This window comes from Triplophysa rosa, linkage group LG11 (assembly GCF_024868665.1).
Source record: "Triplophysa rosa linkage group LG11, Trosa_1v2, whole genome shotgun sequence".
NCBI lineage: Eukaryota > Metazoa > Chordata > Actinopteri > Cypriniformes > Nemacheilidae > Triplophysa > Triplophysa rosa.
Window position 1 is genome coordinate 2,861,947 of NC_079900.1, and position 123,712 is coordinate 2,985,658.

General features: G+C 38.7%; 11 protein-coding genes and 2 long non-coding RNA genes across 31 annotated transcripts in view; 3 read left to right on the forward strand and 10 right to left on the reverse strand.

The window, feature by feature from the left end:
- glis2b (GLIS family zinc finger 2b) overlaps positions 1-3,896 on the forward strand; it is a 29,421-nt gene extending 25,525 nt beyond the window's left edge. For all 6 annotated transcript variants that reach the window (XM_057346476.1, XM_057346473.1, XM_057346475.1 and 3 more), the window contains 2 exons: positions 485-603; positions 676-3,896. In XM_057346476.1, the coding sequence (XP_057202459.1) occupies positions 485-603; positions 676-1,361 (805 nt within the window). In that variant the 3' untranslated portion in view covers positions 1,362-3,896. The remainder of the gene's footprint in view (positions 1-484; positions 604-675) is intronic.
- A 549-nt stretch (positions 3,897-4,445) lies between these two features.
- Positions 4,446-5,853, reverse strand: pam16 (presequence translocase associated motor 16). Its single transcript, XM_057346507.1, has 5 exons — positions 5,721-5,853; positions 5,318-5,402; positions 4,943-5,079; positions 4,753-4,818; positions 4,446-4,630 (listed from the first exon to the last, which is right to left on the reverse strand). Exons 1-5 carry the CDS (start codon positions 5,721-5,723, stop codon positions 4,541-4,543), a joined length of 381 nt encoding a protein of 126 aa, XP_057202490.1. The 5' UTR covers positions 5,724-5,853; the 3' UTR covers positions 4,446-4,540.
- A 1,106-nt stretch (positions 5,854-6,959) lies between these two features.
- LOC130561885 (uncharacterized) lies at positions 6,960-8,804 on the reverse strand. Its single transcript, XR_008963877.1, has 3 exons — positions 8,345-8,804; positions 7,908-7,973; positions 6,960-7,775 (listed from the first exon to the last, which is right to left on the reverse strand). It is a non-coding gene; the product is annotated as an uncharacterized LOC130561885 (long non-coding RNA).
- Positions 8,805-10,641: 1,837 nt separating this feature from the next.
- xpo6 (exportin 6) lies at positions 10,642-30,081 on the reverse strand. The gene is given in 25 exon segments (XM_057346511.1): positions 10,642-11,618; positions 11,831-12,049; positions 12,252-12,350; positions 13,117-13,278; positions 13,465-13,541; positions 13,609-13,706; positions 13,796-13,910; positions 17,442-17,597; positions 17,806-17,977; positions 18,062-18,208; positions 18,316-18,463; positions 19,245-19,337; positions 20,041-20,200; positions 20,815-20,884; positions 21,515-21,607; positions 21,706-21,814; positions 22,270-22,379; positions 22,465-22,591; positions 22,669-23,137; positions 24,369-24,476; positions 25,104-25,263; positions 25,462-25,659; positions 25,817-25,929; positions 28,305-28,395; positions 29,621-30,081. Coding segments are annotated over 25 exon segments (3,399 nt in total). The 5' UTR covers positions 29,624-30,081; the 3' UTR covers positions 10,642-11,516.
- Positions 30,082-31,449: 1,368 nt separating this feature from the next.
- Positions 31,450-34,761, reverse strand: antkmt (adenine nucleotide translocase lysine methyltransferase). 4 transcript variants are annotated; one of them, XM_057346503.1, is made up of 7 exons: positions 34,084-34,761; positions 33,097-33,263; positions 32,855-33,018; positions 32,673-32,777; positions 32,406-32,546; positions 32,176-32,226; positions 31,450-31,988 (listed from the first exon to the last, which is right to left on the reverse strand). In XM_057346503.1, exons 3-7 carry the CDS (start codon positions 33,014-33,016, stop codon positions 31,791-31,793), a joined length of 657 nt encoding a protein of 218 aa, XP_057202486.1. In that variant the 5' UTR covers positions 33,017-33,018; positions 33,097-33,263; positions 34,084-34,761; the 3' UTR covers positions 31,450-31,790. The 4 variants fall into 4 exon arrangements, with proteins under 4 accessions (XP_057202486.1, XP_057202485.1, XP_057202484.1 ...); XM_057346502.1 differs by having other exon boundaries at positions 34,078-34,761; XM_057346501.1 differs by having other exon boundaries at positions 33,097-34,761.
- Positions 34,762-34,875: 114 nt separating this feature from the next.
- si:dkey-282h22.5 (uncharacterized protein LOC107988040 homolog) lies at positions 34,876-38,501 on the reverse strand. Of its 2 annotated transcripts, none has more exons than XM_057346505.1 (4): positions 38,341-38,501; positions 37,904-38,010; positions 36,366-36,492; positions 34,876-35,620 (listed from the first exon to the last, which is right to left on the reverse strand). In XM_057346505.1, exons 1-4 carry the CDS (start codon positions 38,481-38,483, stop codon positions 35,353-35,355), a joined length of 645 nt encoding a protein of 214 aa, XP_057202488.1. In that variant the 5' UTR covers positions 38,484-38,501; the 3' UTR covers positions 34,876-35,352. The 2 variants fall into 2 exon arrangements, with proteins under 2 accessions (XP_057202488.1, XP_057202489.1); XM_057346506.1 differs by having other exon boundaries at positions 37,904-38,006; positions 38,341-38,455.
- Positions 38,502-44,222: 5,721 nt separating this feature from the next.
- On the forward strand, positions 44,223-46,718 carry LOC130561871 (tetraspanin-10). Its single transcript, XM_057346493.1, has 3 exons — positions 44,223-44,340; positions 44,903-45,522; positions 45,900-46,718. Exons 1-3 carry the CDS (start codon positions 44,254-44,256, stop codon positions 46,216-46,218), a joined length of 1,026 nt encoding a protein of 341 aa, XP_057202476.1. The 5' UTR covers positions 44,223-44,253; the 3' UTR covers positions 46,219-46,718.
- A 118-nt stretch (positions 46,719-46,836) lies between these two features.
- On the reverse strand, positions 46,837-50,141 carry pde6ga (phosphodiesterase 6G, cGMP-specific, rod, gamma, paralog a). Of its 2 annotated transcripts, none has more exons than XM_057346508.1 (4): positions 50,090-50,141; positions 48,781-48,925; positions 48,616-48,656; positions 46,837-48,281 (listed from the first exon to the last, which is right to left on the reverse strand). In XM_057346508.1, the coding sequence occupies exons 2-4, from the start codon at positions 48,921-48,923 to the stop codon at positions 48,205-48,207; spliced, it is 261 nt and encodes an 86-aa protein (XP_057202491.1). In that variant the 5' UTR covers positions 48,924-48,925; positions 50,090-50,141; the 3' UTR covers positions 46,837-48,204. The 2 variants fall into 2 exon arrangements, with proteins under 2 accessions (XP_057202491.1, XP_057202493.1); XM_057346510.1 differs by having other exon boundaries at positions 48,781-48,940; positions 50,090-50,136.
- A 2,634-nt stretch (positions 50,142-52,775) lies between these two features.
- Positions 52,776-66,996, reverse strand: LOC130561867 (butyrophilin subfamily 1 member A1-like). 3 transcript variants are annotated; one of them, XM_057346483.1, is made up of 8 exons: positions 66,917-66,996; positions 66,506-66,588; positions 57,311-57,661; positions 56,846-57,121; positions 56,663-56,770; positions 54,182-54,226; positions 53,667-53,693; positions 52,776-53,541 (listed from the first exon to the last, which is right to left on the reverse strand). In XM_057346483.1, the coding sequence occupies exons 1-8, from the start codon at positions 66,976-66,978 to the stop codon at positions 52,997-52,999; spliced, it is 1,497 nt and encodes a 498-aa protein (XP_057202466.1). In that variant the 5' UTR covers positions 66,979-66,996; the 3' UTR covers positions 52,776-52,996. The 3 variants fall into 3 exon arrangements, with proteins under 3 accessions (XP_057202466.1, XP_057202467.1, XP_057202465.1); XM_057346484.1 differs by lacking the exons at positions 66,506-66,588; positions 66,917-66,996 and adding exons at positions 59,208-59,283; positions 59,478-61,151; XM_057346482.1 differs by lacking the exons at positions 52,776-53,541; positions 53,667-53,693; positions 54,182-54,226; ... (1 more) ...; positions 56,846-57,121; positions 57,311-57,661 and adding exons at positions 59,349-61,739; positions 62,171-62,197; positions 62,342-62,386; ... (1 more) ...; positions 65,115-65,390; positions 65,542-65,892.
- A 4,026-nt stretch (positions 66,997-71,022) lies between these two features.
- LOC130561863 (butyrophilin subfamily 1 member A1-like) lies at positions 71,023-88,843 on the reverse strand. The gene is made up of 9 exons (XM_057346479.1): positions 87,321-88,843; positions 83,416-83,488; positions 82,742-83,092; positions 75,587-75,859; positions 75,024-75,131; positions 74,760-74,855; positions 73,634-73,687; positions 73,411-73,437; positions 71,023-73,167 (listed from the first exon to the last, which is right to left on the reverse strand). The coding sequence occupies exons 1-9, from the start codon at positions 87,342-87,344 to the stop codon at positions 72,608-72,610; spliced, it is 1,566 nt and encodes a 521-aa protein (XP_057202462.1). The 5' UTR covers positions 87,345-88,843; the 3' UTR covers positions 71,023-72,607.
- A 108-nt stretch (positions 88,844-88,951) lies between these two features.
- On the reverse strand, positions 88,952-96,115 carry LOC130561865 (cytochrome P450 2K1-like). The gene is made up of 9 exons (XM_057346481.1): positions 95,901-96,115; positions 95,048-95,210; positions 93,940-94,089; positions 93,703-93,863; positions 93,420-93,599; positions 93,207-93,348; positions 92,916-93,100; positions 92,710-92,851; positions 88,952-89,337 (listed from the first exon to the last, which is right to left on the reverse strand). The coding sequence occupies exons 1-9, from the start codon at positions 96,105-96,107 to the stop codon at positions 89,129-89,131; spliced, it is 1,539 nt and encodes a 512-aa protein (XP_057202464.1). The 5' UTR covers positions 96,108-96,115; the 3' UTR covers positions 88,952-89,128.
- A 360-nt stretch (positions 96,116-96,475) lies between these two features.
- On the forward strand, positions 96,476-100,371 carry LOC130561884 (uncharacterized). Of its 6 annotated transcripts, XR_008963876.1 has the most exons (8): positions 96,476-96,650; positions 97,136-97,212; positions 97,685-97,768; positions 97,972-98,065; positions 98,568-98,595; positions 98,728-98,907; positions 98,997-99,083; positions 99,484-100,367. It is a non-coding gene; the product is annotated as an uncharacterized LOC130561884 (long non-coding RNA). The 6 variants fall into 6 exon arrangements; XR_008963872.1 differs by having other exon boundaries at positions 97,136-97,768; positions 99,484-100,371; XR_008963875.1 differs by lacking the exon at positions 97,136-97,212 and having other exon boundaries at positions 96,538-96,650.
- A 5,092-nt stretch (positions 100,372-105,463) lies between these two features.
- Positions 105,464-120,319, reverse strand: LOC130561868 (cytochrome P450 2K6-like). 2 transcript variants are annotated; one of them, XM_057346487.1, is made up of 9 exons: positions 119,889-120,035; positions 118,897-119,059; positions 118,650-118,799; positions 118,412-118,572; positions 118,144-118,323; positions 113,484-113,625; positions 113,137-113,321; positions 106,809-106,950; positions 105,464-106,707 (listed from the first exon to the last, which is right to left on the reverse strand). In XM_057346487.1, exons 1-9 carry the CDS (start codon positions 120,027-120,029, stop codon positions 106,520-106,522), a joined length of 1,452 nt encoding a protein of 483 aa, XP_057202470.1. In that variant the 5' UTR covers positions 120,030-120,035; the 3' UTR covers positions 105,464-106,519. The 2 variants fall into 2 exon arrangements, with proteins under 2 accessions (XP_057202470.1, XP_057202469.1); XM_057346486.1 differs by lacking the exon at positions 119,889-120,035 and adding an exon at positions 120,048-120,319 and having other exon boundaries at positions 105,466-106,707.
- Positions 120,320-123,712: the final 3,393 nt, after the last annotated feature.

Sequence of the window (123,712 nt, forward strand, 5' to 3'; positions counted from 1 at the left end):
GGAGACGTCTGTTTGATGTCTGCATTTACATCTGCGAGACGTATTTTTTATTGTTTGCTCATCTGCAATACGTCTCTGAGATGTCTCCTGTCAGATGTCATATAGACATCTAGAAGAAGTCCGTAAGATGTTCATGATTTCGAATGTATGTAAAACAGTTTTTTTAAGACGTTTATACACAGCAGATGTTTACCAGATCTTTAGCAGACATCTAACAGACGTACCTGTGTATTAATATAATTTCGATTATTTTCTCACCCTTATTCTGTTACAACTGTGCCATTTTAGTAGTCCATTTCAGAAATGTGTGGAGGTAACGATTCTCAGTAAATAATAACTTGACTGGCTTGAAGAATTGAAATACATTGCATGAGTTGTATGGACTATTTTAAAAAGGGGGAATTTATTCGCTACATAAGTCATAACGCTTATCTTTAGATTTGTCTAAACATCCTGTAATCTTTCTATTTCTCACCATCGGTAGGTACAAGATGCTAATCCACATCCGCACTCACACCAACGAGAAACCTCACCGCTGTCCCACCTGCAATAAGAGCTTCTCACGTCTGGAGAACCTCAAGATACACAACCGCTCGCACACAGGTCAGCGTCACATCTCGCCTGGTGAGTGTACAAGTACGTGTAAGACTCGCTAACCCGCCGCTTGTGTTTCAGGAGAGAAGCCCTACATCTGCCCGTACGAGGGCTGCAACAAACGCTACTCCAACTCCAGCGACCGCTTCAAGCACACCCGCACCCATTACGTGGACAAGCCCTATTACTGCAAGATGGTGGGCTGCCTGAAACGCTACACAGATCCCAGCTCCCTGAGGAAGCATATTAAGGCTCACGGGCACTTCGTGACGCAGGAGCACGGAGGTGTAGGAGGGGTGGGCTCAATGATGAAACCGGCGGCGGGAAAAGCATCCGAGCTGACTTACGTCAACGGCGCCCACATCATCATTCCTGGGGCGGCAGCTGCTCTCCTGGGCAGCCACGGTCTGCAGAGTCTGGGAGGCTCCATCCCCCTGTCGCCCCGCCCACTGGACCTGAGCAATCTGGGCTGCCCGAGCTCCCCTTCAGCTGGACTCTGCGGGCCGCCCATTCTGTCCTTTGGTGGCTCTCCGCTCGGCCTGGCCAAATCTCCCCTGCTGTCTCATACCTTCTCGTCTTCGGCGCTCGGGCTACCCATGGTGCCCCTTTTGGCCTCGGAGCGCAGGGACCAGCGCAAGGCCAGAGGTGAGGAGGACGAGATCCACGGGGGCGTGCTCAACCTTTCCACGGGAGCGTCCCATGATCCCCTGTCTTGGGTGGTTATTCCCTCTGGCCAGGTCGTGTTGAAGCCAGCTGTGGTCAACTGAGCCCCGCATTCCACGGCAGGGGTGGGGGCGGGACAGGGGTCAGAGGTCAAAGGTGAGCTTGTGGGGGGTTTTCACGAAGCAAATGCAGTCGCCATCTTCTTAACTTTTAACTCCCGAGTTCAGTTCTTGAATGTTGAGGCCGTGTTCTGTGGTAACAGCCAAACAACAGTGGCGACACATTCACCTCCGTTCCACGCTCCTTTAGTCTTTCTTATCTACACTCTTTCTTTTTGTTCACTTGACAGCAGTCTTACAAATCCGCGCTCTTGCTTCAAGGGTCCATTTCCATGTATTTATATCTAAGAGTTGTTTTTGGACGACAGTGTTTGCAATGCACTGATCTTATGTTTGTATTCTACACGAACCAATGCTCCGAACGAACATACCCTCAAGCCATTCCGTAAAAAAGTGAGCTAGAGATCGTTCAAATAAACTCACCTACCCGGGGCTGGTCAAGTTAGCTAACGGGTGCTGAGTTTGGTTACCTACATACACTGTTTCCAAGGACCATGTCTGTCATCCCCGAACAGACATTTAAACATCGTCCACTTCGGTCACCCGCAAACGTACCTCCTTAGCTCACTGCATTTGCTGCTAGCTGTGTCACTGCAATATTGCTTCGGTTTAAGAATAGACAAAGTGTATGAACGACAGTCTGTCCTCTAAGGGGGCACGGAAAAGAAACCTTGACTAGTTCCGTTGTGTTTAACAGATTTACAGACACAAAGCTCAGAGTCACTGAGTTTTAAGGCAGACAAGGGCACTAATTAGGAAAACACACCTCTGTTGCCATCTAGTGGCTGCGAGATGTACCGCACGCTTCTGGCCGGATCTGACAAGTGTTGTCCTGTATTGCAGTTGCACAGCAGGACACACAAAAGATACAGTTGATACCGAATGTGTATCTTTTTCTACAACCCAAGAGCCTCTGACAATACACCAATTTGGGTGTGTAACAAAAAATAAAAACCTTTTTTAATGCAGTTTTCCTCCACATTACACACTGTGCCAAATGTGACATAAACCCAGATTAGAGTGAATACTTCGTAGTAAAGAACCAGACGTCTAGGCATTGAAGCATATATAAACATACTCACAGTATATACATATGAATTAATTCAATTAAATACGTTTTCCCCAAAGCATGATTGATTTATGGTCTCTTGATAAAGCCTCCTCTCCTGAACTCAGGCTCGTAACCTCCTCTGGAGGAGTAAAACCGAAGTTTCTGTACTAGAACAGGCACATTTACATTCTTCAGTACCGTCCAGGGTTAAACTAATAAAAGAACATTCCAATTGAAAGAATCCCACCGAAAAATCCCACTCCCCCTAAACGTTGAATCCACTCAGAGTCTTATTTCATATGTTTATATTTTGTGGGTTTTTTTGTGGAAACTATACAATCAATGCATATTTGTTTTACTGTCGTAATATCTTTGGACGTGACATTTCCAGATGTTGAAGTCGCTTCGGTTGTGCTCTCGCTGGCTGCTCTGTGCTCAGCTTTCTCCAGCCCAGGAGTCGATCAAGCATTATATCCAATACATTTATTCATTCAGGTTCACTTTAGTAGACATGAAAAACTGTACAAACACATACGCGGTTTTGCATCCCTGACATACATTACAGGCGTGTTTGTGCTACACAATCCACATTTTACTGCAAAGGGTTCAAATTGTTTACCACGCCCAAGTCAAAAATGTAAATGTGTTGACATTACCAGGGTGTACCGTGCGAAACGAATCCATCTTTCTCCATCGGCCCTTCACACACGGCTTCTATTGCTGGTTGGAGAAAGCTGACAATGACACAGACCTCTCCAGGTCTACACCAATGTTCAATATCAAATAAGCTGTTAAACCTTTAACCCTTTGAGCACTCTGGAGTCCAAAAGCCTTAAAACAACAGCGCATTTGTGTAAAGATGCTGAAATGACTGTAATTGTTCGAGACTTGAGCAATAAATATGTAATGGCAGGGATGATGTTATATATTTACATTTCAACATTCTGTGCAGTAAAACCCATCAGCGTTGTCCGAGTTAGTAAACATATGGTACGGTAAACAAAACTAAAAATGTAAATAATCAAATTGCGATGAGTGAAATTATTCGAGCTCAAGAACCTACTCCTGTTTATAAAAATGAACTAACGTACACAGTTCACAGAGATGCACAAAGGGTTAACAAAAAAAAGACTATGGCCTGGAATGGCCGGTATTCATTTGTATTTTTTCCTTTTTTTGCACATTTTGAGATATTTTAATATCAGTATTTTGATTTTTTTTCCAAGTGCCTTTTATGATAGTTGAAAAGTAGATGTAATACAGTATATGAAAAGTAAATATATATATATATAAATATCTATTTTTCCGGCGTCATGTTCTGAAGTTGAACATGCAGAACTTTAGAGCTGTACTCCAGTCTCCAGTTGGTACATCATAGCTGTGTGCTCCTGTTTTAGAGGAATTTTATTACGATATTGATAAGGACGTCAATGAAACGAATGTTTAATAAATTTGCATTTGATATACTGTTTTGTTGCGTCTTTTGTTTGTCTGTCCTTGAGTTCTGCATAAGGGTTTTCAACAAGTGACCTCGGATGGGAAATGTATTCTTGATGCATCGGATTATAGTTTGGGTAAAAAGAAAGAATAATGCCTCCATTGTAAATACAGTTATATGTATTATACAATATAAATATCAGTGTTTATTTAAAGGGAAATTAACCGATGCATCAAAAGGTGATCTGAAAACGCTGGAAACAATGAAGAATTTTTTTCTATATCCATAAGTTCTACTGCTATGCCCAAAAGTTTTAGGAACATTAGGCAAACAAGAAGTTCAAGTGCATTTTTTAATTCTTTTCTAAAGCAAACTGTAAAATCATTTCTGTGGTGATCTACAAACACAATTTTGAAAGCGTGTATGGATGGACAAATAATACTTGAATATTATATAAAGATAACATTTAAAGACAGACTGTACATTAAGCAGCAATTCTAAAAAAGGTGCATGAACTTCAGATAAATCCTGTCCATACCCAGAAATCATCCGTTCAGTCCGAGTTAAGAAACGACAGACGTTCTAATGTACAAAAAGAAAACACTTTATTGAGGTTCTGGGTCATAATTACAGTTGGGGGGAGGTTGGTGAGGCCTATGTTTGTTGGTCGGGGGGTTATGTTTGCTGCTCTTGGTCTGATGGTTTTGATTGGTGTTGTTGTTGAATGGACAGTTCTTCATCCAGACGCTCTTTAGCTCTCACCACCTACAACAACCACCACAAAAACAGTTTTTTAATCAGTGCTACATGCTTTTCGATGCTTGTGTTTATAGAATAACACAAAAGCTGTGTCTCTAGCATCACACAAGTGACGTGAGAACGCTTACCTTAGACTGAAGATAGAGTGAGCCGCCCACAGCTTTATCATTGGCTTTAAACAGATGCTCATAATTCTAAAGGGAATGTAAAACCATGTGTTTTCAGAACGTACACATTTCACAGATGTGATGTACAATTTACGTTCATATGTCAGGTTAGTTGACACGCAGTGGAGAGTTGCTGCTGGACATCTCTTACCTTCTGTATCTCCTCCGGTGTTAATGTGGAGATGTTCAGTATCTGTTGGGCTTCTTGTACCGTCATACCCGTGAAGCTGGACGCAGCCGCAGAATGTCTGCCTGCTTGACCTCTGGCCTGAGCAGCCGCCTGACTCGCTGCATTCACAGAAACATCACAGTTACACTGTGCCTTTGCGTTATACATCACTAGTAAGGTTAAACTAAGACATTTACTGGATCTTTTGTTTAAGTAATAATATGCATGATCTGGATTGACAAAAGATGTTAAGAAATTTGGACATGCCTATAAACATTAACATATGCATTGACAAACAGTTGAAAAACGTGACATCGTTAATAGATTAACAATCATTTGAAGGTAATATACAGTTACCTGCAAATTCTTGACGCAGAGCTCGTGCGAAAGCTCGCCCGACCACCTGAGCCCCCATCACAATAATCTGAGCCAGATACCTCGCCTGTGTACACACAACACAGACATTTCAACCAAATGACAAACATGTGGCGATAAATATGTGCAGACATGAGTAATCCAAACATGTATTTGTCTCGTGTCTTTAACCATGGCACATACGGATTGGTTAATCGTCCATATTCCACAATAAACCATAGAACGTTACGTCCTATCTGATGTAAATAGGAGAACGGTGCTATACAAGGTTGTGTCATAATAACATCTCTCTGGAAAGATCGAGAACATTCATGAGTGGTTTAGATAGCACCGAAGATAAACGACAAAGATGTTTGGGTATACGTTAAATGAACAGTGAACATACCATCTGTGCTGTGACGATATCAAACACGCGGATCAGACATTTGATTTCACGTGTACGGTAACTCCATCAAGGTTGAGCACACACGACAAATCACCAGAGAAGAAGAAAAACCCAGATACTCCACACTGACGCCTGCTGGATGGAGAAGAAACCATGGACACCGCATTGGCCGCGGAATCGTGGATCGACGGCGCCGCCATATTTGAAAGGGCGAAATTGCCTTTAAAACGCATACGAGTAAACCATAGATACGAAGTAAACGGGGAGCTGTGGCATTTCTGAATAAAAAGCAAAACAACGTTTACATTTCTGCACAGATTTCATTCGTTTAAGATCTGCGTGGAGTACATACGTTCTTCTGCCTCTTGCGTCTGTAACTTAACTTTTTGTTACGCACACTGACACCTGCTGGACGGAGAACGGCGAGCTTGGTAGCTACTAGGGTTGGGAATCGAAAATCAATTCCAATTTGGAATCGGAATCGAAAGGCTAGGAATCGGATCGGAATCGAAAGGAACAGGAATCGGATACTTGAGATTAAAATTTGAATTCCTCTTATGAATTCCTGTGTGCATATTTTCAGAAAAGTACATGCGTTGCATGATCTGCTGATATCTCAATAAAAGCCCTTATGAAAATTATCGATATTTTTTACTATAGTAAGCGTAGTTTAGCTATAGAATTTGCATTAAAGCACAGGAATCACAAATTAACCATAGTTGCATTATAGTAACTGCAGTTTAACCATGATGTAGTTCAACTATGATAATACAAATTGTAATAAATCAGAAAAGGTGTGTTTCTATGTGTAAATATACACAAAACGGTGCTCATAAATATATAAATATATTTTGCAAACAAGTCAATAAGCAGGCTAAATGACCATACAGGTTGATATCTAAATGTTTTACTTCAACTGTGGAATCAAAACTGGGAATCGATAAGAATCGAAATCGATAAGCAGAATCAGAATCGGAATCGATAAAATTGAAACGATTCCCAACCCTAGTACCTACACATTATCACGCAAATGTGCATTTGATATGTTTACTTTAATAGGTAACACAATTATTCGTAATTTTTTTAATGTATACTAAAATATTGTAGTTGTCACATTTGTGACATTGTTCTACTTAGTATTTATCAGAGAGCCAATATCATACTACATGATCACTGTCATTACAAATGTGCTTTATGACCACACACGCACGCGCACGTTTCAAATTACATTGTGGGGAGACTAATGACTTTTATTCTGCACAAACTGTACATATATAACATTTTTTAATGTTTTTGAGTATAAAAACATATGTAGTGACAGGAGGGCTGTTCAGTAACAAATACCGTAATATGACACAGATCTTTATTATAGCCAATTTGTGCAACCAAGAAGTTATACATTAAGTTACAAATACCTGAAGAAGAAACCCCTCCTCAAAAACCTAGGAAACCCAATCCGATTTACCTCCACAAGGTGATGTAAGCAAATTTCAGAGTTTTAAAGTATTAGATGCTACAAGAACTGCTAAAAGCTATTTTTTGTTCTCTTTAAATACTGTAAACTATATGACAAAACTAGCCTAAACAACCCCTTGCTACAACTACTAAACTATAAAACTTTAACTATATACTGTATGTAGGCTAACTATAAAAATATACAGTATTTCATCTATAAAACTAAAGTTGCCAACTTATTTTACTAACAGTTCTATCTACCTAACTAAAATAACCAGCTGAAGCTAAAAATAAATTAAAAAAACAACACGGTAGCATGTGCCCATAGTCATCTTCATAAGGGTACACAGACTCCTAAACACAGAAACAAGCAGTAATACATGCAGAGGTCATGGGGTTGAGCCCCAGAGAAACACAAACTGATCAATGAAAGCGCTCTAAGACACTTTAAATAAAACATCTAAATGTTTAGTGAGTAAACTTACACTACACATAAGCTCGAAGAACCTGTGTTGTATTTTTGCCATTTCTTTAAGTCGGTGGTGTTTCTCATCGATCTGTTTGAGGAGTTGGACGTACCGTATGGTGAGGGCTTTCTTCCTACAGAAAACATTATGTTTTGGTTTTATTCAAATCATTCAATGTTTTTAAAGCACATTTAAAAAAAGACCAATCACGCATCTTTTCGATGAGCTGTATTTTCCATGTATTCATTTTTTTCCCCACACTTACGTTCACTGACATCTTTGGGGTAAGGGTTTCCGAGCGTCTCCTCGTTGTCACCGCTCGACGTCTGATCTGTCAAAAGATATTTTAAAAACGCTTGTTTTATCTTTTGAAAAACTGCTCATACAGAAATCATAACGTTTGTGACATCATCGATGATTTAAATGGACAAATAAATACAGTATTTACTCGTAAACTCACAACCTCTAAATTAGCTTTGTTACTCATTTCATATGTGATAAGATTCAACATTACACAGGTCATTTACAAGTACGTGCACGTGTTTTTTTATTGTCATTGACGTCAAAACTAGTCAACACATCTTGAAGTGCAATATTTAACCACGCGGAAATGTACCCAAGTGGCCAAAAGTGATGACTGGAGGGCAATCAAATTCAATTCAATAATAATGATGAAACATTACTGCAGCCCAAATCTATCACCTGTCCTCTGTTCCGTCTCCCTCTTCAACTCGCACTTGTCCTGAAAGAGAAAGCATCGAGGAGTGACAGACCGTGCTATCAGTCAAATATGTTCATTCAGTATGACCCGAATCGTTCCGGGTCATACTGGCTAAAGAACACCCGTAAGAAGACGGAAAACATCAGGCTTTTGCAGATCGTGACCATGAGGAGGCCTACAACGGATTCCAGGGCAAGGCGAAACCTGGACCAGGTGCTATGACGTAAATAGCTGCCCAGAGGCGTTGTGAACATGACTGCCGAGTGGCACGACTTCCTTTGATACAGGACCGAAGTGCTTTTTTAGATTTTAACTGAAGATAATGAGGGGCCATGAATGTTAAGAAGAGAATGACCCACATTGGTAAGCTATTCACAATAAACGCTGCAATATTTCATGAAAAAACAGGAATTTTATTTTTAATTTCACTGGGACTTTAAAGGTCCGCAAGACTCGATGCAAGGTAATAATGTCAAATGAAAAGACATCATTGTCAAAACCGATTGTAGGCTACAGGGAACTTTTCCATCTACCTGATGTGACAACAACGCTCTCAAACGTTAAGGCCACTTCTGTTGCAGTGCTGGTCAGGACCACGAACACCATGAAGAACTCATAGTAGGTCAGGAAGAGACGGACATCCCTGAGTCTGAGGCGACCCCAGTGCTTCAGTGTGTCGCACACTTTCTTCATGTTCCCTGCAGCAAGAAACAAATGACGTTTAAGGTACACATTTGAGCAATCAATTAAATAACTTAAATTATAAATAGAATAAATCTATATTAAAAGAGTTAAAAAATACACAAAAAATTAATGAAAAACATTTCCGCCATCTGGGACAACATTGTTGTCATTTTTACATTAAATACAATGAATACGTAATGCACATGCCCAAAACACACAGTATGGATCTGCTTCTTTAAATTATTTTGTGTTGTCCTATCGTTTTAAGTTTTTATTAATAATTATTTTGTTTTCTTGTTGTAGGTGTTTCTACTGTGAGACGTATGCAATATTATTTGCTGAAACAGTGCCACCTGCTGACAGGATCAGGTGCTGCTGTTTAGCAGCGCGGCACAACGAGCGCTGGAATGAACGTGTGTTTCGGTCATGCATCACGACTCGCGTCGCGAAAACATATTTAAAAATGTTATAATCTTCTTGTTTGTGAAATAAAGTGTTTTAAATCCTCAAAAAGACGAGGGTCTTTTGGCAAAACATGAGGGTCTTAAGCCCCCACAGCCCACCTAAACTTAACTTTCTGGAGACCTCAGCAAAGAATGAACTGTTAAGTAGTTTTACATTCATTTAATAGCATTAATATACACTAAAATATGAATATCAATTAATACGAATGTAAATTAAATCTCAAATAAATTGTGCGCGTGCGTCTGACGAAACCGTCTACAGAGCCCCAGGACTTGTAAAAATACATCTCCCCTGTTTCTGCCTGTTAAAGTAAATGTGTTACGAATGGTGTGGACAAAAAAACTAAGCCAGACATAATTTACATAATTTCCTTTCTTGCCACAGTTATTTCAATTTTAAGCGCCATTCAGGTACTAAAACTTCAATACAGAACACAGCTGTGCAAAGGACGTGCTGTCCAAGCACAAACAGCACAGAAATAAAGAAAAAGTGAAAATGATATAGCCTATCAAAACGAGAATTTACACAACGGTTTTTACACAATTTACAATGGTAGTTTTAACAAAAATCACGATAAGTGCATTAGTTAACTCATACCTAACGTTAACTGTTTAGTTATCGAGTTCGTCTGTGAGGAAAACGAAGGTGGACAATTGTTTTTTTGTGGAGAAAAACACTAACAAACAAAAGTGAGTTCAGGGGAAATTTAGAAAGCAGATATTACCCGTTTTAAAGTAGGTATCCAAGACAAATAATATGATTTTTTAGTCAGCTCACACCAGAAAACCGCTACGCTATGACCCTTGTCCGTTAAACGGCGGTTACCTTAAATCGGTAACCATGGTTACTGAAACGTCATCATACATTATTGTATCCATCATATTTTTTATACCGTATTAAATATTTCTAGCCACAACTTTTTTATTATTATTCGACATTTAGCACACGATTATTATTACAAACGAACACATTTATATTCTTTCTTTCGGTTATTTTACGTTTAACCAATAAATATCATTAAGCACACAATTTATTTTACATTAACTAGATTTTAATGATTTATTTTACAGTTATCAAGTAAAATTGTTTTTAAAAAATTGTCATGGAAAACAATTCGACAGCATTTTGAAAATTGGTGGTTGTTTTCAGGCCCCACATTAAAGGTTTTCTTACTGTCCTGTTGCCGTCAATATGATTAGAAAACATTCGCGCAGTTCATGATTCTGTAGCAACTCTTCAATACAAAAATCTTATTTATGACACAAAGTTGTTTATTTGGTTGACAGGTCTTGCAATTATTACGCACTTGGCATTCCTACAATGCCGATGTGAAACGATACATTAAACGTTTATCATCTTAGAGAACCTCAGTTAAATGGCAATAAAACACCTCTTAATGTGGGTCTACAATAACACAGACAATGCATTTCATTATAAAACTTTATTGAAGGTTTGTTTATCCTGGTTTAGTATGGAATGATATGAAAAACGTGAGACTATCTCCACGGAAATGAGGAAGAGGTAATAAAATCAGACAATTAAGAGAAAAGAAAAACCAGCGCTCCGCATCGCACCTGTTCCCTTTAAAACCATTCACATCTCCAGAAATGCCAGCTCGCACGAAAGACCGCTTTAAACCAACTCGAGTGCGTTTTAAAAGCCGTCTGTTCATCTCAGCAAAATAAGTGTGCTTTCACTTTCACTTTCGCAAACAGTTCAGAAAGCAGCGCTCCGCAGCAGTGCATCCCTTTCAAACCCATCAGCTGATTTCGGACGACTCCAGTCCCGACGGCAGCCGTAGAACATCCGCTTTGGCCTATTGATCATTGGCAACGTGTAAAATCTAGCCCGAAGGAAACATAAAACAAGCTGGCGAACAAACACGCCGCCACTGAGATCACAGGCCGGCACCTGGCGAAAGGCAATGTGTGACCACCAAAGCAGAGATCTGCGTCTTTACAGGGATGGGCCATGATTCGGCTGTGTGGCGGGTGCCATTTGCTGCTATAACTTCAATGTTCCTGGCGGAAGGCTTCCATTGCACAGTCTGTAGAAGCGCAGGTCATTTACCAGTCGATACACTCCCTGAGAAAACGATGGCAGGTCCTGCGAGGGGCGGAAAACACAAAACATGACTTGCACGGTCAAACATGACAACAGTAAATTTGTTGCATCATTAAAATCTTTCAAACTGGATTCAAGGAGCAAGAATTGGCCGATTCATGGCATTCACACTGTAACGTGTAACGAATGCCTGCCGTACAGCGGCGCTGAGAACACAAAAACACGTGAAAAGCGAGCACCTCGGGTGTTCATACCCTCTCTGGTGTGAAGTGTAGCGCCAGCGTTGTGCGCTGATGTGGGTCGAGTCCTTGGCAGCCATTGAGGAACTCGGGCAAGAAGGAAGAGTAGAACGCTGGGAAGTCCACGGCTGCCATGTTGTAGAGCGCCAGCGTGATGTCATCCTGCAGGAGGTCGTGACTCTTGTGCAGAAGGACGTTTAGGAAGTGAAACAGCATGGCGTTTCGAAACAGCTTCTGCAGTGCATGTGAGGGGACAATGTCAACACAAACTGGGTCCAAATGCTTGTCAACACAATGAACATTTCATTTTGCAATTCAACACTTTTGACAGCATGAAACGTGCGAATACAAAAAGCTTAAACGTTTTGACGTTTTATAAGCCGGACGTGTGCAAAAGCCAACAACTGCTGCTGTGATGTAAGTGTGTGTGTCTCACCCTGTGGTACAGTTTGTGTTTGCTGTTCAGAATCTCCAGATAGCTCAAGTTTTGTTTGAAGATGTGAATGTCTGGCTGAAGGAAGGACTGACCGAACGCCTGGAAGACAAACAACGGTCAGAGATGAATATAATCCACAAAGAAGAAACCCACTGACTGGTGGGTAAAGGTACTCATTGTGTAAGGCTGGGCCACACGAAAAGATTTTATAAAATAATTTCATAATGAGACCACAAACATCGTGATTTACATAAAAAAACGTGATTGAAGAGATTCCTAGTCTCGGCCTCAGACGTCACGCCCACGGACCGTTGGCTAAACGTCTGACGCATAAGGCACACTTTTCTGGAAACACTTCAGCACGTTCGAAGTCGTCATCTGATTGGTTCATTTTTCACAGGATTTCTGGGAGACGTGTGTGTCGGGTTCTTTAACAGTCCGCCTGAAAACAACACGAAGCCGTCTGATCTAAGAAGTGAGCTGTCGTGTTAACAACGGTCGCTATAAGAATTCATCACGATCGACTAAACGCTCAATTCTTCAAAGTATGCGAGGTTCACGGCGCAAAGTTATAATCATTGTTGTTAACTTTGAACACGTTCGTGAATGCACACCGGTCTGTTACTGCGGGGACTTTTCCACGCCTCTAAACATGACGCGGCGCAAAACGGAACATGATTGGTTGCTTTACCTGTCAGTCATATGGCCTCTTGGGCGGGCCTTGGCCAAAGAAAGCGGCGATAAGTTCCAGACCTTCAGCATGGAAGTTTTGGCTACGCGAGACTACTTTGACCCAGACTATACAGATTATATTCATAAACGACCAGAGTCTGGTTCTGAAGATGTTTACGGCGAGTGTTGATACCTGCATGGCAGCGGTGAACTGAGCTTGGTTCTCCATGACTTCTTCGGCTCCGCTTCTCTGCACGCTGCTCAGCACTGAAGTCTTGAAGAAGAACCTCCAGTTATGATGAAGTATTTGGAAGAGAAGCTCAAACATCTCCGCTTTCACATCTGGACAGGAACGCTTGAGAAAACAAACACCGAGACGAGCAAACTTTTCAGTATACAGTATAATCAAACACATCGTCAATACTTCTTGTATTCAATCGCTCTATATATATTTAGTGTCTGCTCGACAGAAAGATTGTTTGAATGAATGACTTTGGGTTCAATAAAGACCTGCTTCTAAGGTTAGATTCATGTGTTGTACCTCTGACACGATCGGGTAAACCTGGTCCAAGCACAGGCTGAGAATGCTGGGTAACAGAGGTTTGAAGCTCTGACCGGCTCCTGAACGACAACCTGAACAAACAGTAGAGAGGTGAACACAGAATAACCAAACACCCGTCTGTACGGTGTGAACAGTGTCTTACCTGCAGAATCTTCAGAAATTTCTGAACCACATTGGAGCCCGAGCTGCCCTCCTGCAAGATGCTGACGGCCAGCTGCTCTCTGAAGAATATAACGCAGACCACACGTCAACCACAAAGCAAGACGACCAGAAAACAATCCCAGGTGATGCTAGACGAGGCTAAGCTCACCTGGTAAACATGTTGAGGAAGGTTTGGATGATCTGCTCGGTGAAGGCCACGCCCATCTGCACACGCAGAGCTTGAAACAGCACGAGGAAGAAACTGAGCATTTCATCCGTCACATCTGAGTGAGAGAGAGGAACAGCAGTATTTCTGGGTGTTCTCAAGGTTCTTTAGGATTGCATCATGTTCCTGTATGACGACAGCTGTGTGTGAGCTACCCTACACAGACGTCATACCTGACAGAGGCAAAACATACACATGTGCCTTTAAAATGTTGTCTATGTTCTGTTTGATGGAAGCTAAGCGTGTAATAGCCTGTTCACATACAAATAAAGAAATCTCAGGAGTGTGGATGAGCTGAAATGCAGCTTCCCTTAGAAAACTTAAAAACAAACCTGACATGTTCTGACATGGTATTTATTCTTGAGAGACCTTCATGGTGCTCTTTCAGACTTATTATTAGGGATGTCAATAGATTTACATTTTTAATCGCCATTAACCGCACACGTAGATTGACATTAAACATACACTATTTATTTTGTTTAACATGTTTATTTTAGTGACGTCAATCGATTAAAAAAATTAACTAATCACACACAGCTTTTATGGTTTTAAACATACTTTTACATTCTAATAATTTCACATTTTAACATTAATGTAACCATGCGTTAATGCCGTTAAATATATTTTTAATGCGTTAATCGGAAAAAAATCGCATGCGTTATCGCGTTAACGTTGACAGCCCTACTTATATAAAGAGTTAGAGAAGATAATTTAATTGTGTTTGGTATTTAGGCTCGTTTCATTTTACTTTTGCATTCGGTTTCTTTTTCCTTTTCTAGAATTACATTATTTTAGAGGTCTGCGCAGGACTGATTTTTTCGTCCCGATCAGGCCCAGCGCCCGCTACGTTTTATTCCGCACCCACCCAATCCCGCAGAAAATTCACTCTGTGTTCCCCCGCTATCTGCTTAGAATGATTTTCGTCCCAACCTGACAGATACCGCTAAATTTAGAGCACGTTTCCAGATCTCACATTTAAGAATGCACGCTGTACAAAAAAACGCATCACTTATTTTTATTCGTCTTGTTAATATACAAAATTGTTCTTACATTTTAATGTCAATACAGTAGACAAAATGTCACAGAAAACTACATTAAATACGACGTCTTTCACTCAAATTATAAGCAAAATATGAATTAACGAAACCCGTTGGCTTATACAGTGAGGGAAATAAGTATTTGATCCCCTGCTGATTTTGTAAGTTTGCCTACTTACAAACAAATGAAGGGTCTATAATTTTTATGGTGGGTTTATTTTAACTGATAGACACAGAATATTTAAAAAAATCAGGGGAAAAAATGTTATATAAAGGTTATAAATTGATTTGCATTTCAGTCAGTGAAATAAGTATTTGATCCCCAAGCAAAACATAACTTTGTACTTTGTGGAGAAACCCTTGTTGGCAAGCACAGAGGTCAGACATTTCTGATAGTTGGTCACCAGGTTTGCACATGTGTCCGGATACATTTAGTCCACTCCTCTGTCAATCTTTAAGGTTTCTTGGCTGTCGCTCAGCAAATTGGAGTTTTAGCCTCCTTCACAGAGGTTCTATAGGACTAGGGTCTAGAGACTGGCTAGGACATTTAATGTGCTTCTCCTTAAGCCACTATTTGGTTGTCTTGGCAATATGTTTTGCGTCTTTGTCATGTTAAAGGCTCATCCATGACCCATCTTCAGTGACCTAGTTAAGGGGAGGAGGTTCTCGTCCAAGATTTTACGGTACATGGGCCCGTCCCTCAGCCCCTCAATGCGGTGAAGTCATCCTGTATACCTGTAGCAGAGAAAAAGCCCTAAAGCAGAATGTTTCCAACACTGTGCTTCTCTGTAGACATGATGTTCTTGGGCTCATAGTCAGCATTTCTCTCCCTCCAAACACAGGAGTCCATTTTGGTCTCACAGCAGTGCCAGCACTTTCGCCAAAGCCTTTTCTGAATCATTTTTATGTTCATTGTCAAACTTAAGACGAGCCAGGCGGGCCTTCTTGGGCAGGAGGACCTTGCGGGTGCTTCAGGATTTCAGTCTACTGTGGCATAGCGTGTTACCAATGTGTTACCAATGTTTTGCTTGCTAACTGTGTTCCCAACTGTCTTGAAATCATTAACAGGCTTCTTCCGTGTAGTTCTGGGCTGATCTTTAACATTTCTCATGATCATCTTTACCCCATTGGGGAAATATTGCAGGGAGCTCCAGAACAAGGGCATTTGATAGTTATTTTGTATATCTTCTATTTCCAAATAATCACACCAACAGTTGTCTCCTTCTCACCAAGCTTCTGTCTGTAGCCTATTCAAGGTTTGTGCAGGTCTCCAATCTTGTCGCTGACATCCTTTAAAACCTATTTGGTCTGGACCATGGTGTTGGAGAGGTTGAACTGGAAGATACAGATTCTGTTGGCAGGCATCTTTTATATACATAACAAGCTGATTTAGGAGTACTTTCTTAAAGTGACAGGACTAATCTGTGGTCCATATAGGCACATAACCAATCTGTGGAGCCAGAATTCTTGCTAGTTGGTAGGGGATCAAATACTTATTTCACTGACTGAAATGCAAATCAATTTATAACCTTTATATAACACTTTTTTCCCCTGATTTTTTTAAATATTCTGTGTCTATCAGTTAAAATAAACCCACCATAAAAATTATAGACCCTTCATTTGTTTGTAAGTAGGCAAACTTACAAAATCAGCAGGGGATCAAATACTTATTTCCCTCACTGTAGCTAGCTCGTGCAAAATGAAATCACTTTTTTAACCGAACTGTTTATTATCCATGCTTCTCTTAGGTCCGATTCACATTTCGCATCTAAAACCGCACGGAAAACGCGAGTTGCACGGCGTTCTCCTTTTTTTCCAAAGCGCCTGGACTTTGCGCTCTCCTGGCGTCGCTAAGCAACCATGGGCCGCGATAGCCGTTGAGACGAGGAGGTATAAACAAAGGATATATAGATTATATGCACTGAAAATACCTCACGATAACTCTGCTATTAGATTTAGTTATGCTGTGATCATCTGTGTCTCCATCTTCACTGAGCTTGCATTGGCTGGTTGGTTCTTGTCACATGACCTGTGGTGCGCTTGCGGCTTTCTGAAAAGTTCAGATTTTTTCATCTCGATGCGGCGCCGACGCGCCTGAAAAAAATAGCGCGTCGCCCCCTATTTCTGCGCGCCTGCCTGTGCTTCGACATTTAAAATAACGAATATGCGCGCGGAAAAGACGCGAAATGTGAATCAGGCCTTAAGGTGCACTCGCCAACCTGCCCACTCTGTCTGGGGGCTGACGCGTGCAAATGAAACTTATAACAGAGTAAGAACTAGTCCACACACGCAGCACATGCATAACAGTCCTCAGATCAGGCTGTACATGTGGTCAGTTAGAAGGATGTCAGGAGTGCAAAGACCCGCTCCCGTCCAAGTACACCATAGTAACCAACCGCTACCGTGTTTTATCCGAAAAATGTAATCCCGCACCGCAAGAACTTATATCGGGTCCCGACTTCTACATTATTTCTCAATCTCGATGAAGTTGATAAACAGAATAATATAGTTATATATAATATAGTCTTTATTATCTCCAGATGATCAGTTACCTGGTTGCTGGATGAAGGGGGGAAACAGAGCCAGCGTGACCTGCACAGACTCCTGGAGGCTGTGGTAACAGATCTGACGTGATTTAGTCGCCTCTCCTGATATACTGTCCACCAGATCCTTCAACACACACACCGTCTGCTGGATCACAGCTTTACCTGACAAAAACACACGACATGAATTTCAGTTCATTCATTAAAACTAAACAAAGGTAAACTTTTCAATAAATGATCGACAATACAGTAATGATCTATTTATTTATTACCAATAAACGTTACAATTACAGCAATATCAAAGCTTTAATATTACGTAGCCTAACTTAGATTTTGCACCATCCTATCGATGGTAACTCTCTGGTGGCCTCACTTGTGGGGTGATGGTCAGGTGGGCGGGGCAGGAGGCGGTACTGCTGAGTAAGACTGTTGATAAGTCGCGCGTGATTGGCCGAACGGCTCGGCCATTGCTGCTCTGCTTCCGGCAGGCTGGGCCAAGGCAACAGTAGCACGTTTGACAGAGCTCGACACACAAGGACGTGAGCCTAAAAATGAAACAAACAACAAACATGACATCGCAAACAAAGCACAAACTGTGCGAAACTACTGGAGCAAAACCACACACGCACCTCTTGAGGTAATCTGTGGTTATGATTCTCCGTGATCATGTTGAAGATGTTTTGCACGGCACGCAGCGACATCAAAAATACCGGCCGGACGGTGGTCGCCATGGAGACAAGGAGATGGCACGCGGATAACAGTAACTTCTCTGGCACCTGGAATAAGTGCAGATGAGTGCAACTCGTGTCAGGAAATCATAAAAGAAAAGCAGAAAACCGTTGATTGGATGCATTCGATATGGAAGGAGACGTGTAATCAATACCTTGGCATTGATGAGAGGGGTTGTGGCGGCCATGCTTGACGTGATGAGGTCAACAAACTGCGTTTGATGTTGTTGACGCTGCGCCTCGCTGCAGAACTGAGCCAGCCAATGAGAATACGCCTGCAGAGCGGCCAATGACTGTGCGTGGCTATTAAACACAGTTATTATATTTATTTATTCAATATTATTATATATTTATTCATTATAATTAGGGCTGTCAAACGATTAATCGCGATTAATCGCATCCAGAATAAAAGTTTGTGTTTACATAATATATGTCTGTGTACTGTGCATATTAACTTTGTATTTATAAACACAAAAACATACACATACTTGTATATATATATTTAGGAAATATTTAAATGTATTTATTTATATTTACCAATAACTGAAATTCTATATCAATGTTTATTAATTGTTATATTTAATATTTTTCTTAAAAATATGCATTTATGTGTATGTGTTGATAAATACAAAATTATTACGCACAGTACACCGACATATATTAGGTAAACACAAACTTTTATTCTGGATGCGATTAATCACGATTAATCGTTTGACAGCCCTGATTATAATACATAACAAAAATGTACATATGATATTTATTACATATTATATGAATAGATTATAAATCTATTATATCGATTCTGTCCTTCTGAAACCTTGTATTTCCATGTTTCATGATTTTATCATTATTATTGGTCAACTTTTATGTTGGTCACTGGTGGTTTTTGCAATTATCTAAACATTAAAAAGTATTAAAACGTGCTTGACAACACAGTTATTATAATTATTTTACAATTTCCTGAAAAACAGTGAATTTGGACATGCAAGCTTCTGGAAGGACAGCGACGATATAATACATATTTCATGTAAGTACAATACATAAAAAATAAAAACAAATTTAGGACAGCTTTTGAATTACTCACACATCAATCAGGTCGGGTTTGAGCACTGACGGAACGGCCATTTCAACATCAAACAGGCTGATCTGAGAACCATAACACGACACTTCCACCAACCTGTGAAAAAAATCAGACACTTATTTACGTTTGACCCAACATGGAATCATATGAAGTGTTTGCTTATTATTAAGACAACACAAAAAAGAGAAATCACTAAAGAGAAATGCTTTTAAGAGATTAATCGTGATTAGTCGCATCCAAAATAAAAGTTTGTGTTTACATAATACCTGTCCATGTCTGTGTACTGTACTGTGCATATTAACTTTGTTTTCATAAACACATACGTGTACATGTACAATATATAAATTTAGGAAATATTTAAATGCATTTATATATAATTTAAATTGTATATAAACATTTATTGATTTTTATATTTTTCTTAAATGTATACATGTGAATGTGTTCATAAATACAAAATTAACATGCACAGTACACAGACATATATTTTGTAAACACACACTTTTATTCTGGATGCGATTAATCACGATTAATCATTGCACAGCCCTACTTGCAATACATAGGAAGTCGAAATCTAATATTGGCTTTTCTTACAGGATAAAATTAAACAAAATTGGATTTAGTTTCATTAGGAGATTTTGGACATTGCGACCGTTTTTGTTAGCAAAAGCTTTTGAATAATACATAAAAAAAATCTTTGTGACATTTTAAACATCTCTGCACATCTTGCTGCACTGCTAAGAAAGAAAAAACTCCTTTAAACATCAAAATATTCCAGTAAAAAAAAAAAGAAGGCACTGACCTCTGGACGATTGTGAGAGCGTCATTAAATCGTCCGGTAAAACCGTCACCGGTGAAGAACTCGGCCAGACGTCCCACAGCCTGCAGCAGAGAGCTCAGATCTCTCAGAGCACAATGCAGTCGTCTGCAGTCGGCCTCTGCTGTGATGTTCAGCCTGCGACCTGCGCACACACACACACACACACACACACACACACGCACACACACACACACACACACACACACACACACGCACGCACGCACACGTGTTAAACCACTTAACAACAGCTGACTGAACATCACAAACCAGACATGAGCGACAAAACTAAAACACCATCAAACGTGACTGCGGTGAAGATCAGATGTGCATAGATACACTAAAACGACTCTTTGTACACCAATTAAACACCATTATACAACAATTCAATCACACTAAACAAATCTCCCCAGGCCCTTGACAGAACACAAACAAAACTGCGCAACAAACAAGGAAATGAAGCCGTCAAACACATCAGGTGACAAGCAAAATTCCTCTTTCTGTGTTGAAACAATGTCAAAACAAGCTAGACGAAAAGAGAAATATTTGGTGTGAAAACACAGTAGCTCTTTATTTTTAAACATAATAAATTCCTTTTCATATATATTTCTACACTGAACAAAATGGATACCACTCAATACAGTCCACGCACCAACGCGTGCACTTCATCAGAAACACAACGATGAAAGCATCTGTACGATTCTGATCGTCCGATTGTTTCGGTTTTGTAGGAATGGATGAAAATGAAGAGAAACTCACTTGTTCCTGATGTAACAATGAACTGCTGAAGGCCAAGGTAAATGTCTAGATTCTCCCGGAGCACCGGAAACTAAAACACACAAAAAATCCCAAAATGCCTCTTAAAACAAAAGTGCTGTACTTGTGGCTGGCTTTAACACAAACATTTGTAAATAATAGGATTTAACTTTGATATAAAACTGATTCACGATTACTAAAATAAGCATATTATGAAGGATGAACATGAACGGTTATGAAGGATTTATGATGTAAATAGGGCTGTCACGGTATCCGATTTTTCCACTGCGCGGTTATCGTAGCCAGCAAACTTAACGGTGGCTGTATTATCGTGATATTTGTTTGATGTTTCTTAAGGCAAATAAATAATGCCACCTTTGAAATTCGTCGTTCATTTTGTGTTTTGTCTGTTATTTGGTCAACAAATCACACTCATAATACAAGGGTATGAAGGCAAAGAGAGAGAAAGTTCGTAAACACCGTTACTCTTAAAGCAACGTTTTGAATGGATGCTGAATAGTTTACGATATAAAGATCTGTGTACAATGAACAAAATATCGATAATCTTGGTTTTTAATATCACGGTTATTGACACTATAGGTATAGTCGCACCCCTAATGTAAAATCATTCATATTAAACACCTGCGTTATTAGACTTGCAAATAGGATGATGATTTTTTTCAGGGAGAACAGACACACGTACCAGCACAGAAAAGGTCTGAGACGGCAACAGCTCCATCACCTTGGCAACCACTTCCAAACTCTGACGCAAGTATCGCTGCCACTCCGTCTGTTGCTATAGAAACCAGAGGCAGAAAAGAGTTGCAACTGGCGGCAAACAAAAACTGATGCTCCTGCTAACACAAAAAGCATCCACGTATGTTGAGTTCTTACGTCATCATCCAGCGTCTCGTCGTCGAGCTCCTCCAGCTCACTCTGGTTTATTCTGAACTGAATCCTGTTGAGAACTTCTCGCAACAGCAGAACAAGGGCGTCTTTATACCTGCAAGAACAAACACAATGTTACCCCATTGCTCAAATACAGAAAACAGATGGTTAACGGTGTAATGTGTCATTTTTTGGAGGGTCAGACAGAATACATAATATACATAACTATGTCTTCAGGGGTGTATAAAGACCTTACATAATGAAGTTTCATGTTTTTATTATCTTAGAATGAGCTAGTTCTATCTACATACACTGCGGGTCCCCTTACATGGATTTCGCCATGTTGTTTCTACAGTAGCCCCAAAGGGACAAACTGCTCTACAGAGCCCGTTTCGTAAATACGTCATCTCCTTCAGCAAAGAAGCGAAAACGTGACGACATCTTAGTCCTGTGTCAGGCACCGTAGCGCTTCAAAAGGGAGGGGTGGAGTGAGCCGTTGGTTGCAATTCATAACCTCACCGCTAGATGCCGCTAAATTTCACAAACTGGACCTTTAAACTTATGACGCACCTGTTCATGACGCTGTCTCTGTCAGCCAATCGGCTTCGGATCTTGGTGGTCAGGAAGTCCAGGAATATACTCCAGATATCAAGACAGGCCAGGTAACCCTCACGACTCGGCTACAAGCAAATGAATCAAATCAGCTGGTGCACAAATGTTTATTTGTATTCTCCAGATACAGAGATAGAGACGGAGGTGTTATACCTGGTTAAAGGTGTATTTGAAGAGCAAAGATAAAAATTCCACTAGGGGAAACTGGGCGTTCGATTCGATCCTCCGCAGATGAACGCTAACAAACAATCTGAGGAAATCCGTGAACTTTTCCACATAGCTGAGACAGACAGAGTCAGAAAGCAGAGATTAACTAAAAAAAGTGAATTTACTAAAGCAGTCAAACCCACCGCTTACCTTTCATCTAGTTCCTGCAGTCTGTTTCTAATAGTGTGCGTGTTGCTTTGTGAATGTGTGTTTGTGAGTCTCTGCAGCAGATAAAAAGTTTGTTGAAACATGCGGAGCAAAAACTCCTCAAAGTCCACTGGCACGCAGTTTTTGCACATCAGTTCATTAATACAGTTCATGGCCATGACGCCCAGTCGGGCACGATCCATCTGACCGGTCCTGCAGAGACCCCCATCGCCATTGGCAGGATGACGTCCAGGGGAGGAGTCTCCGTTCAAAGTGGGCAGAGGTTTCGTTTTGATTGGCTGTTGGCATCCGAAGCGAGCGAAATGAAAGATAGATGCCAGGAGGGATGGAGTGATGGAGGAGGAAAGGGGAATCCAGCTGAAAAGTTGCGCCAGACATTCCAGCGCTAGCAGACACAGAGAGCCGCTCTCGCCGTCCAGGATCATCGGTGAGCTGTCGCCCGCCAAAACACCTACGCAACACACAAGACAATGACACCGGGTGACAAAAAGAAAAACGCTCTTTACCAACTATAGATTTATATGTGACCCAGATCGTGAAAACCCAGCTCAAGTCATTTTATTCAGATTTACTGTTTAATAAAGAAGTGTGAAGAACTTTCTGTGAAAATACAACCTTGATAACTATAATACTGACTTAGGCCATGTCAAAGAATGAAATAATAGTGAAATCAATAGTGGAAATCAAATTTTGATGCACAATATCATAATATAATTTGATTTGGCGACTTCAGCTTGGTTTACACAGACTGGGTCACATATATCAGCAAGGCTGTAGAAATCGACAAGATTTCGCTGTTTTTAGATTATACAACGTTTATTTTTTAATTATTTTATTATTCGTTTATTTCAGCTTTTTTGTAAACATCACATTTAAATTGTTACCGTATCACACGTATTAGCATTAGCATTACTTTACCTACGTATACAACTCTGTAATAAAAATAGGCGATCAGCTATTTTTTATTTGATTTATTTTGGTAATGGAATTAATGAATGATCAACAAAGTTGAATTAACAAGGCTATCCTAAATAGTGGAAACCCAAGGCTTTAAAACTTTTATTATGAAAAATAATGCTACTTGGTATAATGGTTATCCAAATCCTATGTATATCTATATGTTATAGTTTACAAAACCAGCTCACTATTTAAAACATCTTTTTGCTTAAGTCCCCGTGAACCGGAAGTGGCGATCGTTTTTACTACTGTATTTTGACAAGTGAAATTGAATTTTGAATGAGGAAAATAGTGGCATGGCTATCGTTTTTCTCCGCGATTTGATTGGATGTATAAAAACAGCCGATGCATTTTGAAATGGAACTGGCAGCAGACTGACAGTTGAAGGGGAGGAGTTAACGGATGCTCCGGCCAAGTCATCTAACATACCATAAGATGGATAGTCATTACAGGAAGGAAGTGCATTTTCAGATTTTAACTAAAGATTATAAGGGCACACGATTTTTAAAAAGAGAATGACCCACATTGATAAACTATTAACAATAAACACTGCAATATTTCATGAAAAAATAGGCATTGTCATTTTTGATTTCACTGGGACTTTTATACTTGTACCTCCAAATGAAGCAATGCTATCAATATCACTTGCAGATAAGAATATTACAGCAAATGCATGTCGTAGAAGCAGATTTTTTGTAAGGGGAAAAAAGAAAGACTCTCTAGACCTGATTCTCTAGAGTTCGGCGATGGAGGGGGGGTGGTGACTGTAACACTGTGCTTGTCCCATACAGTCTCCAGAATACCCGTTTAAAAAAGACAGACATTCAACACGGCTGCTCAGATTTACATGTCTACAAAATTCAGGGTCTGAAGGAAGAGTTCACCCAAAATACAAAAAAAAAACCCTTAAAATTCTGCACGAAAGTCATCAGGACCCATTTTCAATGCTTTAGAGTTCATCTCAAAATAAAAACTCTGTCCTCATTTTCTCATCCTCTTGTCATTTCAAACCTGTATGACTTTCTTTCGTCCGCAGAACACATTCTTTAAAATATCTTCTTTTGTGTTCTGCAGAAGAAAAAGTCATAAAGGTTTAAAATGACAAGAGGGTGAATAAATGACGACAGAATTTTCTTTTTTGGGTGAACTATCACTTTAATACATTTGAAGCTATTTTAATGAATTTTAATTTTAATAGAAACTTCTGTTCGTTTTTGTCTTTCTTCCTGCAAAGCTGCTTTGAAACAATGAAACGCTTGTGAATAGCGCTATATAAATTAAACTGAATTTATTTGAATCGAAGCTAAACAGCACCAGTCCCCATGCACTTTCAATATATGGAAAAAGAGGCCAATGATATTTTTCCAAAAGTCATCCACAACACGCTACGGCATACCACGTCTGTGAATTTGAATTCTTGGGTAAATTAATCCTTTAATTGATAGCCTTCTCTCTCTCACCAGTCAGAAGATTCAGTACGGTGGGTATTTGCTCCAGCAGAAGTTTCTTGAGCTCTTCTTTGCGAGCGACGCTCAAGTCTTCTCTCGGACAGACCGATTCTTCCGAGGTCATCTTCAGCAGCACCAAACCCAGCGGAGCTAGAGATGGAGACCGCACCAACTACAACAACAACAAGTGCAGTTTTATCAAAAATACGAAGACGTCTTTGTTTAAATAATAGACGGTATGCATTAGGAGACAATGTACGGAATTCATGAACAAAATGTCTGATTTATGTGAAAGGTCAAGTAAGTAAAGAGGGGAAATGTGTAATAAATAAACAGGGATCTGCAATAGATTGGACAGGACTGTAAGTACCTGCAAGGTGTTGCTGAAGAAGTCATGGTAGAACATTGGCCAGTCCTGTCGTCCGATGTCCACGATGACTTTGCAGAGTTTGTTCCTGATGAAGAAAGGGAGCAGTGCATGCTGGGAAAGCAGAAGCTTGGGCAAACAACTTCGCAGTTCCGCTTTGTCTTCACTTGCCACACCAACCCACATCTTATTGACAAGATTCTGCAAAGACAGAAGCACATTCAAGACATCTTCGACTAAACCAACATACATTATTAGTCTTTCGCAGATCTGTGCCGATTGTTTTTTCACGAGATTGCGGTCGTGAGGTTCCGTAGTTGAGTGTGAATGTAATTGTGAGTGAATGAGTGAACTTTACCTCAAACACAGTAAGGCTGTACATCATGACGTATTCATTTCTGCTGTTGAAGAGAAAGTAGAGGCAATGCCTCCAGGATCCAGACTGCCCCGCAAAACTGTTCAGCAGCTCTTCTGCGAGACAAACAGCCAGAAGAAACGTTCAGATGGGTCAAGAAAATCCTAAAATGAGGGGGTTGTTTTTGCTTTCTTGTTCAACACCGAACACTAAACGTGAGCATACATTTCACCCAGACCTGTTCAGTTTGATTCTACGCTAAATATATAAGCAGGTGAAACAATATTAGTACATTTAAAAATGACAGCACGCTAATATCTGTTGATTTGGTCCGATTACAGTTTGAATCGAACCCCTGACCGCAGTGGCTGCAGACGCTCTGTTATGATGACATGACAAACACATTGAGCTGATTCTTTTTACAGCTCCTTTGTGTGACCACGAACTGAATTTCAATTTGCCGCTGCTTGTAAGTCAACAAGTTTCTTTCTTTCTATTAAATCTGTGTTGTCTATCTATGTCTTCTAATACACTATGGCCTTTTATATAGTTTTAGTGTTTTGAATCTAAAATCGAGCTTTATTTCTCACCCTAATGTTGTCAAATTAAGTTATTTTAACACTAACCTACGGGCTGCACGGTCGTGGGTAAAATGATGATCACGATTATTTTGTCAGTTCAGAACGTTTACTTTATCACATTAGCATAAGCCAATGAATGTGTTAAACATTAACATTTTGTGACCTTTTGAATGAAACCTTGCTACTCCATTTTTTATTTCTTGATCTTTTGTTTATAAATCATTGGTTGCCGTTCATGTCTGTCTTTGGGTTTTGCAAAAAAGTATTAAAATAGTATAGAAATGCAGTGAAATAAATGTAGGGTTTGTTGTTTTCTGTGAAGTGGCAGTTTAAAAGATACAAACTTTGCGATGATTTTCCGACCTTATCGGGAGTTTTGTGGTTGCTTTTAAAACATTAATGTCACAACGATTATGCTCTATTACTTGTGGGAAGCATAAATCGTTATCAGCCCTACTCTAACCCTTAAAATCTCTTTTGTGATGGCATCAGTAAAGTCATACGGAACAACAAAAAGAGAGAGTAAATGGCAACATAACACAGCTTGGTCAAGAGGCGGATGCAAAAGCCTCTCTGCAAACCTTACATTATGAAAGATGCATTAAAAAAAGCCCATGCAAACTGAAATATTGGTAACACTTTAAAATAAAGTGCCATTTGTTAACAGTTATTTAATGCATTAGCTAAAATGAACTAACAATGAACAATACTAATACAGCATTTATTAATGTTGGTTCATGTTGATTTCAGCATTTACGAATACATTTTTAAAATCAAACGTTGTCACTATTAACATTAGTTAATGCACCATGAATAACTGTATTGACATTAACTAACATTAACAAGGATTAATAAATGCAAAAAAACTAAATTGTTCATTGTTAGCTAATGCATTTACTACTAACAAATAGCACCGTATTGTAAAGTGCTACCGAAATATTAAAGGGGTCATATGGCACGAATACGTGTTCTTCTGTGTCTTTGGTGTGTTATAAGTAGACATCTGCCCGATTAACCGAAAATATATATCACGTGATTTATGCACAACTTGTGAGTGAAGAACGGTAAAATGCTGCTGCATCCGAAAGCCAGAGGGCGCTCTCGTGCAGAAACTCCAAATACGCACTGCAGAAGAAGACCATAACACACCTACAGTGCTGTGAAAAATTATTTGCCCCTTCCTTTTCATTATTTGTCATGCTTAAATGATCCAGATCATCAAACAAATTTTAATATTACACAAAGAAAACCAGAGTAAATACAAAATGCAGTTTTAAATGATGGTTTTATTTATGAAGGGAAAAAACAATCCAAACATTTCCGAACATTTCTGACCCTATGTGAAAAAGTAATTGCCCCCTAAACCTAATAACTAGTTGTGCCACCCTTGGCGGCAACAACTGCAATCAAGCGTTTGCGATAGCTCGCAATGAGTCTTTCACATCGCTGTGGAGGAATTTTGCAAATATGCAAAAAAACAAAAAATACTTTTTCACAGCACTGTAGTTCTAGGAAATGCCTAAGGACATGTTTTTCAAGCCTCCTCAGGTATTATTATGATAATAGAGTATATTTATAATGATCATGTTTGACGGGTGTTGCTTTTTTAAATGCACGTTATAAGCGACTCAAACTCGCACTGCTTTTAGATCGAGCAGCATTTCCTACTGATCCCAGAGCCGTGCTTCACAGACAAGCTATACGCCAAATGTATACGCAAGTAATACATTTCCATCACACGCTTGCAGAATTCGACCAATCACTACGCACTGGTTAACTGGCCAATCATAGCACACCTCGCTTTTCAGAGCAATGAGCTTTGTTAAAAATCCGCATCATAAATGATGACTCTGCAGATTCGAGTATGGACATGATAAATGTGTAAAGTTCATTATCAGACGGATACTCACCGATCTCTCTCTTGCGGTCATTGGTGGTGCAGCTGTGAAAAAACTCTGTCATAAGACTTTCCAGGGCCCGCAAGGAGGCCTCTTCTGACTCCTTTGGGGGAGAGAGAGAGAGAGAGAGAGAAGAAAAAGATGACAAGACAAAATTATAACATTTCATAAATGTAAGACATTCTGATCTTAACCTTTTTAATGCAATCATGCAACAAACCTAGCAAACCAACTTTATCAAAATATCACAAATGTGCATGCTTTTAAGACTTCTAAAAGTTACATACAGTCCACGTTGCAGCTCGACGCGGATGGCAGAGAGCGAAATCTGTATTTTGGTGACATGGCTTTCAGTAACATAACATTCTCTCCCACTTTTTGTTGGGGAGCTGATGAATAATTTTTTTACAATACACGAACGGTCATTTTTGACCCCTCTCAGATAGACTGCTAAATGACTAAATGTAAATGTAGACTACAACTTTTCTACTATTCTTTATACCTGGCTCATATTTACATATCTGTATTTCACAATGAGGACTGTCACACGCATCAGACGATTTCAAAATGGATTTCCAACTATTTGCTAAACAGCAACATTTTATTGTTTACATTTTACGTTTAAAGAACACCTGTTTTCAGCCAAAATATAAAAATATAGGTTATAACAAATGGGCTTTTAGTTTAACCACAACACATCAACTCTCTCAACACTCGCAATACTCATCAAGTGTGAAAGTATGCTTAAAAATATGAAGAAGGAGTAAAACGAATACAGGAAGTGGGCTGATTATGATGCTCGGGGTTCTGAATTCTTTGTATGAGTCATGACATGTCTCGTGTTGCTTCACGGCACAATTTCGGTACATTCGCGATGACGTCACGAGGAGAAGAATGCCACCGATTTCCTCACTACTGTTCAGATGGTCACCGTTACACATACATGCAGATGCTTATCGGACTCTTTTTCGGTGCTTGGTTTAAAATATCATGTTATACCACACGGATTTAAAAGGTCGTGCATTTGATGTGTCACACATCACACGTAAAACACCACACTATGCACTCGCTATTTTATAGATATTTACAGATGAACATATCCTAGAGCTGTTACACAAAGGAATCGGATTGTTTCTGAATAAATACAGAAGCACGGGCGCTTCAAAAGCAATGCAAACCCCCAGGCCTTGACGTGAACACAAAAAGTGCATGTAACGTTAGTTTCGCTTTATCAGCCGTTACGTAATACACATGATTCCGTGTAGATCAAAAAAGACAGCTTTGTGTCTTGGTAACTTACACACGTAAATGCAAGAATGTTAACTCACCATGCCCAGGCTCTGATCTCTTATGCGGCTACAAAATCAGTTTGATGTGGTTCTGCTCGCTCATGCCTCCACAGGGGCCTGTGTTTCTCACCTACTGGAAGCCCCGAAACCTCGCATCGCTGTCCCGCACACGCCCGGGCCCGGTTCGGGCTCCCGGACACTTGTTGTTATTATTGTTGACCCTTGCGCGAGCTGAAGAGGGGGCGAGTCGCAGGCTATAGCTGTCCGGATAGCCGGAGAGGAACCGCATACAATTACTGGGGGGAAATGGAGAATGAACACAACAACGGTCGTAAAAATACGTCGGGACTCTGTTCTCTAAATCTGAGGAGGTGGTACCGTGATGCGGGACTCGGTGATTTAATTTCAGCCCTCAGAAAGCTGATAAAGCCACTCCTTGGATTGGTAGGATCGTGCAGGCCTTCGTCAGCTTCCTCTCTTCTGCTCATTAAACTACCGGAAGTGACGACTCACACAGAGAACTAGAAAAAAGTGTGAGTGGAAAGGCGGATGGCCTGAACCGGATGGCGTGACGTCGACACGAGTGGGCGGGGCTTAGTAGATAGGACGTAGAAATATAGTTGTTTAATTTTATTTATAAGTGAGAACCGGACATATTGGACATACGAGTGTACATATAACAAAACATGTCAGTGGTATAATAAAATAAATTTTACATAATCGTTTTATATAACGTATTGCTTTCAGGATTTTAGTTTTAGATATCGTTTCCAAATATGTTTTTTTTTCATTTGGCTCTATGAATATATTAACGAGCAATTCTAATGAATACAAATCAAATAATAAATCAAATATAAATACATTAAATAAAATTTAAATAAATAAAACTTAATTAATACAATTGTAACAGCTTTAAAAAATGTATTGTAACTCTTAAATGATTTTTTCATAACGTTAAGAGTGCTATAATTTGTCAGAGTTCACAATTGTATCAATTTCATTAGTCCGATGTAAATATTGCCCAATACAAGCATATGTTTGACATGTGCTACCGGTTACTTTTCTCGACAGCGTGTTTCAGCGCAGTTACAATGTTGCTTTCAATTAAAATATTTCCTAGATATTATTTCAGCGGATTTGTATTCATAAACCAGCCAGCAATACTGGTGAACAATGAACTGATTCTGCCTCGTGAGCCGTCAAGCGCCCCCTAGAGGAGCTCTAGTCTCTGTCTTACAGTAACAGTTGCAGGTTGCTAGCAAGTAGTAATATTTGTCACACAATGTAGCCTACTCTACCTTTTAAACTACCGGAAGTGAAATCTTGATCTCGGGCCGGATGAAACCAGCCGCAACAAGACACATTTCGGTTGCAGTGTGTGTTCATTGAGGATGCAGGAATTACCTAATTTGAAATGTAGGTACTGTGCTGGTGTTTAGGACACTATTGCTTTTTATATTCATGACAAAATTGTAAATTAAAAATGACCAAAATGCCATTTTATTTTATTTTTAATAAAAAAAACCTTTCACATTATAAAAAGTGTAAAGTGTGAAATTATAAATTAATTGAATTCTGCATGATTGGAATTCACAAATAAAAAGTTCTTTGATACTTGATCCTATTCCTAATGGAAACAATAATGTCATGCTTCATTCTGTTTATTCGTGTGGTAGATCTTTGCAGGTAGATCATTTGAGAAGATGGGAAGAGACCGTTTCTCATCGACCTGTTTTATGTGGTTTACTCAACGGTTTCGCCTTATGCAACCTATCAAGTAAAGTACATGCTGAGTAGGAGTGCAAACTGAGTGGTTAAAAACTTTCAAAGTGCAAAATACAAATGACTCAAATACAATACAATTGCACAATACAATACATATAATTTATTACTTTTGTCTGTGAAAGATACATACTTAAGATCCTTAAATACACACACAAAACATTATCGGCCACATTAAGAAACAGGAAGTTATCCACAGGCTTAAACAACTTTAAGGAACCCACACAGACATCAGCTTTGTTTTTGTCAAGTTCAGTGTTTTGTAACTTCGGGGAGAGTAAATACAACTTTTTAAGATGTATATCTAATTTTTTATGTTATATTATAAGATACATTCCTTTAAAAATATTTTGTGCAAACAACAATTCAGTAAAATCATCACACAATCTAAAATGAAGTTAAAATAAGAAGTCTGATTATAAAATGATTATCTGGTTTGGTTAGATGGATTTTCACTCTTTGATTGACATCGCTCTCTCAGTTCTCGTACGTGATAGGCCCACGCTCTGTCCACACCCTCTCCCTCCACCTCACACGCCGTCCATTCACGGAACGGGAAACGTCCCGCTACAATCAAGGCATCTTCAGGAAGCTCGGACAGTAATTTCTTTTGTAAGAGGCTTAGCTGAGAAACACGCAGTACAACATCAACGAGGCTTTATGATCAATAGTGACATGGAAATCTTTTCTCATTAATGAGATCCGGGATTATAACGATTAACGGAATGTATACAGATATTAAGAACTAACAATATCGTTGCATTTACGCTTATTCTTACTGAATGTGATTCGAGAATTACTTAGGTACTCACCACACTAGGGGCCAGAAATACTGTGATATTCTTATAGGTTGAGAGATCGACCTAGAAAGACAAACACATCATTCACACTTAGAATAATTATTAATCACCGTCCGCTTCTGTAAGATAGATGAATTTGAGTACAATTCAAAATAGTATGGTACAGTTTTATTACAGCATATATAATCAGTCTGCGTATAGAATATCATATTTTTTGTGAAGAGTGTAGACGTTCACACTACCTTCCACAGGTCTTCTCGGCGATATGAAACACTTCTGTGATATCCAGCTCTCCAAGCGTGAAAACAGGAAAGGCGAACAAGCCAGGGGTTAAGCTCATAGCCCACTGCTGGAGAGAAGCCCTGACGACACGCCTCTAATACCTGCACACATTTAAAACAAACACAAACTCATATGTTCACACGCTGCAGTCTATAAAAACTATAAGGCGATTGCATTAGACAATTAATCATTGCACAAGGCTAAAATACATAAAGATAATCACTTACAATCCTGCCATCACCTGACCCCAGGTCAGCGATGCCTCCAGATCTGCCCTTCAGCAGAGTCATAACGTTACATACTTGAGATCTGCTAGCCGGCATATAGGGAACCTAGAGCAAGGCATCAGTTATTGATTCAGTCAATGAAATAATTTATTATATACATACATACTTCTCCAGTATCTTACCTGTAATTTTAGTGGCACCCTGCGAAAGCCAGGCATTATAACTCCAGCCCAAACGGCATAGACCGCCAAACCCGTACCTGCAGTCAGCTGCAAGAGTTGCCAGCCACCCAGTCGCTTTTCTTTGAACTGTGAAAGAACTTCTTCTTGTATGTCATCTTCCATCGCTAATAAAATAAAAACAAGCTACATTTGATTAGATATCCCCGTAATTGATTGCTGTATGGTCTTATATTGTGACATACCTGGATTTTAGGTTGATACCTGTCCAATCAAAAGTGCTTTAGTGGTTAAAGGTTGAGGCCAAAGATTGTTGGTTCAACCTTCAGATATAAAGTGATTCAAAAGCTGCCCGAGTGTGTTTTGGCAAACACTTTACTGTAAACTGTTGTTTTGGATTAGAGAATGTCTGCTGAATGATTATAAGAAGAACAATGTTAAAATCTAAATGGGGTGTTTTCCAATATTGCTTTTTAAAAAATCGAAATGATATACTTTCGTATTTAATAATCTGTGATGCACATCCCCTATTGTTGATTTACAAAGTAATAGAACACTGTTATGGATACAGTGTATTAGTTTATTGTAAATTATTAAAGAGCATTTCTAATGTGTACAGTTCCAGTTTGATTTCAATTACTTTAAATGGTAAAACAGAAATTACGATCTAAGGGTACAAAGCCTGTCAAAAGGTTAAAAATAAAGTGTCTAATTTGATGTGGCGTCTGTTGCTAGTGTCAATCAACCAGAGAAGCAACACTGTCCTTTATTTGAATAAAGTATTTATATAAACAAAAGATTATTTATCAAAGACAAATGTGTTTGTTTAATACTTTATTTAATGGAGAAATAACCAGAATATATTAAATTGATAAATTAAGTATTCGAATTGTATTAAATTCACCTGGCTGCTCAGATGTACAGTAAACTCACTATAATGTATATTACTGTTTATGTATACAAGCATAGGCCACTGCAAAATGTTTTTTTCCCCACAAATGTTAGAAACACGATGATGTTGTCATCAGAAAAAAATAACATTGACACTGTCCGTATGGGAAGGAAAATGTATCTTAAAACACAGGAATTCATATTCAGTCACAATATCAGTTTATTGTTTATTTGTAAAGCAGACGCATGCACGTGCTACATTTATTCTTTGTAAAATTAGATTAAAAAACACATGAAACAGAAACGGACAAATATGCAGAAGCAGCTGGACTAACCTTTACCTTACTGTAAGCGATTTGCACATATCTGCAACTACAGCAGATTACTGCCACGTCATCTCCTGCTGTGGCATTTCAAAATAAAGGTCCGACCTTTCTTCGAACAAAATAAGAACACTTTGCATTGACCGAAAATGAAAATAAAACTAAGCTAAAGCTATATTGGTTTCAATTTATTAATTTCGCACATACTGTACTTGTGGAAGAAAAACACCTATTTTTTATTTTTACAGTCATTATGAAAATGTTAAGTTGTTTACTATACTAAACATTGAATAAACTTTAAACGTTACTTCTAAAGAAAGAATGTCAGAGCTAGAAAGCTGAAAATAGTTTTAGATGAATTTTGCACAAATCACATTTTCATATGTTTTATATATTTATTACGTCTTTCTCTCAACAGGTATTGGTCTGGCGTTTGTTGAAACTAGTAACTTGGTATTAGCATCAATTGTATTATTGCTCCTGTATGACATATCGCTTATTATCTGTAAGTCGCTTTGGATAAAAGTGTCTGCTAAATTACTTGTAACCTAATATAATTTATTATAACGCTTATAAATGCCAAATTTAAGAAAAGCAACTGTTCTCAAGTTTTTAAATATACAAATAACACCAGGTAATGAAATTAGATAACTCCTCCATTGGTTTGTTTTAATGGTTATATGAGAAATTAATGTAGCAGATGTCTTACAGTAATTGTCCAGTAGATGACAGCACCTTCCATGAGACATAGTTTAGAATAGGTAACGTTAGAAATGTGATACAAGCAACAACAAAACAAATCACTGCATGTGATGTTGATGTAATACTTTATAGACATTGGTGTGTTTATATTTAACCTTAATAAACATGTTAAAATACACACATTCACGTGAGGTTGCAATAAAAATATAGCATTTACATTTACAGAATTGCTTAGGTTACGTTTGAATATTTAATACACTGCACCTTCAATATTTGTCCTACGTATGATCACATCCCTAATTCTAAACATACATTCTGTTTCTAAATCTCCTGTCAATCAAAAATGAATACATTAATATCTAATATGAATAATAAATTCCATCAAACTATACAAATAACCATTTGGTCCTTTCATATGCGATATGTGCCCAACAGGCAACGAGTACATTCGTAAACAACAGAATTTGTCGAATAGTAATACCTGATGGGCTAAGGTCGAAGCAGGTCATCGTTAGAAAAGCATCATTATTACCGTACATCTCTATAAGAAGTAAATTCATCAACTGTATAGACGTCTTCAGTCTGTTAAGTACCAGGGCCTCGTCTGGCTCTCAGTCTTTGAGCCCATAATTCTTTGCCTGTGACCTGTGTTGGGTTTTTCTGGGGTATGTGATGTGGCCCTTTGTTGTGTGTCGGAGGCATCCAGAGCTTTGGCTTGGGAAATCTTCCTGCCTGGAGATCGTCCACAAAGCCTTCCACTCTGTCAAATTTATTGGTTAATTTGCCCAAGTTATCCTTAAGGTCGTCAAACTGCTTATAGAGATCTCCCACCGCATCAGAGAGGCCCTGGATCCTGCATATACAAACACAATAGTCATTGTATTACGTGTAGAGTGGGATTTAAAATGAAATCTGTATTGATTTTCTTTCTTCTACAGAACTCAGTCGAAGATATTTTAAGAACGTTTGTAACCAAACAACATTGAACCCCATTGACGGCCATTGTATGAACACAAAGCCAGACAATTCTCAAAACAACTTCTGCGTTCCACATTTTGAATGACATGAGGGGAAATAGATGATTGGTGACAGAACTTTTATTTTTTGGTTAACTAAACATTTAAATATGAGCAAGAACAACAGTGCTGTTTACTTACGTCAATCCTTGTCCTGTGTGAGTTATTTTAAAATGGATCTGGATTGGATGAGCTTAATTTCACTAAATTGATGCCACATTCTGAGTTAGGTTATAAATCAGATTCTGAGTCAGGTAATAAACCAAAATGAGAACCCGCATCAGTATTCATTTAAAAAAAATAAGACTGTAATGATGCACACCACATTTGTCGCGATTAATAATCCGTAAAGCTGCGACACAGATTTTTGGCGTGTGATCAAATTTACGTCATTATGAAGACTGCATATTGTGCAGATTAACCGATCCGTTTGAATCAAAGCATTTTTGGATCAATAATCATTTCCTTTTTTGCCATGTGATACTAATTTTCCTTTGTACTCATAAAGTGAAGGACAGGGCCAGATGGCCTCAGACCACTCCCACACCGGCTCCCAAAAACTAAACGAATGACACGACTCACCTGACGTATTCTGGTAAAACAGATGCATGATTGTTGACCAGCAGATCCTTCACCTGGTACATGATGGCATATTTCCAGTTGTCCAGTACTTGGGTCAGGTTTGAGCAACTCTTGCCGTTTGATTTGTCTGTAACAAGCGAACACACTTTATATATATATATATATATAAATAAATGTATATATTTATATGCTCATCATTTGTACTGTAAAAGCTTTGACTCAGATGTTTAGTAACTTTTGGTCATCTGATCCAGATATAATATACATAACTATAAGCAATGTAATATAAAGACCTTATAATGAAGAGTATGAGCTATTTATAGCTACATACACCGCGGGGACTCGTGCATGGAATTGAACATGCATGTTTTTTTCTACAGTAGCCCTACACAGACAAACTCGTAAATACATTATGTCCTTCAACAAAGAAGCGAAAATGTGATGACATGTAGTGATTTAAAAGAGAGAGGTGAGCAGTGGAGTGAGCCATTGGTTGCAATTCACAACCTCACCGCTAGATGGCAATAAAATGTCCACATTGCTCCTTTAATACAAAACATTTAAAGTCCCCGTGAACCGGAAGTTGCGATCGTTTTTACTTCCGTATTCTGCATTTCCGAGTGAAATGGAATGTTGAATGAGAAAAATAATGGGCGTGGCTTTCTCTGCGAATTGGTTGGATGTATAAAAACAGCCGTTGCATTTTAAAATGGAACTGGCAGCAGAGTGACAGTTAAAGGGGAGGAGTTAACGGATGCTCCGCCCAAGCCGTCTATAGTCTGGTTGATAGTCACTACAGGACAGAAGTGCATTTTCAGATTTTAACTGAAGATTATGAGGGCACACGATTTTTAAAAAGAGAATGACTCACATTGACAAACTATATTTACAATAAACGCTGCAATATTTCGTGAAAAATAGGCATTGTAATTTGTTATTTCACTGGAACTTTAACATTCAATAGAAAAAGTGAATTCAGTGGATTGTCAAAGTTGTCCACATTTTTATTCAATTGTCATGTTATTTCTAAATCAGCAAAGATTTCTTTACAAGTCATAAAGGTTCCAGTAAGAAACAAAACTGATGTCATATGGTTCTTCACTCTTAAAAATAAAGATGCTCTATAACGATGCAATACAAGTACCAATTTTGGCTGAATGGATCCATAAAATAACCGTTAACATCCAAAGAACCTTTCAGTTTCACAAAAGTGTTTTTTGTAGTGGAAAAAGGTTCTTTACGAGAACCTTGGAGACCCAAAACGGTTAACATGTGGCATCACTGTGAAGAACCTTTTGAAGAAGCAGCTTCTTTTGGAGTGTTTTAAGAACCCAGAAAACAAAGATCATAAGAACCAACCCAAACTTTTCCAAACATAGAACCATAATAGACAACACAAGAAACTTACATATCCATAAATCATTCTATATAAAGTGCGTTCTTTTCCCAACACAAGGTGCAACCTTTGAAGAACGTCTTCAAGAGCGTTCCTAATGTTTCTGATGGAAAAGATAAGCGTGAAGTTCAAGTGTTTTCACCTCTTTGGTCCCACTCGGAGGTGTCCTTGGTCCATTTCCCTTGAGCGGTGCACAGACAGATCAGGGACAGCAGGTTTAAAATGTTCTTCATCCTCGTCATCAACTTCCTCAACAAAACAACAATCATCAGGTTAGATCTAGAGGAGTTCAGATCCTCTGTCTGATATTCCTCTCTGGCTTTTATAAGACATAACTGCAGCATATGCTTCACACATTTATCTAGACACGCTGGAGTCGGTTAAAGAACCCTGATGTTGATTTCCCCTGACGTTTCTGCTAAATAGATCGTGAGCTGTTTAACACAGAAGCGTTGAGCACACGGGTCAAACACCGAGAGCATCTGCAAAGTCTAAACTCTCCAAACAAGATCTCGGTGGAACAGTAAATGCACATGTCAAGTGTCAGAAAACATTTGAGTTGTATTCCAAGCCAAATACCTGTGTTCCTGTGATAGGAGTTTGTTCCTGTGGTCGGTTGGGTCTGCTGTGTGAAATATTCCCTTTTTTTGGGTAAAGTGAAGGAACGTTACTGTGGTTACGGTCTTATATCTACATACCACGATCCAAAAGCCTTCCCTCATTCTGTTCCCACCCCCTCATCATCGACAGTTAAACACGGACAACAACACAGATTCACGACATCACAGATCACATTTATATTGCAATTTATCCAATGCAACAAGTAAAGTACTTTTTTGTAGATTTTGAAGGAAATACAACAATAAACCAGAAAAATAAGTGCATAAGTTTAGCATTTAAAGGGATACTTCACCCAAAAATGAAACTTCTGTCATCATTTACTCACCATCAAGTTGTTCCAAATCTGTATAAATTTCTTTTTTCTGATGAACACAGAGAAAGATATTTGGAAGAATGCTTGTAACCAAACAGATCTTCCCGCCCAACATAGTGCCCCAGAGCTGTCCTACATCCTTCAAATGTCTTCTTTTGTGTTCAACAGAACAAACAAACAAAAAAATAAAGATTTTTCCTACTATGGGAGTCAATGAGGGGCAAAATCTGTCTGGTTATAAGCATTCTTCCAAATATCTTTCTCTGTGTTCATCAGAACAAAGACATTTATACAGATTTGGAACAACTTGAAGGTAAGTAAATGATGACAGAATTTTCATTTTTGGGTGAAGTATCCCTTTAAACCATAGATTTCACATATCCAGGGTTTGTTGCCACGGCTCTTTTAGGTTGTTGCAAATATATTGCAGTCTTCTTACAAGATCAATTTGCTTCCATTTATAACTAAGCAGATCATTTTTAACAGCGCTCCGTTCTGGCCAAACACTAACTAAAGACATGCAGCAGACCTCCGTCTCTCCCCAAACTCCTGTCACAGAGAGAACCAGCACTTATCACTCCGGCCGCGTCATTTCCAGGCCCGGGATCAGCTCCAGCCGAGAAGCGTTTCATGTCATAGCATTCCTGCTCCACCCTGTAATGTTCTGCTCAACATCTGCATCTAACACAGACGGTACGGCAAGACCTGAAGCTCCAGCGTTCTGTTTTAAAGAAAACCTTTCTGTAAAAGAGAAGGATGAAATGATCCGGCCTGGGGAGAAGCATGCAATGATTTCGTGACACGTGAAAGACGTGCGCTCCCTGCACTTCATCTTTTTTATATCAATTTCAAGCATTGCTGCATAGTCTTATATTTTAAAAAAGGATTTGACAAAAAGGTGAATCCCGACATTGGGACTATTATTATGGCTCATATTGACGGGAGGGATGTTTTCGCCGTTAAATTTGGGAACATAACTCTTCTCGAACCTCAAATCATGCATGTTTTTGAAGAGAAATGTGCTTTTCTAAATACGGATAACCTTAATAAACATATGAAAGTAAGAACTGAAGATTTATTTAGAGACCAGAATGTTGTTGTGGTTGTCATAGTAAATACAAAAAAAAAACATGTTTATTTGTTTAAAGAAAACTCTGGGATTGCAGTAAACGATCACATAAGAATTGATAAAAACTGCTTTGCCTGTGGTTTTTATTTGAATGGACTGCATTCACTCCCCAAACAAGCTTGACCTTCTTGTTACAGCGATGGTGTGATCTAACTTAACCGTTTTGTCAAGAGGCTAAAATAGATGATGAATCTCTGGATTGTATTTCATGTCCCGTTGTGAATGTTTTTGATTGACCTTTTAATCGTTCATTACATAAACTGCATGTTCTGAAACCGAGCAGAGATGACCGGCCAAGACTATTCCCCAAAGTCATGAAAGCATTGCGTTATTCGGCATTAGAAAAAAAACAACAGCTTGGCTTTGCTTCTTTCTATTTCAGTAAAAAACGCAAACAGCGCGACAAAAAAAGAGACCACATACTACAATACAAAACACAAAAACCCTGCATGTTCCAAGAATCAATCAAACATGGTGATAATTTACTGCATCTGGTTTTATTACATCTCCAAGGACCTTGAGGTGTTTTAACTTTGTTGTTGAGCAGGATTTTGCCCAAGGTGTGATGTTTTTTTACTTTAGGCCTATAAAATAACACACAATGGGTTGGCTTACAAACAGTTTCTATGATATTTATGGTCTCTAGATGTTCATTTCATTGTCCATCAGATGGAAACCAGAAGGGACAAGTTATGCACAAATGTTTTGTCTGAAAGAATAATCAGTATGATGAGTCACAATAATCTTTAATGAAACGCCACAACACATGTTTTGAGTTGTTAACAGATACAGTGGGTGCTTTGAACACGATAGCATCCGTTATGCAATTATGCTTTCTCTTGTCTAAAAACAATCAAAACAAATACAAATCCATTGAAACCTTTCTTTGTCCTTCATGGCATCAGTACAATAAAAAAACACACTTAGCTTTTAAAATCTATCAAAAACTAAGTCCATTAAACGCAATAAGACTTTCCGCATTGCTCAAATAAACCAATGAAGTAACATGAAATGACTCGAGGTGAAACGAAAGCAAAGAGGCTCATAAGGGTCATTTTTTAGAAATGTAGAATGAAGGAGAAGCGGAGGTAAATTTCCACACGTGTTCTTCAATAAACAAACAGAAACTGTTAAACCAATCAGAATCAGGCAGTATGGGACGGCAAGGGAGATTAAGAGACTTCCAGAGGGTTTGCGTTTCGGAAAACAGCTGGCTGATCCCAGTCAGAAACACAGAACTTCAGCATCAACGGGAAATAAAAAACAAACGCAATATGTTTACGAAATGTGAAGGTTGGATTACAGATGAACGGTATCAGTTGAGTTTGCAGAATAAAAGTTTTTGTTGACATAATATATGTTGGTGTACTGTGTGTGATAATTATGTATTTATAAATACACACACATGGATGCATGATTTTAAGAAAAAATATATTTAATATTTATATATAATATAAATTATATATAAATATAAAAATGTAAATACACATATCAAAAGTTACATATTTCTTAATTATATACAGTACATGCATGTACGTGTATTTATGTATACATAATTATCATACGCAGTACACCAACATATATTATGTAAACAAAAACGTTTATTCTGCAAACGATTAGTCGCGATTAATCGTTATGCAGCCCTAAACCATAACAGCAATTTTTATATTTTTTAAACAATTTTATATGAAAGGAAGCTCAGGCCAGACATTGAATATCACCTGCCAAAAACATGTCACATTCGACCTTCACAATAAATACATAGAATTATATTTATATCTAGAGGATTTTTTTGCATCATGAGGTTTCATGACACAATCCCTCCACCAGTTCTCATTACCATAATGCATATGACAGCAAATTGTCATGTGAAGCAAAAAAATAACCATTACATTAATTTGAATTTATTACATTATCTATGTTAAATTTAAATAAAAATAATCAATGAACACATTAAATAGAACAATAAATAAATACAATAAATTTTGTGTATGACAGATTTGAATAATTCTTTATTCTTAATTTTTTTGCCATCATTTTATTATATCATGTATTTCTTTCTTCATGCACTTTTCATATATATATTTTCATTTGATTCTAGTGTGATGTGAACATGTTTTCCTGACATTCACCCACGAACCTTACACACTCACGAAGCCTTGCGGACCTCCCCGAGGTCTCAACCTGTCTGGCTAAGAACAGCAGTAATGTCCAGAGACATCAGACACACTTGCAGAAAGTCAAAACATCCGACAGCAAAGACGTTGAGGAAGTACAGATGGGATTAGGAAGGAAGAGAAACATTTACCTGTATGTTTATTCCATTTTATAGGCTTCCTCCAAGCCTGTCTGCAGTTTTTCATGAGCATCACAAAATATTTCCTTGTTTTGATATTAAGAGAGAAACTGCTATTCGGTTTGAAGTCAAATGTTTTGTCCAGCAAGTGCAGAACACTGGGCAAGTAAACAGAAGGATTACAGTAAAAAACAGACAATGCCAAAGGTAATATTTTACCTTTGACCCAGATCCGGATCCTGAAGCATCGGGTCTCTGAATATTCGAGTAGCTTCAGGCATAAGATCTGATCCAAAGCACAGGCCCGGCCAGCGTGGACCTGTGGAAAGAATGACATCACGTTGGGCCAAAAAAGACCTGGCCCGATCGCTTTGTTTTCCGATTTTTCAAATCGTCACTTGTGCCATTCTGCTTGTTACATGCAGCTGCAATGTTGAATGATGGCCACAATCATTTAGAAAAGAATGACGGGGCCACCTTAACAAACTATTGGCGTTCCAACCATATAAGTTTCTGTGCAAATTAAATAAAATTTAATTTCTACAATAGTAATTTAGAAATTACATATACTACAAATACTGCAATTGTTATCATTTTCATTTATTTATAATGCATGTAAAGCTGCTTTGCAACAATGCAAATTGTGGAAAGCGCTATGTAAACAAATGGAAATGACCTGAAAAAAAAAACATGAAAGCAACAGTAGAGCTGTATCGCAGAATCTCGGTTCACGTGTACAGATCTGGCACACAATTTACACCACATCGCCAGATTTAACAGGTGGATCTCATTTATCAACATACAAATGGGGAAAAAAATGAAAGATTTCCACAAAAGCATAGGAATAACAGTTATCCTATCTGAGCGAGTATCAAGTTGTACTAAGAAGTAAAAATTAAACTATAGTATATAAAAAGAAAAATATAGATGATTTTTTTAATGATATTTTATGAAAATCTATTTTTCTCCAACCTCATTAGCATTTTTATCTACCAGCTGACTTGCTTTAGAGTTAAGTTTTGAGACAAATGATGAGTGGTCCAAAAGTCACCATGATGCTACAGTTGCCTATGTGTGTGGTTGCCAGGGACATCCCATGTGGTTGCTAGGGCACTTTGAGTGTTTCTACTATCATGCCATGCTGTTGATAGTATGTTACGGATATAAGAGATTTGTCCAACTTCATTTAGACATTTCAGAATATTTTAGTCAGGTGGTGTGTGATGTTTTCACCATCGAGTTGTGAAAGGAAAATATCTGCTCCTCTCATTCCTAAAATACCTCTTAAAAAAATGAACTGTTGAAGCTGTGGTTAACTTAGAACTTCCCACGTTGGAACATCGGAGAAGGAAAGTCTTGCTTTATTGAAGCTACACACACGCACGCACGCACGCACGCACGCACACACACACACACACATGCACATACACACACATGCGCACACACACACACACACACACACACACATACACACACACACACACACACACTAACTCTACCTCCAGTTTTTAACATAGAAAAAATCACATTACTCAGTCAATAAAACTATCATGACATTGCTCATGCCAGCTTCTGTTGAATTACAAAAAAAACTAAAGTTAAGACTAAATTTAGATTAACTTGGTTAAAAAGTATCAACAGAAATAAACAAATTAATTCACTTTTATTAAATCTATGAAAACCATGGTATGGAGGACCAAAGTACTCAAAATGAAATAACTGAATAATTATTTTAATAAATCAATTATTAAATAAATCAATTAATTAATTCCATGAAAATACATTTGTTTACAATATTTCACAATGTCCACTTCCACAAACTACCACTGCAAATGCAGGATTTTTTTAAAAGTGATTTTTCAAAATAATAGGATTCATTTTGAAATATTGCCACACATCAGTTACGCAGCTAACCATGTTAGCGACATGTGAGCAGTACTGTACGCTGTGTGATTCAGCCTTCGGGCCAGCAGTTTAAACCCTGACCCTGTAATCCTCAGTACTGTGACTCTCACATGATGCTGGAATGCCGTGATGGCCCACTCTCACTCAGCATCACTCCCTGCCCCATCTGACCATCATACCTCGCTGAGAATTCTGGAGGATGTAAGGAGTCTTCAGTATTTGGGAGGCATGGGGCTATCTTTTAGGAGATTTCTCTTTTTCTGGGAACAAAGAAACAGCTCAGAGAAAGGAGAAAACAGACCTCTCATTACAAAGGTATAAGATATGATTTTTGATTTGCTATGTATTGTAATGCAGGCACCTGAAAGCGTGCTTGACTACAGTGTGGATTATTTGATTCATTTTTGCTGCCGTCATTTATAGAAAATATACACTGAACGTGTTGTAAAAGAAATGTTGAATGAAACTGAAACCAGAGCGAACTGATTTCAGTGTGGACACATATATTTGTTCGGTTCAAGGCTTACTGAAATGTTTTTGGTAAAGTAATAATATTTAATTTAAAATATCTCAACAAATTATGCAATTTCTTCATCATTACCTTGAGGAAAATTGACCATGGTTTTAACATAGTAGGTGTTACCGCATGTTTCATTATACTAAACTAATTTGGAGTGTGACAATGTTTGGTAAAGATTTGCACTGCAGCGGGTCATTCAGACGTTAATTCAGCTCAAGGTTTCATCTGCTTGTGAAACCAGGCAAATGATCTAACTTTCACAGAATGTTATTTACATTATGTAGGATGATTTTATGCAGAAAGCAGTACATCGAAAAATGAATTCAAATACATTCCCATCTTTTTATTTTTCACAAGGGAAATATAAAACCAGAGAGGTCCTCACACGTCTCTTATGCGACAACTGATGACAGTTCAGGAAGTCAAAGCAGCTCGAGTTCATCTAACCATCAGGGTCTAACCAGAGTTGTGTCATGGACTGGCACCAGTTCAGGACCACCCGGTCCATCCAGCTGGAGCGACTACATTCTAAAGTACCTACTCATCACCAGCAACCTTCTCTTCACCGTCTTGGGAATAGTGACCCTCGTAGTGGGACTCTGGGGTCTGGTCCATAAAGAATCTTTTGCTCAAGAGAAGATGGGCGGAATTGGTACAGACCCCATGCTCCTCTTCTCATTCCTCGGTTTTGTCCTGACCTTACTGAGCCTTACGGGATGCATAGGGGCTCTACGGGAAAACCGCTGTCTCCTTCGCACCTTCTCGGGGGCTTTGCTGCTCTTGGTGGTGGTGCAAGTGTTGGCCGTGATCGTAGTGTATAGCCTGCAGGATCAGATCGTGGATTACCTGCGCTCGGGGATGCTGACCGCTATGGCACGGTACCAGGACGATCTGGACCTGAGGTTCATCACTGATGAGATCCAGACGGGCCTGCAGTGCTGCGGGGCAGACACGTACAGAGACTGGGAAATGAATGTGTGAGTGCCCAAGCGAAATAAGTGGAAATCGGGAGAGGGGCTGACATCATTACTCATTTTATGAGTTTCCAAGGCTACGGTAGTCCAAAGTTTGCGTTAAGTACACAGATTATATAACTTAATTTGTAACAGAGAATCTTTCTACTGAGCTCACGGTTTTGTCTTTCTTGTTTTTCTTTTATTATCCTTTCCAGCGTATGTCATTTAATGCCGTGTTTGTTTTTTCAATCCCAATTCTGGATTTCAAAAACGTTATTTTATTGAATTTTAAAGGTGAAGCGTATCTCCTATAAAAACAACCATTTAGATATTAACCATTCATTTAATAATCGCACGCTTTAAATTTGACCTGACCATCATCTCTGTCTCTGGCACAGGTACTTTAACTGTTCGGCTCCGGGGGTCCAAGCCTGCGGCGTGCCCCCCTCCTGTTGTGTAGATCCCCTAGAGAACGGGACGGTGTGGAACTCTCAATGTGGAGTCGGTGCCCAGCGGCTGGACGAGTTCTCAGCCCAGAGCGTGGTCTTCCTGGGCGGCTGTTTGGGCGGCATGTCCCGCTGGATAGAGCAAAACACTGGAGCGATCGGCACGGTAGCCGTAATTCTGCTGGGAGTGCAAATAATAACTCTGTTTATAACAGAACGTCTGCTGCAGAAGATCCAGCGAAGCAGAGATTGGCATTACATGAACTCATAATAACTGCAGTTAAAGTGTTTTCAATAACACAACGTTGTGCCAGGGTTATTCCGAACCAGTTTGGAGTCATGGTGTTTGACATCTGGAGATGCTGAACTGATGATAAACTGGGCGGTCTAGCAGTTTTATGATAGCATGGTCAAATAGCATGTGTTTCAAGGTTTCTGCTTGTTATTGTTGGTTTCAAATACAGGAAATATCTATTCTTAGTTGAAGTTCACTGTAAAAAAATCCATTAAAAAAAACGTACATTTTCTGTCAGCTGGAGCGACATAATAATTTAATAGTTAAATAATAGTTTTTTTTCCTGTGAAATGACAGAATATAAGGATATGTAATAAATTGCATTCCCCGTTTTTCTTGTAAATTTGCTGTCTTTTCCTGTAATTTTACAGTTTTTACTGTATTTTAAAATAAACTGTAAAAAATAAAATCTTGTTAAAAAAAGGAAATTTTCTTGCATGAAATACACTGTGAAATAACATTTTCCCCTGTAAAATTACATGTTTTTCCTGTTTTTCTTGTAAATTTGTGGTCTTTATGAAATAAAAAAAATTATACAATTTTTTGACCGAATTTCAAAAATACATAAAAAAGTCTGTAAAAAAGTTTAATTCTTTTTTTTTTTCATTTTACGTGGAAAATCTGTAAAAAAAATAACAGAAAAATTCAGTACATTTGTTTTTACAGTGTCGGTTTAAGGTCAAAGACAAAATGTTGAATGCTCTCTCATTTGTCGATTCTGATAAAAGCGTCTGCCAAATAAATCAATGCAAATGTAAAGATTCAAAGAATTCAAGCAGGTTCCACAGTACATTTGAACACGTAAAGGGATAGTTCACCCAAAAACAACAATGATGTCATCATTTAGTCGCCATCATGTCATTCAAAACCAATATATGATTTTATCTTCTGTGGAACACAAAATAAGATATTTTGAGGAATGTCTCAGTGTTTTTGTGTTTATGGAAGTCAATGGGGTTCGGTGATTTTCGGTTTGATTATCAACATTCTTTAAAATCCTTTCTTTTGTGTTCTGCACAAGAAAGAAACTTGGGTTTGAAACGACACGACAGTGAATAAATGATAAAGGAATGTTCATTTTTGGGTGAACATGTATCTTTGTATTACAGACACACAATACAACAAAAAACTCATGCATGTAAAGCACTTCCCTAGGTTGAGCCATGCAGACATACAGCAGAAATGTACTAAAAAGTTCAGCTTTATTTTACATTCAACACTTTCTGTGCTGTTGGGGATGGAGTCAGATCAGGTCTCGTGCACAGAAGGCCAATAAACCGGGCCGAACTCTCACAGAGAGCAGCTCCCAGGACTCGCTCCACACGCAGACACACAGTCCCCACAGCAGACAATGTATTTACAGAAGACACGAAGTTACCAAAATAAATCAAACATCCATCTTAAAAAAGATTCTAGTGTAACTATGCATTTTGCATACTGACATAGTAATAATAAACAGTGTTTGTTTGCTGAATAACAATAGTATTGTTTTAAGATGTTGAGTAAAAAACAGTCATGTGACATTAGCCTAAACTACAGAATATATAAAACTCTTTTCCTGGACAGGGCCTAGTCCCAGACTACTTTAGATGTTAGAGGTGTATTATTAAAAAAAACTTGTACTGACATATCTTAAAATATTTTTGTGCGATTGTTTTATCGAGATGAACCCAGTAATGTTCTTTTTTGTAAAGTATGTTTTTAAAAAACGACTTAAATATGCTAATTTAACTAAGGCCTAGTCCTGTTTTAAGATAATCCCTGTCTGGGAAACCGTCCCTTTGTATATGGTCTGAACTAATATTTAGTCAATTATTTACCAAATCACCGAATATGACCAGTTAACAAACATTTAAAGTGGCTTGACATGAATCATTCAAAAGAAATTGACATGTGGATTAACGTGATCATTCATTGGGTGCCGATGATTCGTGTTGTGGATCATGGGAACAGGAAGTGACCTCATATGATGCCATACTGGGCCAGCTCATGTAACTCCAGGTGACTGTAAGCCTCCCAAGGACAGATGACGTTGAAGTCTGTTACAGAAAAATATATATTAAAACATCTCAATGTCTCAGAGAGGAATACTGTGAGGTCTGAACAAAGGCTGCTGGGTTGCTTTCTACCATTGATTGGGTAAAATATGGATAGAAGAACAAGCCATTGTGTTATAACTGAATTCATGCTGGGTTGTTTTAACACATGCATAACAACAACCCAATATAAGTTAATTCAATGGTTTATTCTTTCTATTTCATATATAGTGTTAAAAATCTGATTAGTGGTCTTCAAATAGAAATCCAGGTTTTTCAGTGTACCCAGACATTTGAAGCATTAACTCAATGCAGTTATTTACTTAAAAGTACATACCAGTTCCCAAACCCTCCATTCCAGGAATATCTTCACCAAATCTGAGAAAAACAATTTAATAGGGAATGTTATGATGTAACCGATGAAGACCTATGATGCTAATGGCCTGTCAGAGCACAAATACAACTTGTCAATTAATTGAATGGTAATAAAAAAGTCATTTACCCAATAACACCCTTTTTGGGGGGTTTGCTCTTGAACTGCCGGGTTGATCTTTGTTTGAATTTGGGTGGACCCTTGTGGGGACTGCCGGGCCCTGAGGGCCGTGTGGCAACCTTGCTGCTTGCTTTGGGTTTGGAGACCTCCATATCTATGATGTAAGAGACTAATGCATGAGAACAATAATAAAAAAATTATAAAAAAACAAAAAACAAGCAATAGTTCCTGTGATCTTATACTGCTAAGATCCTAAGTGTCATGAATGTGTTGATTAGTTAGTTAATTTTTTTTAATGATAAGTTTGTAGAATTTAAACTTCCACATCCAAATATAACAAATACATAAAAATATATGTAGTTCACCCTAAAAATGAAACTTCTCTCACCCTCGGATTGTTCCAAACCTATATAAATGTCCTTGTTCTGCTAAACACGAAGGAAGATATTTGGAAGAATGTCAGTAGCCAAACAATTCTCATCCCCCATTGACTCCCATTTAGTTTCCCTACTATGGCAGTAAATGAGGGATTAGATCTGTTTGGCTACAGACATTCTTCCAATTATCTTCCATTGTGTTCAGCAAAACAAATACATTTATACAGGTTCAGAACAACCTGAGAGTGAGTAAATGATGACAGAATTTTCCTTTTTTTGGTGAACTATCCCTTTAATCGTGAAATATATAAAGTATAATAATAATTCCTGAGCATTCAGTGTCTAGACTTTGCACTGATGTTGCTTTAATCCCTTTACAGTGATCTAGTCCCCCTCCGATCCACTGAATTAATCTCATTACATGAAGGTCAATGCACAACAAGCAGAATTTGCAATAGACATTCAACTTTTCCTTTTATCATTACATGCACCATTACCATCCAGGTTCTTACAGGGACTTACAGGGAAAATGTATTTAGAAAAGTCACAAAACTAGCATTTCATAACAAATGATTCAACCAAATAAAACATTTTAGACCTTTTCATCCTTTGGTCAATTTTAGGAAGATGTGCAGTATGGAGTCAATTCACAGCAACTATAGACATGCATATAAAACTCAACATCCAAAATGAAATGTATTTTTAACAAATCTAAACAATTTTTCATTTCGTAACAAAACTTTTAATGAAACGTTTTCCTTAAAAAAGTATATACTTATGCAATCTTTGCAAATAGCGCACCTGCATGGTTTTGTATTGTGTAATGATACAAAGACATTCATATATCGACCATAAAATTGATACATGCAAATAGTATTCTTAACCACTTTCTGCTAACAAATCATTGGTTCATTGAAGATGTTGAGAGCAGGTTGACTCACCCGTGTGTCTGATATCTCAGCGTGTGTGTGTGTTGAAGCGGGCCGGGACTCTGTTAACACACACACACACATCTGCTCTTATATATTCTGAGCATCATAAGAGGGATTAAAGCTGCCCATCACTGCCCGTCCTCTTTCCAATGCTGTCATCAACCCATAAAAGGAAACACACGGGCACTGCCGCATGTTCACATGTGAGCTCACTCCCTGTTTGTTTTCCTTTACTATAGTTCACACTAACCTTACTTACAAGTTTACATTAAATTTAAAATCCCTGAATGCTGAAATTAATTATTGAATGTCTCTTATTACTATTTACGTATACTTTTGTGATAGCACATCCAGACGTCCCATGTGTGCCGTGAGCTCTCACTTCAGTCACATCAGCATTCTGAGAGATTATCTCAACATCTCTGTTCATTCAGAGAGCAGATTAACTTCTCTGTATCACAGCCACACAACAATCATATAACTTTATTTACTCGTATCTCGCAATTGACTCTCTTAAATGTCAAAACCTGTAAAAATATTGAGTTTTTTATGTCATTCATACCATACTTATACTGTATGAGAGACCGGAGAAGTAGTGATGTGAATGATTCACGTGGCCGTGGAAATCTGAAAGCCATGTGAGAAGCAGACTGCAGAAGGGCTTCTTAAAGGTGAAACAGCCAAGAACGGACGGCTGAAATTGAAAACACATTTTTACAGCGGTGTATATTTCTCAAGAGAGTGAACTAGTAAAAACATTATAATAATGATGCAACACTAAAGACTGAGCTTTAATGTTTTATGTTCAATTCAACTGTAAAAGTTGTGAGCTATAATTTATAATTCTACATTACTCAGGAATGTTGTTTATTATTAGTGTTTTTTAAGGCAGGGTTAACTCTTGGTATTGCTTACAGTTTTGTGTTGGGGATGTAAACAAACTGTTAGTGCTACAGACTTGAAGAAATCCTCAGATTCTGCAGACGGTTGAGAAAAGATTGCTCCGTTACTTTTTAATAATCTAACTTTGTGATTTTCACATAACAGACAATAAAACCAAAAATCCCATAAACTTCCCAACTGAACCTTATCTGAAGTGTCTTTTGAAAGCTTGGAAATAATACCACCATAATTCAACAAAAAGACTTATTATATTTTATTCACCTGTACATACTCAACTCAACTCAACTCAACTCAACTTTATTTATATAGCGCTTTTACAATTTTCATTGTTACAAAGCAGCTGTACATGAGACATATTGACTACAAGCAAAATAATTAAAGTTGTACCTGCAAAGACAAGAAAAGGTTGAAAACACAGAAGACAGACATACCCACATACAAAACACTCCACACACACAATATGCACACGTACTAACACACATAGACATAGAGACACACACACACACACGGATGCGCACGCACACACACACAACACACACACACACACGTACGTACACAGACAAGTACGCACACACACACACACGCACACACACACACACACACACACGCTCAGTGAGAGCACACATTTAGGATAAAGGAGAGAGAAGCACAGGTCAAATAGACTATAAATTCCTATATGCAATATTAATTAAGTAAAACTTTAAAATTCTAAAGCAGCCCCCCCTGTCAGGCAGATAGTGCAAAAACAGTATGCAAACGGTGGCGAGGAACCCAAAACTCTAATTGAGAAAAAAAAACCTCAGGAGAACCCAGGCCCAACCAGGGGATTCCAGTTCCCCTCTGGCAAAAGCTACTGCCTCTGCACAAGCTCCAGAGAACTTGCACAACAAGGCTAAATAAAATAAATAAACTTAATAATAAAATAAATTATAGTTTAAGATTATCATTAATAATCTAATAGCATTTGAAACATAACATACAAGTGTCTAAACCCTTTAAAATAAGTATTTTCAGATCTGTTATTTTTTATAGTTTTTACTGTTATTTATGTTTCCAGTTTTCCCTCGTGTAGCAAAGTTTCAGTTTGAGTCCATTAAAAAAATACATGTACGTACTGTGGGAATTCAGTCTGATTTATACACCAGATCAGAATTCTTTCGCTCTGACAGATTCTCTGAGATTTGTGTGAACAGTTTATTAACTTTAAGTTTGAGGACTTTCTCAACACATGTGTGAGTTTTATAAAGATCCAACATCTGTTTTATTCTTCATTAGGACACTTGAATCATGACAATAATGTCATGCACAGTATGAGTCTCGTACATAAAGAATAAATCACGTAAAATACACTGTAGCATTTAGCACAAATCACATTTTAAGTAATTTCTTTATAGGCTATAGTGAAAATCTTTGTCTTATGCTGCTCTCAGAAATTTGATAATTACCACTCCGACCCAGAAAAGTTTTTTGGAATGGTGCTCTTTTAATGTTAACAGATAGCCTACTTGTAATGTTGAAATGCAACTAAAACATTAATAACTACTAATGCTACTAAAACATTTACTAAATACTTTTAATGTTAATAAATCCAGACATTACTTCTGCGTTTGTGGTGGGAAATATCCCACTTTCGAGAAATGAATGCAGCACTAATCCATTAAAATGGTATTATCTATTAGGCTATTAGATATTGCATTAAACTAAATGAACTGTGATAATATAAACAGAATAAATGCCCAAATGTGTTTTATAACAGGTATTTTTTATTAATAAAAACACTGAGAAATCCCACATTAAATTTCAGATGGATTATAGTCTCTATGACTCTCTGTTGCCCCCATCTGTCATAGATAGAAATAACATGCATATATTTGCTCATCTACAGCTAATAAAGCTATGACACATATTTTCATACTTCTATGCATACTTCAAATTATTGTACATTACTATTACACGTGATTTTTAAAAGTATTAAACTTACTTTGAAATGCTGACATTTATTTTCTGCTATCATTAAAGATCATTACAGATGATCAGGGGCACCGTTGAGTTTTCACGCCAGTAAGGACCCAAACAAAAAAATGGACGAAGTCTTTCATTAAAACACTGACCACTGTAGGTGTAGATATGACACATGGCTTCCACGTCATAAAAGGAGACCCGACCCTCCTTATAATTCACAAACACTCCCACCCTTTGGAGCTTTCTTCTCAGGGAAAGGGAGACGTACGGATACCCACAAGCTCGATAGATCCCCTCTCTCAAACCCATAGTCCAGCGTCCATCTGCAGGTTTCAGACTGACCTTCTCCTTCTTGTTAATGGATTCTCTGGTGACGCCTAAATCCCACTCTGTTTTTCCCTTCACCTGCACCTCATAGTAAAAGTCAGAGGTAAATCCTTCCTGTCCCAGGACACACAGACATATACTAAACCTTTCGTTTTGTTCTTCATCTCCATTCTCCACATTTTCAGGTTTGTGTCCATCTCTCACTTGTTTCCCATCACGAGACATGATGAGACGTGGATGAGCCACATTTGAATCCAGGGTCACATTCACTGCCACAAAAACAAGAAATTCTGTGTTTTTGTGTGTATAAAAAATATATAGCTGCAACAATTACGGGCCAAGCGACACATTGTGAAGTTCAGTAGATGTTTCAATCATGAGCACTTTTACCTACCGGCATGTTTTCTGAAATGTGTGATCACTAAAAAAACAGACAAGAGAGCTTGAAGTTATCCAAAGGCTGAATAATTCTTAATATTACTAATTAAATCAATCATTTGGACATGACTTACTTTTAGTGACTAAAAAGTAAACCAACCTGATCTCATAGGAAATTGAGAACTATATTTTAGTCTAGTTGGCTTTTTTTATATGAATTCATACAAAGTGAATCACACAAAAAGTGTGATTATTAAAAAGAAAACAATAACGAAGCCCCACCCCTAACCCCGCCCCAAAACTTAAGCATCGTTGAAAATATAACTGAAAACATACCAATTAAATTGTACAAATTCATACAATTTATTGAAATATTGAGCAAACAGTAGGACGACTTTTTTATCTGAATTGTTATTAAATCAAAGACAACCCATTTTATTAAACTACATGATCATATAGCATGTTAATTTATATTTAATGGCTAAAAAAAGACCTTATAGGCCTAATTATTAAAATAAATAAAATATTCACCATTTTGTACGCTTGTCCTCTGACTCTGTGAAAACTGATAGTGTTCTTAAGAAAGTTATGGAGACAAGAGAAAATAAGCATATGACATTTGAATTAGTTCACAACAACTCAAAATCGAAACAATAAATTAAAACAAGCAGCCTTGTCCTCCCTCCTCCCTATAAGCGAACCTAAAGTGCGAATTTTACTTCTGCGTCAGACTACGCCGCAGCCTACGCAGAGACACGTACCCTACGCCCTGACGTGACGTGACCTCTAAAAAAATTGGCTTGTTCGATTTGATGCTGCGCCGCAATACCCGACAGGCGGATGTCTATGGCGTTATTATAATGACAAATGTCGCGAGCGCATTATTACAAGGCGAGAGCGCATTCTTGTCATACGAGCGCGCGAATCTCTCCGCTCGCACGCCGATTTCCTTTGCTCGTGCACAAAACTGGACGCGCGCTTTCAACTATACGCTGCTCTCTTATGAATTTTCTCTCCTCTCGCTCAGTGAGCGTGTGCGCACTCAAAATGCGTTCCGTGCGTCCACGAATCCTTTGGTACTCTTGCTCTCGAGAGGTCCTCCTGCGTGTTCCAGGCATTATAGGCTGTCAAAAGTAGTCAACCAATCAGGGATAGGCTTCCACGGCGGGCCAATGAAAACGCGACCTCTTAACTACAGTAGGCCTAATTGTTAAAAATGCTTGATGAAAAGAGTTGTTTTTCGTGTTCTTTTCTACAAAAGTGTCATGTTAATGTGTAATTCTTGTAAAATAGTATATTGTAAATTGCTGAGTTTCATTCTTATAAAATCTTTTAATATATAAACCTTTTAATGAGTGGATTCTTGCGTGTGGGTGGATGGGGGGCACCATGAGGTCTTAATACGCCTCTGGATCCACCACGTTCTCAGGTAACAATTTTAATATATTTGATGCAACATTATTAATCAAATGTATATTATAAATGAACGGTAAGGGAGCGTTTGGTATATTGCATAGAAGTTCAGTTTTATGCCCTGAACTTCTGGAACACTGAATGCAGAACACTTACAGTGTCTGTCTGCAAACGCATTAAATGCATAACCAAATAGGTATAGAATATTATATGATTTTCCAAATGCTCCAGTGCTATTATTGTTTTGATATGTACCGTTACTTGTAGTAAATATTATTTTAGAATAAAGCTAACTTAAGACACCAATCTAAATTGTTCGGTAATCAATTTAGTACTATTTTGACAATACTATGTTTAGTGTAGGACATGCATGAGGACCACATGAACTTGAGGGTGTTGGCCTGTTTTGTCTGAATAACATGGTAGTTAAACTGACGTTTATATGTAGCCTACAAAGCATCCTAATGCCCCTGTTCATTTCTAATACACATTTGACTAATAATGTTGCATCAAATATATTAATATTGTTACCTGAGAACGTGGTGGATCCATCTTGCTTCATTGAAAACGTCGAGTCACTTTCAACCAATAAGATGCCATGTAAGAGGTCGCGTTTTCATTGGCCCGCCGTGGAAGCCTATCCCTGATTGGTTGACTACTTTTGACAGCCTACAATGCCTGGAACACGCAGGAGGACCTCTCGAGAGCAAGAGTACCAAAGGATTCGTGGACGCACGGAACGCATTCATAAGAGAGCAGCGTATAATTGAAAGCGCGCGTCCAGTTTTGTGCACGAGCAAAGGAAATCGGCGTGCGAGCGGAGAGATTCGCGCGCTCGTATGACAAGAATGCGCTCTCGCCTTGTAATAATGCGCTCGCGACATTTGTCATTATAATAACGCCATAGATGTCATCAAATTACCGCGAGAGCGATTCGAAAAACCACGTATAACCGCGCGTCAATGCGACGCGGACCGCAAGAGCTGTGATTGGTCTGCTTGAACCCCCTACCTTCAGGTAAAAAAATAGCGTCGGGTTTACTCATACTCATTCCCGAATTAATTATATAAACAAATGACGTGTTTTTCTGTATTTAACAACTCAAGCTGCAAAAGTGACTGTTTACTTGCCGCTATAACTGCTAAATTACAGCGTACACTACGAACTGCTTCTTCTTCGGTTCTTGTCTTGGTTACACAAGCAACACGCCTGTGGACACTGGCGGGTATATGCACACGGAGCGATGACGTCCTTCCGCTAAAATCTCTGCGGACGCGGACAACAACGCACAAGTATAAGCAAAAAACGGCACGTTTCTTCCGGTAGATTTCCGGAGAGAATCAATAACTGCTGAGTAGTTTTAATTTAATTTAATACAATTAATATACAATAAAATATTGATATAAAATAATATTAATATAAATTAAATATAAATTATTGTATTATTATATTATAAATTGTTGTATTATAACCAAACACAGGCTACCAGAAGTTAACTGGGTCAGGCGCGTGCGTCCAATGAAACCGGTAGTGTCAAAACACTTTTTAGGGCCACTTGACTATAACATTTTGTCTAATGTATGACGTAAAAAGCAATACCTCTCTTTCTGTGAGCGAACACAGTGATCAGTATTCCCGTGATCACGCTGAGCACAACTCCAATTGAAATCAGGACCACTAATGCCCTCCACGAGTTAAACATTTTATCTGCAATACCCCAACCAAAACATTTCATTATATGAGCAAAAATAAGCATGCTGCTAAAGTGTGTACAGTACTTACTTGATGTAATAATCTCAGTCTCCAGCATGTGATGTCTTAGTTTGACTCTGCAGTGATATTTAGTGTCACTGTTATATACAGTGATCGCGTGTTTTACACTGAATCCATCCGTGTCATCTCTGTGTGTGTCTGTGGATTCAGATGTTAAAGTGACTCCTTCACTGTCCAGCCACACAAGATCAGGTTCAGGGTTCCAGCCTTTAGATTCACACTGCAGATGAAGACCACCAGAACCATCAAACCCATCTACAGTGATGACCGGAGCACTTCCTACAGCTACACAGGTCAAAGATAAGAAACATTCATTTAGTAAACTTGTTGACTTTTAAAAACAGTAAATAGGAAATAGAGTAACAGTATTTTAGTGCAACCACATAAAAATCAGTCAAATGTGTCAGTCAACAAAATGAGAATAAACGTTTTGTAATGTCAAGTTGTTTTTTATCATAAAGTGAGTTTGCTCACCTTCAACCCAGATGTCAACAGTTGTGTCATCACTCCAGGATTTGGACTGAACGAAACACTTGTAAAGTCCTTCGTCAGAGGTTTGGACTCTTGAGAGTTTGAGCGATGTGTTTCCTTTCTCTAGTTCATCTTTGAACAGTCGAGTTCTTCCTCTGTAGGACGGAAGCTGATCTGTGATTCTGTCTTCATGATCTTCATACAGATGAACCACCGAGCCTCTTTGATCAAGTCTAGACCACTCGACTCTCATGTTCACAGCACTGATGTTGGGTTTGACAGAACAGGGCAGAATCACATCTTCACCAGAAACAGCCATCAGAGGAACTGCAGGACCAGCTACATCAAACTTGTCTGTTATAAGAGACAGAAAACATGCATTACTTGTTTTTGTCTGCTGAACTGTTTGGACTATAGTAGCAAAAATGCTTAAAAAGTTCTTCACAGCGATGTCATAGAAGAACCCTTTCTGCTTCCACAATGAACCATTCAGTCAAAGGTTCTTTAAAGAACCATCTCTTTCTTACCTTTTTGTAATCTAAATAACCTTTTTTCACCACAAAGGACCTTTTGTGAAACAGAAAGGCTCTTCGGATGTTAAAGGTTCTTAGACAAAAAAACAGTTCTTCTATGGCATTGTGAAGCCCCTTTATTTTTAAGAGTATACTCTGATAACAGTTTACTTTAACAATACATTTCTACATTCTATCAACTCCTAATGGAGACATTGTGTGTTAATCTAGCACACCAGAACCCGTATTCATGAAAAACCTTAACGCAAAGAGTTGCTCCTAGTGACAAAATTCTAAGAAATTTCCTAGAAATGTGGGCGTTTCCCCTTAAAAATACAGAAAAGATCATAGTAAAGAAAAAAGGAATTCAGAAAGCATCTTAACCCTTAAAAGAGCTCTTAAAGCTACAGTTTGTAAAAAAACGCTGCTAGAGGGCGCACGATCAAAAAAGAACAATGCCGTAGCTTGATGACGCTGTGAAGGAGCGTGGAATGATGGGATCTGTTGTCTTCAACTCCACCGCTGATGGCCATCAATCAGACGGGAACGAGAAATCATGTTAGCAGATGAGGTAAAGTAACAAAGTTTTATAAATGTTGTGTATAATTGTGGTCCATAAATAAGTGACTGCGCGAAACAAGCTAGTGGCTTGCTAGACGTTAGACACTACTCCCGCATTTGTCCACGACACTGTTGTCATGCAGTTTCTACGTCAGTAGAAGTTAAGGCGGTAACAAAGGGTAAAGTGGATATGACGCCATTGACATGCGACTGCACAGCCCCATGTCACTGTTTAGAACGGCGATTTTCTCACGATTTACAAGTAGTTGGTAACATTTGAGATATTATAAGTACTCAGCCGAACAAAATATATAACACCGGCTTAGTGGTTTTTGGATATTTTACAGAAAATTGTTACAAACTGTACCTTTAAGGTCCAGAATTGTTAGGAGTACTGAGGAGGACTTTTAAGAGAGTTAAGAGTTTCTTAAGTAGCAGAGAAAATGGACGAAACACGAAAAGTGAGAAGAAATGTTTTGCAATGCATGACAATTTTCCATATTACTTTTAAGGTTTAACATGATTTTTTTATTTATTATTTTTTGTGTGTTCAACTTTTTTTTCTTGGTTTTGGTTTGCTTTGTTGCGGTGCAAATTGTAAACACGCTTACATCTCGAAGACAGCGCAAAAATGCCATAGCGCCAGAAATAGAAGTAATCACTACATTAACATATTTAGCAACTGAAGAAAATGCAACTATGCAGCAGAGATGATTTGTTTCTGTCACAATCTGATAACAAACAATTACAGCACTTACAGAAACTTCTTGTGTCTTTTTTTATCAACTACGTTGACATTAACAGCATTAAACACTGTAAATTATCACCTGCTCTTGAACTTGTAATTCCACCAACAATCAGCAGAGTCCCACAAATGAACATGACCCCTGAATTACACATTGCCTGAAAAATAATACGCAAATAACAAATACACAGTTCACAAGTATGCAGTCATGTGTTGTGCCTCACTTGCGTGATATTTTCTTTATTGCTTTAACATTAAACAGGACAAAAATCATCTACATATCAACATATATAACAAATTATTAAACAAGTACATAAAAATTAGATAATGTAAATACAAACTTGCATTTTACCTTCTTATAGCCAGATCTAACAGTGTGACCTTGTGCCGTCTGTGTCCCCCCTGTCTCGGTGGATTCACTTTCACTTTAAGAGGAAATGTATACAACTACTGGTCCACGTCCCTATAGATATATGTCCCTGTATATAGGTCTGTGTGTGTGTGTACACGATACAGTTAAGGTGGAAAAAATTCTGTTCATCTATAACTTACTTTCAACTCACTGGCTGTCTTCACAACAACAAACAGAAGGAATGATATGAAACAATTCCTGGTTTTACTTTTATTTATTGCTGCTCAACTAGGATAGTTTAGATCATAATAAGAAATACCTAAAAATGTTTTCATTACACTTTTGTCTTTCTCACTATATGAGATTGGTTGAGTAATGAGACTTTAGCAATTCGTATCATTATTGCGGTGTGCAATATTCTTAAGACTTACAAGGAGACTTGAAACATCCTATACACCAGGAAAGAAACAAGAAACCCTTGTGCAAAAACAGCCAGCACTTCAAAACTTGTTTTTGTGCATTCCTGCTGTCAAACATCTTTCAAACACAGTCTTTAATCAACATTTTCAATGTTCAAAAACACTTTTTACAAGCTTAATTTGCAGCCAAAAGTTTCACACATAAATAACAGTACAATATGTCATATCGTCGCTGTCCTTAGAAACCTCGGATATCCAAATTCAGTGTTTTCATGGAAAAAACAATTAAATACGGTGTTGTCAAAACTGACAAGCACTTTTTAATACTTTTGTTTGGTTAGATATTTGCAAAGCCCAGTGACAGACATACTGTAAAGGATGACTAATAATAATTATTTATGGCAAAAATTCAAATCACAAAATATGAAGATACAAGGTTTCAGAAGGACAGCAATGTTGTGCTTCAGAGGCTGTAAAACACAATCTTTACAAAATACATATTTACAGTATACGTACAGGCTAAGTTTCTCCAGTTCCATGAATACAGCACATTTAGAAAAACACGTTTGAGAATTTAAAGGTCCAGTGTGTCATTTTTTGGGACGATCAATTGACTGAAATGCAATATAATATTCATATAACTACAGTACGTCTTCAGAGGTGTACAGTATAAAGACATAATGAAGCGTTATGTTTTTATTACTTTAGAATGAGCTATTTCTATCTACATATACCGCGGGTCCCCTTGCATGGAATCCGCCATGTTGTTTCTATACAGTAGCCATAAACGGACAAACTGCTCTACAGAGCGTTTCGTAAATACGTTATCTCCTTCAGCAAAGAAGTGAAAACGTGACGACATCTTTGTCCTGTGTCAGTCACCGTAGTACTTCGAAAGGGAGGGGTGGAGTGAGCCATTGGTTGCAATTCACACCCTCACCAATAGATGCCACCAAAATCTCCACATTGATCCTTTAAGGTCCTTTTTGTGAGTGGTAAATTAAAATATATGTGACAGTCTGTAAAATCCAGGCTGGAGTCTCAAAATCGATTTATGCGGTAACAAGCAATAACGTGTGATTTCAGCCATCAATTTTACTATCACTGCAGTCTTCAAGGTTATATTTTCAGAGAAAGTTTTCTTTACATTATAAAAGAAACGGTAAACCACAAAAAAAATACTTTTCACAGACAGAGGTCAAATTTGGGTCCATTTCTGACCAACTTGAGGCTTTGGCACAGAAATGTTAGTTTACAAACGGAATTTAAACACAATCCATTTTTAAGATTCTTAAGTCATTACAAATGGTCATTACGGCCGGTGCATTCCTTCCACTAAAACCCAAACAAAAAAATGGATACAGTTTCTCAGTGAAAGACTGACCGGTAAAAGTGAAGATATGATACCAGGACTCCACATCATAAAAAGAGACCCGACCCTCCTCACAATTCACAAACACCCCCACCCTCTGAGGCTTCACGTGTAGGGAAAGAGGAACATGCGGATCTCCACAAGCCTGATACCTCGTTCCGTATCTCACTCCAACGGTCCAGAATCCATTCTTAGGATTTAGATCGATCCAGCCCTTCCTGTTGATGGATTTTCTGGCCACGCCCACATCCCAATCATTTAACTCCTTCATCTGCACCTCAAAGTAAAATTTCTTTGATGAACGTTCAAACTTTCCTAGGACGCAGTGACGAATATCAAACTTGAAACTTTGCTCTTCATCTTCATCATTTTCTTCATTTGGTTGTGCGTATTGAAATCTCACTTGTTTCCCATCATCGGACACAGTGAGACGTGGATGAGCTGAATCAGCATCCAGAGTCACGTTCACTGCTAAAATATTGAGATGTTTGCTTTTAACAATGTGCACGTAATAACAATGTGAAATATTTTAGATTTTCAACATTGAATCGCTGATAATTACACAGCGTACTTTGTTCTTTCGTAACACCTTTGAATCAAATTTCAACCAGACTGTATTCCGTAAAAAAAATATGGCGTCACTTTGCTGACGAAACAATGTAATATGTGATGGGACGGCGGAAGTGGTTCATGCGTTTACTCTTGCCAGGTTTCAATTTGTTAAAAATGAGTATAATAAAATATTTCAAATCAATATTCGTGTCCAATTACTTTCTCATCTAGCTGTGTAATAAAAGGTCGCGTCAGCGTCCTGATCACACATTTGAGTATTTTGCAATAACAACCGCAGGGATGCACATGATCTCTTATGGCAATGATGATGTCACAGAACTTTAACTTACCCGCATATTTTCTCATGAATGTGATCTCTAAAAAACAGGAAAGTGTGAAGTTATACAGAGTCCTACAAATCAAGGATTAAATAATGATTGATAATTGATTAAGTACAGACTTAAATTAACAAACAGTAGTAATTAAATAATACACAAATTAAGCCATATATTTAAATTCACCATTTTGTGTAGACTTCTTCTGATTCTGTAAAACTTGATACAACACTGAAGACAAAAAAAACGATTTCATTATTTCATAACACGAAGATGATTTGAAATGGCACAATATAGACGGTTTCAAAGTGACAATATAAACAAACGTTACTGCACATGCGCACATTCGTAGACTGCCCTTAACTTCCAGGAAAAACATTCACAAACAATAAAGTGCCTGTAGATTATTTCTGATAAGAAGCAAAGGAAACCGAGAAGAACTGCTACTTGGCTAAACGTGTCTCTCTAATATTTTGAATTTAGAATGCGATACCAAGCTCAACCGCTAGATGTCAGTGTATCATACGGTTTCTTTAAAGGCGACCAAACTAAAGGACCCATTCAACAAACTGTTTATTTAAAGGGCCGCAATCCCAGGTGTTTTCTGCAATGTAAAAATAGTCAGTGGTATCCCCAGAATGTGTCTTTCAAGTTTCAGCTCAAAATACACCACATATCTTTCATTACAAGATGTTGAACATGACCATTTGTGGCTGCAATGGAAAACGCGCCGTTTTTGTGTATCTCTTTAAATGCAAACGAGCTCCTGCTCCCCTCCCTGTATGCAAAATAGGAGGTAGAGTGCTTACACATGTGCTTTGGATGACATCAAGACAAGCAATATGGTGGAAAACGCAATTACGTCTGTAATGCCCTTTCCAACCAAAACCATATACTAACTGCAATAAAAACCACCTTAATGCTTTGTTCATAAATAGGTCGCAGCGGGACGAACCCGGGCTCGTCGGAAAGGTCTCCTCCCGGCCTCCTTTTATGTTCCATTTTACATCCAACAACAGCACACATTTGTTGTTTCTTAGACATTTTTGTCACGTGCTAGTGGCTACATCTGCTCTTGCCTGAAAATGGCTAACAGCTTGTCTCTGGCGGAAGGCGGAGCTACGCGCTCATAAGGCGGAGTCTGTGAGCAGTCATGGGCAGGTGTAAACAATGTGACATCACATTGATAGGGGATCCCCAACAGCCTGTTTTGTGTCACTGTTGTGGTTTAAAGCAGTGGTTCTCAAACTGGGGGCCGTGGCCCCCTGGGGGGCCCCAAGATGGATCCAGGGGGGCCACAGATTTTGTGGCATTTTATGAAATATAGAAATTTATCATAGATTTTATGCAATCAAACATCAGAAAAATGACACCACCAACCAAAAGAATTGAGGTTCCAGCATTGTATAACTGAATGTTTTTGGTTTATTTAAAATTCCCGGCGCGTATGAATAACAGTAGTATGTAATGCGTTAAGTCACCAACTCATTCTTTATTTAGTAATATGAATAAAATAACACACGTGCAGTTTTGGGAAGTTGTGTTGTGACTAAAACAAATTTTTAAATGATGTTTTAGCATCTTCACTATGGGCAACCTTTGTGTAGAATTTGTTCAGAAATGCTCACTTGTCATCAAGAAGCTTCTTGAGGTCTCAGCCTGAAATGCTTTCTGAACAGTATTGAAGAAGTTCCCATTTTTTCTGAGCTCTGTATGCTTTTTCTTTATTAATCAGACACATTTTCAACATATTAAACACATACAATGATAAAAATGTTACCTATTTTTTTGTGAAAGAATACAGCGATCAGTATTCCAGCGATCACACTGAGCACAACAGCAACTGAATTCAGGATCATTAATGTCTTCCGAGAGTTAAACATTTTACCTATAAAACAAAACCGACACTCAGTTTATTGAACACTTTGTGTCAAACAATTCTTATATACTTATAGTATAGGATTATAATAATACACTGGAAAGTAAGTCATTACAACAAAGCATAATACACCTGAAATGCTTTTTAAATGCTTTAGCTTTTATGTAATGCATTGAATACTACTGTAAAAATATTAATTAATAATATTACTATGAAAATAAGAAAAACGTCTAAAACCTAATTCACACTCAGCCAACAAACACGTTGAATCAGTGTGAATTATCCTTAAAGGCAGGGATAGACTGGGGAAAAAATCGGCCCTGGCATTTTTTGGCCCACATTGGCCCTCCACCATTTCTGTCGACGGGGGGAGGATGTGGGGGGTTTTGTCACATTGTCGGGTTTGTCGACCGGGGGGGGCTATGCATGGCTATGGATAAGTCTGTCGCCTGTCTGTTGCATCCATACGTGTCTTTTGCATTCGCGTTGCGTGCATTCGCATTTATAATACATCCGTCTGATCAGCCAACACGTCCGGCCCCATACGTTAGCGGCCCACCGGGAAAACGCCCGGTATGCCAGATGGCCAGTCCGCCCCTGCTTAAAGGGATATTTCACCCAAAAATGAAAAATCTGTCATCATATACTCGCATCTGAGTTGTTCCAAATCTGTATACATGTCTTTGTTCTGATGAACACAGAAATATATTTTGAAGAATGCTTATAACCAGACACATTTTGCCCCCCATTGACTCCCATAGTAGGAAAAATAACTTCTGTTGAACACAAAAGAAGACATTTTGAAGAATGTAGGACAGCATACAGTTCTTGGGCACTTTTGACTACCATTGTATTTTTTCCTACTATGGGAGTCAATGGGGGGCAAAATCTGTCTGTTTATAAGCATTCTTCCAAATATCTTTCTCTGTGTTCATCAGAACAAAGACATTTATACAGATTTGGAACAACTCGAAGGTGAGTAAATGATGACACCCATTTTTGGATGAAGTATCTCTTTAAACCTACCCCCCCCCCACAATAAACTAAATAACAAGAATAGTGTGTGTGTACTGTACTTACTTGAGATAATGATTTCAGTCTCCAGCATGTGATGTCTTAGTTTGACTCTGCAGTGATATTTAGTGTCACTGTTATATACAGTGATCGCGTGTTTTACACTGAATCCATCCGTGTCATCTCTGTGTGTGTCTGTGGATTCAGATGTTAAAGTGACTCCTTCACTGTCCAGCCACACAAGATCAGGTTCAGGGTTCCAGCCTTTAGATTCACACTGCAGATGAAGACCACCAGAACCATCAAACCCATCTACAGTGATGACCGGAGCACTTCCTACAGCTACACAGAAGAAAAAAACTTGCTTAGATTTGGCTTGCTGAAGAGACACAATAGAAATTCTTTACTTTTAAATTCAGTATTTAGTTTGACAACAGAGAGGCATTAAACATTCCATACGGTAGGACATTGTAAAACATTTGTGTTTGCTCACCTTCAACTCGGACAGCAGCAGTTGTGTCATCATACCAGGATTCAGACTGAACGAAACACTTGTAAATTCCTTCGTCAGAGGTTTGGACTCTTGAGAGTTTGAGCGACGTGTTTCCGTTCTCTAGTTCATCTTTGAATAGTCGAGTTCTTCCTCTGTAGGACGGAAGCTGATCTGTGTTTCTGTCTTCATGATCTTCATACAGATGAACCACCGAGCCTCTTTGATCAAGTCTAGACCACTCGACTCTCATGTTCACAGCACTGATGCTGGGTTTGACAGAACAGGGCAGAATCACATCTTCACCAGAAACAGCCATCAGAGGAACTGCAGGACCCACTACATCAAAATTGTCTGTTATAAGAGACAGAAAACATGCAAAGAACTGAAATTAAATTGAAATTAAATTGTAATTATTGACACGAAAAGTTGACACAAACATTTTATTTGCCACCATTAAAAACAACTCAATAACGCCGTTATTAAGGCCACAATGTAGTAAGGTACAGTGGTGTGCACAAAATGTGTACATATAGCATCTACCCAGCAAACAATTTTTGGTTCCCAGAACGTTCCCCTAATGTTAGTTTTTGGTTCCCAGAACGTTCCCCTAACGTTAGTTTTTGGTTCCCAGAACGTTATTTACTGGTTATTTTAAAAAAAACCCAGCCTGCAACGTTCTGGGAACGGTATTTTCTGGTTGCAAAAAATAAAACCGGAAAAGAACGTTCTTAGAACGTTATTTTTTGGTTCTCAAAAAAATAACCAAAAGGGAACCAAAAACTAACGTTAGTGGAACGTTCTGTGTTTGCTGGGTAAAGGCCTACAGTGTGTCGTTTCAAGTGCTCTACATTTCAATGTGAGCAAAGCAAAGAGGTGAACTTGAGATGCAAACATCCAATACTGTTTTATTGATTGCTACAAAACCTTGGCACGAGTAAACAAATAATACACAACAGACAGTTACCTGCTCTTGAATCTGCAATTCCACTAATAATCAGTAGAGTCACACAAATGAACTTCATCTCTGATGAACATGAAGCTAAGTTGCTTAAAAAGACAAGAAAAAAGATATTTATCAACCAGTCGGTTATGAAAACTCGTTAAACTGACCATCAAGCACAATAAGTTTAGCTATTTTACATGCAAACTCGCGAAATATAACACTCAAACACATTTTAAAACGTAATGTATATAAAATCTATATGAACGTTATAACATCATTGTAGTAGTAGGTTATCAGACATTTAACTTGCAGATTTTTTTTACGACCAAGACGCACTGCAACAGGTGCCGATGGCAAACACAAAAACTGGAGCAAAAAACATGAAAATTGTCATAAACATGTTAGACAAAATGTGTTTATTGCCGGACTCACCTGAAGCTCAACTTCGATTGTTTTAAAAAGGTGTCTAAACGTTCGAACGGAGAACTTTTCATTAACTCGTTTAGTTTCTCTTTCTCTATTTCAGTAAAAAAATGAAAAGCGATTTTGATTTTCAAAATAAAAGCGATTTGCCGGTGACGGTGATTTCAAGCTTTTGTTTCAACAGTACTGTTTTATTTATTGGTAATACTTGGAATATACCCCAGAACTACTTTTTTATTACCGGGTTATCATGATTTTCACTTTATAATTGTTATAATCCATCATAAGTAATTACCTAATACTAATATGGTAAGACCTGAGTAATTATTAAAATGTTATCATGTTTTTCACTTTATAATACGGTTCCGGATCATAAGTAATTACTTAATACTGTTGTGATAAGACCTGAGTAATTACTAAAAAGTCACTATGATTTTAACAGAATAATTCAGTAAGAACAGAGAAATACTATTTTTTTAATAATTACTAATGGGTTACCAAGAATTTCTTAATAGTTAATAATGAAAACACAACTCTTCAGCTATTGTCCACAAGACTCATAATAAGCAAGAAGGAGAGATATGTCAGATATGTTTGTGAGGTAAGTTGGCTAATGATGCAGTGATTAGGAGGTGTATTTCTTAAGTTTCATTCTTTTAAAATAAATAAAATAGAAAAAAGGATAAAGATTAATTCGATTTATTTCATTTATATGATATGAAAAATAAAATCTTGACGAGGACAATATTGGACAATAGTTTAGAGATATAAAATAATGAAGTTAACTGAAAGTAAACAAAATAGGTTAAAACTGTATTTTTAATAGTAATCAAGATTATATATAACTAGTTTAATTGACATAATTATTTTTAGCAGCTGTTAATAAGTAGTTAGTAGATAATTATTTTAAATGGGTCTTAGTTACTGTATAGTTCTGCGGGAGACATACAGCATTTAGTTGTTATTAATGACTATTAAATAAAAATTAAGTAACTAATTGTTACTTACCTTAAACATCAGTATGCTGTTACCTACTGATTAGTTAATCTTTCTTCCTTATTAGTTATCAGTAATGACTACAGTGTTAATGCAGCACTAACCATTTGTTCTGCATTAGTTCCTGCATAACTACCTATTAAGTATGAAACAGTATTATAAAGTGTTACCGAATTCATAACTATTTTACGAGGTGGCTTATTCGTATTACTAGAAAAAAGCAATACTGAAGCCCCACCCCTAACCCCATGTCACTGGCGCGAAAGCAAATTGTACTAAAATATATGAATGAGATCACACAAATTCATACAAATTAGCCGACATTTGCCACATCCTAAAATAGAACCTTTCATTTTGAGTTTTGTCATCTTATCCGGGTATACAGTACTGAGTCTTTCTGATTAAGTCTAAACCACTCAACACTTATGTTCACATGTTGGGACAGATAGAATACTTCAAAACCATTAAGATTTTTGTGGTGGGATATTTCAGTTGAATTATTAACTTCACGGTAAAAACAGACACATATTGTTTTGACAGAAAAGATCAGAACAATCCATAAACGGAAATTTTCTGTCAGCTGGAGCAACAGAAATATACTGTAAGATATTTTTTCCCTGTAAAATTACAGGATATAAGGATATATATTCTAAACGGTTTTCCCCGTTTTTCTTGTAAATTTGATGTCTTATTTGTAATTTTACGGTTTTGACCGTATTTTAAAAATACATGAATAATCTGTATAAAAACAGTAACATTTTGTTTATTCACATGATACGTGTAACATCCGTAAAAAAATAACACAAACGTTCTGTAAAACTACAGTTTTTTTTTAATAGTGAACCTTAGTTATAAACAATTCAGTATGGCTGCAGTCTACCATATCCAATCAAAACAAGCCCAACTTGTCAGAGCGTGTTCCTTTTTTTCCTTGTGATATCTGGCAACTCAGTTAGTTTGTTTACACCTTTGGAACAATAATTATGTCATTCTGAATGTTTGCAAATATATATGCATTATGCTTTCTCAAGATTCAGCATGAGTGGGAGGACGCATGAGTTCTATATAACTGTAGCTTTAAAGGTACACAATTCGGTTGTTCAGTCTGACGTCACGCACCACCATATATGGAAGGTCATGTACTGTTTACGGGTCCAAACGCTCAATAAGATGCTATAGGCAAACAACAAAAAATGCTAATATACGCTCATGGTGAGTTATAAAACTATCGGAAAACCACGATCCTAACCTTTAACCCAGTAAGTTTGTTTTGGCGTGCCTTTCCCTGCAAGCATGTGAGAAATCGAGCCGTTCAGATTTCGCTCCGATTGTGACGTCCAAAGCTGATTTATTATAATCTTACCGCCCCTTAATCTACACAGTTCCACCCACCGCGCTCCGCCATTGTTGTTTTCACAAGCGACAGCGGTGTACGTGACGCCATGGCTAAAGTTCGTGGACAACATGCAATGTAGTCGCTGCACAGAGTCCAAACCTAGGAAGAGACAGGAGTGGATTTATTTTATTTTTAATGGAAATCCATCAGAAACCATAAGTAAAAACCTGCTTGTTTGCGCGAATCAATTCAAACCGGAGTGCTTTTTCAACCTGAGACAGTACAAGCAGGATTAGCTTCAAAATTGTTCCACAAGAGGGATCGAGACCAACTGAATGAGACAAAACTGCCGATGTAAGTAATATTTATCAACAGTCTGAATTGACGTAAATGTACCGTATATATAGGAGGATAACGCTAGCATATGATAGCGAAGGGATCTAAGTCAGTCACAGGCTAAATAGAACATTCAAAGCCAGTGTTAAACTTACTGTATATAAGTGCAGATGGACACTTGGGGGCGGTTTCACAGACAGGGTTAAGGCTAGTCTCAGACTAACTTAAATGTGAGAGATGCCTTGATCGAAAACAACTTGCACTGACATATCTTAAAATATATCACTGTGATTGTTTTGTCTCAAGATGCACAAAGTAATATTTTTTTTGTAAAGTATGTTTTTTAAAACAACTTAATTATCCTAATTTAACTAAGGCCTAGTCCTGGCTTAAGATAAACCTTGTCTGGGAAACCGCCCCTTGGAGTTTAGCTGTATGAATGTTAATACATTGTGTACGTTAATATGTGTAGCTGCGGCTAGCTGTTTGTTTTGCTAATGAACAGGGGCGAACACTGGGGTTAGTTTCGTTTTAAACGTCTCAAATCATTCGTGCTTAGGCTGAAAAATCTGTCACAGCAAACTAGCTCTCACGTTGTGTGTGTAACGTTATAACTTGTCAATGACAAGCGCTAAAATCCATGTAATACCGCTGAGATCTGCAGTGGATTCCGTGGATTTTAGGTAAGCATACACGCACAACGTAAGCACATTAGCTGTTTGCTGTGACTGATTTTTTGTCTCCGGACGAATGATTTGAGACGTTTAAGACGAAACCGCAGAGGAATTCAGGAAACATCATTTAGCTAAACCATTGCCATGGCAGTGTAGTACACGTGTGTTGTGTTGACACGCCGGACAGAAGGGGGGGGTGGGGTTCGCTGTAACTCATTATCATTTAAAGAGACATGGTTGCTGTGAGCATAGCTGTTTTTGACGAGGCAAGAAGGGTTTTGTTTACACAGCTATCGAGTGTTTTTAAGCAAAATATGTTCCAGACATTTCATGAAGACCCTAATAAATCATACCAACTTGTTGAAAGTGCTCGTCTGAGGAGACCTTTAACATCCGAATAGGTCTTATAGGGTAAAATTATATGTACAAAAAGGAACTCTTAAAGGGTACCACCCAAGCAATGGCTATTGTGCCTTAAAAAGTACAGTTTTATATCGTTTTCTAAGAGTGCACAACATTCTAAGATTTTGAGCCTGTAATTCTAAAATTTGACCATCCAACAGGGGTAACGTTTCCTGATAACTAAGAATTTTCCGATTAGGTTCCCCTGTGTTTAATGGAGTGAAATTTTTTAACGAGCCGTATGAAGTTGACCAGCATTATAAATATGCAAGAACAGTACGCTACTATGTGACATATGAAGAGATATTCATGAAAATGGTCTGTGTGATGGCAAAAGAGACTGAAACAGTGAATATTTGTATTAAGAAGGGATTTATTGTAATAACAAAGTAAATGTAACCTAGTTTGAACATGTTGAAAATATACATAAGCCAGTGAGACCAGACCTGAAACATAAATGTGTAATATAATTCTCAAAGAAATCCCTCAGTTTCCCTCCTGAACCAGGGACATTTGCCCTGACAACCTCCTCTGGAAGATAGTTGTTTATTAACATGCTGCAATAATATAGTGAAAATATAATAAGAGCAAACAATTGCACATCTTTTTGCTACAGTACCTCTTTTGAGATCACAGGACTCACACCCACATTCTAACCAATTAGCATGCTAAGTTAACTAGTATAAGGTATTTCTCAAAAGGGAAAAATTGGACCTAATTTGTAAAAGTAGCAGCAAAAAAAGTTTTTTTCTATGCTTTAAAATACCATATGAACAGAATGAGACAATTCGAGAAAATGAGAAAATTAAGTATGTAAAGGTTTTTGTAAAAAAATGTATATCTTATGAACGCGTGGTGGCCAATATGTCATACTGTTCAAAAGATGCAATTTATGACAGGCGGTACATCCAATCGTGGCAAAATCAGTATTGACAGATTCAGCATGACCCAATGAATCCAGACGCTATGATTTTCTGACAAACATTTCCAAGGTGTCAATGAAGGATATTAAGTTTCATTTAATTTAATTGAAGAATAGCAGAGATACATGTAGCCTCCGAACCAATTTTGGGTCGACATTGTGATGTTATAAGTTTTAAACAAAGATGGAAATTAAAATGTTCCGTCGTTGTGCATATCATTTGAGCCAAATTTCATAACAACTGAACAAAATTTGTAAGACGAGTAGCGAAAGCAGCACCTTCAGTGCTTAGCGCCTATACATTTTGTGAAAGCACAGAGGGATGAGATGTTGTGACGGCCCATGTGTTGTGTCATTGCTCTGTTCTCCAACTGATTGTTCCCAGATGGGCTCATTGAGGACACCTGCTGTTGGTTTCTTGTCTTGTCTTTTAAACAAGCAGAATGGCAATTGGCCAGGGCAGGCGTTGGACTTGGTTTCGTTTTGGTTCTGTTTAACTTTGTTTACTTTATACATCCAACATGGCAATGGTTCATTACATTCTCATGCACACACTTAGCTTTACACCACTGATTCCTGACTATTCCATGCTACATTGTTTTTCATGTGTATAGTTGCATTCTGTTAACACATTTTGTATATTATTTGCACTTTCTTGTGTGTCCCCGTTTTTGTTATGTCCTTTTCGAGCCATGGGGTGTAACAGATGTCCTCTGGGAGTATAAATACACGATAATAATTATACACTATACACTCTTAAAAAAGGTGCTTCAAAAGGTTCTTCGATGCCATAGAAGAACCTTTTGGTTCCATAAAGAACCTTTAACATCCGAAGAACCTTTCTGTTTCACAAAAGGTTCTTTGTGGCGAGAAAAGGTTCTTCAGATTACTTCAGAAAAGTAAGAAAGAGCTGGTTCTTTAAAGAACCTTTGACTGAATGGTTCTTCGTGGAACCAAAAATGGTTCTTCTATGGCATCGCCGTGAAGAACCTTTTAAGCACCTTTATTTTTAAGATCAAAAAAATGATCAGATCTCATGAGAGATCACTACAGATGATTAGCGGGGCAGAGTTTTCACTCAAAAAAACATCATGACCCAAACAAAAAACAGGATATAGTTTCTCATTTAAAGACTGACTAGTGTACGTGTAGATATGACACATGGTCTCCACATCATAAAAGGAGACCCGACCCTCCTCATAATTCACAAACACCCCCACCCTCTGAGGCTTCACGCTCAGGGAAAGAGGAACATATGGATTCTCACAAGCCCAATACATGTCACTGCTCAAACCCACGGACCAGTATCCATTCTCAGGATTCAGGCTGATCTGGCCCTTCCTGTTAATAGATTCGCTGGCCACGCCCACATACCACACAGGTAACTCCTTCACCTGCACCTCGTAGTAAAAGCTATCTGAAGAGAATCCTTCATTTCCAAGAACACAGAGATATTCATCGAACTTGTTATTTTGTACTTCATCTTCATCCTCCTCCTCCTCAATTGGTTGTGTGTTTACAATTCTCACTTGTTTCTTATCATGAGACACAATGAGATGTGGATGAGCCGAATCAACATCCAAAGTCACATTTGCTGCAAAATAAAGAGAATTCCCGTTTTAGAGATGAATGTTGTAAGAATTCTGACAATAATATTATTAATTTATAGGCATTCATAAAACAAACTAACTACCACAGTGCATCAAGAAAAAGCCTAATAAAACTTGGACATATAGACAAAAAATATAAACAGCATAACAAATTTAATGCGGCAAGAAAACCATAACCACCTGAAACATATAATGCTATCTAATGATATCATAAAACTTAAAGTTACCTGCATATTTTCTCAAATGTTGGACCACTAAAACCAGACAGAAAGTATAGAGTTATAAGAGTCCATGACAGAATTAAATTTAAAATGCTTAAGATTAATCAAACATTCACAACAAAAACTCATATATATAATATTTCACCTTACACATGACAAAGAAACACATTGTTTAACAAATAAAAGCCTTACAAAAAATGATTTAAGAAAGACATTTAAACAAATTCACCAGTTTCTAAAATCCTCTTCTCTCTCAGTGAATTCTCACTGAATGTCTCACGTTCTACAGAAAGTAAAAAAAATATTAATCTTGGAAAAAAGAAAATATAGATTAAAGGAACAACAATTAAACACATAAACATTTACATTAGTCTATATTTTAATATTTGGAGGAAATGGATTTGTTTTAATGGATGATTTATTTACTTTATCTACGCTTTCAACATTACAAAATCCATCAAGTTTTAGAAACATTTCACACATTTTTTTCAAGTACAGTTAAAAGTGCACCTGTTATGCTTTCTTGGATTTTATTTTGTGTGTAATGTAGCCGTGTCAATCAGCAAGTTTTTGTTTTTATCAGAAAGTTGTAGTCCAGCATGTTACATGTTTTTTTATAATGCTCGCCTGCTGGCTGCTTTGGTCATCCCTCAAAAAACAATGCATTCGGGCTGGAATGAAACGAAACCAGCCAAGGTAGGCCAGACATTGAACTCAAATTTGACTCCCTGTGAGATTTTCACTCCCTATAATTCTAACTGGTTTATTCATGGGGATGCTGCTTACATGTTAAAGGGGAGGTTTTACTTCTTTAAATTTAGTAAGTGAGTAGTATAGCTGTTTGAGCATAAACAACATCTGCCAAGTCGCAACGCTCAAAGTTCACAGAAAAGGAAATTTTCTTTAACGGAAATCACTTTTTAAAGACTACAATGAATGGCTCGTTGGGACTATAACTAACTTTTTCCTGGGTTAGTGACATCATGAATCCCCAAATTTACATACGGAATACGGATAGGGTATTGGGCGGGACATCTCAACACACACTTTAAGCAGTAGACCGATCACAAAAGACTCAGAACCACTCAGAGCGTTTCGAGAAAAGGTATTTCATAGAACCAGGAACTCAACAGCCTGTTTTCTGAGAATCGAGATGACGCTGTAAAGCACAGGTGAAATATGTAATATAAAAAGCATTTTTTTTAATCGAAGTGAGGACCTAATGTTTAGCACATCATAAACAACAAAAATATGACCTCTTTAAATATTGGTTATGTGGTTAAATATTTAGCTGATCAAAAGTTATTATATTCATATTATATTAATAGTGTATCAAAGCCATTAGATATTATTACCATTTATTATTCTCAACTGTTCCCTTTGTATTCTCTCATCATCTCTCTGCAGTCTCTCGTCATCTCTCTGCAGTCTCTGGCTCTTACTCTGAAGTTCTAAAGAGAACACAGCATTACAACTATCCTACCAACCACAGAAATAACAACTACCAACATAAAACTTTAAGATTATTTCTCATTTACATTATCTTTACAGGATAGTATGTGCAGTCTCACACAATACACAATAATTACATATATAAAATATGACAACATAAATATTACCTCTCTTTTTACAGACAAACATTGCAATCAGTATAATACCAATCACACTGAGCACAGCACCAAATGATATCAGGACCACTGATGCTTTCAATGAGTGTAACATTTTACCTGTAAAACAAAACTCACTGTCAAACATAACTTCCTGTTTGATTATATGAACAATGATAATGTTGTATACATTTAGGCTCAAAAACAGTCAAATTATGTTTCACTACAAAAAAAATGTATAATAGATCTGGGGCTGTCAAACTTTATTGATAAAAGAGGCCCTCAGATATCATCATCTTGCATTTTCATGTAAAAATATCCATTAAACTGTGTCAAATGGCAGTGCATGATTTTATAAAAACAATGTTTCTCAAAAGAAATAATTGGCTTTTTAATTGTCAAACGAAATTATTTCAGATTTTTCACCACCTTCCAAGCATGCTTTTGCGCCTCTAAGGTCCCAGAAGGCTTTTACATTATGTCATTGATTATATTTATTCTCTTTGTGTATTCTACTGCATCATAGCAAGAATTCAGGCAAAAATAAAAACATTAGAACCAGTGTGTGTACTCACTCGACGTAATAATCTCAATCTCCATCATGTGATGTTTCAGTTTGACTCTGCAGTGATATTTAGTGTCACTTTTATATACCGTGATCGTGTGTTTTACATTGAATCCGTCTGTATCTGTGTGCGTATCTGTATATTCAGATGTTAAAGTGACTCCTTCACTGTTCAGCCACACAAGTTCAGGTTTAGGGTTCCAGCCTTTAGATTCACACTGTAGATGAAGACCACCAGAACCATCAAACCCATCTACAGTGATCACCGGAGCACTTCCTACAGCTACACCGCAAAAATGAAAAACAACATTGAACAGAAACACGAGGAATGTATCCTAACTAAACTCATTCAATGTTAGTACTGGGCCCGTTTCAGAAAGGAGGTTTAGTGAAAACTCTGAGTATATTAATCCTGAAATGAGGGAAACTCTGGGTTTTCTGTTTCAGAATGCAAGATATGTCAAACCCGAGAAAGCAGGGTAACTTAAGTCTGTTTCTAAAAGAGAGGTAATTTATACTCCGAGTCAGTAACCATAGTAACTTACTCTGTGAACCTAATCTGGTCGGGAGCAGGTTTTCTTTGGTAAACCCAGAGTTTCTTTCGATTTCCTCCCCCTTTTAAAGCGCAAGTGTGTACCTCATTCATTCATTTAATAGAGTCATTCATTGCACACATTTTGATCACACAGAGACCATCTCAGTGACTAAAATATCATTTGTGCTTTTATAGAGGATCCTGTATGTGAAGAGGCTGCATTAATTCATTGGAATGTACTTTGATTTCAGGAGAGCAATTTAGGAGACGAGTGGAATTTTGTCATTTCCCTGAGCATTTTTATTAAAACTGTACCATTTTTCTTTACAGTGAATTAGATATATCAAAACTTATCATCCATCACTACATCAATGGTAGTGGTAATGGTAGTTCCCTTTCTGTCGGTCTCTCGACGTTGTGTCGAACCGACAGAATGGGGTTTGTCTTGAGAACCTATCATCTTCTGAGTATTTAGAAAAGGCCAATGAAAATTGGCGAATGAAATTTGCATGCCGGGCTCCTCCCCGGATGTCCGGGTATAAGAGGGAAGCCGGCGTGCTCATTCATTCACCTTTTGTTCTTCAGAGCCTACGCATCTGATGAGCTTCTCTACGATCTTGGGTGATCATTTTTCTGCTGGAATCTACGACGTGGACAGCGGACGGTCCCTTCCTGCAGTGACTCTCCCCTGGGCGTCTCGGCAGTTCCGGAGGTGTTCGAGCAAATTTCCTTTTCTAAAAGAGCAAATTTCTCCAGCGTGGCTTGTCCCGCTGTTCTCATGGGTGCAACACACTCATCGAGGAGGGGGACGGACACAATGCCTGCTTCCAGTACGCTGGGGCAGACGTTGTGGATACGTCCTGCCCGCACTGCGGGCGGTGACGATTCAGACGTTGCGTCACAGGTGGCTGTGTTCCCACGGGACTCAGCCACCACCTCGTTTGCTCCCCATTCCGTGGCGGCAGGACTACGGCCCTGCCGTCCGCTATGGCAAGCAGCGAGGGTGATATGAGGATTACTGTGAGCAATAATCCGCCAGCCACGGCTCACGGACCATTCACACCTCGTTTTGCGTGTCTGACCGTTCCCCAAAAAAGACGGTCCGCCGTCTTATTCCTCAATCACGTATTCGGACACGATGCGTGATGATGAATTCTCTTGCAGCATCGGGGGGTGACGTACTGCCATCCGACTCCGACGATTCCTCGGGCTCCCTCCCTCGGGGGGTCGAGCCCAGGAAAAAGCGGATGTCGAGATGTCAGCCATGCTTTCCCGGGCCGCCGTGAGTGTTGGGTTGCAGTGCCCGCACTGCCTCTCCCGGCGCTCGCGACTGGCTACATGGCGCCTTGGGTTTGAGCGCGGCTCCAAGCCGCGCCCGCCCCCAGTGCCGTGTTTTCCGGAAGTGCATGAGGAACTTTGTAAGACCTGAAACGCCCCTTCCCGGCACGTTTCACGTCAAACAAAGTTCGGTCACCCTCTCTTCCCTCGAGGTTGAGACAGCTGGAGGATGCGTCGGCGTCCCCCAGGTGGAGTATGCCGCCGCGGTGTACTCGTGCCCGTAGGTGGCGGCCACTTGGGAGGGCTCGACCTAGACTCCCGTCCAAAGCATGTGGTGTCTCGGCATCTCTGGTGTCGAGAGCTTACATTGAAGCGGACCAAGCTGCCTCCTCTCTCCGCGCTATGGCTCCTGCCAGGCCAGGGCATTGAGAGAGCTCCTCGAGGGTAAGACCGACCCAGCGCTTATGCAGGAACTCCGCGCCACCACCGACCTCGCTCTACGGGCGACCAAGGTGATCGCGGGGGCCCTGGGTCGGACGATGTCCACACTTGTGGTCCATGAGAAACTCCTCTGGCCGATACTTGCGCAGATGAGTACGCTGAGAAGGTCCGCTTTCTCGACGTACCCGTCTCGCAAGGGGGGGCTGGTTGGTGTTACTGTGGAGGGTTCTCGACAGTAAAAAGCAGTCCTCCGTGCCGCAACTCGGCCGCCTCGGCCGTCGAGTCCCGTGCACTGTCTGCTTCCCAGCAGCCCTGGTCCTCTTCAAACGCCCTCCAGGGTGGAGGAGACAGCGAAGAGGAGACCATCGCCCATCAGCAGCCGCGGGCAGCGGCTGCTATGGGATCACCTCAGGGGATCGAGGCTACCATTGGGCCCGACCCCAGCCACAGCGCTGGAGGTCGGATAGGGACGGTTTCTGCCCCGTCCCTCCATCTGCTGGCCCCCTCTGGGGGGCTGGCGCCCACTTACTCTCAAAAAGGAGAGTTTCCTCTCTCTCTGGGTTACCTCAGCCACTCTCACCCTCTGCACGACGGTGAACGGCAAACTCGACGTTGCGTCATGGCAAAGCGCAAGGTCAAGTATAAACACCAGCCCTCAGCACTCTCAGTCAGACTAATATGGCAGAGCCGATCTCCTCCCCGGGGGGCCTCCCCCGGCAAGGAATCCGTACTGCTAGCCATCGAATCACCCTCAGCGGGGGCGATGAAGCAGATCAACCTCTAGTCCCCCTGTCACAGTTCTGGGAGCTCCCAGACTGTCAGGCGGGCTGAGGAAGACGATCCGTCTCGGCTACGCGATTCAGTTCGCTACACGTCTGCCCAAGTTCCGGGGCCCCCTTTTACCTCAGCTGAGGCAGGGATGCCCCCGTACTTCGGGCGGAGGTCGCCTCCCTTCTGGTGAAGGGAGCGATCGAGCCGTCCCACCGGCCGAGGAGTTCAGCGGGTTTTACAGCCCGTACTTCATTGTCCCTAAGAAAGGCAGAGGGTTGCGCCCTATCTTAGATCTGCGTGTTCTGAACAGGCACCTACACTAGCTGCATTTCAGGATGGTCACGCAGAAGCGCATCCTGGCGTCCATCAGGCGTCAGGACTGGTTCGTGGCAATCGACCTAGGACGCGTACTTCATGTCTCGATCCTCCCTCGACATTGGCCGTTCCGACGGTTCGTGCTCGAGGGACGGGCATTTCAGTACAGGGTCCTCCCCTTCGGTCTGTCCCTGTCTCCACGAGTCTAAACGAAGGTCGTGGAAGCCGCCCTCCTTCCCCGTTGGGAAGGAGGTGTACGGGTACTAACTATCTCGACGACTGGCTCAAGTTTGGGCACACTCTCGAGATCTGTGGTGTACACACGGGGACCTGGTGCTCCGGCACCAAAGCTAACATGACTCGCCCGACGCCTCCTCCTCTGGAGTCAGCAGGTGACCAGCTCCCTGCGAGCCACACACATCCCAGGCATCCTGAACAAGACAGCCGATGTGCTCTCTTGTCAGTTGACGCCTTGCGGAGAGTGGCGACTCCCTCCCTGCGCAGCCGGCTCATTTGGGGGCAGTTTGGCCAGGCACAGGTGGCCCTGTTGCCTCCCCGAACTCCTCCCATTGTCCACTTGGGTACTCCGTGTCCGAGGTAACCTCGGCACGGATGCCCTTGCGCACAGCTGGCCGCGGGACAAGCGGAAGTACACTTCCCCCCAGTGAGCCTCATTGCACAGGGCCTGTGCAAGGCCAGGGAAGAGGAGCATCAAGTGGTACTAGTTACGCCCCTTCGGCCTAACCAGGACTTGGTTCTCGGAGCTGAGGCTCTGACAACAACTCCCCCCTGGCCGCTCCCCCTGGCGGACAGCTTCCCCAGGGGAAGGGGCACGTTACGGCATCCCAGGCAAAACCTGGTCTCCATGTCTGGACGGGACGAGGAGATCCTGAGTGACCCACCCCCGGTCCGGTTGGGAAGTCACTCAGGCTAGGGCTTCGGCCACTGGGCGGCTATACGCCCATAGGTGGCGCCTCTTCTCGTCCTGGTGCTCTTCTCGGCGAGAAGACCCACGGAGTTGCTAGGTCGGGTACGGGCTGTCCCGTCCTCAAGAGAGACGGGGGAGTAACCTCTCCCCCTCCACACTGGGAATGTATGTAGCCGCTACGGCCGCTCATCATACCCGAGTGCTGGGTAGCCTCTGGGACAGCACGACCTGGTCATTAGGTTCCTAAGGGGCACGAAAGGGTGACCACCTTATCCGCGCTCCATACCCTCTTGCGACCTAGGTGGCGGGCCTCAAGAGACCCCGCTCCCTTCTAGCCTCGCGGGGTTACCGCTCTTTCTCAGTCTTGATAAAGACGGTGTTCCGCTTTGCGCTCACCTCCAAGAGGGTAGGGGATCTACAAGCACTCTCCGTGTCCGCAGATTGCCTAGAACTCGGGGCCGGGATTCTCACGTTATCTTGAGACCCCGCCCCGGCTACGTGCCCAAGGTTCCCACCACTCTCCCGAGAGACCAGGTGGTGAACCTGCAGGCGCTCCCCACCGGGGAGGAAGACCCAACCTATCCGTGCAATGTCCAGTACGCGCGTGGCGCCTCTACTTGGACCGCACGCAGAGCCCAGAAGCTCTGAGCAGCTCTTTGTCTGTTTCGGAGGTCAGCAGGAGGGCTGTCTCCAACAGAGGCTGGCGCACTGGATCGTGGATGCCCTCGTTAGGGCATACCGATCTTTTTTCCTGCCCGTTGGGGGGTGAGGCACACCCCTCGTGGCTGGCTCAGGGCGCCTCTCTGGCAGAGGGTACAGGAGCTGTGGAGCTGCGGGTTGGGCTATGCCTAACAACTCCGTGAGGTTATAATACCTACGCGCGGAACCGGTGTCAGCCCGCATCCTGGCAAGGTGTGGGACCGGCAGCCGGTAGGGCATACGCCTGCGGAAGCCCTTCCCCCTCCGGGGGGAGCAGTGGCGATCCCGCCTCACTTCTTTCCCCTCGGGTAAAGAACAGGCATTTCATCCATCACTAAGCACCCTTCCAGGGGACAGGCTGGGCAGAGCAGCCCTGCCCCGCCCCTTTAGGCCGGGGAACAGTTGAGTTATCTCCCACATAGCTCTAACCGGACCTAGTGCTCCAGACGTGGTAACACCCCCTCCGTGGGCTGTTCCGTCTGATGTATCCTCATGAATGGTTCCCACCTTGGCAACCCATGACCTCCCCAGGTGGACTCCCACCTTGCGGTTAACTCCTGCAGTCCGCACATTCCTCCCATGAGTTCTCCCCTGATGGGGAGACCATGTGGTGTCTCCACTATTCCTCCCTACGGTAGGTAGTGGCCTCTGCAGCGTTTTTCCCCCCCAGGGGGGAATAATGCTTACCCAGTGGCCCGTACGGTGCCGGGCGGCTTCTCGCCATTTAGAGAATCAGGCCTCCGCCCGTGACGGCCGGCGTTAGGGGGCTTCCCAACTTTTTTGTGGAAAGCTCTGGGTCCCCCTTCCTCTCCACTGGAAGGTCATAATTTCTCGCTAGCGTGTTCGTCTGACTCGCCCAGGCCAGTCAACGTCGCTCCGCAGAGATTGTGACGCGGCTCAGTGCTGTGGCGTCTTCCATAGGAACCCCATTCTGTCGGTTCGACACAACGTCGAGAGACCGACAGAAAGGGAACGTCTTGGTTACGGATGTAACCTCGGTTCCCTGATGGAGGGAACGAGACGTTGTGTCCCTCATGCCACAACACTGGCCGCCCACCCCAGCGGTCGGGGGAGGATGCTTTAGGCTCCTCAGACCAAAGGTGAATGAATGAGCACGCCGGCTTCCCTCTTATACCCGGACATCCGGGGAGGAGCCCGGCATGCAAATTTCATTTGCCAATTTTCATTGGCCTTTTCTAAATACTCAGAAGATGATAGGTTCTCAAGACAAACCCCATTCTGTCGGTTCGACACAACGTCTCGTTCCCTCCATCAGGGAACCGAGGTTACATCCGTAACCAAGACGTTTTCTATGGAGGATGAGAAATGACTTAATAAAGTGCACGAATAAAGAAATGAATAAATACAGACATAAATGCAGAAATGAAGCGATAAAGGCAATAAACACTTAGACGTGCAGCCATTCCTACCCAAATCTGCTCCGAGCAGGGTTCGAACTGAGGTTCAGTCTGATTTTGACACGAGAGTCTGACACACTAACAAGTGTCCTATACACCATGACGTCTCACACTCATCACTAGAGCACTGATGAGGAGTTTTTTTATTATTTCTATTTTATTTCTGTTGTTTCATTCATTTACTGATTAATTTATTTGTTTATTGGTAGATTTATCTATTTATTAATTTAAACTTAAAGCACATTAGTAAATCCACTGTATGGAGAACGGAAAGTTTGCCTCGCTCTCAAGCGCTTTCTGCCGTCATGTTTCTTTTTTTGGTGTCGTTGCCATGGTGAATCGTCATATCGGAGCTCCATTGATCATGGCTTGTCGTAGTTGTGGTGCAAGCGCTTAACTCAAGGTAAGCCTACATAGAGTTGATAGTATGGTGGTTTTTCTAATATAGTATTGGATTTTCTAATATAGAATGATACATTTAGTTAGTTATATAGGTCTCATGTATTTTCTGATATAATATGGGCTACGGGCCTCATTGAGCACTTGAACACATACGAATACAGTTTAAACTCTTGGCATCTGGAACCCTTGACTGCGAGATTTCTTTCTGCGTTGGAAGGCCGATTCGCCACAACAATAGAACTAACTCAAATCAGCTGTTCTAAAACAAAAAAACAAAAACTCAAAGTTTCGCATCTTGGTGTAAATCAACTCAGAGTTCACATTTTAACTCGCCGTTAGTTGAACCTAATTATTGAAACGGGCCCCTGGTTTGCTCACCTTCAACTCTGAGATTAACAGTGATGTCATCATACCAGGATTTGGACTTAACGAAACACTTGTAAAGTCCTTCGTCAGAGATTTGGACTCTTGAGAGTTTGAGCGACGTGTTTCCTTTCTCTAGTTCATCTTTGAACAGTCGAGTTCTTCCTCTGTAGGACGGAAGCTGATCTGTGTTTCTGTCTTCATGATCTTCATACAGATGAACCACCGAGCCTCTTTGATCAAGTCTAGACCACTCGACTCTCATGTTCACAGCACTGATGCTGGGTTTGACAGAACAGGGCAGAATCACATCTTCACCAGAAACAGCCATCAGAGGAACTGCAGGACCAGCTACATCAAACTTGTCTGTTATAAGAGACAGAAAACATACATTTAAGTGTGGTTTTGTGTAGCTTCAGCATGTTGATATTGCCCTTGAATACATGAATTTCACATGTGCAGAAATACCGGATTCACCGGAAAATGTTCCAAAACCATATGTTTCATATGTGCCACATGTAAATTTCATGTATTCTTTTCTCGTTGTTCTTAACCGTGTTCTTAAAAGAAACAACATGTGCAAAAAAATCAATGTTCACTCTTTTGCACAGTATGAAAAATATCAATGCAAACATTATGCTACTATGTCCTTTTACACAAACAGCTCGTTAAAAGGTGTGGATAATTACCTGCTCTTGAATCTGTAATTCCACTAATAATGAGTAGAGTCACACATACGAACTTCATCACTCCAAAACACAGCTGCTCAAAAACATCATAAAAAAGAATAATTTTAAGACAAAACACAACATTTTATCTTCATACCTTGCAACCATTTTCTTTTACAATATAACTGATCAAAATGTAAATGACTAACGCTTGCTGGAAAACACTGGCCAGTGAGATGAAGCCTTTAAAAAGGTATTAATAAGGCGTGTAAAAGCCCTCGGTACTACCGTCATGGTCCTGTCCTTTCTGTTATGACTTTTTAGTCCCTTGAACAGGGTCGTGACAGTACCATACTCATTTTCGCCTACTATATAGTATGGAAGTAGGCGATTTCGGACGCAGCCAGTGTTGCCAGATTGGGTGGTTTTGAATTTGATTGTGCGGGTAATAATTGGCTTGGGCCGGTGGACAAAATTTGGGTGGATTTGGGATCAGTTTGGTGGGTTTGAAACATGTACAATGTATAGGCTTATTATTTAACAAAACCCAAGTGTGCGTGTACTCCATCCAATTAGTAATCGTGACGTTACTAAACACGCCCACTGACGAGGTCGCAGGCAGCTCGCAGGCTAGCCCGCGGCTTTTAGCCAATCACGAGTGATAGTTTGCCACCGCCAAACGCCCGATTCACATTTTCCGCACGCATATTCGTTATTTTAAATGTAGACACACGGCAGCCACGCGGAAATAGGGGGCGACGCGCATGCAGTGCGACGCGCTCTTTTTTTCAGGAGTGGTATGGTTTTTGTGTGGTGTGAGGGCGGGGCCATGGGTCATAGATGTGAACGTCTTATGTTGTCATTTTGTTACTGTGGTTCCATTGCTGCTGGTGTATGTCGCTAGCCATAGCATGGTACATTAATTGTGGCATTTAAAATAGCTAAATATTGATCAAATTTAACCAAATATTAATCAAATATTTTGGGCGGTTTTGTGTGCGTTTGGGCGGGTTTTGGACCGTTTTTGGGCTGGAAACCTTCAACTCTATCTGGTAACACTGGACGAATCCCCAGTGTCTTGATGAATCTGAATCATTATCTCATCCGGGTCGTTCAAAACACGGATTCATTTAGGAGAGAAACATCACAGAAAGACAGATGTAAGTGTTCAAATGAACGTTAATGCGCATATGCAACATTAGTTACGGCACTACGATACTACCGTTTAAAAAACAGAGCGGCATCACGGGAATTTTGAAGCTTAGCATCGCGATGCTACCGCAGCACCGGTACACCGTGCAACCCTACCTTCAAGTGCACTTTTCAAGTGTTTTTTTCAGGAGAGAATGACCTACTGCTTCATGCCAATAAAGAACACTAAGTGAAAGACGAGGCTGAATCCAGCTTCTAATTCGCAGCTTCGTATTGACGCTATCCGCTCCACCTTAAAAAACGCGACGCTTCCGTGTTTCCGGTTTCTTATTCACGCTCAGTTTAGGGACCGTCTCGCTTTTCTCTTATTCACGTTTTTTTTGCTTTTGTAGCTAGAAAAGAATAATCAATAGTTTCTAAATATTAATAAGACTGCGTGCGTGCGTGTGTGTGCAAAAAAAAACACATTTTTTACTGTAGCTTTATATTCCCCTCTTGTTCTCTCTGTCGTGGCTGTTGCGTTGATTATTTTGCTTCGCTACTTATTCTTAAGTCTAGTTCGTCATTTTTGTGTACCTTATTAATCTAGTTTTCTTCTAGTTGTAGTTTGATATTTTCTTTGTCCTTTGTTGAAGTTACCTGGACTGTTCGGCCGCTTGGACTCGGATCTCTCCCCACCATTTAGACCTCCACCAGATTGGATAATGAGTTTGCTCTTCCCCGTGGGCTCTGTCTGCGCCTCGATTGACCCTTATCTGCTTCGGACTATACGAGCCTGCCTTCTGTCCTGGACACTGTACCCACCTCGGCTGACCCCTTACCTGCCTGAATTCCTCTCTGCCTCGCCCAGTGGACTCTCTGAGCCCGGCTCTGTCTTTCTTTTGAGTTTACCCATTGCTTTATCCCCTTATTGAGTCAAAGTTTTTGTGATATCTCATCTGCTCTTGGGTCCACTTTTCTGTGCTTGACATTGAGGCTATCCTAAGGTATCTATCGGTAAAAATTTTAAATATTTTGTAATTTGTTCCTTTCAGTGCTAAAGGTTTGCCATGATTTCTGTCCAGGGTGCTGAAATGTTGACTGTTTCCTAAGTGGAAGATCAAATATATTTTTCAATATATTTCCTTTCAAGAACCAGTATTATAGTGTGTGTGTGTGTGTGTGTGTGGGTGGGTATAAAACAGAGGTTGTATTAAAGACATGTTTTTGAAAGAATAAACACATGCACATAGCCTATATAGACAAAGTTTTCACGAAGTAATCTAAGACTTATAATAGTGTAATGTCTGCTTTTTTGCTTGATGGTAGTCTAGGACACTGTGTATAAGACCGATGTGAAACTTCAACGCACCTTTAAGGGTTCTTGAGATATATCAACTCAAATGGCCCATGAGTGCACCGCCCCATTGAAGTGTATTGACACGTATGCCAACTTCATGGGTCCATAACTTAAAAATGCTACAGTACAAATGTCTGCTTTTTTGCTTGATGGTAGTCTAGGACACTGTGTATAAGACCACTGTGAAACTTTCAACGCACCTTTAAGGGTTCTTGAGATATATCAACTCAAATGGCCCATGAGTGCACCGCCCCACTGAAGTGTATTGACACATATGCCAACTTCATGGGTCCATAACTTAAAAATGCTACAGTAGAAATGTCTGCTTTTTTGCATGATGGTAGTCTAGGACACTGTGTATAAGACCAATGTGAAACTTTCAACGCACCTCAGTATCAACTCAAAATGGCCTGTGAGTGCAATGGCCCATTGAACAGTATTGTGATATACGCCAACCTCATGGGTCCATAACTTGAAAATATGTTATAGTAAAATGTTGTGTATTTTGCATGATGTTAGGCAATAATAAATGGTATAACTCTGCAATGACACTTTCAACACACCATCAAAGCCAGCTGAGATAAAGCTCCGCCAATGGTATAACGACAGAACAACATTTCAATGTACCAGTCAATGTACTATCTTTGTATAACTATAATAACCATGAATCAGAACCATAATTTATAATGAGCTTTATATGCCAACCTTGCACACAGCACAAACACAGGAAATAGAAATAAAACATTAAAACATGAATGCATAGCATAATACATAAGATGCAAGAGGACAGGTTCATTACAGATATGCATAGCTAGTACCGAATATTAACACGGTTCATACTGTGCATTTTACAAACATAAACATAATTTAAACAGTTCTGCCAAAGTGATATTGAGAAAGGAGGGAGTGATGAGCGTTCTTCATCAAGTCATCATTTCAAGGGGCATTCAGTTCAGGCTTGTTATGCCAGCACCAGGCAGCCAGCAGAGCTATCTTCTGTACACACACGCACGCACGCACGCACGCGCACACACGCGCACACACACACGCACACACACACACACGCACACACACACACACGCAGTCTTATTAATATTTAGAAACTATTGATTATTATTTTCTAGCTACAAAAGCAAAAAAAAAACGCGAATAAGAGAAAAGCGAGACGGTCCCTAAACTGAGCGTGAATAAGAAACCGGAAACACGGAAGCGTCGCGTTTTTTAAGGTGGAGCGGATAGCGTCAATACGAAGCTGCGAATAAGAAGCTGGATTCAGCCTCGTAAGTGAAAGAGGCAACACAAACTCAAGAGAAAGATGCCATGCTAAGGGTAATAAGAGATTTTTATGGTAACAATTTACTTTACCGTACTGCTCCAATCTCTACCACACTAATGTTCAACTAACACGTACTTGTTCAGGTAAATGTTTGATTACCTTCTTTTCTGTGTCTACAATCATCAGTCTAGTGTCTTAATAAATTCTGTTGTTCAGCGTTTGTTCTGTAACAGCCTCAAACAGGATCTTTCACTTTCACTTATTACACCTCACTCGCATGGCACCTCCCTCAGGTGGAAGTGAGGCACAGTCAGTGGTGTGTATCAAATGCGTAACAGAGAAGAAATAATAAGTATGAATGTCGCCAAAATGCTCGTTTAATTGTCATTTATGTTCTGTGTAAAATATAATGGGTGCGTCTGAGAAGTGGTCCTATGAGGACACCTACAGATTATGTTTAAAATATAAATTGAAAGTCAGCCATTTTCTCTTCAGTTTTATCGAGCTATACATAATATCATGGAATTTCATATAAAATTGACATTATATAAAATGCTGTTAATAATTGTATTTCATTAAAAAAAGATATATATTTGCGTATTTGCTTTATTTATAATTTATGTTTTATTGACAGTTTTGTGACCGGATGAGCTGTATTTTATGTCCGTATGGTGTTTTTCATGCATTCTCTGTAAATACACTGCCTGATTGAACCAACACAGCTGAAACAAAACTAATAATTAAGGTGTCCATGACAACTAAGGAGGGGCAGGAAACTGAACAAAGGAACCAATGAAAATCAAATCAGTGCAATACAAACAAACAAACAAACAGACATGTGACAATTATAGATATCAAGGTTATATTTTCACAGAATGTTCTTTACATTTTGTATGATGATAAACTGACCAGCAAGCAAAATAAGTTTTGCTGTTTTACACGCAACTCGTGAAATGCACTACACAAGACATTTACATTTATACTACAACAAAGAAGAAAGGACAAATCATCTCATTTTCCCGTCATGCGCCGCGTTGTTTAAATAGCAAATGCATTTGCGCCCCTTTGTGCGCCCATGGGCGTGCTGGTCTAAAAATAGGTGTGTTCAGGCGCATTGTTAGCGCGTTGCTATTTTGAGGAACTGAAAATAGACTGCGTCATAGACCAACTCAAACCTGGTCTAAAGTCAATGGCGCAATATGTTTTTGATTATTTAAAGAGCGCGTTTCGGATTCGGACACGCCCTAAGTGCACTTGCGCCCTGCGCTTTAGACCACGCGCTTATATCGTTAAAATAGAGCCCATCATGTCTGTAACTTTAAAGGGATACTTCACCCAAAAATGAAAATTCTGTCATCATTTACTCACCCTCAGGTTGTTCCAAACCTTTATAAATTTCTTTGTTGTGCTGAACACAAAGGAAGATATTTAGAAGAATGTCAGTAACCAAACAGATCTAATCCCCCATTGACTCCCGAAGTATTTATTTCCCTACTATGGCAGTCATTTTTACATCAGTGCTCATTGTTACATCTGTACCTTCTAATATTTTTCTGTGATTTACAGTTTTCATATAATCATTCTACATAATGTAAAACATTTTGTCAAAATATCACCATGATATCTTAATATTGAGCAAGGTTTTGTCAAAGATTGAAATTGGAAAGCGAAGGCAGACTGACACCACCTTACATCACCCGAATCAGGACCCTTGTTTTTGTGACAGTGCCACCTACCAAATTAGATGACCAAGGCCTGCACCTGTCTCCTCATCAAAATCCAAACAAAACTGATTTAAACAACATTTTATTGCATCTTGGTAAAGAAACATACATTCTACAACAACTGAAAATACACAGACTTTAAAGCCAACAGCTGATAGCAAATATCTTTACAATAATTAGACCCATAAGGAATGAAAATGTGTGCCAATTTGAAAAAAATAAAATGTATATTTTGACTCGTTATTATTCTGTAGTTGTATTTTGTTCTGCCCTACTGACTGCACACAGTTTGTGAGGTGAAGGGTTTAAGATGAGACCCACGACTGGCGTGAGATCCAGCTCGTCTTCAGACACTCCGGGTGGAGAAGTGAAGCGGAAATGCTGAAGCAGGGACGTAAAAAACAGAAAGAGCTCCATCCTGGCCAAACTCTCTCCTAAACACGCCCTGCGCCCTAAAAGATAAGAGCGAATGTGTTTGGAATGGCATAGGCCTATGGCATGACTGCACTATTTTTACAGTATGTGTATAACGTGCACAGTATGTTCTGTATTCATGGATGACATTACATTTACAAAAAGTCAAGTACACTGCATGGGTTACAGTATCTCACTGGCTTAAATTGACTTTACCTTTCGTAAGGAACAAAGGAACTCAAAATTATATCAACCAGGGATTTTAACTGCTCTTTGTGACTTTCTCTCTTAAACTGCAGTCTTACAACTGTTGGAGTTTGCCCCCTAGTGGCAGTCGTAATTTCAGCTTGATCTGAAGTCCAGGCCAGTAGTATAATCATACACCTTGTGTCAAAAGTTTGATTGATTTATGACCCCACCTGTCAAAGGTCTGTCAACCAGTCACTCAAATGGTGACTTTTATGGCCTGTCAATCCTGATGACATTTATGTTTTATGGCTGTTGTTGGGGATCCTCTGTCCCCCCACCCTTCCTTCAGTGGGTCTAACTACCTACACCCCCCCCCCCCTCATCACTCCCTAATCAAAAAAGTGTGTTTTTCAGCCTGTTTGGTTTTACTATAGGCTATTTGTGAGAGACGGATGTGTTTGTAAATTAGAGAGATCAAATAAATATTTACGTGGGTTTTTCTTCTAAGAGTGCTGTTTCCTTGTTTTATTGCTTTTATCATGCAAATGAGTGAATTGAGACTTGAGGTCTGCAATCTTATCAAAGTGTGACTGTCCCCCTACTATCCCATGTCAATCAAATTAGGCAGGGTTTTTATGATCTGTCAGTCTTGTTTGACAGATTATATTTTATGGCGGTGTTGTTGTACCCCCTGTAGTTGTCTATCTACCCCATGGCCTGACAACCTACGGTGTGAAACCTGACGGGTGTGTTTTTAAATGAGAGATTTAATGTTTATGTATGTGAGGTTTTCTTCTAAAAGAGAGTTGTAGTGTTAAGCCTTTTATCTGCCAAATGATTGTGTTTGGGTCCACAATTTTTATAATTATGGCATAAACTACATTTGATTCAAGGACATACCCTGATATGTTCTTTGACGGATGAGTGTAACCATATGTTGTTAAACATATTGCAAAATGCTCTGACAAAGTTTTAGTGAATAAGAGATGTAAAAGATTTCATTCATGGTTTTTACCATGTCTTGATTTCCTTCTGCATGGATGGGTGTCTACGATCTGGTGTGAAGGAAAATCTTTAATGTTTGTGTTAATGACTCTATTTGATCTTTTTGGCATAAAAAATCAAACATGTCCCACATGGGTTAAACGTTTTAAAACCAGGAATAAGAAAAAAACTAGTAAATATCGTCATCTTCATTTTGTTTAGTTCTACACTGTTTTATTTAATAAATGTTTAGTTTCAGATGATATCTCAAGATCTACACGAAGGAAAGTACTATCCCCTAGTTTATTTCTAACCCTAGGTCAAAATACAATTGTTTAGCACTCATTTCAAAATTCAAGATTGATTACCGTATTCTTTAAAAATGTAGAACAGTCAAATAACTTCTTCGCATCACAACGGTGGGGTTTTAATTGTAGCTTCTGTTAAAAGGGTTGTAGCTAAGGATGTGTTTATGGTAATAGGTTGAAGAGTTTTTTGGGGGACTCAAACACCCCCGCATCCACTTTTCACAGCTTAACTCATGAGCCTGCAACAAACTGAGACTATAGTAACTGTTTCTTTTTAGTTTCAAACCTCTTCATTGCCATTAGTTTGTGTTGTACATCTGATAGCAAAGAAACCCAAGCAGTCTAAATAGTGAGTGTTTCTGTTTTACATTATTTGAATGGTTTTTATTTTATTATGAGTGTTAAACAAATGGTTAAATGTTTTTTAACAGTTTGCTTCAGATCTAAACTTTACACGAACAAAGTATAAGCTGAATCAACTGGGCTTGTTTTATTTCAGTGTCAGCCTTTTATGGTCGCTTTTCCCTCAAAACATGTATTGAATATACTTTTATTTTCTGACACAAACCAACTGAACGTATTAAAAATAATAGCAAGAGAAGTCCCCTCTGCAAGTATTATAAGTACCACTGTATTTTTCTGTATGTGTAAAATGCTTTTTATGTTTTTTTACAGACAGATCTGACAGATTGTGTGCCGGATTGTGAATTACACGTAAGTGGTAAAATGTAGTTACATTTAAGAATATCTTTTACATGTAAAAATCTAGACTTAAAATTCTAACAAACGTACAAATAAACTAAAAATGGCTATAGCATGCAGGAAAATGGGGAACTTCTGCAGACATTGTGTCTTGTGAAACGCTGTAAATGGTGTTTTAAATGTTTAATAAACATATAGAGCTCCCAAGATGTGCTCTGGTTTCAGCTTTTAGAAAGTTCTTCATTTAAAAGATTGGATGTTACCTCTAGTTTTTAGCCTAGTTTGATCTTATTTAGACAAATGTTTTGGTGTTTTCATCTTCTTTTCTTCATTGCCCTAAGTACTGGCAAAACATGCATATCAGTAGCATTTTAATTGACCTACACCTTATGTCTTTCAGTGGTGTAGACCTGCAGCAACAAATGCTAACTCCATGTGCATTACCCAACCCAAATCTTACATGTTACTTGAGGTAAGGAAGGGTTTAGTCATATAGATACACTATTAACATCTCTATAAACCAGTGCTTCAGTAAATGAATCAGTTGATAAAGAGCTAATTACTTGAAGGATGAATATACGTTTTGTGTTACCATGTTGTCCGATTATATAGATATGCATTAGGAAAAGAGTATGTGATTTAATCCTAATACTATACCCTCAAATACACAACATGTACGCAACGTGGATCTCTCACTATCAACAGTTTTGCTCAAAACTTTTTGACATGCAAAACATACTGTACCTGTTTTACTGCACCAGTTTGTATCCTCACCATGTGAATGTCACACACATTTTTTACATATCTTAAGTTGTTCTTGTAAACCTTTTGTATAGTTTCAACATTTGCGTTTAGTCAGTACAAAGTTGTCAGGCTTTACACTTACGTCTTTCAGAAGTTGTTTTGTTTGTCACTGTTTTGTGAATATTTACAAATGACATGCCTTTTGTTTAGAGGAATCTGTTGGGATTTGTCAGTTATACGTTTGTTAGCTTCATTGCATGTTTTTACTATACCTAACGAATGAAACCGATGGCCGAGGCATTTCAACTGCTTATGTTCTTATGCCAAAACTTAAAATAGCCAAGTTGATTCTACTTAAAATTTAAGGCAGCAAAGAATTTTTTACAGAGAACGGCTATTCTGGTGATGTGGATCACTCTGTGCTTGAAAATGTTTACAAAAACTAATTCAGATCTATTGAGTCTCAACAGCATTGTCTGATACCTGCAGAGAAGGGCATGAAGGCCTCTCGTTTCTTCAGCTGACCCTTCTCATCGAGGAAGTGTGCAGGGTTAAAAGTGTTGGGCGTCTCCCACTCGCTCTCGTCCCTCAGAACAGACGTCAGCAGCGGCAGAACGCAAGTCCCCTAGATTTCAGAAAAACGACGTTGAGCTGGAAAACGCACACAGTAAAGTGCAAGCAGAACTGACCTTCTTAATGATGTATCCATTGAAGTGAACATCACAGCTGGTCATATGTGGCAGATTCAAGGGCACTATGTTGGCCAGTCTCTGGGTTTCATGGATCACAGCGTCTGTGTACGGCAAATTCTTCCTGTCCTCTGTAACGGGTTCACGTCCAGCCAGAACCCTGTCGATTTCTTCATGAACCCGATCTACAGACCCAAAAGACCACCCACCCATCAGTAAGACTTCTTATAACATTTGATAGGAAACAAATGTGACTTTATTCAGACGCGAGCGGTTTGACCTTTATACGACCTTGTATGTGAGGATATTTGACCATGAGCAGCAGAGCCCAGCGTAACGTCGTGCCGGTGGTGTCCGTACCAGCTGCAAACAGATTCGACACAGTCATGAGCAGGTTCCGATCGTGGAATTGGGAATCGCTTTCTCCAGATTCCTGTTGGAGGAATGTGTTTTTAATGAGGGAAAGAATACATATTTCAAACGTAAGAATGCACGATATTCTACATCTATGCTTTGTTTGCGGATGAGGAAGGCGTCGACTAATCCTCTGCAGTCTGTAGGGTTTAAGGTCTCTCGTAAACGGTTCACCAGCCCCTGCATTTCTGTCCTGTTGCTCTCCATATTCTTCATGAGCAGTTTCCAAGTCGTCAGCAAAGGCCCAAGCGCTGGACACATGTTATAGATCTGCACGATAAGAAAGACACAAACATCAGTAAAAAACATGCAATTCAATGTCTGAATAATCAGAATACAACTAGATGAAGACCCCCATAAACAAATAGAGAACCTGTATGACAGCGGAGCCGAGCATGCGGATGTTCAGGTTTGCCGTGTTCACCATCTTTGTAAATTTCGGGTCGTCATATTCGAACCGTTTTCCATAAACAATAGCCGAGATGATGTTGGAAACGGCATAATTTACTGGTTGGGTTGTATCAAAAGGATTTCCTGCACAGAGAACAGACTATAAAACGCTGTCTGATTTCAACAATCTGTACGATGTAGACATAAGCGGTCGCTTTACCTTGGAACGCCTCGAATACTTCTCGCAGATACCGCGTCTCTTCCGCAATCTTCTCTTCGCTCAGTTTCCTTCCCATACCAAAGTCTCGAAGGGTTGAAAGAGCAAATCTTCTCATCTCTTTCCATGTGTCACCATTTGCAAAGATGATTCCTGCAGAGAAACATTGCTCTCTCTCAGTTTGTAGTCATGAAAAATGAATTGATCTAGTGATTGTGTTGGGTAAGTTACTCTGAAAAGTAATTAATTACTAGTTACTAATTACATATTAATTAGATTACTGTACAAATTACTCTCTCCAAAAAGTATTGAATTACTTATTACTAATTACTTTATATATCCTACATCAACCTAGATCAACCTTGATTAGAATTGATTCAAGGATAGACATGAAACGGCTTATTTAATTAATTCAAATAATTAATAAATAACTACACAAATTATTCTTATTAACTGACCAAAGTATACAAATGTAAGAAGGATATATTAAAGCATACATTTTCAAGTTAGACTTATATTCAATAGTGGAAACAACATCAAAATTATATTACACAGTATTTAGTTCAATTATAACACCTAGCAAATCTAATTAAATTAGAGAAAAAATAAGAGTAATCCCTTACTTTACTTTTTCAAGGGAAACGTTATTAAATTACAGTAACTAATTACTTTGTAACTAGTTACACCCAACACTGCTCACACGTCTACGGATCATTGATACGCAATCATTATCTGTGAAACCTTTTTGGAAATTTTCCAAATATACAGATTCACGTCTTTTGGAACACACGTTATTATCACAAAGTGTCAATCATCCAGTTGTTTTTAGGGAAAATAGTAAATACTACATTGGTAAATAATGCTAGAATTATTCTGTTGGACATACACTACTGTTCAAAAGTCATTTCTGTTCACGAAGCCTAAATTGATTTGATCCAAAATACAGTAAAAGAAGCCTGTTCTTTTATGTAAGCCTGTTTTTAATAAATAGTATATAGTTATGCATATTATGATCAAATATATTGTGTATTTTGTATAAATTGTATATTGCGATACTAACCCCCACCCCCACCAAAAAAAAAGTCTTATTGGGGGACCCCCCATTCGTTACCGTGTCCTTCATTTATGTCTTGAAAAACAGGCGTTATGTCTCTTTCGCCAAAATCTTCAGCCTGGTTCACAAGTGCTTGTTTAACTGCTTTGAATCCGGTCAGAACCACCACCTTCTTGGATCCCAAATGCACTTTGAACACGGAACCATATTTCTTGGATAACTAAAACGGTAGAAGTGAACAAGAACAAGTAAAACATTGTAAACATTGACAAACATCTATTCTCCAAAACCCGTCTGTCCTGTGCAGGCGAGGCCTTAAGCTCTTTACTCTTTTCTACTCTTTCATGGATTTGAACCTGTGAGAGCCTTTAATACATTGTATTTAATTATTTTTTATTAAAGATTCACGCTGATCTGTCCCAGCCAAGACTTTAACTATAATCATGATCCTTTCAAAAACAGCAATAAAACAGACTTTGTTGGATGGATTTGTTTTCTCTCGGAGCATTTACACAATGCTGGATTAACGTTTCATAGACAGTGTGTTGAATACATGCATGCCTGTAATATGTTATCCATAAAAAAGAAGTGAATGTTTAGTAACATGACAAGGCAAATGCATTATTACTTCCAGCGGTGAAAAATACATACGGTACGTAACATAAGAACAAACTTCTTTGTACTTCTTTAAACGTAATCCCCAGTCCCTCCTAATCTAAGTAAAGATGTTGCTTTACCTGAGGGCAGCTTTGGACAAAATAAAGCTTTGTGTCTTGCAAACTTGCAAGACTTCAATAAAGACATTCAAAACATCTCCCAGACAATGTCCCTTGTGACCTTCTCAAAACTCTACGAGAAACCCACAAGGATTTTCTTTTACCTAAAGAAACGTTTGGAACAACCGACTCACATTCCAGAGGCTCACATGAAGTTGTTTGAGGTCCAGAAGGTGCAGGTTTCCCAGCAGCGGTAGCGGTTTGGGTCCTGGAGGTTCTTTATCTTCTTCCGGAGATCTGGAGGCAAAGGAAAACAGATAAATAACCAAAAGCGTCAGGAGAGCAGCGAGCAAAGCACCTGTGGTGGAAACGTGCAGGAGAAGTGTTTCCACTACAGCCATGATGAATGAGATTACCACACAACAAACTCAACACAAGAGTATTTCTGCCAGGAAACGATTTGGATGTTTACAACATGACGGGAGGAGCCAAGAGAGACTGAACATGTTCACAACACACAACATCGTGTGACGTGACGCACTGGAGGAACGCCCCACTGGAGCACAATAGTATCCAGCTGCAGGCACGCAGCCACTCATTTTAAGACACACGATCCAGACCACCAGTCTCATGCCGGAAATTAAGGCAAACCAACTAACGTTGGTTCGAAGATCACATTACCAACAGTTTTTGTTGCTTATGTTCTTCTTTTCACATACACAGCAAAATCGCTGGTGTCAAATTTTCAGGGACGGTGTTGAATTCCCAGTGTTGACATTATTTTAACACTATATAGTAATAAAACTACACTACCATTGTTTTCTGCAAGACGGTATGTGTGTGAAACAAGAGCGTATTCTCAAATCAGGCCACGCCTCCACTGAATGACTGCCACCTGTCTGAAGGCCGCCATTTTATTTTGCACGAGGACGAGAAGACAGCAGGTAAATCAGATGTTATTGCATGATAATTATTATTAAACCAAATGAATGCACGAAATGCAGAAAAATTTGATATGGTGACCACTTTAATTTCTTTTGCAACTGTTTTAAAGTCTGGTTAACGTTAAATCGCCACGTTGTGCTAAACTGTTAATTGCCGTGTTTTAAACCATCGTTAAACACGGCCACGACTTAATTAAACGAGAGGACGAACTAGTTTGTTAGTATAAAACTGTTTTAAGCCATAAGTATAAGTTATGTACACGAGAAAAAAATAGGCCTAAAATTGGCGGTAAAATGAATGACATATTTATCATATTTGTTCGTTTATATATGCACAACAACAAGCTGATAGCTGTTCAGTTTGTATGAAAGTATGGAAAAACACATTCAGACATCATGTTGTTGGTTCGAGGTAACGTAGGCTAATGTGCTACATGCATCGTAAAATATGCGTTAAATGCCACAATCTCCTCTCCTCCATCCAGTTTATGGTGTTTGACCATTGACGTTGTCGTTTTGTTAATCATAATTGGTGGATCAACCGCGCTGGATGGGTGCAGAGGTAAAGTTAGCGGCTTTCTAACTGCTGATTTACAGCACCTGCGACGCAGACAGGAGAAATAATATCAAGCTAACGCTTTATAAGCATCATATATATTTTGTAAGCAAAGCTTGATGGCTTGGTCAATTGATAAACTGTATAATCCATGTATTATTTTAGCTCTTCCTGTCGCCATTAGCTAACGAGCATGGCAAATAAGCTACAGCTAACACGTGCGTGACAGGCGCATGGTTTTCTGCATGTGTTATGTGGTAATGTTAAAATTAAACTTCTTATTTGCATCTCTTACGTTGTATTTATCTACCATTTAAGTTCACTCTTATGTTATCTTATCGGAATGGTTAAGCAATTATTCTTTTTAGTGTGTTTTAATAAAATTTGACAGTATCACTAGCATTTGAAAATGGTAAACAAAAATGTATTGTTTCAATTTGTTGACATGACACTGAACACTGTTTCTTTCATTTCTAAGCTTCATACAAGCTCCACTTGCCACCTGAAACCAATGTGCTCCTAAAAGATTGTGCTGGAGTTGATGTGGATGCTGATATTTTTGGTGAGTTTGTGAGAACATTTAGGATTTTTTTCCATATTTTGTATGGAAACTCACATGACTTGCTGCCGATCATCCCAAAGTCTTATTGCTGAATACTTGATAATAGCATCTTAAAGTTAGCAGGGATAGGAGTTTTTGTTATTTTTAATATTGTTGAATGCTTATGCTATCTTATTGAGAGTCCACCTGTTTTTGATTTAAAGATGATGTCCTCCAAGCTGAGGCAGAGTTCTCTGGATCCTGATGGATGCCCCGAGTCATCATTTTCATCGGTAGAATCAAAGTTCAGACCTCACGGTAATTGTACACTCTTCAAATGCTTGCAAAAGACTGCTTTAAGAATAATCACCAGTAATGTGTCAAAAGATGTACGCTTTAATATTGAGAGCTGGAATATTTTATTTTTAGGTTTTTGTCATCGTTTACTCACCCTCAGATTGTTCCAAACCTGTATACATTTCTTTGTTCTGCTAAACACAAAAGAAGATATTCAGAAGAATGTCAGTAACCAAACAGGTCTCATCCCCCATTGACTCCCATAGTATTTATTTTCCCTACTATGGCAGTAAATGGAGGATGAGATCTGTTTGGTTACTGGCATTCTTCCAAATATCTTTCTCTGTGTTTAGCCGAACAAATTAAATTATACAGGTTTGGAACAATCTGAGGGTGAGTTATAGGTGACAGAATACTCATGTTCATTTTATTTATGTAAATATGCAGAGCATCTAGCACATCACTGTTATTTGATCACAGTTCAGTTTTATCTGTAACGTTTCCTTTTGTTATGCTGTGTCAGGAGGATCCCACCATGTCTGGATATACAAGTATGCAGTACATCAATGCACTTTCTCGGCAAGAACTGTTAAAATATTGAGAATATAAAATATTTGAATACAATGTTTTTAATATTCTAAGTGTGTGTATATTTAACGTTAACATCATTTTGTCTTTAATAGATTGACGATCTTTGGTAATATATAAGGCTCTCTTTGGAGATGACATCTCATCTCAGACAGAATTATTTTAAAAATGGAAACGTTTTACAGGAACATCCAAAATAATTGCTGACCATCAAAACCTATGACATGTTGCACATGTTAACAACCTTTTATCTGGTCAGCAGCAGTCTGATTATGGTAAGTATTCATAGATTTTTCAATGGTTTGAAGTTAAACTGTATACCCATGGGTTGTGTGTGTTTGTGTGTTTATTCTGGATGGGACAGTGATGTGGCGGCTCTCTTGCTCCTTCATCTCTCGCCTCAAACGGTAAACGGTGAAACTGCCCAGATCATGCTGTGACGTTTATGAAGGTGCTTGTTTTTAGATTTGTTTTAGTCTGCAGTTAGTTAGTATGTTCTTGCATTGTCTCTCTCTCTCTTCATCATGTACAGGTTGATGAATATTTTGATAGGTTGATTTTAACAGAAATATAGTAATATATTCTAATATTGTGTAAATGAACATTGGTTAATTAACAATGAAGGAAATTGTTTTGAAATTGAAAAGAAACTTGTTTTAAGATTAACACATGTTGTAAAAACATGTGATTGTTTTCAAATATATATTGAAGCTCATTGTAAAACGTTACCAATCTTCAAGACTTGTACATGTGCCCCACCTACGTTTAAGGAAGGGAAACTTTTGTGTTAAATGACACCTAGAATATCTGAATAAACACACTCTTTAAAATGTTTTGCTATGTACACACAGGTGGGGATGAGCATTAATATGCTCATTAAGCGAGTTGGACTGACCCAGACCTTCCTTCTCTACGTTGGGGAAATGTAGCATCCGGAAGTTCTACATCATCCTGGACCAGAAAGAGTCCCCTGCATGATCCAGGCTCCTGCTGCAGCCTTGGACAAACTCTTTAAGGCACTCTTTGTGTTTGCTGTCTTATGGTGAGGCCTTCTTAAATTTCTACACATTTATTCAAACAACCGTGCATGGAATTGAAGTCCAAGGGGTCAAGAAAACTCAAGTGAGAATGCAAAACTGAGGTTCAACCTTATTTCAGAACATTTAGTGCAATGGCAGAACTTGTCATCCTCATGATCATGCAATGACCCTGTTCTTAATTCTTCTGGTCTAATACTCACTGAACATTGTATTCTTTACTGTATTAACAGGGTATAGATTATTGTTTGAGTTTTTATTTTAGAAGATTTTAGTTCGGACCTGTTAATGAAATCTCAGATTGCAGTCTGGAAGGTAGTTTTAACTAAAACTTTGTGTGTGCGTGTCATCTTTTTCTACTATATCTTGGGTTGAAAACTATGGAACTGAATACCTGAGTAATGTTTGCTTTGCTGTTGAAAAATGAAATGTCTGATTTCTGTAAGATGATCGGTTTTCTTGTAAAGAATAAGCAAGCATTTTTATTCAGTATCATAACTGCAGTGTATTTAAGTATGTGTTGAGGTGGTTACTATTTTTTTCCATTTTCTTTTTTGAGCGTATGATAATAGACCTGATGGACAATGTTTGTATTATTGTGATGGGCGATTGAGATATTGTAGTTTTTTTTAATATGCAGTAAATTATGTATTTGATTGTGAATGTTAAATCTGGTGTACTTCAATAAAAAGAGGTTTTGCAGTACTTGCTAATATTTGTCCTTTTTGCAATCACTTGAGTATTAACAGAAATACTATTTAAAGCAACGAAAGTACTGCCAATAATTAGTATTTTGAACACTCACCATTGTTGAATTTACATTACACTGGTGTTGATGTAAAAAGAGGAATGTTCATTTTTAACACTGTATTTGTATGCTAACACCAGTATAGTGCAAAAATAACATTGAATAGTGTTGAGGTGGTTTTACATTTAACAACACTGTTAAAGTTACATGAATTGGGTGTAAAAAAGTTAACACTATCAAAAGTGTAACATTTACACCCCATAGTGTGGACACAGACACTTTTCCGGTGTTAAATGTGACACTGGGTGTTTCTTTCACACCGGCAATTTTGCTGTGTAGATTTCGGTGACTTGTGTACAATATCTAGAAAACGCTAGGAAATACATAACCTACAGTTTTATGAAGTTATTAATTGCATAGTGGTTTCTATTTTACTAGATATCATTTTTACTTAATGTTCATAATATCTGCATATTCAATATCTGTTGATTTTATAACAAACAGGCACAGAGTATAGACGTTCAATGTCAAATATCTTTATTTTTCAGAATTCAAAATAAATTGAATATAAAGTTCATGTGAATGTAACATTTGCAAAATCACATATACTGACAACCATGGTATCGTCTTTCAGACCCTTTGCCTGCCGGAGCTGTTTTTCATCGTATAAAAGCTGAACCGATGTTAATTCGAGTTTTTCCTCTCATGATCCAGACGTGTTTTCGTCACTGCTTTTTCAAAAATGGACTTTTGTTTTGTAGATTTACTTGTTGTCGGTTCCGCAGGAAAGGTTGATTGTTGCTGATTGTCCGCCATTCTCCATACATTGACACAGCGGACATGAGCGCGATGCGGCGCTGATGACATATGATGTCTGCGTGAACAGGGTGTGCAGTGGTATGCAAAATACGTTGGCTGAAAATTTACACATGACCAGTCACAGCGTTCTGACAGAACGTTTTGATTTGGCGAACGTTTTTTGGTCCTACGCCTTTCACAGACAATATATAATTATAAAAATATTATTTGACCACTATACTTCTTGATTGCTATCAGGATGTAAAGAGATTTCCAACCAACATGACAAAAAATGTTTCTGGACAGGATCACCCACCCTGCCTTTAATGCATCCCAGCTTAGTCCGTTGCACGGTTTAAAAATAACAGCACTCTTCGTAATCACAATAAAATAACAGGAGGCATACGATGAATGACAGTAACGTTATATCTATTATTTTAATGCAGGAAAATGAAAAGGATGCAACATATTTACAGAACACCATGGAGTGACTGTAAAACACATTCATTTCTAGTAGGATTGACAGCGGAACAGACGGATAAATCACTAGGATCAATTTTAGCCCGGTTGTTAGCCTGCTCTGGAGCAAAGAATAAATCTCCATAGCAACTCAATTTAGCTTCATTTGGCCTGCTTTCATCAGTGGCGGAGCCAGACAATTTTCGTAGGGGTGGCCAGACTGAGACCATAGCTCACACAGGGGTAGCACAGAAACTGATATCATCTTTTTTTTCCTATGTGGCAAGTCACTGTGGATCTAGTAGTGTTTCTTAGTCACTCACTCATTTACTTAAACAGGCAGTGATTGCCATGTAGAATTACATCATGAAGATCCACATAAGCTTTTTAATGTATTACTAAACTGATTAAAAAAAAAAAGATCTGAAACAGTGTGGCATTGCAGAAGGTGGTGTCTTTTTAATTGGTGATAAAGCTCACATCATAATGACAATTTACATGACATAAGAATATACCAGAATGCACTTTTATCAAATAAACATTACAATATCACAGAAAAAACAAAATATAGTAACCTTAACATTATGGGCAAGCATTTCAAAAATATTCCTTTGCAATACTTTGCATATTATCATTTGGCTGCCAACTGCCAACAAAACATTTTAATTCCCTTTCAAGGATATGACACAGACAGACCACCACCATTAAGCTAAATCAGCACTGAAAGTTGACTTTACTTTTAATGGCCTTCTACAACGCTATTTTAAATGACACTGACACAGTGAAACTGTTTATAGCTTGCGACTTTCATACTGCAAAGTTAACAGCCTAAATTAACTTGGCAAACTTTACCATGTCTGTTTCAACTTCAGCACGCCAGCCATAATATACATACATTAAGACAAGAAACATTTCAAACATAGTGAATAAACTTAATTCTTCTTGTTAACTTACATGTGACCTCTTCTCTCGCGGCGGGAAACACACAGTCCTCCTACTGCACGCGCAAAGTCCGTTGGAGCACACGCGAACAACAACACTACTTCTTCTTCTATAATTGTGTTGGTGGTTGAAATTAAAGTTGTGTATTACCGCCACCTTCAGTTTGGGTGGAGAAGTACTTGTTTGAGGTGCGTTGTTGAAATGCGTCCATATGTGAACAACTGTGTACAGAAATGGTTCCGCAAAAAAGTTGCCGGCAAAGCGGTAGGGGAGTGCCGGAGGGGGTGGCCAAAGATTAATTTATGGTGGCCTTGGCCACCATTGGCCACCCCCTGGCTTTCATGCAACGGAGTCAGGGCTAAATTCATCCAGGATAACTGGAAAATCCCAGCTTAATCCCTTATCTTGGTTTTGTGCAATACCCCTCTGGTGAACGCCTGAGGTCTGGCACATAAGGAGCTTCGCTGCCAGTGGTGTCAGGACTGCGGTGGCTTGGGAGCTTTCCTCTTTTGCTCTTTAGTTTATCACAACCATTTTGCTTCCCCACACTTTTTGTTACTATAATTTCATTTGATATCTTTTATTTTAGCAGTCATTTTACTGAAACAGACAAATAACAACATATTGTATTATAATACAAAATGTACATTCATCACTGAATCCATGCAAAAACAGTAGTCCCCAGTAACTGGGTCCTTTAGAGAATAAAACCATTATCACAGCATGCAAGAACCTTGAAGGCAAACCTTGAACGGTGAACTATGAACAATGAACCTTGGAACAGTTTCATGTCTATAAATATTTAAGGCACCTAAAAACTTGCACATATCATGTATTACCCAACCCATAGGGATTGGTTGAATCTAAATAGTACATTTGCCTATCTTTCGGCTTCATGACCTGGGAAATACAGTGCTGTTAAGTTTGAACATTAAATTGGTCATTCTAAATTGTGACAGTTCAAATGCAGGAAAATTATAGACAACAAAGTTAGTAAGTTATTTTTACATTTATTTACATAGAAGTTGTTTTTAGTAACCTAATTCCAATTTACACATAACATCCAGTGCATGGCTTCCAAGCAGGAAAGAAGACAGATCCTCTTAATTCAGTGCAGTACTACAGATAATTTAAAAATAGATTTGTTAATAAAAAGGCTTTTGGTCAGTTTTAATTCAATTTGTCACTGCAGTGCCTTATGGGAAAGGACGATGTTGGGTCCAGATTATTTGGAGGCAACCGGGTAACCAAAACATACATCAGCTGTCCACACATCCATTCCCTATAACATTACATACCATTGCAAATGTGTATACACATTGGACAATTATGTCTATTTCTATTTCTAGTGTCTTTAATAAAACTTTCCCGTTCCTTAGCCACCAATGGGAGGCAATCTACAAAATGATAAAAACTGAGGTGAGTTAAATAGTCACTGACATTGGTATAAAAGGTAATATATTTTGACTCACTGTTGCCTCCAACTGAGACCCAGAGTCCAGAAATCTTTTATTTTCAGGACAATATTTCCAACTTTTTCAATTGTCTCATCTGGGTTGACTGTCATCAAGGCCTAGTCAAGCTTACAGAGAGATAAGACAAAGTTTTTGTTGTTTGACATGTAAGACATAATATGTATTATTAAAGGGATAGTTCACCCAAAAATTGCTATTATTTTGGCATTTAATCACCTTTATGTCAGAAGAATTCGCATGCTTTCAATGATATAAGGATGAATAAAAAGTAAAAGAATGCTTATTTTTGAGTTTTAAACGGTTGTATCTCAGCCAGATATTGTCCTATTCTAACAACTCATATATCTATAGAAAAATTAACCCATAAGACTGGTTTTGTTGTCCAGGCCAGGGTCACAAATGTCCTGGAAAGTGACTCCTTTAACTTTATCCATTGTGAATGCTAAACGTTGCAGGATTCATTTCTTTTGACATTGGCTAATATATTCTAAACTGTATAAATTGATGTTGGGAGTAAAATACATTCACAGAAATGATTCTCTCTTCTTTTTGTTTACTATTTAGGTCTCTGTGCTGTTGCAAATAAAGCTCATTATGATGATAATATCATCATTTGATAGTAATAATCTACTATAGTGTTTCAACTCCAGTCCTCTGACCCTTCTCCCAGAATGTTTTAGATGTCTCCCTATATAAAACACCTGATTAAACTCAGCAGCTTGTTAGTGCCTTAATTGGGAAACTAACTCACTACCATTCTGGAAGGGGGGCTGATGACTTGAATTGAGACAGACTTAATCCAGAAAGAATCAAGTCAGACTAAATTCAGAAGAAATGTGGCAATGTCTCCAAGACACTTGAAGAAACCTTTGCCACAGTTCTTTGGATTTAGTCCATCTCAGTTTTGTTCTTCAAGTAAGATGTGTTTATATACATTAATATCAAATATATTTGTTTCAGGAGAGTAATGGAGAAGTTAACCGAAATGACCTGGCACAGCACACCAGAGGGGGGTGTCCAGATGGCAGTCCTCTAGAAGCTGGAATAGCCCTTGAAGGTGTTCAGGTTCTGGAGGGATTGTCCAATCTTGTACATGCATGTGTCGCCCTGTTCGGCTTGATGTATGTTGTTAATTTATGTTACCCCAAGCCACTAAGGTAGTACACCTTTGAATTCTTTCAAAAAATGCTGCTTGAGTTTGACAGCGCCAAACTGTCCCCGAATCTTACTTCCAAGAATAAGATGTTATGTTGAATGGAATGAAAGCCAGTCCCTGTTGACAATTCCATATAACACCATAAAGATTAAAGAAACAATATGCAATACCATACATAACACTTGAACAATCGCACACAGAAATACAACACAAGGTTTGAAAAGCATTTTAATATTTACAGTTATACTATTGTTGCAGAATGTTTACTGTTACAGAACACAAATATTGTAAAAACTACATACTTGGAATGATGAATTATAAACATACTCAACTGCATATCGCCCTCAGAAAAGGTGCATAGAAATAATAAAATGTTTATTGAAGCGTAATATTTATGCTTCTGGTTATTGTACTGTTGTTAAAAATGTTTATTTATTTGTTTAACTGTTGAATGGCTCTACATCACACACACAAACAATATTACAGAGATTATACAGTATACCAGAAATATTACATAAACAACCCATACAATACTATAAATCAGAATTAAAAACATACTCAACTGCATATCGCCCTCAGAAAAGGTGCGTAAAATACTAAAATATTTATTGAAGCCTAATATATGCACTGTTATTGTAATGTTGTTAAAGAATGTTTATATGGTTTAAGATATGTTGCATTCAGTGAATAAATACACATAGTAAAGTTTCCCAGTTGTCTTGTTTTTCAGTATTTTAAATTAGCTTAAATTTTATAATGAGGATGGGCTGGAATTGTATGGTTAAAATGACTAAAATGTGTTAGTTAAAACAACTTAAATTTTTTGGTTGGTGTGACTCAATATTTTAAGCAAAATCACTTGCTGGGAATAATACTCAAAAATTTAAGCAAAGTCTACTAAAGAATTTAAGGTAACACTGCTTAAAATTTCATGTAGGACTGGCTTAAAAAATTGGTCACAAAAATGAAGCACTATAGTTTTAAGTAACTTCAGCGTAAAGTTTTTTTTACAGTGTATATGTCCGCCCTTTCCCTTGTTCGTTGTCTGTTATTGTCTTTGCATGTGGAGTTTAAAGCTGTGCAATCCTAGTTAAGGCGTATATCTTTGTTATTTTGTTTAAACTGAATGTGCTGCTAATAGATCCACTTTTCCTTACCTGCAGATGTGAATCACAAACCTATTTACACCATTGAAAATATTGAAATGTGAACATAAACCCCATTTTCATGCACGTATTCAGCGGTTTGAGTCCATCTTCAGTGCCACAGTAATCAAAACCGTTTCACAGCGCACAGTTTGTGTGGAGACGGATTCAGTGTAAACCCCACAAGTGGAGTGAGATCCAGATCATCCTCAGACAGTCCGGGTGGAGGAGTGAAGCGGAAATACTGAAGGAGAGACGTGAAGAACAGAAAGATCTCCATCCTGGCCAAACCCTCTCCTAAACACACCCTGCGTCCTGAGAGACAGAGAGAGAACGAGAGAGAGAGGAAGGTGAATATATTAAAGGGAAATGCAAATGAGCACATTCACGTGTGTTATAATAAGAGTGTACCACACCTGCAGAGAAGGGCATGAACGCGTCTCGCTTGACGAACTGTCCCTGCTCATTCAGAAAGTGTCCTGGATTAAAGATGTAGGGCGTCTCCCACTCGCTTTCATCTCTCATCACAGATATCAAGAGAGGAAACACACTGGTGCCCTGCACAACACATCACATCACAACACATTTATTATTGACTTCATTGCTGTAAACTCACGTGCCCTCATCACCAATTTTAGAATGGCACGTTATTAAAAATATTTCATGTCGTCGCTGTCCTTCCAAAACCACGGATGTCCAAATTCATCTCATTCATTTTTCAGGAAATAAATAGGCCTACTGTGTTTTCAAAATTGACAAGAACTTTAATACTTTTTATTGGTTAGAAATTTGGAAAACCCAGTGACAAAAGGGTGACTAATAATAATGCAGTGATACTTAATATTTACATTGTATATTTCTATATTTCGATGTGTTATAAAATTATATACTTTTATGTATATTTTCATAGTCTTCAATGAAATGTGTAATAGGGAATATTGTTTAAATAAGAAAAGTGAAATATTTTGGGTTCTCTAATAACATATTTTTGTTTCTGCTGAGAAAACACAAATATCAGTATTTTTAATCAGTCATTTTTATGGACTCTGTGGTTATACGTTTTTATCCCCACGCTAAACATCCATAAACTTTCATTCTGTGTAAATACATTTTAGAAATCTGTTAGATTATGTCAAAAAGATTAATTCTAATGATGTGTTCCAGACAAAGTTTCACTTCACACACCCCTGTTTATCACGTTTGCATGTACAAAACTGATTTAGGAGAAACTCTTAAAAATAATGGGCGTGTCTGTCCTAATTTTAGGTGCTAAGAGTATTTCACAAAGCGTTTTAGTGCTAAAACTAGCTCCTAAAACTGTGAGACGTTAGGAGTAGTGAAGAGGACTCCTAAGACCAACTCACAACAATCCTAAAATGCTGTAACACCGGCAGTCTACCTTGAAACTTAAACATTTTAGAAAGATGTCATGACAATGAGCTCAACCATAAAGACTACTAATATCTGATAACTCTTTATGAGACAGGCAAAATGCTTACAATTAGCTGAACATTTACTTTATATGAACATATAGTTTATTTGCACAAGATAACTCCTTTTTAAAATAATTTAAAAATCATGTTGTTTATTGTGTTTTGTTGTATTTGTTAGCTGTATTTTTTTAAAGTTATTGTTACTTAATAAAAAACAATAAAAAAAAACAATTTGATTAATATTAATTGGAATGCACAATAAAAACTTGAATTTTGAAAAAAAAAAGAGTTATCTGTTCTTGTAAATGAACTCTTCACTTGTTGAATTAGTAATTTAGTGTATATTTTATCATCTTAATTTGAATACAGCAATAAATATTAAAACATTTTATTTGAATATGACTACATTTTTGTTTTAAGATCTTAATTTAAATATGTCAGCATGAGACCCCTATACTATAATATTTCTATGATTAAATGACTGACAAGAGACTCATCCTCTATCAGCCAATCACTGTGGTCATAGTCAGTAAACCTGCTGACATCATCCATAGCAACGAGGTCAACCCCGCCCTTTATTTTAGCTTAACATTTGTTTCTGTTCCTTAGTAAAAGTTGCTCTCAGCAGCGTTGTGAAGAGGTTTTAAGTGGAAACTGTTAACTAAAAACTTTTACTGCTGTTTTGGAGAGCTCTTAGTGTTAAGATCAAATGTTTTGTGACTACGGGCCTGCCCTTCTGCAAGTTCATTTCCAACGCTAATGAAACACACCTGAACCAGCTAATCAAGATATTCAGGATTACTAGAAAAATCACAGACAGGTGTTTTTAAATAGGGTTGGATCTGAACTCGTCCGCCTTGGAATTATAAGGTTCTATCTGCGGTCTGAGTAGTTTTGAGATATTGAGCTTTCAAGTTTTTGCATTTCATGTTGCAAAAATGATATGAGGAACAAATCTCTTTTATACATGAAAAAGACCGAGACCCTTAATGTATTCCAAATGTACAATATCAACATTTTCTGAAATTTGTAAATGGGGTCTTTGGGAACAGGTCAAACGCAGATAGAACCTTCCGATTCTGAAAAATCACTTTCGGTTTAGAATGATAAGGTTCTATGTGCAAAACATTCCTTAAAGCAATACATGCTTTAATGAATGCACAAACAATTTACTTATAACTTTTATTAAAACATGAAATTTGTGCTTTTTTCTTTCTTTAAGGCCGCGCTATCAATGTTTTATCCACAGAAGGTGGGACAGATCAAATTACTCTTTAGAGACGAGTATGGCTGAAAAAGCATAATAATGTTTATTGTTGTAATCAAGACTCTTGATGTTGTTGATTATTTGGCATTAACTGCATTATGAGAGTCTATGTAAACACAGGTATTAGGAAGCTAGCGCTGCTGGCTAGTGTTGCGTACGGTGGCCTACTAGTGCACATGACAACGAAATTTAAAAAGCAAATATAAGTTCACAACACAACGCAATCAAGCTACAACACAACGGAATAAAGCCACAACACAACGGAATCGAGTCACAACACAACGGAATAAAGCCACAACACAACGGAATAAAGCCACAACACAACGGAATCGAGTCACAACACAACAGAATAAAGCCACAACACAACGGAATAAAGCCACAACACAACGGAAATGCTCCCGACCACTAGGGGGCACCAAAGTTCTTATTATTGTTATGTATTTTTATGGGCACATTCGGCACTTCCGTGCTTGGTTCAGTGCAGACAGCAGCGGGAGAGAGATCCGGGAGAGCATTAAGGATTTTCACGCTGAATATTAAAGCCGAGGACAAACATTCTAAGACATTTTCTTTCAACTGTAGCGGATTCTAGTCAGAAAACAGCACACGACTGCTTCAGACCACTATACACATTAACACATTAAATTACTGATGACGACTGGACTTTCTGCTAAATCAACAAATCTATTGATCTATTTACTGATATAGATGAGCAAGCTTGCATTATATTCCCATTTCGTTAGTCATAAAACCGCAATGCTCACGTTTATTTACACTTGGTTATGCGTTAATTGTTTTAGAGGTTATGCATGCATAATAAAGGTTAAATAAATTGGTAATGAAAACAATATTTAATAGAGTAATCAATTATTCGTAACAGTAAAAAAACAAATGCAGACTTAAGTCCAGAGCTTGCTCACTGACACTGAGATAGGAGACTGTGGCATTGTCTGGATCTAAATGCAGACTTAAGCCCATTGCACATTGAGTCCGAAATTTGCGTCCGAAATTTCCGCGCGTTAAAAAATAAATACGACCTCACGTTGTGTCAATCACATTTACACACTGCCTCCGATATTTTCGTCCGTCATAAAAAATTCGGATCAGGTTCGATTTTCTGCGTTTTATGCATCCGTCAAGCATTTTGAGTGGCCTTTTTTAACCATTCAGAGACACAGTACAAACGAGAGCCAAATACGAAAAAAACGCATACGACAATTTCGGACTGTATGTGCAAAGACCTTTAAAGTTGAAAAAACCTTTAAAGTAAAAGTACTTTAATCAAAAAAATAATAAAAAATACAACGTGTTTTGATCGCTGGATCGAAATTTGATTGCTTAGCCATGTTTAAAACAAGACTGTATGTTCTTCTGTACCCTTACACACACACACACACACACACACACACACACACACACAGCGTAAACTATAGCTTTTATTTTCGATTGACAATATTTAGCTTAAGATGGCTATCCTTTTTCATGAAGGAAAATGTTTCGTTGTAATTGCACCTGCTGCTGTGTGTTTTTTTGTAAATAATTTGTAAATAATAAAACGTGTATTTTCCTTGAAAACAGCCGTGTTTGTCATTTAAAAACATCTATATAATAATAACCCAATAATAACTTATTCAGTTGTATTTTGTCAGATTTTCTCAATTTTTTCCTGTCTTGTTCCTCATCGTTTAAGTGCATTCATAATGTCAGTGGCAGGTGGCCATGGTAAATATAAATTAAGGCAAATATAAATGGCATGGTAAATATAAATTATTTAACCAAAGGTTAAATAATGCATACAATCATAAATAAATGTGGACATAGCCATTTATTTCTGTATTACGTTTGACAATATTTAGCTAAAGATGGTGTAATCAAGGAATTTGTTTTTAATGCACATCATTGCTGTTTGTTGTTCTGCATTTACCAAAGAAAAGTAATACAATAAAATAAAAAAACTAAATATTTTCCTTTCAATGCTCATCGTTTAATTTTTGATTAAATCGTTTTTGGCCGTAGTCATTTAAAGTCTTGATTATTTCAATTCATATACACACAATAGAAGCAAAGCATGAAAAACATATTTTCATGTAATTCTTTAATTTCAACGTTAAAGAAATCATTTCATTTAAACTCTTAGCCTATTGTAAATACGACCAATGTATAGCTCACAATATGTTTCTAGCATTTAAAATCATTTAAACACATAAACAAAAAAAAAAAAAACCTACGAGTCTACGATACCGGAGCATGTCAGTGGAGGTTTTGGAATTCATTCTTTCAATCCAAATTATGTAGGCTAGCTATATTGAATCAGCGGAGGTAAACTCATATGCTTGTTGTTAAGGCAGAATGTCAATGCAAATTGCGACAACGCAATGCAAATATAATCTTATGGTGTATTTACAGTATATATGATATTTGTGTAAAGGTTATTCGAAGAACCGGGATTATCCTCTGTTATTAGTTTTGAGCGGCAGTCGTGAATGTCTATAGCTCATTTCCAGTGGGAGACATGCGGTAAACTGCAAAACGCGAGGGTTTCGTTGGCGGCATGGAGGTGGTGCGCAAGCGGTGCCCAAATCCTTCCACTGCCACGACTCTTCGCAAGCGCTCTTTTTGTGAACGGCATCCACGCTGGCTTTAACCTATCAACATTTTAGTGAGCTCAAAACACGGAGAACATAGTTTTAATAATGGAATTCCCGAAGTTATATGACCTAACAAAAAGAAGACAAATACAGAGATTTAAATAAAGAATACAGAGTGGGTTGATTTGCAAGTTAACATACACTATACGCGCAAAATGTCATAGTAAACTGTGCCTAAAATGAGCGTCATTAGTATTAGTCATTACCGCAAAAATTAATATACATCAACTTCAGGCTGGTTAGTGACCTTGAACGTCCGCCCAGAGACATTTTCACTATGAGAGACGCAGCAACTCTGTCCAACTGCCAAGTCTGGTGAAAGGGCCATAACACATTAGAATGTCATGACTGGCCAATCAAAATCAAGCATTCAAAAGCGCTGTGCAAATTTGTTCATATGAGATTGTTTGCCATTGACATTCAGTTTTTCCACAGTAGAGCACACTTTCCTTTTAAATGCTTTACACAAGCAAAAAAGGCTACCAAACCCACTAAAACAACCCCCGGCAAAACGCGCACCTCCTACCCGGCATGACCTAATTTATCATGCCGAGAGTGCCCCCTAGTGGTCGGGAGCATTTCCGTTGTGTTGTGACTCGGTTCCGTTGTGTTGTGGCTCTATTCCGTTGTGTTGTGGCTCTATTCCGTTGTGTTGTGGCTCTATTCCGTTGTGTTGTGACTCGATTCCGTTGTGTTGTGGCTTTATTCCATTGTGTTGTAGCTTGATTGCGTTGTGTTGTGAACTTATATTTGCTTTTTAAATTTCGTTGTCATGTGCACTAGTAGGCCACCGTATTATAGCACCAAATTATAATTCGATTTTGTAGATTTTTCTTTTAAAAAGTCGCAAAATGCACACATTTAAAAAAATAAAATGGCATAATGTAAACAAGTTGTCACAGAATGAGAATATGTGAATAACCCAATTTTGACCAAAATGTCAGATAGAACCTTATAATTCTAAGGCGATGAACTACGCAGGACGGTAGATCTCCAGGAGCAGGACTTGGCACCCCTGCATTTGATCTTTTGCCAATTATAGCAATTGAAAAAAGCTAACAAAAGCAACAACTAAGGTAAAGGTATTGCAAAATGTGTGTCGGATGTCAGACTGTAAGCGTTGTTCCGAACATTATTTCCAAGTGAGAGGTGGGAAAAATGTAGAATCCAAGTTGTCTGGAACACAGCACTGAACAAGGACTGCCTTTAGATTTCTTCATATCTGCTTTGTGACATGCATCCTTAAACGCTTTCTTTCCATTGCGTAATCAAAAATTTACACGAAACAAAGTTGAAATACCATTTTTCTGAAAGTCTGGCATGCTCTTAAATTACAGTATAATGCAGGCACATATGAAGTGTTTTGGTGCTCTTGAGCGTGTTGTTTTATTCTGACCTTCTTGATGAAGTATCCATTAAGGTGAACGTCACAGGTGGTTTTGCGCGGGACACCTACGGGAGCTACGCTGGCCAGTCTCTGGCATTCATGGATCACAGCGTCGGTGTAATGCAGATTCTTTCTGTCGTCCACCACCGGCTGACGTCCACCGACCAATCGGTCAATCTCCTCCTGGACCTTAGCTATTGTCAGGAATAGCAAAAAAATGTAAAGCATTGCTGAATTCTTGATTCTGATTGGTCAGCACACGTGAACCCAAAATTGTGAAAAAAAGACAGAATTTTTATATTTTGGGGGCACTGAACTTTGTTCCCAACATCTGCTCATAGGTGTATCAACAATACCTTGTATTTCAGGATATTTGGCCATTAGCAGAAGACACCAGCGTAGTGATGTCGTCGTCGTGTCCGTGCCAGCAGCAAACAGGTTGTTAATTGTATAAAACAGATTCTTCGTATGGAAAAAGCTCTTCTTTTCCCCAGCGTTCTGCACAAATAAAGACGATTCACTTTGGATGATTCTCTTGAGTGGATTTTCGTTCATACAAATTAAAAATGCATTTTGACATATACTGAAAATGCAGCAGACATAATGTTTCATTAATAGGTAATATGTCTTAATATCTGAATTAGGTTTCAATTTTATGCTTCAATAAGTACACTGGGAGTGATATATAGAAGTACTATATAGAAAATACATTTAATTTAATTTAATTACATTTTTTAAAAACAAGTCATCATTATTGCTTTTGACACGACACAGTAGTGTCTACAACAGGAGGGTTTTTTGTAAAATATTAAAGTGATAGTTCACCCAAAAATTAAAATTCTGTCTTCATTTACTCACCCTCTTGTCATTTCAAACCTAGACATTCTTTCACACAGAACACAAAAGAAGATATTTTGAAAAGAGTTATTAACCGAACAGCACTGGACTCCATTCACTTCTATTGTATGGACACAAAACCAATGCAAGTGCATAACAACATTCTTCAAAATATCTTCTTTTGTGTTCTGTGGAAGAAAGAAAGTCATACAGGTTTGAAATGACAAAAAAATATATATTTTTATTTTTGGGTGAACTGTCTAAGCTATTTGCTTAATAAAACCTTTATACGTCTTGCTGTCTGTATACTGGTACTTTCTTTTTAAAAAAGGATTTGAGGATTTAGTTGACTCGACTTATTTCCCAACTAAAATGTTGAGTGCACTTAAGATCTTAAGTTTCCCTGTGGCCAACTAATCCGTTTAATCAGTCTAGTTCATGCAACAAAGATGTCTCTGTTGTGTGAGTGGCATGGAAACCCCGCCCACCGAGCCTTCCGGCAGCGAGCGACACTCAACGTGCACCCCTGCATAACTCCGTCAGGAAACCCCATCACTACACACGGAGCACAGGTGACCATGCGCCGTGACTGACGAGAAACTTCCATTTTTTGGGTCAAGAGTTTTTGAGGTTAGTGCAAATTTATATCTTGAAATAAATATATAAAAAATATATATTATGGTGCTGGTGACAACGTTGCTCCATGTGGTGGAGATTGCTTCACGAATGGCATCCGTGTTCTGGAACTACCTTTTAGAAACTTTTTTGTAAACATCCCTTGCCATCCATCCCCGAACGTTCTCAATGGGATTTAGATCAGGGGAACATGCAGGAAGGTCCAAAAGAGTGACGTTATTCTTCTGGAAGAAGTCCTTAGTCAGGCGGGCGTTGTGAACTGCGGCGTTGTCCGGTTGAAAGACCCAGTCATTACCGCACAGACGAGGGCCCTCAGTCAAGAGGGATGCCCGCTGGAACATTTACACATAGCCAGCCGCCGTTTGACGGCCCTGCACAACCTGAAGCTCCATTTTCCCATTGAAGGAAAGAGCAACCCAGATCCTCCAACACTGTGTCATGCCAGTAACGTTGGAAGCCATCAGGACCGTTACATTTTTTCTCATCAGAGAATAAAACTTTTTCCACCTGTCAATAGCCGGGTTTCCATCCAAAGTTGCGAATTTATCTTATGCGCAAAATTGGAATATCGCATAAAACATTTTCGAATAAGCACCGTTTCCATCCAAATAGTCAACCGTCACTTCCTAATAAACTGCCACTAAATATCAGTAAGAAAAGTAAGAGAAGCCACTGAATATAATAATTTTCATATATAATAAAACTTGCGCAAGCCGACGATTACGAAACACAAGAAATGTGGTGCTTTTGTGGATGTCTGCTGTTTGGGAAACACAGTCGTGACAGTTCTAAGAGGCAATTACAGAATACTTTGACGACTTTGCTCAGGCATTTAAGAATGACCGTAACAACATTTCTCATGCTGTGTAACAAGATCAGTTCTCTGGTTAGTTAGGTTACGCCGTCTCATAGTGCAGTTATGTGACTTTTTGGAGGAATTTATTCGGCAAATGCGTTTCCATCTCCCATTATTCGCATTAACCCTTTTTCGCAAAAAAGAAAAACCACCTCAAGCGAGCGTAAAAACTTTTTTGCGAATTAAGGGTTTTTAATTCGAAATGTGCCGTTTCCATCACTCGTTTCTGATGCGAAACTTCAAAATACACTGTACAATGTCTCTTATATGTTATTATCCCCCATTTTCTGTAAAATAGTCTTTATTTTATATATGCACAATTTAGAATCTTTTAGACTGTAAATCGTATTATATTGTATTGTCATTGTGTTGAATGTCTGTACTAGAAGCTTCCAACACCAAAGAAAATTCCTTGTGTGTGCAAGCACACTTGGCAATAAAGCTCTTCTGATTCTGATTCTGATTCTGAAAATGCGAATAAAACCAGAGTGATGGAAACCCGCTTACTGTCTCATGTGGTGCTCCCTTGCAAATTCCAAAGGGACAAGACGTTTGTTGTTCTTGAAGCCCTTCTCTCGCAGATGCCGTCTTATGGTTATTGGGCTGCAGTCAGCATCAGTAAGGTCCTTAATTTGGGTTGAGGATCGCCCTGTGTCTTCACGGACAGCCCGTCGGACCCTCCGGCTCAGTGCAGGTGACATTTTTTTGGGTCTACCACTGGACTTCTTTGTCCCATAACTCTCAGGATCTTTTAAGAAATTTGCAACAACTGTCTTACTGCGTCTGACCTTGGCAGCGATGGCACGTTGCGAGAGCCCTTGCTTGTGCAGCTCAACAATCCTGCCACGTTCAAAGACAGAAAGCCTTTTTGCCATCAGGAGATCACTACAGTGTGACTGCCTGAAGAACAATGACATGAAAGGCATATTTTTGTGCAGATCTTTACTTTTTAAGGCTATGGTCTTAAACTTTTGATCAGATGATGAACAACCTGTTTGCGTTTAAATGAAGTTTTCAATAAATTGCCTACTGTCTGTTTTTTTGTTTCTTGCTCCTGTTTCTTGTTTTGGCTTTTGGAAGCAGTACTTATAACCTGGTTACGATCCACCAGCGAGAAATGCGAATACTTGTAATGTTTCCCCCGGTCTTAAGATTTTGTTCAGGAGTGTATTAAGACATTATTAGAAACTGCAAGTTGTCTACTTTTACGTGTGTACACACACAATAATAACAAAGCGTTGTTATTTTGTAAAATAAAGAAAATAAACATGGCACGTTATCAGCCGTCTCCACTCCGCTCACATATTTCTGAATCGCGTCACTAAACTGATCCAAAACTCTGCAAATACTTATCACACAAACATGAAACGTAAATCTAAAGAAAGCTTAAAATGTCTACTTTTAAATGATCCGATTCAGATGGAAATCAAATATTCTGTGTTTATGTGATATGCATGAAAGGCAGGTACAGTTGATAAGAGACACATTCTTCCTTGTCTGACCTCGATTAGTAATCACAGGACTTTTAGTCCAAAAATGTGCATATTGGGAACAATGTAGATATACTTAAACACGTTTACTTCATGTTTTTGTTGTTGTGATTTGAAAAGGGGCCATTTTAATTTGATTAATTTTTGTTGTGGTTTGAGACTTCAAACCAAAAGAGACAAGCAGACCTCCCATACCTAAAGGAGGATCTCTGCAGTTTCATCCGTGTCTGTGAGGTATGCGAGTTGATTTTAATGTGGCAACAAGCTGGTTAGTTTAGCTAGTGTTCATCTAGTTTGCACAACTTATCATTATAAGTGTATGCAACCAGATACTTTGTTTAAACAACTAAATATCAGTAAACATTTGTCGGTCTTTGTCGGTCAGAATTTAATGTTCTTTTAACTCCGATTTAGGTTTGCACAACTTAATTTCTTGTTGGTCTAACTAAAACAATTGTTGGTCAAACAAAATATGAAGTTGATAAGACTTTGCCTTTGTAACCCCAACTATTGATTCGAAGTTCAAAGAACTCTTATTATGTGTAAACAACTAAAGTTTTAACTTTTTGTTTATAAAGTCTTACTGGTGGAAAACAAACTGTTTGCCGTAGTGAAAAATAAATATACTAAAATGTATTTAAAAAACATGTGTTATGCTAAGTATACTGCAAATCTATTGATATATTTATGTACTTAATTAAAAATACCCTGCAATTGTACTTTTGGTGTAAGTCGTTCTGCAGCAATCTTGTTTGGTTCTCCCGGTAACATAAGAACCAGTGATTGCTGCAGATCGACTCGGTGGTAGAGCGCTGTTATGATTACACAGAAAATAAAATGTTTTTTTTCTAATTGGAAGAAAAAACTAAAATCTAGAGGAAAAACAGAAAAAAATTAAAGAATAACTCCAAAATATGCCTAAATAAATAAGGTTAAAAAAAGTTGGAAACATTGCAATATAATATTAAGTTAATGAATAAATTAACATCAGATTCGAATAAAAAAATAACAACGTTAAATTAACTAAATGTAGGTATACTGTATATGTATATAAATAAATAAAAATTAAACAAAATAAATAGTACATATAACAGTATTACAGTTGTGAAAATATACAAGTGTCATTTTCGAGTGGGGGTCCCTCACATGAGCATGATAAAAGGGGGGTCCGTGGCATCAAAGAGACTAATAAAGTACCTTGTCGTCTTGCTGTCGTATAAGGAACGACTCGGCAAATCCTCTAGGGTCCTGGGGGTTCAAAGTCGTCTGCAGGTCTTGCACAATCTTTTTGATTTCTTTGTAGTTCTCCTGCAGGTTGTTTACGATACGTTGCCGATTCTTTACAAAAGGTCGAAGCCAAGGAAACAGGTTGTAGAGCTACAAACATGCAGAATTGAAGAGTCTGAATGACTGAAAAATAGGAATAACTTTCAACATATAGGCTACAAATACGTTGTGGATGTACCTGAACTGAAGCTGAACCTGTCAATTTCATATTTTCATAAGCGCGCTTCACCATTTCATGTAAGAGAGGGTTGTTGTAATCGTATCTGTCGCCGTACACAATGGACGAGATGATATTTGAAACCGCCAGACTAACAGGATGTGTTGTGTCAAACGCTTTTCCTGCAATGGGGCGAACAAGACTATTAAACTCCTTTTCAGTCATATCAAAGCCTTCTGCTTGTCGTTGTCAGTTTTACCTTCAAACGTCCCAAATTCTTCTTTTAAATACTGAGACTCCTCTATGATTTTCTCCTCGATTCGCCTCTTGCCCATTCCAAAGTCTCGTAGGTTCGACAGCGCAAAGCGTCTCATTTCTCTCCAGTTGTCTCCATTAGAAAACACAATTCCTACAGAGGAATCATTTATCTATTCAAACCCAACACTACACACAAGAGATCTGCATTGAGATAACGTGAGCGATTAAAGTGAGGGCTGCATTCGTACCTAAGCCTTCGTTAAAATCATGAAATATGGGGGTAATGTCTCTGTCTCCAAACTCCTCTGAAAGGTTCACCAGTCCCTGCTTGACGGCTTTGTATCCCGCCAACACCACGACTTTTTTGGGGCCAAAGTAGACAGTAAAGACAGAGCCATATTGCTTCGACAGCTGTAAGGCAGAAAAACAAACAGCAGGTTGTAAAAATAGGTACTTTTGATTGAGGAATAAAAATAAAGCTTAATCTGAATTCAGAATCTGAATCAGATTTGTTGGCCAAGTATAGACGGTTTCAGCATCAACAACATAAACAAACGTCATGTGGCCCAAACTTATCATCTGGCAGACCTGCATCAGTGAAACGTTTTAATTTAATACGATTAATATACAATAAAATATTAATCTAAATTAAACATATTGTTATATCACTAGCCAGACCGATAAACAAACACAGAGCGGATGTTACGCCAGGCGTGTATGTCAGATGAAACCGTTTAAATACGCAAGACTTATGCTGCCTCGTTTCAAATTACTTTATAAAATATATCCTGTCAATTTCCATATATTCCATATATTTCCGAGGTGTCATGAACGCAGCATTAAACGTGGCATAGACACAAAATATAGGCTACCTCAGAATGATGATTTGGTACAAAACAATATCAAGAACAATATACAAAAAAAAAAATGCTTAAATACAAACGGTCGGTGGTGTTTAATGTGACAAAAATAATAACGAGAAGAATCACTAAAAGACGAACAAAGAGTCGCCAACAGGAAGAGGAAAAATATTGTCACAAATATGAATAAAGGCAAATGCACTTAATTATGCACTTAATATAAAATAATGATTACGAAGATTACTTTGTTTATAAAAATTATACTTTGATAATGTAGTTTCTCTTACAGTATTTTTTGTTTCTCATATACTGTTGTCGTCGCTGTTTTAATCTGTGCGTGCAGCCTGCCGCTGCTTATATTTTCTATTTATGTTTCTTACTATATATTTCTGGCAACACCTGGTAACGCTCCCTCTGCACTTCAACCATGGTAACAACACGCTCCCATCATCCAAACCCACAGATGGAATAATCCGGTGTGGATTGTTTGTCTCTTTACTGACCGGAGATAAAATAATCATGACGTTCTGAACGTTTACCTCAGAAAGGCTCAGGTGTGTTTTCTTCAGATCCAGCACGAGCAGGTTACCCAACAGTGGGAGCGGTTTGGGTCCTGGAGGCTCTTTACCTTCTTCATGAGAGCGGCAACCAATGGAGAAAAAATAAACAAGTAAACACAGAAACACAGCAGCAAGTATCACACCTGTGCTGGAAAACTGCGGCAGAAACGCTTCCATTTAAAATCACAGCCAGAGAGATCTACAGGTGTGAAAGACTCACACAAGACTAACTGAAGCTCTGTACTTTCATGCACTTTGTAACTGATAGTAGCAGGAGGAGCCATGTGTTCCAGTTCATGTTATAAGCTGCTGAAACAAAGCAAAGAATCTTGGATCAGTTCCAAAATGTCATTTTTAACCGACAACAACCTCAACCAGGATTTAATTTCCATGGTGTGAAAGACTTGAACTTCCTTTTTAAACCCATATTTTTTATTTCCACTGAAGTGGACATTTGAGGAGATGAGAAGAACTATTTCATTCAAAATCTTATCCAATCTTTCAAACAAACTGAACAAGATGGATCATTTATTTGCTTGATAATTTATTCGCTAGATAATTTGTTTACCTGCTCGTGCTCGTGGATACATGTATTATTTCTTATTGACTACGTCTTGGATACTGGGCATCAGTGTTGGGCAAGTTACCTCCAAAATGTAATAAATTATTTGTATTACTAGTTACTGTCATTGAAAAGTAATTTGTTACATTACAACATTACTGTCTTTGAATTGTAATGCGTTACACTACTTTTGAGTCACTATGAAAATAACCACAAAAGTATGACTTGCCTGCTGAAAAAAACCAACACAGAAATTCTAATGGTTTCCATTAAAACGCCATTGGAAACCATTAGGTTTTATACCTATAAAAATACCTTTTTTGTAGTGTGTTTTGCACATTATTTGAGTCTGATTTAATGGTGTCGTCAACAGCAACACGGTCTCACCCCTCATCGTCACGTATCGACGTTTGGTCATTGCCCCCTGGCGTCGACATCCGAGGCAGAAGGTACCCCCTTTGCGTCGCTTTTCAACGTAGATGGCCGTCCGATACACTTCAATGTAAATCCCTCATCGTCGGATTCTGACGCGGGGGGTCAACTAACGAATCTCTCGCGTGTGCTGGAAAGTTTCGGTTTTCATGGTCATAATCACAAATAACTTTGCTAGATGTAGGCATTATCTTGCGATAAAAATACAACAGGTTTTAGGCTACAGAGGATAGACTTTTTTTAAATGGGTCAGACCCTCAACGTCGGATTTTGACGCAAGCAGGGGGTCAAAATCGATTTGCGCTCTTTATAAAAAAGCGTTTTGCCCGGTATATTTGTTGTATTGCTTTTATATTGGTTCCATTACCAACTAACGAAGTTTTAAGACATAGAATTGTGTTTTCTACAGTTTAGTTTTCATTTCTGTTCGTTCATTGTCCGCCCCCAAAATAGATTAGAAATTGATAAATTGTTCGACCGGACCTATCTGTTGTATATAATAATATAATAATAATAATTGTACTTGCATCTGTACCCTACTTCACGTTGGCCAATCAACTACTTCAGCAGTGATACATCATTGCATGCGACGATCCCAAGCACCATTGCGTTTTTCGATTTCCATACGTAAGTATTGCATCTAGAATTAGACATAATTATTACACTTTAAATGTAGGTGATGCAGTGTGGTTTTGTAATGTTTCAAGTTGCATTTTGGTGCATAAACTCTATCATGAGGTGGTTAAACACTACCAAGAGGTGGATAAACTTAAGAGATTTAAGAGATGGGTGATCAACGTTTACCCACCACTACAGCCATCATCATAATGACAAATATCTTGGCTGGATGTGGGCATTATCTTGCGTTAAAACATACAACAGGTTTTAGGCCACAGAAAACTGAACATTTTTATGCAACGCATGCGGAAAACTGACGTATGACCAGGTTAGATTGAATTTAGCCTAGTTAAATCCCTCAAAGTTAGATATTGACGCGGGGGTTCGATTCGTTCTTCGCAAGTTTGTAAGTAGGCCTAGTCAGTGTATTTAATGACAGTTGAGATTAAAGCCTCGAATGTTTGGTATGACTGTAGGCTGGACATTTAACTATTTGCTTAAGACAATTATTTCCCCCATGTCGCGACATCTGCACACACATCCCGAAAAAGCATCAATGAATGAGCGCAAACAGTCGAGGCAGCTCCCAAATGTCGCGGCAGCTCAGGGTGCCACCGGAAGTGCCACTGCTAGCTGCCGCGCGCGATTTGCCCTTGCTCTATTAGCAAGCTTTTCAAGAATTAGAAGCATTGTTTTTTAAAGTATAATCATAACATAGACATATCATCACATCATTTAATTACGTTTGTTTGGAAGCACCTTAACCCTGAAAGGTCGCTATTATCATGTTAAATTATAGATTTTTAACGTTTCGCACATGCGCAGAATGAATCGGGCAGGTGGACGTATTCGCATCGATCCCAAGCATCCACGCTTCCCGCTGCTCTACTAAACTGCAAGGAAGTAAGTATTGCATGCAAACTTGAAATTATGTACACCACAGACCTATCAAAAATGATAAAAAAAATGTCAAAAGTTTTTTGTTGTATTTGTAGCTGTTTTTTGTGCATTGCTATACAAGGGATAGATAAGTATCATGATGAATAAAATGTGCAGTATGCTAGACAGTAACGTTAAATTAGCCTATATACATTTTGGGAATAGGGTAAGTTCATTTCAAATCCATCTAAACTATACATTTTCAGAAAGCTTATCTCGTCTAGATGTGATTAAACACGCGTCCCACCTTCCTGTAGTCTAAGTCAAGGACAGTTCCTGAAATGCATTTCCATTGCATTGATTGTTTTTTAAACACATTGATTTTCAATGTAAATCCATTCATGGGGCTGTAACAGGTTGTGGGGATTTTAAGGTCTCTAGCTTTCGGTCTATAGTGTTTTCACCAAGTGCAGCAAAACTCTTAGTTTGTTCAACACTACAACACTGTTCAATACTTCAGTCGAAACCTGAATAGGTGTCATTTAACAAAACTCTCAGCCAGGAGATTCAATGCTGTGTTTGTTAGGATGATGTAGAATACACTGTAGAGCGTGGCTATTTAAGGGTGTTTAAAATCACTCAAGACATTGAAGTAGTCCAGCTAAAATAAAGCCTACCTGCTGATGAAGTTCATCATTGGTAATCAATTAAGTAGGTTTTTTTTCATACTGTGAAATTTCCCTGACTGACATCACCTACCCAATTTTTAGATCACCAGTAGACAACTTGAGACTTATCAAGCCATCCCAGTGCCTGTAATATGCCAGGGAGTGTTTCATTCAAGAATGGCTTTGTTTGTGTTAGACGGCCTTACGTATATTCAATGACTGAAACTGTGGACATAGACCTGTGTATTTTTGACGGTAATAAAGACCTTTTTGCAGCAGAGTCCAACACTGAATGTGCCTGTAGGCTATTTCTGTATGTGTGTGTTGTGGTTTTATTTGTATGACAATCCGTTTGCCTTTAAAATGTGCTACGTATTAAAATATCATAATTATCTTTGTGTGTGTGTGTGTATTGTACATTTCAGAATGACAAAGCGAAAATTCAGGCGTTGCCCTGCTTGCCAGGTCGAGAACCAGGCCATCAG

What these genes read in the sequence shown, in the direction of transcription:
- antkmt (XM_057346503.1), bottom strand. Translation starts at nt 33,016, where the DNA reads ATGGAAGATGACATACAAGAAGAAGTTCTTTCACAGTTCAAAGAAAAG. An exon ending in GGGTGCCACTAAAATTACAG is followed by an intron (nt 32,778 to 32,854) that starts GTAAGATACTGG and finishes GCCTTGCTCTAG; the next exon opens with GTTCCCTATATGCCGGCTAG. An exon ending in TATTTCTGGCCCCTAGTGTG is followed by an intron (nt 31,989 to 32,175) that starts GTGAGTACCTAA and finishes CGTGTTTCTCAG; the next exon opens with CTAAGCCTCTTACAAAAGAA.
- pde6ga (XM_057346508.1), bottom strand. Translation starts at nt 48,923, where the DNA reads ATGGAGGTCTCCAAACCCAAAGCAAGCAGCAAGGTTGCCACACGGCCC. An exon ending in CCCAAAAAGGGTGTTATTGG is followed by an intron (nt 48,657 to 48,780) that starts GTAAATGACTTT and finishes TGTTTTTCTCAG; the next exon opens with ATTTGGTGAAGATATTCCTG. An exon ending in AATGGAGGGTTTGGGAACTG is followed by an intron (nt 48,282 to 48,615) that starts GTATGTACTTTT and finishes TTTCTGTAACAG; the next exon opens with ACTTCAACGTCATCTGTCCT.
- si:dkey-282h22.5 (XM_057346505.1), bottom strand. Translation starts at nt 38,483, where the DNA reads ATGAGGGAAGGCTTTTGGATCGTGGTATGTAGATATAAGACCGTAACC. An exon ending in CTCCTATCACAGGAACACAG is followed by an intron (nt 38,011 to 38,340) that starts GTATTTGGCTTG and finishes TGTTTTGTTGAG; the next exon opens with GAAGTTGATGACGAGGATGA. An exon ending in GTTTTACCAGAATACGTCAG is followed by an intron (nt 35,621 to 36,365) that starts GTGAGTCGTGTC and finishes TTGTATATGCAG; the next exon opens with GATCCAGGGCCTCTCTGATG.
- pam16 (XM_057346507.1), bottom strand. An exon ending in TCTGCGTCAAGAATTTGCAG is followed by an intron (nt 5,080 to 5,317) that starts GTAACTGTATAT and finishes CTGTGAATGCAG; the next exon opens with CGAGTCAGGCGGCTGCTCAG. An exon ending in CACTCTATCTTCAGTCTAAG is followed by an intron (nt 4,631 to 4,752) that starts GTAAGCGTTCTC and finishes TGGTTGTTGTAG; the next exon opens with GTGGTGAGAGCTAAAGAGCG.
- LOC130561871 (XM_057346493.1), top strand. Translation starts at nt 44,254, where the DNA reads ATGGGGCTATCTTTTAGGAGATTTCTCTTTTTCTGGGAACAAAGAAAC. An exon ending in ACAGACCTCTCATTACAAAG is followed by an intron (nt 44,341 to 44,902) that starts GTATAAGATATG and finishes ATTTTTCACAAG; the next exon opens with GGAAATATAAAACCAGAGAG. An exon ending in AGAGACTGGGAAATGAATGT is followed by an intron (nt 45,523 to 45,899) that starts GTGAGTGCCCAA and finishes TCTCTGGCACAG; the next exon opens with GTACTTTAACTGTTCGGCTC.
- LOC130561868 (XM_057346486.1), bottom strand. Translation starts at nt 120,245, where the DNA reads ATGGAAGCGTTTCTGCCGCAGTTTTCCAGCACAGGTGTGATACTTGCT. An exon ending in TACGACAGCAAGACGACAAG is followed by an intron (nt 113,626 to 118,143) that starts GTACTTTATTAG and finishes TTATTTGTGCAG; the next exon opens with AACGCTGGGGAAAAGAAGAG. An exon ending in GTTCATGCCCTTCTCTGCAG is followed by an intron (nt 106,708 to 106,808) that starts GTGTGGTACACT and finishes TCTGTCTCTCAG; the next exon opens with GACGCAGGGTGTGTTTAGGA.
- LOC130561867 (XM_057346482.1), bottom strand. Translation starts at nt 66,978, where the DNA reads ATGAAAAGTTCTCCGTTCGAACGTTTAGACACCTTTTTAAAACAATCG. An exon ending in AATTGCAGATTCAAGAGCAG is followed by an intron (nt 65,893 to 66,505) that starts GTAACTGTCTGT and finishes CTCTTATAACAG; the next exon opens with ACAATTTTGATGTAGTGGGT. An exon ending in TGCTGCTGTCCGAGTTGAAG is followed by an intron (nt 65,391 to 65,541) that starts GTGAGCAAACAC and finishes TCTTCTGTGTAG; the next exon opens with CTGTAGGAAGTGCTCCGGTC.
- LOC130561865 (XM_057346481.1), bottom strand. Translation starts at nt 96,107, where the DNA reads ATGGCTGTAGTGGAAACACTTCTCCTGCACGTTTCCACCACAGGTGCT. An exon ending in ATGGATACATCATTAAGAAG is followed by an intron (nt 92,852 to 92,915) that starts GTCAGTTCTGCT and finishes TCTGAAATCTAG; the next exon opens with GGGACTTGCGTTCTGCCGCT. An exon ending in CTTCATGCCCTTCTCTGCAG is followed by an intron (nt 89,338 to 92,709) that starts GTATCAGACAAT and finishes CTTATCTTTTAG; the next exon opens with GGCGCAGGGCGTGTTTAGGA.
- LOC130561863 (XM_057346479.1), bottom strand. Translation starts at nt 87,344, where the DNA reads ATGATTGTAGACACAGAAAAGAAG. An exon ending in TTGTAGACACAGAAAAGAAG is followed by an intron (nt 83,489 to 87,320) that starts GTAATCAAACAT and finishes GTTTTTGAGCAG; the next exon opens with CTGTGTTTTGGAGTGATGAA. An exon ending in GTTTGTCTGTAAAAAGAGAG is followed by an intron (nt 74,856 to 75,023) that starts GTAATATTTATG and finishes TGTTCTCTTTAG; the next exon opens with AACTTCAGAGTAAGAGCCAG.